Raw genomic sequence first — 118,029 nt, forward strand, 5'->3', positions numbered from 1 at the left:
ACAATAAGTTGTATAGAAAACGGTAGTTTAGGATTCCGTTGCGGTTTCCTATTCCAAAGATTCATTTCTTACTAAAGTTCGTTTAGAATTCCAATCATTTTTGACTAACGAACCGTCGTAATAAGAACCATATTTCATTGTCGGTTTATCGAACTTTAGTAATAACGAACTGTTAGAATAACGCCAAAATGTTCGTAATAACAAACCCTATTTCATTTCCGAACCAACGGACATTCAGGTGTATAAGAATATGTGTGTTTTGTTATAAAGTACCTTCGGAACAATAAAAGGAACCTTCTTTAATTTCAGATTATTGTATTACAATAATGCAAGTCCCTCTCGGAAACTGTGCAGGACAAGTCAAGGAGCGAACATGTGATGTGAAGTCTTCGCCCATGCAGAGACGCTTTAAATGCTTGTTCCGCCACGTATTTTCGGAAGCGATTCGCATTTCTTTATAACGGAGCACATTTCTTTTGTTTTTCTTTGTAAGTGGTGCTCAGAAATGATATTTTCGTTATAACGAAAATTTCAACCGTGTTCGTTATAACGGGAGTGCACTGTATAACATAGAATGATACAAGAAGAATGATAAGTAACATATTTACAAAAAAGTGCACAGTTTCTAACAAAAGGATTGAAGCGTTCGCATGAGAATTGTGAAATGAAACATATACATGTATATGTAGCTTAGTACCTGTGTTTAGTCGGTCTACGGACGTGTACGTGTGTTGTGTGTACGGGCGTATCTAGTTATACACGGTAGTTGCGGCTGCCGTAGTCTTGTACGCGCAATGTATTCGTAGTGCAGTAGTACAATGCAAGGACTGCAGACCTGCGTAGGTTTGTGTACGTGACCAATTACGGTATTGATCAGTGTTATTGTAAGAGTGCTGGTTTTATGTGTTGGTAGCGTGGTGTGCACTCTTAGCTTTAGTATATGATGTCAAGCCACAGTCGAACATTAGTCCATGCAGGAGACAAGGTGGTAGTTCCAAGATATACAATTGTTTATTAAATATGATAATCAGGAACAGTAAGTTGAACATTACAATGGTCCAGTATTCAAGGATGATGAATAATGAGTACTAAATAGAAAGAATGCTGTTCCACTCCTTCTTGGCACATGACCGAACAGAGTCGGGGCCGGAGTAAGATTGATTCCTCAACTCCAGAAGCATAAGATAAAGGGACATGGATAAAAGCAAGAGATTAGTAGGAGAGGGTCTATGATGTGGGGATTATAGGTTCATTGAACAGTACTGTGTAAGGGACTGGCGGTGGGAATTGTAAACACAGTTAGTCTGAATTTACTTAAACTTGATTGAGGACAAATGGAAGGATTAACTATTGAGTAGAGATTAACCAAAGTAATAACAAAGATGGTTGGGTTCTGAATGGAAGTTTCATTGGAGGTTTGATGGTCTTGTTAATAAAAGGATAAAGTTGGGAAGTGTACATAGGGTTTTGGATTGGACTGGTCGTATATTTAAACAGTATAATTGGGGCAGGAAATGGGGATAAATTCTTTACTTGGTAAATCAAGAGACACTTATAAATTACATGAGGTTTGTTCTGTTTTAAGGTATAAACTCCCTATTTCTCCATCTTACATTCGTCCAATCTTTCAAAAAGAAACGTCCTCGTTATGCAATATTTAAAGAGTTCAAACGATTGACAAATGAAGAAATTCTAATACATTTACGGAGAGAAAAAAAAATTATAAGAAAACACTATTGACATGTAAACATAATAGAAATGATTGCTACACAAAACATAATCAAATTGAGTAGCATATTAATAATTAACAAATTAGTGAAATAATTAAAGAGAAGATTGATGTGTACATAAATCTTGCAGATGAGGTATAAAAAAAATCACCAAAGAAACCTATTTTCCAGGGGACATATCATTGTCTTGAGAGGTGTAGGAAAAACAGCATGGCCTACACATAGCATAGTAACCAATACATACCGAGGTAACAATATACACTAAATTTAGAATGGAAATAGAAGGGATAGGAAAATAAGAGATCATCATAGTAATCCACAAACTTTATATGTAAAACTCAAAGAACAATCAGAGGGTCAAGAATTGACAAAAATTATATTACCGTACGTTAAAAAAACACTTAACACAAATAACAAAACTACAAACTAGAAGAATACACTGATTGCATACATCTAGTCTTGTGCACAGCAAATATGTTGAAAATGAACAGTATAATCATAAAAAAAAAACACTTAAGAAGAGGAACAGACAGAGGAGAAAGGAGAATGAAGCAATTAGAGTAAATTACCTAAATTATACAGAGTTGGTGTCTTTGAAATGCACCCAGCAACAAACTTGTAAATAATGATGTTGATGAACAACATGTAAAAAGATATCTGGCATCAAGAGTACTTCAAATTGTATAGATAATATTATGTATAAGAAAAAAGTTGGGCAAACAACAGGACATTTATATGTGGTGAAAATGTGCATATATATCTAGACTGCAACAAGTTTACTAATGGTACATTGTTTTCCTTTTTTCTATACAGAAGCAATTGATCAGAAAAAAAAAACATTTCTCACAAAAAATCAAAAGTTACAACCATACTTAACTAAGAAATGTATGCTAGAAAGTAAAAACACATATTAATCATGTTAAAAAAATTCTTTCAGAAATAAAACACAATACACATGCTAACAATGAAAAACCTAAATACCAAATAATGCTACAAATTTACATCAGAAGTTAAACCGACATTATTGTTGAGCAAGAAGCAGAAATCGGGATATAAAACGGTCAAGAAAGGGGCAATTGAACGTGACAGAGAGTGAGAAGGAAAAAAGGGAAAGTATGGACAATACAGAAAAATGAATGAACAGCCATGTGGGACGGGGAGGAGTGAACAAAATATCATTGAAGGTACAAAAAAAATGTATAAAATAGAGATGACATTAAAAACAAAGTTTCACTACTAAGAAATAGGAATTCAAGTGCCCACGAATCGGAAGGGATAAGGGAACTTGCCATAAATGCTCAATGAGGCGTAAATGATAAATGAGAATCTTGAAATTTGAAATTTGGAAGTAAAAGAAGAACAGGCTCATTATATCTTGTCGCAATTAATATGACATCATAAATTATGATGGGTCATAATCAATTGGGGGATTAGGAAGCTGACTTCTGTGTGTCCGAACACCATCGGTATGTACCACAGCGTGTGCATCGTAAAAGATGTGCGATGAGGCAATGGACATGTGAGAGGGGACCACAGAGTCCAAATTCGTGAAGCGGTGGGAGAGGGCCGAGGAGAGTGAGAATGGGGCAGAGATGGGGTCAGGGTCTGAAATGTGTGGGTCTGCGAGGAAACAGTACAGTGAGCTTGGAGAGGGGGTTGGTAGTCGGGCAAATCAGGAGGAGAAGAGGTAGAGAAAGGGGTGGAGCTGTCCGAATCAGTCCCAGTGGGAGATGATGTAGGGGCGTCGGAGTCAGAGTCAAGGGGAAGAATGTCGCAGTCAATAGTAAGAGGGGAAAGTGGGCTAGAGGTTGGATGAGTGCTTTTCAGAGATCGGATTGGAGTTGGGGAAGATGGGGATGAGGGATGGGAAATCACTGCACATGTTTGTGGTAGTGAGGGAGGCGGGAAGACTGAGGTGCGATATTAATTACAGGCCTCACAGTGAGAGCAGAGTTCCGCGATGTCTTTGCGCATCCCATGCCAGTAGCAGAGCCCTTCGATAAGCTCAATTGTCTTGGCTGTACCGAAGTGAAGAGCTGACATAGAAGCATGCATGACAGACAGGACAGTAGGGATCACAGAATAGGGAATGACAACCTGTGCTATCATTATCCCAGAGGGATGTCTCTTCCGCCGATACAACAATCCATCACGAATTATGAAACGCTCAAACTGATGCCGGAACTTGAACAAGCATTCCTCGTAATGAGGGATGGCCGATTTTGGGGGTACATATCCAGAACGGATCCAGGCAGTGACCTGCCGGATGATTAGATTCTGCTGCTGAGCCTGATGAAGGCGTACACCATGTTCTAACAGAACACTAAAAAAGAAGGACAGGTTAATAGGAGGTGCGGGAGGAGATGAAATTGACGATGAATTGGCACATGCTGATGCCGATGACGGAAGTGAAGCTACTTCAATCGGTATAGCTGGTGATGGAGATGAGGGAGGGGATGGATTATGACCTCTGTCTATTGTTGAAGGGAAAGATGAAGATACAGGTAATTCGTCATGGCCACCTCTGTAAAGACCACCAGGAGAAGGAGGCGGGGTGGAGAAGAAAGCTTTCTCACACCGGGGGTATCATGTGGAGGTGGGGGTGGAAAATGAAGTCTGGTGGAGGTTGGTTGGGGTGACCGAGGAGGGAAGGAATCATTCCGGGAATATGATGTGTCATGAAATAATGGGGTACGAGGGCGATGGGAATGCTCACGATCTCGGGAATATGCATGAGACTGAGAGTCAGTGGTTCCAGATAAAACCCCAGGAGAGAGTGTATCAGGGCCATATCGATAATGACTTGAATCATCATAACGAGGATCGTGACCATACCGACTGGTTGAAGAGATGGAGTGGTTAGAGTAGTTAGAGTAATGATCAGGGGAAGGAGAACGCGAGTGATAGCGATGATGTCGGGAATAGGAAGGACTATAGTCATGAGAAGGAGAACGAGGGCGATAGTGTGAACGAGAATGGGAGTAGGATGAATGGCGCTCCGGGGAGGGAGAACGGGAGTGATAGGGGGAGCGATAGGAATGATAGGAGGGTGAATGGGGTCCAAAACTGTGAGATCGATCTGGAGAGTAATTATGATCCCGGCAAGAATACATTGTGTTGAAAAAAAAAGTATGTTGAAATGAAGGAATATCAATGTACAGAATCAATATAACCAAATGTCTAGAGTAACAATGAGGGGAAAAACAGCCAACTAAAAATAAGAACACCAACTACAAATAAGATGGCAAAAAATATCTAAATGTTATTTACACAATGGTAACACAAAAATGTCAATCAGGCCACGTTACCTCAAGGAATTCAAGAGAAAAAAAATGTTACAATTATTAAGTGTATCTACAACACAGTGTGTTGTGTAAACAAATTGATTCAGGGATCAACATGATATGATTCAAGAAAATTCCAATGCAATTTGAATGCAAACGAGGGGGTGGGAATGATAGTGTTCAGTGTTCCAAATTAAAAAAAAAAAAAACAAATTAACTCAATCAGTGAACTTAGCTGCAACCATTAAGAACTGGAATTATTATGCAGGGATGTGAAGAATCTGGAGGACACGTGTAGGATGAACCAACATGGATGCCGTCTGATAAAAGATATGGAGGTAGTGGAGATCCTGATCAGGTAGATCCGCCAATGAGCTGAAGACAGGCCGTGAGCGAGACAGAAGAAGATGATATAGGGTACAATGACATCAGATAGGATGAAGCATCTCACATCAGCACAGGATTCGATGACAAAGTAGATATAACTAGGCAGGCCACTAGCGATGGACGTTCCAAGAAAAAGAAGAGGGCAGAGGTAGTGCAGGTATGAAGGATGTCAGAGAAACTGGTAAAGGAAGCGTGCAGGCATCCACAAAGCAATGTAGAAACTTGTATCCAGTCGAAGGACAGCAGGAACACACTAAGGATTCAGTTGTAGAGTCTTCTATGTAGAAACATACACATTGGCTAAACAAAGCACAGATCAGGAAGATGAAGACATCTCAGGACGAGGCGACATCGAGTCATCATGTAGCGATGCTGCAAGCCAGGGCAGCCAGGAACAAATTATCAGTGAAGTGAAATTGAAAGTCCGAGCGGTTGTGATGGCCACCAGTTTAAACCGCTGCTACCACTGTAAGAGTGCTGGTTTTATGTGTTGGTAGCGTGGTGTGCACTCTTAGGGATAGTATATGCTGTCAAGCCACAGTCGAACATTAGTCCATACAGGAGACAAGGTGGTAGTGCCAAGATATACAATTGTTTATTAAATATGATAATCAGGAACAGTAAGTTAAACATTACAATGGTCCAGAATTCAAGGATGATGAATAATGAGTACTAAATAGAAAGAATGCTGTTCCACTCCTTCTTGGTACATGACCGAACAGAGTCGGGGCCGGAGTAAGATTGATTCCTCAACTCCAGAAGCATAAGATATATAGGGACATGGATAAAAGTAAGAGATTAGTAGGAGAGGGTCTATGATGTGGGGATTATAGGTTCATTGAACAGTACTGTGTAAGGGACTGGCGGTGGGAATTGCAAACACAGTTAGTCTGAATTTACTTAAACTTGATTGAGGACAAATGGAAGGATTAACTATTGAGTAGAGATTAACCAAAGTAATAACAAAGATGGTTGGGTTCTGAATGGAAGTTTCATTGGAGGTTTGATGGTCTTGTTAATAAAAGGATATGAGACTATAAAGTTGGGAAGTGTACATTGGGATTTGGATTGGACTGGTCGTATATTTAAACAGTATATTTTGGGGCAGGAAATAGGGATAAATTCTTTACTTGGTAAATCAAGAGACACTTATAAATTACATGAGGTTTGTTCTGTTTTAAGGTATAAACTCCCTATTTCTCCATCTTACATTATTATGTAGCGCTGTGCTGTGTAATAGTATAGGACGTTTAGTGTGATCCGTGTACTCTGGTATTATTTTTCGTAATCTCCGTTGTTCGTTAATTATATGAGATCCCACCCGCACGCATGCGCAGTCAATTCATTCGTAGCGTGTTTCATAGCGGTCAAGTCGCCATTTTGAGCTCTAAATTTCGCCGATTTTCTTTCACTTTGCGATCTGTCGCGTTTAAGTTTTCGGGGGCTCGTAGGTTATTTTACCTCCCCGATCGTTTGGTGTTGTTTTTGGAGAGCGATGGAAGCGAATTCGGGTTTTTCTACGAAGCCGAATTTCCCGCAGGAGAAGCTGGTTCACGATGCAGGATCCACCAGCATCGCCAGCGGACCGCGAGCGGGGCCCTCCCACGGCAGCGATGCGGGGGGGGGGGGGGGGGGGGGATAAGATGGCAGCGGCGAGCTCGGCTAGCCGCGGTGGAAAAGGCACGGGTAAAGCCAAAGGCTAAGCCCCGGCGGAGATCACGTCTCCTCCTCCCGCGATCGCACGGAAGTTTGCCAAGTCGGCTGCAACTCCTGAGGTCTATATGACCTTATGATTAAGAAACCCTCGAACATGAATGACTCTGAGATTATAGCCAAAGATTCTCAGGCTGTCCAGGACTGCATTCGTGCAGATCCTACTTCAAAGAAAAACAATCAGGCCTGCATTCGTGTAGAGCCTCCAAAGACCACGACCTCGAAGTCGGGACTAAACACTAGTGTTGGTGGCTCAACCTTTGAATATCGTCTGAATAAACTGGAGGAGATGCTGGGAAAATTGGTGGATCATTTGCCACTTTCTCATCCTCAGACTCGTAGTAGTCATGACGTGAGAAGTCTCAGAGATGAAGATGATGATCTTCTTTTATCTGACTATGAATGCGATCAAAACGATGGGCTTTTTGGCTGTAAACTTACACCAGCGTCTGACTCACATGCTTCTGATTTCAGTGCTGAAACTACCACTGAAGAAAGTACTGCTATTCCTGCCTCTGGCCAGGATGAATCAATCCCAGCTATTGCCGCTAAATTCGCAGTGCCTCTCAGCGTGAGGAAACCCATAGATGAGGAAATTGCGGAATCTGTATCCTACCTCGTCAGCCACACTCTTGAACAGGTTGCCCTAGAGGAGGCTGGCGAAAAGTACACTAGTCCAGCTAACTGTCCCCTACTTGACGTGCCTAAAGTCAACTTGACGATTTGGGAGAATCTAAACCCTTCTACCCGGGCTAGGGATTTGAAGCTCCGACGTATTCAGAGCGCACTAGTGAAAGGCGTCACCGCTTTTGCGCAGACCCTTTCTGCTTCGGAGCTGTCAGAGAAATAGCAGGACGCTCTCGGACTCCTGTGTAGCTCTAACTTCGAGCTGAACGCCCTGAGGAAAGACCTCATCAAACCTGGCCTGAATGCAAAGTTTGCTCACTTGTGCAAGCCTCAGAACCCTGTGACGAAACAGCCGTTTGGGGACGACTTAGGGAAGAAAGTCAAAGACATCCAGGAGGAACAAAGAGCAGCGGCGGGCGTTGTGAAAGGCTCAAAACCCTTCTCAGCGGGTAACTCCTGTCAGCGTCCACATTCGCGGTCACAGTGTCACTATCATCCTTACCGTCGACAGACGGAAGCTAATTACCGTAGAATGCGATCAGGAGGGTGGACCACGCCATCCGTATAGGCTGGGTCGGTGCAGCGGCCTTTTTTAGGCCAGCGTTCTTGGAAACCACCACTGCCACCCCGATGACCAGACCCAACAAGGGCAGCGGCTGACAAAGCCCTCAATACCGGGGGTTTGCGGGGGCCCGCAAGTAACCGAGCATGTTAAACCAACAGTCTGCTCATCCTCCGCAGAGGTGAGTACATGCCCTCTCCTTAATCATGCTTGCTCGATGGTGGATGGACGATTGAAATTTTTCTATGACAAATGGAGAAGCCTGACTTCAGATCCATACATTTTGAATGCTGTCAAAGGATACAAACTCGAATTTAATCCTAATAATTTCCCTACTGTAAGAGGGAAAGAGTTGTATAACTTATCTCGCAGTCCAGAGCTTAACAGTCAGATAGAGGAAGAGATTTCTCGCCTCTAAGCTAAAAATGTCATTGAACTTTGCGAGCATGAGAATGGAGAATTCATCTCCAATATATTCACGAGACCCCAAAAGAATGGTTCCTTACGAGTTATCCTTGATCTTTCTGATCGTAATACAGGCATCCTTTATCAGCATTTCAAAATGGACAATATGAATGTACATACAGCCTTGTCACTGCTCAGCCCAAATTGCTACATCACATCTATTGATTTACAAGATGCATACTATTCAGTTCCCGTCCATCCATCATCGAAAAAGTACGTGCGTTTCTATTGGCAAAGTAAACTGTACCAATACAAGGCCCTTCCCAATCGTCTCAGCTCTGCTTCCAGACTGTTTACGAAAATGCTGAAGCCAGTTTTCGCCCAGCTTATGACAGAAGAGCATGTAGTTATGGGATATCTTGATGACACTTTGATAATTGGGAGATCTAAGGATGCTACTTAAAGAGCTGTTTCAGCTACCACTAAGCTTCTAACAGAGCTGGGGTTCTTAATTCATCCTGAGAAGTCAGTACTTAGCCCAGGTCAAGACCTAGAGTTCCTTGGCTTTCATTTGAATACTAGGTCAATGCACATTACTTTGCCAAGGGAAAAACAAGATGACATTTATGAGGTTTGCACCTCCCTCTTATCCCATGCCATCCCATCCATTCGAAAGGTTGCTAGGGTCATAGGGAAAGTAGTTGCCACATTCCCTGCAGTACAGTATGGCCCAATGCATTACAGATATCTAGAGAGAGACAAGGTACATGCCCTTAAGGCAGCTCGTGGTCATTTCGATAGGCCCATGACTCTTTCCTTGGAGGCACGACATGAATTGATATGGTGGAAAGAATATATTCATGAGTCATTTAATCATGTTGTGAGACAAAAGGTCGATGTGGATTTACGTGCAGATGCCAGTGCAGAGGGGTGGGGTGCTACAGACTTAACCTCTCACACAGGTGGCAGGTGGACCATAGAGGAAGTACTTTCAGCTCAAACATCAGGCATTAATTACCTAGAGAAACTGGCTCTAAAATCTTTCTGTGCAGATAAGAAAAATGAATATGTCCTATTGATGACTGATAACACTTGCCTATACCTTAATAACATAGGAGGGCTGAAATCGGAAACCTGCTATGAGGTAGTGATAGACATCTGGCATTGGTGCATAGAACGCAATATATGGCTGTCAGCAGCTCACTTACCTGGGTGCCAGAACAATGAGACAGACTTCATGTCTAGATACTTTAATGACAGAACAGAGTGGGTGCTAGACAAGAATAGCTTTGAGAAGATTGTGGAGAAGTATGGCACACTAGTAATTGATTTGTTTGCATCCAGACTAAAATGCTCGGTTACCTAGGTACGTTTCATGGTTGACAGATCCCAATGCAGAGTCAGTTGATGCTTTCACACTAGACTGTGGAAAATTTACACTCTTTTATGCCTTCCCTCCTTTCTGTTTGGTAGCAAAATGCTTACAGAAAATTCAAGAAGACAATGCACATGGCCTGCTTGTGGTACCAAATTAGCTTACACAGGCCTGGTTCCCTCTCTTGACAAGTATGTGAAGAAGCTTTGATCTTGAAAAGAAGCAAATCCTTGCGGACACAACTATTGCCTAAGGCTACCCACCCACTCTGCACTAAACTCGATCTTCTTTGTTGCAGGATTGGCGTTCACAATTCGAGATGAAAGGACTACAGGACAGGACTGTGGACGTGTTGTGTGCATCTTGGAGACTGTCTACACGCACACAATATATTATGGAACCTACATTAGGAAATGGTAAGAGTATTGGAGACAGGAAACTTTGAACAGTCAGTGCACTGCAGTGTTGTAGAATTTTTGAGTTATCTGTTTCATGTACATAAGTTGAGTTACAGTGCTTTACGTGCCAGAAGTGCTTTGGCCTCAGTGGTGCTGCTGGAGAACAGCAACTCTACAATTAGTACACATCCTTGGGTGACAATATTCATGAAAGGTGTTTTTCATTTACAAATTCCGCTGCCACGGTACAACCATCTCTGGGACGCTAAAATCGTATTAGATCATCTCCGCAAAATGTCACCAGCCAGTAAACTATATTTGTGTGAACTTACTCATAAGCTGTGTATGTTGTTCGCGCTCACTTCGGCACAAAGGGCACAGACTTTGTTCTACATTCATATTGATGGCCTGGTTTGGAAGGATAATAGCGTAGAGATTCATGTCAGTGACTTGGTAAAACAGAATAAGACCTCCGGCAGAGTAGGGAGTGCGACTACAATTGAAGATTATCCTTCAGAGAAGAGACTCTGTGTGGTACGTTACCTGAAAAAGGTACATTGAGCGTACAAAGGTGCTGAGGGATACTGAAAGGCACCAGAGTCCTGTTCATATGTTATAGGAAACCTCACAAACGAGCCAGTAAACAAACCATCTCCAGGTGGATAAAAGAGACGATGAGAGCGGCAGGTATCGACACTAGAATTTTCAAGCCGCATTCTACAAGGGCTGCAGCAGTCTCTACTGCAAAGACAGCAGATGAACCCATAGCGGACATCCTGAAATAGGCTGGATGGTCTAATGAGGAAACCTTTAACTGGTTCTATAATAAGCCGTCGATCAAGGCAGGGCCTACACGTATGTTCTCCATGGCGGTACTGGATAATCACTGAGGAGATTTGGGTATTATTGGTTAGCTACTATGTCATTCTTATCACCGTAAATTGCTTGGTATTACAGAAATGCGACCACCTGCTTCAAAATCTCATATTAACGAACAACGGAGATTACAAAAAATAATAAATAAACTAAACGAGAACTGACCTGTTTGAAGTTTCATTTTTATTATTTGAGTAATAGGAGTGTGAGTTAATATGCCATCCACTCCCACCCTCAATTCAAACTTCAAGGTAATGTTCTTACTCCGCAAATTTATTTCCAGATTGTGGGATTGTGACAGTGGTCGCATTTTCTCTTGGTACAGGCAAATCTCATTTTCACACAGTTGGGTCATTCAGATCACTTCTCTCACCTAAAATTGACATTATGTAAGGCGAGACGTCGGTAGACTCAGTCCGACTTCGTCAGGTGGAGATTTGCCTGGGCGACGAATATTGACTGCGCATGCGTGCGAGTGGGATCTCATATTAACTCACACTTTTATTACTCAAATAATAAAAATCAAACTTCAAACAGGTAAGTTCTCGTTTAATTTATGTATTATAGGGTGCTGTGTAGTATGGGGCGCCTAGTGTGATAGGATGCTGAGTTGATGGTCTTTGATTAAAGCAACCTACTTATGCTACTTTCGTAATGCATTTTCCATGGTGGAAGAGATGATAAGGATTGAAGTTGATCAAGAGAGACAGTGACATGTGTAGTGTAGGCACGCTATGGGCACAATGTTGTACATAAGGGTTGTACTGTAATTCAGCCTTGGTTTTAATTGATAGAGAGAACTCTTGTATTGCATTACTTGATGACTTGTATTGTTTGTGTAGGTGATGGTTATAGTGATAGAGCATCACTTACATGGTATGAGGGTCTCGGTGTAAGAAGTGATGTGAGTTATTTCAGTTGACTGTGGCCTTTATATAACGAGTGGCTTAGAGTTGTGTGTATGTACTGTCGATGGTGACATAATTATCTGTGTTATTTAGAGGCCACGGTTTGATGGAAGTGTCCCAGATGAGGCATTCTTTCCTTGAAAGAGTTCCAGTTGTTTTAAATGTGCATGAATATGATTATTATTGGATGAAGCCAGGGTACATTTATGTAAGGTACCATAGTTACGTCTGACATACCACATAAATCCCATATCACATTATAATTTCACCTGTCCTTTCTGTCCTGTCCTGTCCTGTCCTTTCACCTGTCCTGATGTCGCAGCACTTGGCGTGTTCTGTGTGCAGACCTCTCTTCTTTCTTCTCTCCTTTTCCTTTCCTGTCTATTGTTCTTCGTAGACTTGTATTGTTACCGTCTTCTCTCCTCTCGGTACTGTCTCGCGTCCAACAGTGTATATGCGTGTGGGTAATTGAATGTGTGTACGAATGTATTGTCCTTGTCATATTTTCCCGGTACACGTGGTTCAATGAACAGTGTCCGGGCACTATAGCATTGGTATTCTATATTTTTTTCCCGACCTGTGTATCTCAAAATAACTACATGTATATTGTTATAGAATAGTATATCATTCACTCATTATTTATCTAGCGATCCACGTCCGACAAGCTTTGCTTTTTAGTGGATCACTATTTTCCATGATCGAATTTATTTTCCGCTCGCCCACGTAGTATTTGTACAGTGTTCCTCTTTATTATTGTACATATATGTTGTTCTATAATTGGTCTCGTATATTACATGAATCTTTTGCAAGCGTTTGAACAATATCATTTAATGACATGTATACATTGTACTATGTTTTTGATTTTCGTTGATTGGAAATAAACTATGATTGAATTGAATTGAAAAAAAAAATTCTCAATACATCGTAGTTCGATCCTTAACGTGGGAACTAGGCTAGGTTATGAAGGATATGAAGACTCGGTAAAGTTGGGACGTGTTTCAATATTGTACCTGCTTTTATGGTACTGTATGCATATGTTTGATCAGTTTGTGTGAATCGTTGATACTGAGTTATGTACAACAGTTGCTACAGTTGGTACACTTTAATAAAGTGACCTCTCTGCTTGCTGTTAACAGAGGCATGATGTCGAACGGATGCTGGTTTGTCCCTGACGCGTTGTGTGCTCTAGTCCAATGCGAGACATGTGGGGACCCACGTGCCTTACCACACATCATCATCCAACAACTCACATACACCACATCAACAACCACAACCAACACCGGGCCAACCCCCTCACAACAATACAAAGCGTAAATTTTCAGACTTTTTTGATTAAAAAAATCTTAGTTAATATCATTTTAATCATGATGTAATTATTCTTATCATATGCGATATATCATTACATAAGCGAATTGTAAGAAATGCAAACATCTAAAAGTGATGCAAAATATAACCTTCTGGAGTCCTTGTATTAAGCTTATGTACCCTTACCAAACACACACATTATTACTGAATGAATGTTATCCCATGTACATGTATACATTTGTATGTATATAAGTGCGATGATGCTGATACTCGTACCGTATACCACGCCTCTGTCATCTTAGGAAGAATTATAGTCGAGACAATGTAATGACTGCGCGATACAGTCTTATATCACGCAGTAAGAGCATGAAGATTTTGTCAGTAATACTTTTGATATATGTTATATACACGTGTATGTGTATATTAGATATCTCTGTGTTGTGTGCCTAGGGATAAGTGGCAACACACCATCTACTTTTTATCTGTACCCGGGTTCCATGCCTGCTACTGTGATTGTTTGTAAACCAGCTCTAGGAGTTAAAGACCGGCAATGACCACGAGAATGCTCATTGTATCGTACATGTATTTTTTAAACAATCCTCCGCTGACAGTATGAACACTGAACCTAGTTCTTTATCATCGGACCCTATTATACCCTACTTCTGCCTGACATGTACCACCGCACACACACCTTCCCTCCAAACATATCACATGATCACTCTCATCGCGCCACAACATAGCCACAAGATAGCCACAAGACACCCAAGTAACTCACACGTCTGCTTAGCAGGTAATTATATCACTAAGTTTAGTTATGATATGTGTTTGATATTTTTTATTGTACATGTCTGTATGTCACATATACTCATTATATATGTGACCGTGCACCTCAAAATAAACAAAAAGTCGCCAGACATGAATTTTTTGTTAAGACCATATTCTGAAAGAGCAGACTTTAAGCTTTAAAATGATGTATAACTCAAATCAAATGGACTCTCCTAACCTATCTAAATATTGGAAATAAAGCACAAACTCAGGAAAAGTGTGAACTGAGAAAAGAGGCTCTGAAGTACAGTGTCTATTCAAGCGCTTAATCTTTACCAAACCGTGCTTGCTGTGCGATGAATGGGACAAAAAACAGGAAGTAAACCACCAGAGTAACAACAATGAAGGGATTATCAAATTAAACTGAAATTAAGCATGCCTCATTAACACACTCTGCCCATAATTAATGCCAACTTTCAAAGCAGTAGCATTATCTTTTCAAAAGTTATTAGAGTTGAAAGTGAAGAGTGTGGACAAGGTTTTTCAGAAATGAAAAAGGGATTGTAAAGACACACCTAATTACACTATTCTACCAAAAAAAATTTGAGATAAACTGCTAAAAAAAAATACTCTCCTGCCCGTTTTATCATACCAAATTTTAGCATGATGTAAAAGAAGACCCGCTCTTTCAGAAAATATGAAAAAGTCAAGTTCGGCTAGGTTGACCCATTTCACTTATTTTCAGTCCTCACGCAAAATCAGTGTGTGCGACTTTATGTTCGTTTTGAGGTGCACGGTCACATATTTACTTACAGTAACACATTATTGAATGTTTTGCAATTGCCAGAAATGTTTCCAAGTATGCTATGAAGCTGTTAACTCATGCTAAACTTGTATTTAATATACTACGTTCATTATTCCAGATCTGCTATGCTCAAAACATATAATCATTTTATAAACAGATAAATAAAGCTGAAGAAGAAGGTCGAAAGCTTCCCACCAGCCGACTTCATGCGACATCTTTTGTTATCATTACATTGTCTCGACTTTTATACATATATGTATATGGGTGAGAATTTTGAACGATGTACAATTGCCCATTTTCGCACCTCATGACATTCTTTCCCTTAGAACACGCCAGGATGATCTAAGAAACCAGATTTTTTCATGTCATCTCAAAGATTGGTAAATTTCCTTTCAGGAAATATATGGTTTGGTTGACTTTTGCCTGATATTTTTCATTTGACAAGGACTTAAAGCGTAAAAATACGGTAAAAACGCTATTTTCACAATAATTTTTGTTTTTCAAAGTAATGATGTGCATATTTAAGCATACGTGGCATCTAATATCTGACCATGTTCTGGATCTGACATATCATGGGTATGAACCACAACATTATAAGAATTATATGAGCACGTATAAAATCACAGAGAACAATTGAAATATCAAAGTCCTAAACAGGCGAACGTCCGTGGTGCTTTTATTTCTATCGCTGCTGCAAATTCTACTTTGTTGTCCCAACTGTAACGCATACGAAAATTTGGTGTTCCACCTAATGAACATATCCTTCAAAAATTGTACGTCTGCTGGCTGTACATGGGACGCAATATTCTTTTATGCAAAATTATACTCAGTTTTCGTCACGGACGTGCTTCCGCTATTTTCGAATAAAGATCGTATCCCTTTAAACGCTATTGGTGATATTGTTCTGAGTCGTAATCAACTAAGATCTAGCCACACGATAATATGTTTGTTTTGAGTTTCTGTCCATCCTTTGTCAAATAGGAACCGAAATTATATTTTTAGACGAACCTCCGAGAAAAAAAGAACGTCCGTAATGATTAAAACGTTTTCGAGTGGGACACCATCTTGCTTTGATGACGAAGGTGCATTTTACCTTTGGCTCTCTAGCCGAGGAGCTGTATGTTATTTTTGGAGCGGACTGAGGCTTGTCCGCAGTTTTTGGACCATGCAATTCACGGAAAACCAAGCAAATAATTAATATTTTCTCTGAAAATTCACCTCCTGATCCCCCTCTGAGCAATAAATATGTTGTAAGGATGTCAAATGTCTTATAATTTGCATTGACAATACCTTTTCAAATTTTTGACAGAGTTAGGAAGGCTAGGTACTCTCTGCCGATTAGTTATCCTTCCGGGAACATGACCTTATCAGTAGAACGAATGTCCGTGACAATTCCAGCGAACGTCCGTGACGTATGCAATCCCTTCGATAGGGATAACTTGTCCCAAAAGTGTCCTGTATTCTTTAAAACTTTTAGCTCCAATAGTCACAAATAAAGTTTTACAAAGTAAACAATGAGTTTAGGGCAGTAGTTTCAGAATTTGTAAGGCGTTATGTGATCATGATGAAGAAACAGTTGAAAATTTACTCACAATTTTACGCTTGTTTTCCCTCTAATTATACAAAAACAGCTAAACACTGAAAACAAAGTTATAGGAAAATGGAATTTTGCGTTATCTGTAATTTCTGTGCATTTAAATTTCTTTCTAATCAGGATCTGGAGACAATTTGTACTGTTACAGGTTCTGAAAATTTCGCTCACGGACGTTCTGTCCGAGAAAGGAAATTGCTGATAATTACAAATATATCACTGCACATAAAGTTAATGTTAGTTGAAAATATTACCAAATCACCTAGCCGCTCATACCCAAAAGTAAATAATGTTCAGCACTCAATTTACTTGTAATAACAAAAGGAAAACGTTTTGGTCACGGATGTTCGTTGGTAGAATAAGTAAATGGATTACATAGTAGGAGAAAGAGGATCAGTGCCACTTTTTAGTGACAGGTGCGCCAAGTGTTTATCTTTTGAGTATGGTAGCTGCCGTCTCAAACAGAACACATCCAGTTTTGGCCCCCATAACGGACGTTCGCTGTAATTGTCATGATATTAAATGCCTTAATTCATTCTTATTTTTCTCTTCATGACGATTTTTCTCTCATTCCCTCAATAGCCTGGACATGCTGCGACCAAACAGAAAACAGAAACAAAACAAAACAAAATAAAATAAATCCGAAAAGTGCTACGTAATCACATGCAGGATAATGACGGAAGAAGTCTGTAATGGGCATGTGTTGAATGAAAAATAGAAAAGTTTCAAAAGGACGTGTAAGCAGTTGAATAAAAATGACTGAGAAACAGAGAAGGGATCGAGCTGCTCCAACACACAGAGAAAAGAATTGCCAGTGCACTCCCGTCGTACCAAATTCCTCTGGAGAAGTTTTTGTTTGTTTGTTTACGTTTTTTATTCATCGAAATGCCGTCACAAGCGAACAAAAATAATGCAGTTTACAATTGTCGGATGAAAACAAACAAATCATCCGCTTATCATCACATGGTGTTGTTTTATACTCATCAATGAAAAGCAATGATCATTTGTAATTCTTTCCAAGATTTTTTTTTTCATTTTACATTTAAGAGACAGAGAGATCGTCAATTTGTTTGTGTTTTTGCGCTTACTTTGAAAACACATGTTAAAAAAGTAATGATCAAGAATAGGTTTAAGGTTACACTTTGATACGTTCGCTCTTCCTAAGATTCGTTACTCCGATGTCCAAAGGTTTGTTATTCCGAAAATGAAAAAAAAAAGTTTGTAGTTAATTAAGGAGGTTTGTTATTAAAAATTTTCTTATTCCGAAAGTTTGTTAGTTCGAAAAATAAATATTAATGATCATTATCTTTAGGTCCGTTCTTCTAAAAGTGGAAAGGGTCTGATATTCGTTTAGGTGAAAACGGTTATTATGAGGTTTTGAAATTTGAAGGATTGTAGTTGTTAACTTGTTTCTCCACATTTGGATAAGCGAACATGATTTTTCATTTTCCGATTAATAAACCTTTCGATTAACCTTCGGAGATTCCTATCATTTACCGAATAAAAAAGCGTCATAATAATACGAACTCTATCAATTTTCGTATTGACAAACTGTATGAATAACGAGCCTCCGAAATGACGCGCTACAACATGTTTGTTATAACGAACCATATTGTATAATATCGAAGTCACAAACATCCATCCATGTAATTTGGACTTTACTGTGTCTTGTTATGACGAAACTTCGCAGTATCGAACCTATTATCATTTCTGACTAATATAATAATAAAATTTCTCCTCGGTGACTGTGTGTAACACAAGGAGCAAACATAGAGGGATTTCTTCCCAACATATTCGTTTGTCCTCCCCAGCTAAACAACGTATTTCTATAACGGAGCACATTTCTGTTGTCTTTCTACGTTAATTCTTTGTCATAATTTTAGCTGTGACCATGTTCGTTATAAGCAAATTTTGCATTGTAGACTTTAGATAACAAATTTAGGACCTGAATCTTTACTTCATGATAAACAAATTTTGATAAATATATTCGTTCTCAAGGATGGACTACGTCACTGAGATTACACGTACGTTTGTACGTTCATTTACGAGAGATGGAAAAAATTGTTTTCTTTGATTCCTCAGTATGAGAAGATAAACAAGCTTATGTAATTGAGAATTGGTAATATCTGTTCAGGATTTTGCAGAGGAGTTTGTTCTCGACATGAAATTGCTGTTTGTTGTAGGTAGAATGCGTTTCCAACTCAGGAGAGCTGCATCTTGTTTGTTCCGAACGTCCGTGAGCTACATGCGATGTTCGTTGGGTTATAGAGACTGCCTAGATCAGATACATCTTAAAAAGGTATGTTATTATTTGGGAGTGGGGATTGAAGTATGGGATAGTAAAATAAGAGGTCAAAATATTGAGTTTCTGTAAAATGCGCGTAAAGTGGAGAAAGTGTTTAGCGGAAGAGCAATATTTCAACAGAAACGACGAATTTAGTTAAATCATCAGTTGTCTACCATTACGTACAGGTTAAGAGTACAAGCTTAATATTCTGCAAGCACGTACACATGTCCCTTAAGATATTTTGTTAGGATTTTGAACTGAATCAGATCTTTGCAAACTATGTTAAATGGTATTCAAATGTATGTGCTGTACTATTCCTCACGGACGTTCGCTGCTCTGGACATGGTAAACTTCAGCGGTGAATAAAAACTTGTTCCTCTGGGCAAATCCTAGTATAATTGGGTTCATATTAAAGCTTGAGTTATACTCTTTCAGGTAAGATGAATAATTTGGAGAATTTCCTACTTTTTAAATTTTGCCTTGTTTTGGCTCATTTGTACATCGTTCAAAATTCTGACCCATATACATATATATATATATATATATATATATATATATATATGAAGAGTTTGTTTGCAAAAACCGATAAGTCCATATTTGCCAAATGGAGATATCTGCGATTAAAGGCCAAGAAAAATAAAGAGAATAATAAGAAAATGTTTGCTTCTTTTGACCATAACTTCAAAAATGTACCTTTATATATAATGACCAATATATCATTTAAAAGGTATTATTTTGTACTCTATGACAGAGACCGTAATTCGAAATCTTGAAAAATGGACTTATCGGTTTTTGAAAACAAACTATTCATATACATATATATATATATATATATATATATATATATATATATATGTATAGAGAGAGAGAGAGAGAGAGAGAGAGAACAAAACGCCAATAATCCATTTAGTAAAGCGGGGTCAAAGAACGGATGGTAAAGTTCGCATGAACACCGATAGTCTGTACTTCATGAGATATCCCTGACCGAATAGATAAAAATCAGATAAGATTTTTAAAGTAATATTGCCCATGTGCAAACTCTGCCTGACCTGAAAAGATGACAACAACAATTTAGAGAAGAAGTGGAATGATCGCTCATTGCTGGCGTTAAATGAAGTGCAGGCAAAACCAAACAAGCAAACAAACAAACATACACACACAATAAAACTCTAACATTTGAAAGAAATCACATAATCCGACCTTACCTTGCCATCTGCGGCGTAATGCAATAAAATAATTGTATATCATGTACCCAATATCATACAGCCTTTATAATTATGTAATTATTATCATATATATATATATATATATATATATATATGGAACAAAAACAATGATAATGACACGACAAAAATGATACATAATGAAAGTAATGATAATAATAATTAGTATTATTATCATTGTTATAATTATAATAAGAAAGAAAGTGTGGTTCGACGAAATTATGTTTAATCATAACACAGCACTTCCCAGCATCTTTAATTCAATGTTTCCAAGAAATACATTTTTTCACAATTATCCCACCAGGCAATCTAATGAGTTTTATTTACCCCTTCTGAGAACCTTGTTGGGGCAAAATAAATTTATTTACACTGTTCCTAGATTCTGGAATCCTTTCGGCTGTGATATAAAAAACTCTTAATCTTTGAATTCGTTTAAGCGTAAGTTGCAACTTTTTTGTTGAATTCATATTAAGATAACATACTAGGCCTATCCATTACTTAGCTGGTCTCTACAACCTACGGGTTCATAGTCAATCATTTCATTCGTCAATCATTGAATTCATCATTGTGTTGTTTTTTTTTTTACATTATCTTATTTGTACAAACTTTGCTCAGCTGCTCGAGCTCTGAAGCACTTCAATTCCCTCTTTCGATCCCGATTGTTCAGCGTGTTGGCTTTTCCTTTCATGTTTCCTTTTCTTTCCTTTCCTTTCTTTCCATTATTTTTTTTTTGTGCTTTATTACTTTCAATGGTCATGTCGTATGTTTCTCCTGTCTTGTTCTGTCCTATTTTGTTCTATCCTGTCTTTGTAAACAAATATGTTCACATGAAGAATCCTTTGAGTGGTCAACAATTTACAAGCCTGCTTTTCAGTGGACCTCTCAATTCTTTCTTTTTTTTTTCTCCAGACATAACTTTGCATTTTGCCGGTGTGCATGTATAATTTTGTTCTTATTAGCCATTATCTACTATGAAAAGTCGAATACATGCCTATGTTATATCTTCTGCTTCATTTCGTGTTATGTTTGCCGAAAAGAAAGAAAGAATGAAATAAATGAAATGAAAATGAAATGAAAGAAATTAAGTTGAATAAAAAATCGAAACAATTTCCATTTCTGGAGACGAAAGACAAACAGTCAGCGACCAAATCACCCAATTTTTGATCAGCGACTGGATGCCGACCGATTGGTCGCCGATTTACCGCAGATTGCCCACCGCCTGAAAAGCTATCGGCGATAGTTCGCACGCAGTGGAAAAATGCGTTTCGCGAACAACAAAATGTTTCGATGGAGCATCGAAAACTTCTAGCCGACCAAAACCGGCACCTGACAGGCGGTTAAACGCCGTCTTACACTTCCTAACTTCCAAAAGCAATTTCATAGTCGTTGACAAGTAACTGCTGACTGGTGAATTTAAGTGGGCCAGGGCCTTATTTAGGGGGAAAAATGTTATTGAAAGTTCCTCAACCTATACTTTCCCATCAGCAGCATTTAAGATACTCGATGACTTATCCTGTATCACGCATATCACGCCTAACATTCGGTATATTATACCGGATGTAGTCCTAGTTCCCAACCATGCAATATTCAGTAACCCGCACTCCCCAATGAAGTTGATAGGAAATGTTCTATGTGCGCGGACCTATTTGTGTTACGGCAGCCGGTGTGTGAGCATTATAAACTGATTTGAATTGGCAGAACACTACCCTTAAACAGGCTTTTGGAAATCTTCGATCATGTTTGGTGGATAACCCTGCAGTGTTCATCTCATTCCACGACAATTCCCTGTTGCTAGTGCGAAACACTATCTTCGGATTAAAGATTTAGGGCCCTAAGTACTGAACACAGTGTCATAATGCTTTCTTCTCAGTGCCGGAGCTAACAACTGAGAGAGCAATGCCAAGTTGTGCTGTGTAGTACGTAGACATTATGATAGGCTGTGCGACAGGCAAGGGCGCGTAGAACTTGTTGGCGGCCAAGACGAGGTCAGAGATAGCGAAGAGTAGCGCCCCGAAGAAGGCGGCCATTTTGGCCCACGTCCACAGATTGTCGAAGAATTGCAGCCGCGCTAGGGCGCGCCAGCCCATCATGGTGATCAGCACGGTGTACAAGGCTGCAAAAGGCGCCATATGTTGGGACACGGCTCCCTCATGCACGAAATTCAGGTATCCCGTACCAGCGAGGAATGCGCATGGGAGGAGCAGCCACACCTTCAACGGGGTAGCGCCGAATGCGAACGTGTACATCACATGCGCCAGGGCGAAGCAGGCCAGACCTTGAATGAAGAAGTGGTTGATGAATACGAGGAAACCGTCACCGACGCACGACAGAATCAAGCCAATCAAGACAGCCATGTGATAGCGAGGAGCGACGGGAGGGCCACGCTGGTAGCGCAAACGGATTTCGCTGAGGACGAAGCCACAAAGACAGATGATGGGGAGGCATTTGCAGACGACACCCAGAAGAGATGGCTTGGGCCATACTACAAAATAGAGGGTGGTGCAGGCGAGAAAGGGAATCAGTCTGAGAATGACAGCCATAGCCTGTGAAAGAATCACAGAAATAAAAATTTGTTACGGAGAGAAGTCCAATTACAAATCGGAAGCCAGTTGCCTTGTCAAAATCAGCTGCTAATTCATTCATTCATTTATTCACTGATTCAGCTACGAGTATTCAAACACTTTCATGTTCAAACAATAATGGAATTATGCATTTTCATAAGGATTATAATGAAAATGATCATTAAAAAAAATTAAGTTATTACAATACGTCTTCTGAGTGCTGTTTATGAAAGAAGACAGTAAAAAAAATCAAATGTAAGAATATCATAATTGGGGCTTACTGCAGATATCAAAGCACAAATCCGAATAGTGCGTATTAGTAAAGTAAAACACAACGGGAAAAAAATGAATACAGATGAAGTTTATCACTAATGTTGTTTATAGACTTCAATTGATTCAGAGTGAGGTTGTTTTTTTTTTTTTCGTTGTATTGGGGAATTGACTCCAATGTAGTGTGATTGTGTATTGAAAGGTTTGCAGATCGTATGATTGAAAGGAACCAGAAGACTGAGTGAAAGCAGAAATATTAGTGGAACACATCAGTGAAAGTTTGAGGAAAAACGGAAAATCGACTCCAAAGTTATGAATTTTCATAATTTTGGTGCCCTCATCCCTGGATAAGGAAACTACTGCACTTCATGTTTTCATTATGGATAAAAAAAGGAAAAGAAAAAGGAAAACATAGAGAGAAGTCCACAAAATTCCGTTGACTTTATACGGACATGTTAAGGGTAATAATCATTCCACCTGTTTTTTTTTTTTATAGATATATGTCAAGTGCTCTTCCATTATGCTAGAATAGTGAAATTATGTTGAAATTATCTTTTATTTCCTTTATGTTGTCCATAATGTCGTCATGAAGTGCAATAGTCTCTTTGTGCAGCAATGACGGCATAAAAAAAAAAAAACTTATGAATCGATTGTCCCATTTTCCTCAAACTTACATGCAGGGATCGGGTTTGTTTCACTAAATCCATATTACATATTGGCTTTGGTTTTCCTTAAAGCTTCTATACCAACAGGGCTTTTGCGTTATAAATAAGAGCTCTCAATGTTTTTTTTTTTTTTGTTGGAATTATGCTTTCATTGCTATTACATAGTTTGAGGACGAATTCATGTCGTAATTATAAAACAAACTGCGTCATTACCTCCTTTCGATATCACTTGTGACGGCGAGGGGGGGGGGGGGGGAGAGAGGGGATGCTAGACGATTTATGCGAACTTATACTCCATTGATATTATGATTTTCCCCTTTCGAATTGCAATGAAATTTATGTCGTTTCTCTGTTTGGTTAACTTTATTCAATCTAGGCCTACATTATACTGCGTTCAACCTAGACTTTGGGTGTAGGCCTGTATTCCCTGTAAAGGACAACCAATGTCGATGTTGTCTATTATTGTATGGTTGCTGTTGAAGTGAATAGATCTTCAAACGATGAATTCAGTATTTGTCTTTGAATGAAATATAAATCAAATGATTCCAACAGTTTCAATTTCCGCATTCGGACAGCTATACAACCACCCCTCCTCCCCCCCCCCCCCCCCCCCCCCACCAAAAAAGAAAAGAAAAGAAAAAACTGTCTTGCTTTCTATGATGTCATCAACATCAGCAATGACGTCAGCTGAAAGAATCAGTGTGGCTTTGCGCATTAGTCAAGCCCTGCTGGAAAGAACACAGTGCCCCACAGTGTGTTCACTATGTGTTCACACTGTGTTTCACCTAGTGTCTCATACTGTGGGACACTGTGTTCTTTCCAGCAGGTAGATTAGGCGCATGAGAAGGCGTTTGCTGTGGTAATTACAGTTGACTCTAGTTTTGAAGTACCACGAAAGACATCTTCTTTTGTTTTAGGCGAGGAGCTAGCGGGTACATCAATGATGATTACACATTCGCGGTTCGTTTTTTTGGTCATAGTCAGTGCGTATCAAAAAAAGTACTCCAACCTTAGAGAGCGTTGTACTGTTTCTTGGTTGTCAACTATGGAGCGTGCAATATTGGTTGTGATGAGGAATTGGTATCTCTTCTTTTTCCAATTGGTACCTAATTGTGTTGACAAAAATAATGCCGTGAATGACTGCACAGATTAACTTTAAAGATAACAATGACAAGTTGACTTTTATCAGTTTTGAGTGTTATCATGAATGAACATTGAATGTCTCAATGAAACGGATGAGATTTGTCAGTGAAAGTGGTCAAGCTGGCTAACCTGCACGACTACAGATTTGAATTCATGGTTTCCTCTTACGCTTACGGTCCATAACCTTCAACATTGCCCCCTGTCCGTTAACCTGGTCACTCCCACCAAGCCCAACCAACACAATCCACTTTTCTCTCTTCATATCCAAGACATGGTGTGTCACTGCGAGCTATGTTTCGAATAGGAACAGGGCAAATTGGAGAGTGTGGAATGGCTTTTGTCCGAGCAGGGAGGTCTCCTCTCACCTCCCTCATCCGAGTGACCAGGTTATTGAACAAGTGGCCATGTTTATGGATCATTTGTTGAAACGCACAGTACAGTTAAAGGATTTATTTGTTATAAACAAACATCGGTGAGTTGGCTCAGTCGGTAGCGCGTCTGCCTCACGATCACGCGGCCCGGGTTCGAACCCGAGTCTGGACTGAGCAATGTTGTGTGTAAACATACCGTCCCCTCTAGCAAGTAGCAAAACACTCTGTCCCTCGGATAGGGCATAAAATGGAGGTCCCGTGTATGAGAGAGTCACAACTCATGCACGTAAAAGATCCCGCTTCATTCATTCATCGCAAAGAGCAGGGTGTCTAACCCGGTGAAGTGGTCCCACCCCACATCCAACTGGACCCCATGGAAGACCAGCTTATTAGGTGATCCGAGAATCCTCTCGGATCACCTTCTGTATCTGTACTGATTCTTTGTTAGGTGATCCGAGTATCCTCTCGGATCACCTTCTGTATCTGTACTGATTCTTTGTTTTCCTTCTTCTTCTTCTTCTTTATTTCTGGACAAAATTTGTGTATCGGTTAGCTCAGAAAGTGCATTGCCTCTCAATGTCAGACTTATACCATATATGTATCATGTCCCAAAGACGACGGGTCAAGTAAAATCGTAGTGATCAGTCGACCGTGACGTCACTATGACGTCATTATATGAAAACACATTTTCAATCATATCTCATTAATGGAATGGAATATTTCAATGAAATTTACGTCACATATATTTCAAGTCAAGCGCATTCTACTCATATTCTCAAAATTCATTTTTATCTCAAAACGCGCGCGTACGCGCGCGTTGAAATATTTGTATGCTCAAATCCAGCTCAAATTTTTTTTGCACACGTTTCAGACCATTTGGAGCATTTTTTGAAAAATTGAAAAAATTGGACGGACGCGTACGCGCGCGCACATATGCGCACGCACAGCTAATATGAAATAGAAATTTTCAATTTTTTCACACGGATCGGATGTCCGAAATTTCAAGGAATATTTCTACCAAGTTTCAAGTCGATCCGACTCAATATGACGTCATACGGGCCCGTCAAATTCAAAATTCCGCGCGTGCGTCAATGGGGATACACAGTGCAACTATGCCAAAAAACCGCCAATTTTAAATCGGATTTTACTCGTCAGGATGGACGGTGACCCCCCATTTTCTTTACATATTCTGAAAGGTGATGAGTTGTACATGTCATTTCATGGGCTGGCTATGCTGATAAAATGATTAAAAGATATCAAATTTCTTAATAAAGTGAAAAAAGTAAATTTTCAAAATGACGTCATCAAATTTCAAGTTTACTCGAGCGTATCTCACTAATCCTTTGCCAATTTTCACCCAAATTTCAATATGTTGTAGCTTATGAAATGTTCTTTCATAAATGTTATTAAACAATTTTGATTTGATGACGACATCACCTCGAAAAAATGGATTGAAGGTAACCTTGTCAAATTTGACCAGTTTACGTGTAATCTCTATGGGAGTGCAATTTTTATGGAAATGAAAATTGACATGACTATCTTTATCGAGCACTAGCTCACTTATACTTCGGTGAATTTCTCTAAGATTTTAATATGTTGTAGCTGAGATGTAGGGCTATCGTAAATGTGCCCTTTGTTTTTTCATACGTTGTCGGGATCACGTGAAAAAACTTGGTTGAAATTAAAGTTTATCTTCGATGTATTGAAATATTTCTTTCTTTTTGCAACTTTCTTTGCAATAACTCAAGAAAAACAGCCCCTATCACCTTCATATTTTGCACATGTTTAGTTCATGTCACGAAAATTATTTCATAAAATCACAACTACTTGATCAGACGCCATCTTGGGTATGTAAATTAGGGTCAGAGGTCATAGATGTTTCATCCTGTATCTTGGTGAATACATGTCCTATCTTTCCCATATTTTGCACACGTAAAGACCATGTTACAAGGATCATTTCATAAAATAACCACTTTTTGCTCAGATGCCATCTTGTCTGTGCAAAGTGCTGTCAAAGGTCATATGTACTTCTTTTTCTATCTTTGCTATGACGTGTTATCTCTATGGGAGGGAATTTTTTAGATGTGAAAATTGACATGACTCTCTTTATCGAGCACTATCTTACTTATGCTTCGGTGAATTTCTCTCAGATTTTAATATGTTGTAGCTGAGACTTTGCAGTATCAGGACTCGAATCATTGATTAAAAAAAAGATCGGATCACCTTAATTTGTCAGTGATGACAAATTACAATCTCTAGTTAGGTGATCCGAGAATCCTCTCGGATCACCTTCTGTATCTGTACTGATTCTTTGTTCTTCTTCTTCTTCTTCTTTATTTCTCCGCAAAAGTTGTGTAGAGACTAGCTCAGAAAGTGCATTGCCTATGAATGTCAAACTTATACCATATGTGTATCATGTCCCAAAGACGACATGTCAAGTAAAATCGTAGTGATCAGTCGACCGTGACGTCACTATGACGTCATTATATGAAAACACATTTTCAATCATATCTCATTAATGGAGTGGAATTTCTCAATGAAATTTACGTCACATAAATTTCAATTCAAGGGAATTCTACCCATATTTTCAGAATTCCTCGCATCGTAAAGACGTGCGCGTACGCGCGCGTTGAAATATTTGTATGCTCCAATCAAGCTCAAATTTTTTTTGCATACGTTTCAGACCATTTGGAGCATTTTTTGAAAAATTGAAAAAATTGGACGGACGCGTACGCGCGCGCACATATACGCACGTACAGCTCATATGCAACAGAAATTTCCCGATTTTTTACATTTATCGGATGTCTGAAAAGTCAAGGAATATTTCTAGCAAGTTTCAAGTCAATCCGACTCAATATGACGTCATACGGGACTGTCAAAGTTGAAATTCCGCGCGCGCGTCAATGGCGATATACAGTACAACAATGCCCCAAAACCGCCAATTTTAAATCCGATTTTACTCGTCAGGATGGACGGTGACCCCCAATTTTCTTTACATATTCTGAAAGCTGATGAGTTGTACATGTCAGTTTATGGGTTGGCGATACTGAAAAAGTGATTCAAAGATATCAAATTTCTTAATAAAGTAAAAAAAGTAAATTTTCAAAATGACGTCATCAATTTTCAAGTTTACTTGGGCGTATCTCACTTATCCTTTGCCAATTTTCACCCAGATTTCAGTATGTTGTAGCTTATTAAATGTTCTTTCATTAATGTAATTACAACATTTTGATTGGATGGCGGCATCACCTCGTAAAAATGGATTAAATGTAATCTTGTCAAATTTGACCAGTTTACGTGTTATCTCTATGGGAGAGCAGTTTTTCTGGCAGTGAAAATTGACATGACTATCTTTTTCGAGCATTAGCTCACTTATGCTTCGGTGAATTTTTCCCAGATTTTAGTATGTTGTAGCTGAGACTTTGGGCTATCGTTAATGTGCCCTCCATTTTTTCATACGAGGCCGGCATCACGTCGAAAAACTTGGTTGAAAATGGCACGTGGCTTCGATGCAGCGTCATTTTGCTTAATACACAGGGCCTATGGAGCATGAAATAGGTCATTGCATAGCGCATCCGACTCGTAATCCTAAGGTCCCTGGTTCGAGCCTCACCCTTGCCAATATTTTTTTTTTCAAACTCTTTTTTTCTTCTTTTTCTTTATTTAGTCTTAATCTCCCTTCCTATTTTTATCTTTTTCTGATTTTTTAATGCTTCTCCTTCAAATTTCTATAAAATAACATAATTTTTTCTTTATTTTTCTTTCTTTCTACTACATTCTGTGCAATAGATGAAGAACAACAATGGTTATCAATCCCATATTTTGCACATGTTTAGTTCATGTCACCTACATTATTTCATAAAATAACAACTTCTTGATCAGACACCATCTTGGGTATGTAAATTAGGGTCAAAGGTCATAAATGTTTCATCCTGTATCTTGGTGAATACATGTCCTATCTTTCCAATATTTTGCACACACAAAGATCACGTTACCAGGATCATTTCACAAAATAACCATTTCTTTCTCAGATGCCATCTTGGCTGTGCAAAGTGGGGTCAATGGTCAAATATACTTTATTCTGTATCTTCGTTATAGTGTATACGGAATATGGTACCAAAGATGGCAAACCCGACTCCCTTTTTTTAGGTGATCCGAGTATCCTCTCGGATCACCTTCTGTATCTGTACTGATTCTTTATTCTTCTTTCTTTGTTTCTTTCTTTATTTCTCCTCAAAAGTTGTGCAGAGGTTAGCTCAGAAAGTGCTATGCCTATCAAGTTCAAACTTATACCATGTATGTATCGTGTCCCAAAGACGACAGATCAAGTAAAATCATTGTGATCAGTTGACCGTGACGTCACTATGACGTCATTATATGAAAACACATTCTCAATCATATCTCATTAATGGGATGGAATTTTTAAATGAAATTTACGTCACATATATTTCAAGTCAAGCGAATTCTATTCATATTGTCAAAATTTATATTTTCTCTTAAAACGTGCGCGTACGCGCGCGTTGAAATATTTGTATGCTCCAATCAAGCCCAAAATTTTTTTGCACACGTTTCAGACCATTTAGAGCATTTTTTGAAAAAATGAAAAAATCGGACGGACGCGTACGCGCGCGCGCATATACGCACGCACAGCTCATATGCAATCGAAATTTCCCATTTTTTTCACTGTGATCAGATGTCTGAAATGTGAAGGAATATTTCTACCAAGTTTCAAGTCAATCCGACTCAATATGACGTCATACGGGCCCGTCAAAGTTGAAATTCCGCGCGCGCGTCAATGGCGATAGACAGTGCAACTATGCCAAAAAACCGCAAATCTTAAATCCGATTTTACTCGTCAGGATGGACGGTGACCCCCCATTTCCTTTACATATTCTGAAAGCTGATGAGTTGTATATGTCATTTCATGGGTTGGCGATGCTGAAAAAATGATTAAAAGATATCAAATTTCTTAATAAAGTAAAAAAAGTAAATTTTCAAAATGACGTCATCAAATTTCAAGTTTACTCGAGCGTATCTCACTTATCCTTTGCCAATTTTCACCCAAATTTCAATATGTTGTAGCTTATGAAATGCTCTTTCATAAATTAAATACACAATTTTCATTAGATGACGACATCACCTCGAAAAAATGGATTGAAGGTAACCTTGTCAAATTTGACCAGTTTACGTGTAATCTCTATGGGAGTGCAATTTTTATGGAAATGAAAATTGACATGACTATCTTTATCGAGCACTAGCTCACTTATGCTTTAGTGAATTTCTCTAAGGTTTTAATATGTTGTAGCTGAGACGTAGGGCTATCGTAAGTGTGCCCTTTGTTTTTTCATACGTTGTCGGGATCACGTGAAAAAACTTGGTTGAAATTAAAGTTTATCTTCGATGTATTGAGATATTCCTTTCTTTTTGCAACTTTATGTGCAATAACTCAAGAAAAACATACCCTATCACCACCATATTTTGCACATGTTTAGTTCATGTCACGAACATTATTTCATAAAATAACAACTACTTGATCAGACGCCATCTTGGGTATGTAAATTAGGGTCAAAGGTCATAAATGTTTCATCCTGTATCTTGGTGAATACATGACCTATCTTTCCCATATTTTGCACACGTAAAATCCATGTTACAGGGATCATTTCATAAAATAACCACTTTTTGCTCAGATGCCATCTTGTCTGTGCAAAGTGGGGTCAAAGGTCATATGTACTTCTTTTTCTATGTTCGCTATGACGTGTTATCTCTATGGGAGGGAATTTTTTACATGTGAAAATTGACATGACTCTCTTTATCGAGCACTATCTTACTTATGCTTCGGTGAATTTCTCTCAGATTTTGATATGTTGTAGCTGAGACTTTGCAGTATCAGGACTCGAATCATTGATAAAAAAAATCGGATCACCTTAATTTGTCAGTGATGACAAATTACAATCTCTAGTGTTAAACTTCCCGTTGTCACAAAAAATTCTTTCTGCTCAATAATGTTGTGTAGAGGTTAGCTCAGAAAGTTCTCATCCTATCAATGTCAAAATCATACCATATATGTATCATGTCCCAAAGACGACAGATCTAATAAAATCATAGTGATCAGTCGAAAGTGACGTCACTATGACGTCATTATATGAAAACACATTCTCATTCATATCTCATTAATGGAATGGAATTTTTCTATGAAATTTACCTCACATATAGTTCGAATTAAGGTGATTTTACTCATCTTCTCAAAATTCATCTGTACTCTTAAAACGTGCGCGTACGCGCGCGTTGAAATATTTGTATGCTCCAATCTAGCTCAAAAGTTTTTTGCACACGTTTCAGACCATTTGGAGCATTTTTTGAAAAATTGAAAAAATCGGACGGACGCGTACGCGCGCGCCCATATACGCACGCACAGCTTATATGCAATAGAAATTTCCCGTTTTTTCACTCCGATCGGATATCTGAAATGTCAAGGAATATTTCGACCAAGTTTCAAATCAATCCAACTCAATATGACGTCATGCGGGCCCGTCAAAGTTGAAATTCCGCGCGCGCGTCAATGGCGATATACAGTGCAACTATGCCAAAAAACCGCCAATTTTAAACCCGATTTTACTCGTCAGGATGGACGGTGACCCCCAATTTTCTTTACATATTTTGAAAGCTGATGAAATGTACATGTCATTTCATGGGATGGCAATGCTGAAAAAATGATTAAAAGATATAAAATTTCTTAATGAAATAAAAATTGTAAATTTTCAAAATGACGTCATCAAATTTCAAGGTCACTCGAGCGTATCTCACTTATCCTTTGCCGATTTTGGCCCAGATTTCGGTATGTTGTAGCTTATTAAATAGTCTTTCATAAATAAAATAACACAGTTTTGCTTGGATGACGTTATCACCTCGTAAAAATGGATTGAACATAACCTTGTCAAATTTGGCCAGTTTACGTGTTATCTCTATGGGAGTGCAGTTTTTCTGGAAGTGAAAATTGACATGACTATCTTTATCAAGCACTAGCTCACTTATGCTTCGGTGAATTTCTCCTAGATTTTAGTATGTTGTAGCTGAGACTTTGGGCTATCGTGGGTGTACCTTCGTTTTTTTCTTACGATGTCGGGATTACGTCAGAAAACTTGGTTGAAATTAAAGCTAATCTTCGATGTATTAAAATATTTCTTTGTTTCTGCAACTTTCTTTGCAAGAACTCAAGAAAAACATACCCTATCACCCCCATATTTTGCACATATTTAGTTCATGTCACGTACATTATTTCATGAAATAACAACTACTTGATCAGACGCCATCTTGGGTATGTAAATTAGGGTCAAAGGTCATAAATGTTTCATCCTGTATCTTGGTGAATACATGTCCTTTTTTTCCCATATTTTGTACACGTAAAGACCATGTTACAAGAATCATTTCACAAGATAACCACTTTTTGCTGAGATGCCATCTTGTCTGTGCAAAGTGAGGTCAAAGGTCATATGTACTTCTTTCTCTATCTTCGTTATGACGTGTTAACTCTATGGGAGGGAATTTGTCTAGATGTGAAAATTGACATGATTGTCTTTATCGAGCACTATCTCACTTACCTTTCGGTGAATTTCTCCCAGATTTTAATATGTTGTAGCTGAGACTTTGCGCTATCGTCACTTTGCCCATTCCTTTTCATACGACATCGAAATCACGTCGAAAAACTTCGCTAAAATTCAAGCTTAGCTTCGATGTATTTTCATATTTCTTTCTTTCTGCAACTTTCTTTGCAATAACTCAAGAAAGACATTCCCTATTACCCCCGTATTTTGCACATGTTTAGTTCATGTCACGTACATTATATTGTTATGAACACCATCTTGGGTATGTAAAGTAGGGTCAAAGGTCATAAATGTTTTATTCTGTATCTTCGTTATAGTGTATACCGAATTTGGTACCTAAGATGGCAGACCTGACTCTCTTTTCTAAATGAGAATCCAAACATCACACGGCCAATGTCATTAAACACAGATGAAACCTGTATGGTCATGCCTATTGCGATCAGGACTCGAATCATCGATTAAAAAAAAATCGGATCACCTAATTTGTCATTAGGTGATCCGAGTATCCTCTCGGATCACCTTCTGTATCTGTACGGAATCTTTCTTTCTTTGTTTCTGGACAAAATTTGTGCAGAGGTTAGCTCAGAAAGTGCATTGCCTTTCAATGTCAAACTTATACCATATATGTATCGTCTCCCAAAGACGGCAATCGAACTAAAATCATGGTGATCAGTCGACCGTGACGTCACTATGACGTCATTATATGAAAACACATTCTCAATCATATCTCATTAATGGAATGGAGTTTTTCAATGAAATTTACGTCACATATATTTCAGGTCAAGTGCATTCTACTCATATTCTCAAAATTCATCTATACCTTAAAACGTGCGCGTACGCGCGCGTTGAAATATTTGTATGCTCAAATCGAGCTCAAATTTTTTTTGCACACGTTTCAGACCATTTGGAGCATTTTTTGAAAAATTGAAAAATTTGGACGGACGCGTACGCGCGCGCTCATATACGCATGCACAGCTCATATGCAATAGAAATTTCCCGTTTTTTCACACTTATCGGCTGCCTGAAATGTCAAGGAATATGTCTACCAAGTTTCAAGTCAATCCGACTCAATATGACGTCATACGGGCCCGTCAAAGTTGAAATTCCGCGCGCGCGTCAATGGCGATATACAGTGCAACTATGCCAAAAAAAATGACAATTTTAAATCCGATTTTACTCGTCAGGATGGACGGTGACCCCCCATTTTCTTTACATATTTTGAAAGCTGATGAGTTGTACATGTCATTTCATTGGGTGGCAATGCTGACAAAATGATTAAAAGATATCAAATTTCTTAATAAAGTAAAAAAAGTAAATTTTCAAAATGACGTCATCATATTTCAAGTTCATTCGGGCGTATCTCACGAGTCTTCTGTCAATTTTCACCCAGATTTCAGTATGAGGTAGCTTATTTAATGTTCTTTCAAACATAAAATTACAACATTTTGATTGGATAACGATATCACCTCGTAAAAATGGATTGAAAGTAATCTTGCCAAATTTGACCAGTTTACGTGTTATCTCTATGGGAGTGCAGTTTTTCTGGAAATGAAAATTGACATGACTATCTTTATCGAGCACTAGCTCACTTAAGCTCCGGTAAATTTCTCCCAGATTTTAATATGTTGTAGCTGAGACTTTAGGCTACCGTAAGTGTTCCCCTTGTTTTTTCATACGATGTCAGAATCACGTCAAAAAATTGGGTTGAAATTCAGGCTCATCTCTGATGTATTGAGATATTTCTTTCTTTCTGCAAATTTCTTTGCAATAACTCAAGAAAAACGGCCTCTATCACTTCCATATTTTGCACATGTTTAGTTCATGTCATGTGAATTATTTCATAAAATAACAACTACTTGATCGGACACATCTTGGGTATGTAAATTAGGGTCAAAGGTCATAAGTGTTTCACCCTGTATCTTAGTGAATACATGTCTTATCTTTCCCACATTTTGCACCCGCAAAGACCATGTTACAAGGATCATTTCACAAAATAACTACTTTTTACTCAGTTGCCATCTTGTCTGTGCAAATTGAGGTCAAAGGTCATATGTACTTCTTTTTGTATCTTCGTTATGACGTGTTATCTCTATGGGAGGGAATTTTTTTAAATGTGAAAATTGACATGATTGTCTTTATCGAGCACTAGCTCACTTACCCTTCGGTGAATTTCTCCCAGATTTTTATATGTTGTAGCTGAGACTTTGCGCTATCGTTATGTCAACCTTCGTTTTTTCATACGATGTCGGGATTACGATAAAAAACTTGGTTGAAATTAAAGCTTATCTTCTATGTATTGAGATATTTCTTTCTTTCTGCAACTTTCTTTGCAATAACTCAAGACAAACACGCCCTATCACCCCCATATTTTGCACATGTTTAGTTCATGTCACGTACATTATTTCATAAAATAACAACTACTTGATCGAACACCATCTTGGGTATGTAAATTAGGGTCAAAGGTCATAAGTGTTTCACCCTGTATCTTAGTGAATATATGTTGTATCTTTCCCATATTTTGCACACGCAAAAGACCATGTTACAAGGAGCATTTCACAAAATAACCACTTTTTACTCAGATGCCATCTTGTCTGTGCAAATTGAGGTCAAAGGTCATATGTACTTCTTTTTGTATCTTCGTTATGACGTGTTATCTCTATGGGAGGGAATTTTCTTTAATGTGAAAATTGGCATGATTGTCTTTATCGAGCACTAGCTCACTTACCCTTCGGTGAATTTCTCCCAGATTTTAATATGTTGTAGCTGAGACTTTGCGCTATCGTTTTGTTGTCGGGATGACGTGAAAAATTGGTTGAAATTAAAGCTTATCTTCTATGTATTGAGATATTTCTTTCTTTCTGCAACTTTCTTTGCAATAACTCAAGAAAAGCACGCCCTATCACCCCCATATTTTGCACATGTTTAGTTCATGTCTCGTACATTATTTCATAAAATAACAACTACTAGATCGGACAACATCTTGGGTATGTAAATTAGGGTCAAAGGTCATAAAGGTTTCATCTTGTATCTTAGTGAATACCCGTTCTATCTTTCCCATATTTTTCACACGTATAGACGATGTCGCGAGAATCATTTCACAAAATAACCACTATTTCATCAGATGCAATCTTGGGAGTGCAAAGGTGGGTCAAAGGTCATATGTATTCATTGCTGTATCTTCGTTATTCAGTGTATACAGAATTTGGTACCAAAGATGGCAGATATGACTCCCTTTTCTAAATGAGAATGCAAACATCACACGGCCAATGTCTCTAAACACAGATGAAACTTGTATGGTCATGCCTATTGCGATCAGGACTCGAATCATTGATAAAAAAAAATCGGATCACCTTAATTTGTCAGTGATGACAAATTACAATCTCTAGTTCTTTGTTCTTCTTCTTCTTCTTCTTCTTCTTTATTTCTCCTCAAAAGTTGTGCAGAGGTTAGCTCAGAAAGTGCATTGCCTCTCAATGTCAAACTCATACCATATATGTATCATGTCCCAAAGACGACAGCGCAAGTAAAATCATAGTGATCAGTCGACCGTGACGTCACTATGACGTCATTATATGAAAACACATTTTCATGCATATCTCATTAATGGAATGAAATATTTCAATGAAATTTACGTCACATATATTTCAAGTTATGCGCATTTTACTCATATTCTCAAAATTCATTTTTCTCTTAAAACGCGCGCGTACGCGCGCGTTGAAATATTTGTATGCTCAAATCCAGCTCAAATTTTTTTTGCACACGTTTCAGACCATTTGGAGCATTTTTTGAAAAATTGAAAAAATTGGACGGACGCGTACGCGCGCGCACATATACGCACGCACAGCTAATATGAAATAGAAATTTTCAATTTTTTCACACGGATCGGATGTCCGAAATGTCAAGGAATATTTCTACCAAGTTTCAAGTCGATCCGACTCAATATGACGTCATACGGGCCCGTCAAATTCAAAATTCCGCGCGTGCGTCAATGGGGATACACAGTGCAACTATGCCAAAAAAACGCCAATTTTAAATCGGATTTTACTCGTCAGGATGGACGGTGACCCCCCATTTTCTTTACATATTCTGAAAGCTGATGAGTTGTACATGTCATTTCATGGGCTGGCTATGCTGATAAAATGACTAAAAGATATCAAATTTCTTAATAAAGTAAAAAAAGTAAATTTTCAAAATGACGTCATCAAATTTCAAGTTTACTCGAGCGTATCTCACTAATCCTTTGCCAATTTTCACCCAAATTTCAATATGTTATAGCTTATGAAATACTCTTTCATTAATGTAATTAAACAATTTTGATTTGATGACGACATTACCTTGAAAAAATGGATTGAAGGTAACCTTGTCAAATTTGACCAGTTTACGTGTAATCTCTATGGGAGTGCAATTTTTATGGAAATGAAAATTGACATGACTATCTTTATCGAGCACTAGCTCACTTATGCTTCGGTGAATTTCTCTAAGATTTTAATATGTTGTAGCTGAGATGTAGGGCTATCGTAAGTGTGCCCTTTGTTTTTTCATACGTTGTCGGAATCACGTGAAAAAACTTGGTTGAAATTAAAATTTATCTTTGATGTATTGAAATATTTCTTTCTTTTTGCAACTTTCTTTGCAATAACTCAAGAAAAACAGCCCCTATCACCTTCATATTTTGCACATGTTTAGTTCATGTCAAGAAAATAATTTCATAAAATTACAACTACTTGATCAGACGCCATCTTGGGTATGTAAATTAGGGTCAAAGGTCATAAATGTTTCATCCTGTATCTTGGTGAATACATGTCCTATCTTTCCCATATTTTGCACACGTAAAGACCATGTTACAGGGATCATTTCATAAAATAACCACTTTTTGCTCAGATGCCATTTTGTCTGTGCAAAGTGGGGTCAAAGGTCATATGTACTTCTTTTTCTATCTTCGCTATGACGTGTTATCTCTATGGGAGGGAATTTTTTAGATGTGAAGATTGACATGACTCTCTTTATCGAGCACTATCTTACTTATGCTTCGGTGAATTTCTCTCAGATTTTAATATGTTGTAGCTGAGACTTTGCAGCATCAGGACTCGAATCATTGATTAAAAAAAAGATCGGATCACCTTAATTTGTCAGTGATGACAAATTACAATCTCTAGTGTTAAACTTCCCGTTGTCACAAAAAAGTTCTTTCTCCTCAAATGTTGTGTAGAGGTTAGCTCAGAAAGTCCTCATCCTATCAATGTCAAAATTATACCATATATGTATCATGTCCCAAAGACGACAGATCTAATAAAATCATAGTGATCAGTCGAAAGTGACGTCACTATGACGTCATTATATGAAAACACATTCTCATTCATATCTCATTAATGGAATGGAATTTTTCTATGAAATTTACCTCACATATAGTTCGAATCAAGTTAATTCTACTCATGTTCTCAAAATTCATCTGTACTCTTCAAACGTGCGCGTACGCGCGCGTTCAAATATTTGTATGCTCCAATCGAGCTCAAATTTTTTTTGGACACGTTTCAGACCATTTGGAGCATTTTTTGAAAAATTGAAAAAATCGGACGGACGCGTACGCGTGCGCGCATATACGCACGCACAGCTAATATGCAATAGAAATTTCCCGTTTTTTCACTCAGATCGGATATCTGAAATGTCAAGGAATATTTCTACCAAGTTTCAAATCAATCCAACTCAATATGACGTCATGCGGGCCCGTCAAAGTTGAAATTCCGCGCGCGCGTCAATGGCGATATACAGTGCAACTATGCCAAAAAACCGCCAATTTTAAATCGGATTTTACTCGTCAGGATGGACGGTGATCCCCCATTTTCTTTACATATTCTGAAAGCTGATTAGTTGTACATGTCATTTCATGGGCTGGCAAAGCTAACAAAATGATTAAAAGATATCAAATTTCTTAATAAAGTAAAAAAAGTAGATTTTCAAAATGACGTCATCAAATTTCAAGTTTACTCGAGCGTATCTCACTTATCCTTTCCCAATTTTCACCCAAATTTCAATATGTTGTAGGTTATGGAATGCTCTTTCATTTATGTGATTACACAATTTTGATTCGATGACGACATTACCTCGAAAAAATGGATTGAAGGTAACCTTGTCAAATTTGACCAGTTTACGTGTAATCTCTATGGGAGTGCAATTTTTATGCAAATGAAAATTGACATGACTATCTTTATCGAGCACTAGCTCACTTATGCTTCGGTGAATTTCTCTAAGATTTTAATATGTTGTACCTGAGACGTAGGGTTATCGTGAATGTGCCCTTCGTTTTTTCATACATTGTCGGGATCACGTGAAAAAACTTGGTTGAAATTAAAGTTTATCTTCGATGTATTGAAATATTTCTTTCTTTTTGCAACTTTATGTGCAATAAATCAAGAAAAACATACCCTATCACCACCATATTTTGAATATGTTTAGTTCATGTCACGAACATTATTTCATAAAATAACAAGTACTTGATCAGTCGCCATCTTGGGTATGTAAATTAGGGTCAAAGGTCATAGATGTTTCATCCTGTATCTTGGTGAATACAGGTCCTATCTTTCCCATATTTTGCACACGTAAAGACCATGTTACAGGGATTATTTCATAAAATAACCACTTTTTGCTCAGATGCCATCTTGTCTGTGCAAAGTGGGGTCAAAGGTCATATGTACTTCTTTTTCTATGTTCGCTATGACGTGTTATCTCTAAGGGAGGGAATTTTTTAGATGTGAAAATTGACATGACTCTCTTTATCGAGCACTATCTTACTTATGCTTCAGTGAATTTCTCTCAGATTTTAGTATGTTGTAGCTGAGACTTTGCAGTATCAGGACTCGAATCATTGACTAAAAAAAAATCGGATCACCTTAATTTGTCAGTGATGACAAATTACAATCTCTAGTTAGGTGATCCGAGTATCCTCTCGGATCACCTTCTGTATCTGTACTGATTCTTTATTAGGTGATCCGAGTATCCTCTCGGATCACCTTCTGTATCTGTACTGATTCTTTATTCTTCTTTCTTTATTTCTTTATTTCTCCGCAAAAGTTGTGCAAGAGTTAGCTCAGAAAGTGCATTGCCTATCAATGTCAAACTTATACCATATATGTATCATGTCCCAAAGACGACGGGTCAAGTAAAATCGTAGTGATCAGTCGACCGTGACGTCACTATGACGTCATTATATGAAAACACATTTTCATGCATATCTCATTAATGGAATGGAATTTTTTAATGTAAATGACGTCACATATATTTCAAGTCAAGCGGGTTCTACTCATTTTCTCAAAAATTCATATTTATCTTAAAACGCGCGCGTACGCGCGCGTTGAAATATTTGTATGTTCAAATCGAGCTCAAAATTTTTTTGCACACGTTTCAGATCATTTGGAGCATTTTTTGAAAAATTGAAAAAATTGGACGGACGCGTACGCGCGCGCACATATTCGCACGCACAGCTAGTATGCAATAGAAATTTTCAGTTTTTTTACACGGATGGGATGTCCAAAATGTCAAGGAATATTTCTACCAAGTTTCAAGTCGATCCGACTCAATATGACGTCATACGGGCCCGTCAAACTCAAAATTCCGCGCGTGCGTCAATGGGGATACACAGTGCAACTATGCCAAACAACCGCCAATTTTAAATCGGATTTTACTCGTCAGGATGGACGGTGACCCCCCATTTTCTTGACATATTCTGAAAGCTGATGAGTTGTACATGTTATTTCATGGGTTGGCTATGCTGACAAAATGATTAAAAGATATCAAATTTCTTAATAAAGTCAAAAAAGTAAATTTTCAAAATGACGTCATCAAATTCCAAGTTTACTCGAGCGTATCTCACTTATCCTTTGCCATTTTTCACCCAAATTTCAATATGTTGAAGCTTATGAAATGTTCTTTCATAACTGTGAAAACACAATTTTGATTTAATGACGGCATCACCTCGTAAAAATGGATTGAAAGTAACCTTGTCAAATTTGACCAGTTTACGTGTAATCTCTATGGCAGTGCAGTTTTTCTGGAAATGAAAATTGACATTACTATCTTTATCGAGCACTAGCTTACTTATGCTTCGGTGAATTTCTACAAGATTTTGATATGTTGTAGCGGAGACTTTGGGCTATCGTAAGTGTGCCCTTCGTTTTTTCATACGATGTCGGGATCACGTCAAAAAACTTGGTTGAAATTAAAGTTTATCTTCGATGTATTGAAATATTTCTTTCTTTTTGCAACTTTATATGCAATAATTCAAGAAAAACATTCCCTATCACCACCATATTTTGCACATGTTTAGTTCATGTCACGAACATTATTTCATAAAATAACAATTACTTGATCAGACGCCATCTTCAGTATGTAAATTAGGGTCAAAGGTCATAAATGTTTCATCCTGTATCTTGGTGAATACATATCCTATCTTTCCCATATTTTGCACACGTAAAGACCATGTTACAAGGATCATTTCACAAATTAACTACTTCTTGCTCAGATGTCATCTTGTCTATGCAAAGTTGTGTCAAAGGTCATATGTACTTCTTTCTTTATCTTCGTTATGACGTGGTATCTCTATGGGAGGGAATTTTTTTAAATGTGAAAATTGACATGATTGTCTTTATCGAGCACTAGCTCACTTACCCTTCGGTGAATTTCTCCTCGATTTTAATATGTTGTAGCTGAGACTGTGCGCTATCGAATGTGTGCCTTCCTTTCTTCATACAATGTCGGAATCATGTTAAAAAACTTGGTTGAAATTAAAGCTTATCTTCGATGTATTGAGATATTTCTATGTTTCTGCAACTTTCTTTGCAATAAGTCAAGAAAAACAGCCCCTATCACTCCCATATTTTGCACATGTTTAGTTCATGTCACGTACATTATTTCATAAAATAACAACTACTTGATCGGACAACATCTTGGGTATGTAAATTAGGGTCAAAGGTCACAAATGTTTCATCCTGTATCTTGGTGAATACATGTCTTATCTTTCCCATATTTTGCACACGCAAAGATCATGTTACAAGAATCATTTCACAAAATAACCACTTTTTGCTCAGATGCCATCTAGGTTGTGCAAAGTGGGGTCAAAGGTCATATGTACTTGTTGTTGTATCTTCGTTATAGTGTATACAGATTTGGTACCAAAGATAGCAGATATGACTCCCTTTTCTAAATGAGAATCCAAACATCACACGGTCAATGTCTCTGACCACAGATGAAACCTGCATGGTCATGCCTATTGCGATCAGGACTTGAATCATTGATTAAAAAAAAGATCGGATCACCTTAATTTGTCAGTGATGACAAATTACAATCTCTAGTTAGGTGATCCGAGTATCCTCTCGGATCACCTTCTGTATCTGTACGGATTCTTTGTTTTTCTTCTTTATTTCTCCTCAAAAGTTGTGCAGAGGTTAGCTCAGAAAGTCCGCTGCCTGTCAATTTCAAAATTATATCATGTATGCATCATGTCCCAAAGACGGCAAATCTAATGTATCATTGTGATCAGTCGACCGTGACGTCACTATGACGTCATTATATGAAAACACATTCTCAATCATATCTCATTAATGAAATAGAATTTTTCAATGAAATTTACGTCACATATATTTAAAGTTATGCGCATTCTACTCATGTTCTCAAAATTCATATTTTCTCTTAAAACGTGCGCGTACGCGCGCGTTGAAATATTTGTATGCTCCAATCGAGCTCAAAATTTTTTTGCACACGTTTCAGACCATTTGGAGCATTTTTTGAAAAATTGAAAAAATCGGACGGACGCGTACGCGCGCGCGCATATACGCACGCACAGCTCATATGCAATTGAAATTTCCAGTTTTTTCACTTTGATCGCATGTCTGAAATGTCAAGGAATATTTATACCACGTTTCAAGTCAATCCGACTCAATATGACGTCATACGGGGCCGTCAAAGTTGAAATTCCGCGCGCGCGTCAATGGCGATATACAGTGCAACTATGCCAAAAAACTGCCAATTTTAAATCCGATTTTACTCGTCAGGATGGACGGTGACCCCCCATTTTCTTTACATATATTGAAAGCTAATGAGTTGTACATGTCATTTCATGGGTAGGCAATGCTGACAAAATGATTAAAAGATATCAAATTTCTTAATAAAGTAAAAAAAGTAAATTTTCAAAATGACGTCATCAAATTACAAGTTTACTCAAGAGTATCTCACTTATCCTCTGCCAATTTTCTCCCATACTTCAGTATGTTGTAGCTTATGAAATGTTCTTTCATTAATGTAAAAACAACATTTTGATTGGATGACGTCATCGCCTCGTAAAAATGGATTGAATGTATCCTTGTAGAATTTGACCAGTTTACGTGTTATCTCTATGGGAGAGCAGTTTTTCTGGCAGTGAAAATTGACATGACTCTCTTTTTCGAGCACTAGCTCACTTATGCTTCGGTGAATTTTTCCCAGATTTTAGTATGTTGTAGCTGAGACTTTGGGCTATCGTAAGTGTGCCCTTCATTTATTCATACGACGTCGGCATCACGTCGAAAAACTTGGTTGAAAATGGCACGAGGCTTCGATGCAGCGTCATTTTGCTTAATACACAGGGCCTATGGAGCATGAAATAGGTCATTGCATAGCGCATCCGACTCGTAATCCTAAGGTCCCTGGTTCGAGGCTCACCCCTGCCAATATTTTTTTTTCATTTTTTTAAACACTTTTTTTCTTCTTTTTCTTTAGTTAGTCTTAATCTCCCTTCCTAACTTTATCTTTTTCTGATTTTTTTATGCTTCTCCTTCAAATTTCTATAAAATAACATATTTTTTTCTTTATTTTTCTTTCTTTCTACTACTTTCTGTGCAATAGATGAACAACAACAATGGCTATCAATCCCATATTTTGCACATGTTTAGTTCATGTCACGTACATTATTTCATAAAATAACAACTACTTGATCAGACACCATCTTGGGTATGTAAATTAGGGTCAAAGGTCATAAATGTTTCATCCTGTATCTTGGTGAATACATGTCCTATCTTTCCCATATTTTGCACACACAAAGACCATGTAACAAGGATCATTTCACAAATAACCACTTTTTGCTCAGATGCCATCTTGTCTGTGCAAAGTGGGGTCAAAGGTCACATGTACTTCTTTTTCTATCTTCGCTATGACGTGTTATCTCTATGGGAGGGAATTTTTTTAGATGTGAAAATTGACATGACTCTCTTTATCGAGCACTATCTTACTTATGCTTCGGTGAATTTCTCTCAGATTTTAATATGTTGTAGCTGAGACTTTGCAGTATCAGGACTCGAATCATTGATAAAAAAAAGATCGGATCACCTTAATTTGTCAGTGATGACAAATTACAATCTCTAGTTAGGTGATCCGAGTATCCTTCGGATCACCTTCTGTATCTGTACGGATTCTTTCTTCTTCTTTGTTTCTTTATTTCTCCGCAAAAGTTGTGCAGAGGTTAGCTCAGAAAGTCCGCTGCCTATCAATTTCAAAATTATACCATGTATGCATCATGTCCCAAAGACGACAAATCTAATGTATCATTGTGATCAGTCGACCGTGACGTCACTATGACGTCATTATATGAAAACACATTCTCAATAATATCTCATTAATGGAATGAAACTTTCCAATGAAATTTACGTCACACATATTTCATATTATGCGCATTCTACTCATGTTCTCAAAATTCATATTTTCTCTTAAAACGTGCGCGTACGCGCGCGTTGAAATATTTGTATGCTCAAATCGAGCTTAAATTTTTTTTGCACACGTTTCAGACCATTTGGAGCATTTTTTGAAAAATTGAAAAAATCGGACGGACGCGTACGCGCGCGCGCATATACGCACGCACAGGTCATGTGCAATTGAAATTTCCAGTTTTTTCACTTTGATCGGATGTCTGAAATGTTAAGGAATATTTATACCAAGTTTCAAATCAATGCGACTCAATATGACGTCATACGGGCCCGTCAAAGTTGAAATTCCGCGCGCGCGTCAATGGCGATATACAGTGCAACTATGCCAAAAAACTGCTAATTTTAAATTCGATTTCACTCGTCAGGATGGACGGTGACCACCCATTTTCTTTACATATTTTAAAACCTGATGAGTTGTACATGTCATTTCATGGGGTGGCAATGCTGACAAAATGATTAAAAGATAGCAAATTTCTTAATAAAGTAAAAAAAGTAAATTTTCAAAATGACGTCATCAAATTTCAAGTTCATTCGAGCGTATCTCACTAGTCCTTTGTCAATTTTCACCCAGATTTCATTATGTTGTAGCTTATCTAATGTTCTTTCAAACATAAGATTACAAAATTTTGATCGCATAACGGTATCACCTCGTAAAAATGGATTGAAAGTAACCTTGTCAAATTTGACCAGTTTACGTGTTATCTCTATGGGAGAGCAGTTTTTCTGGAAATGAAAATTGACATGACTATCTTTATCGAGCACTAGCTCACTTACCCTTCGATAAATTTCTCCCAGATTTTGATATGTTGTAGCTGAGACTTTACACTACCGTAAGTGTGCCCTTTGTTTTTTCATACGATGTCGGGTTCACGTCAAAAATTTTGGTTGAAATTCAGGCTTATCTTCGATGTATTGAGATATTTCTTTCTTTCTGCAACTTTCTTTGCAATAACTCAAGAAAAACACGCCCTATCACTTCTATATTTTGCACATGTTTAGTTCATGTCACGTACATTATTTCATAAAATAACAACTACTTGATCGGACACCATCTTGGGTATGTAAATTAGGGTCAAAGGTCATAAGTGTTTCATCCTGTATCTTAGTGAATACATGTCCTATCTTTCCCAAATTTTGCAAACGCAAAGACCATGTTACAAGGATCATTTCACAAAATAACCACTTTTTACTCAGATGCCATCTTGTCTGTGCAAATTGAGGTCAAAGGTCATATGTACTTCTTTTTGTATCTTCGTTATGACGTGTTATCTCTATGGGAGGGAATTTTTTTTAATGTGAAAATTGACATGATTGTCTTTATCGAGCACTAGCTCACTTACCCTTCGGTGAATTTCTCCCAGATTTTAATATGTTGTAGCTGAGACTTTGCGCTATCGTTAATTAGGTGATCCGAGTATTCTTCGGATCACCTTCTGTATCTGTACGGATTCTTTCTTCTTCTTTGTTTCTTTATTTCTCCGCAAAAGTTGTGCAGAGGTTAGCTCAGAAAGTCCGCTGCCTATCAATTTCAAAATTATACCATGTATGCATCATGTCCCAAAGACGACAAATCTAATGTATCATTGTGATCAGTCGACCGTGACGTCACTATGACGTCATTATATGAAAACACATTCTCAATCATATCTCATTAATGGAATGAAATTTTTCAATGAAATTTACGTCACATATATTTCAAATTATGCGCATATACTCATGTTCTCAAAATTCATATTTTCTCTTAAAACTTGCGCGTACGCGCGCGTTGAAATATTTGTATGCTTTAATCGAGCTCAAAATTTTTTTGCACACGTTTCAGACCATTTGGAGCATTTTTTGAAAAATTGAAAAAATCGGACGGACGCGTACGCGCGCGCGCATATACGCACGCACAGGTCATGTGCAATTGAAATTTCCAGTTTTTTCACTTTGGTCGGATGTCTGAAATGTTAAGGAATATTTATACCAAGTTTCAAATCAATGCGACTCAATATGACGTCATACGGGCCCGTCAAAGTTGAAATTCTGTGCGCGCGTCAATGGCGATATACAGTGCAACTATGCCAAAAAACTGCTAATTTTAAATTCGATTTTACTCGTCAGGATGGACGGTGACCCCCCATTTTCTTTACATATTCTGAAAGCTGATGAGTTGTTCATGTCATTTCATGCGGTGGCAATGCTGACAAAATGATTAAAAGATAGCAAATTTCTTAATAAAGTAAAAAAAGTAAATTTTCAAAATGACGTCATCAAATTTCAAGTTCATTCGAGCGTATCTCACTAGTCCTTTGTCAATTTTCACCCAGATTTCAGTATATTGTAGCTTATTTAATGTTCTTTCAAACATAAAATTACAAAATTTTGATTGGATAACGGTATCACCTCGTAAAAATGGATTGAAAGTAACCTTGTCAAATTTGACCAGTTTACGTGTTATCTCTATGGGAGTGCAGTTTTTCTGGAAATGAAAATTGACATGACTATCTTTATCGAGCACTAGCTCACTTACCCTTCGGTAAATTTCTCCCAGATTTTGATATGTTGTAGCTGAGACCTTACGCTACCGTGAATGTGCCCTTCGTTTTTTCATACGATGTCGGGATCACGTCAAAAATTTTGGTTGAAATTCAGACTTATCTTCGATGTATTGAGATATTTCTTTCTTTCTGCAACTTTCTTTGCAATAACTCAAGAAAAACACGCCCTATCACTTCTATATTTTGCACATGTTTAGTTCATGTCACGTACATTATTTCACAAAATAACAACTACTTGATCTGACACCATCTTGGGTATGTAAATTAGGGTCAAAGGTCATAAGTGTTTCATCCTGTATCTTAGTGAATACATGTTCTATCTTTCCCATATTTTGCACACGCAAAGACCATATTACAAGGATCATTTCACAAAATAACCACTTTTTACTCAGATGCCATCTTGTCTGTGCAAATTGAGGTCAAAGGTCATATGTACTTCTTTTTGTATCTTCGTTATGACGTGTTATCTCTATGGGAGGGAATTTTTTTAAATGTGAAAATTGACATGATTGTCTTTATCGAACACTAGCTCACTTACCCTTTGGTGAATTTCTCCCAGATTTTAATATGTTGTAGCTGAGACTTTACGCTACCGCCATTGTGCCCTTCGTTTTTTCATACGTTGTCGGCATCACGATAAAAAAACTTGGTTGAAATTAAAGCTTATCTTCTATGTATTGAGATATTTCTTTCTTTCTGCAACTTTCTTTGCAATAACTCAAGAAAGACACGCCCTATCACCCCCATATTTTGCACATGTTTAGTTCATGTCACGTACATTATTTTATGAAATAACAACTACTAGATCGGACAACATCTTGGATATGTAAATTAGGGTCAAAGGTCATAAATGTTTCATCTTGTATCTTGGTGAATACCTGTCCTATCTTTCCCATATTTCTCACACGTATAGACGATGTCGCGAGAATCATTTCACAAAATAACCACTATTTCATCAGATGCAATCTTGGGAGTGCAAAGGTGGGTCAAAGGTCATATGTACTTGTTGCTGTTTCTTCGTTATAGTATATGCAGAATTTGGTACCAAACATGGCAGATATGACTCCCTTTGCTAAATGAGAATGCAAACATCACACGGCCAATGTCTCTAAACACAGATGGAACTTGTATGGTCATGCCTATTGCAATAAGGACTCGAATCATTGATAAAAAAAATCGGATCACCTTAATTTGTCAGTGATGACAAATTACAATCTCTAGTGTTAAACTTCCCGTTGTCACAAAAAAGTTCTTTCTCCTCAAATGTTGTGTAGAGGTTAGCTCAGAAAGTCCTCATCCTATCAATGTCAAAATTATACCATATATGTATCATGTCCCAAAGACGACAGATCTAATAAAATCATAGTGATCAGTCGAAAGTGACGTCACTATGACGTCATTATATGAAAACACATTCTCATTCATATCTCATTAATGGAATGGAATTTTTCTATGAAATTTACCTCACATATAGTTCGAATCAAGTTGATTCTACTCATGTTCTCAAAATTCATCTGTACTCTTCAAACGTGCGCGTACGCGCGCGTTAAAATATTTGTATGCTCCAATCTAGCTCAAAATTTTTTTGGACACGTTTCAGACCATTTGGAGCATTTTTTTAAAAATTGAAAAAATCGGACGGACGCGTACGCGTGCGCGCATATACGCACGCACAGCTAATATGCAATAGAAATTTCCCGTTTTTTCACACTTATCGGCTGCCTAAAATGTCAAGGAATATTTCGACAAAGTTTCAAATCAATCCAACTCAATATGACGTCATGCGGGCCCGTCAAAGTTGAAATTCCGCGCGCGCGTCAAGTGCGATATACAGTGCAACTATGCAAAAAAACCGCCAATTTTAAACCCGATTTTACTCGTCAGGATGGACGGTGACCCCCTATTTTCTTTAAATATTTCGAAAGCTGATGAGATGTACATGTCATTTCATGGGGTGGCAATGCTGAAAAAATGATTAAAAGATATCAAATTTCTTAATGAAATAAAAAGAGTAAATTTTCAAAATGACGTCATCAAATTTCAAGGTCACTCGAGCGTATCTCACTTATCCTTTGCCGATTTTGGTCCAGATTTCAGTATGTTGTAGCTTATTAAATAGTCTTACATTAACGTAATAACACAGTTTAGCTTGGATGACGTTATCACCTCTTAAAAATGGATTGAACGTAACCTTGTCAAATTTGGCCAGTTTACGTGTTATCTCTATGGGAGTGCAGTTTTTCTGGAAATGAAAATTGACATGACTATCTTTATCAATCACTAGCTCACTTATGCTTCGGTTAATTTCTCCTAGATTTTAATATGTTGTAGCTGAGACTTTGGGCTATTGGTGATGTTCCCTTTGTTTTTTCATACGATGTCGGAATCACGTCAAAAAACTTGGTTGAAATTAAAGCTTATCTTCGATGTATTAAAATATTTCTTTCTTTCTGCAACTTTCTTTGCAAAAACTCAGGAAAAAGATACCCTATCACCACCATATTTTGCACATATTTAGTTCATGTCACGTACATTATTTCATAAAATAACAACTACTAGATCAGACGCTATCTTGGGAATGTAAATTAGGGTCAAAGGTCATAAATGTTTCATCCTGTATCTTGGTGAATACATGTCCTATCTTTCCCATATTTTGTACACGTAAAGACCATGTTACAAGAATCATTTCACAAGATAACCACTTTTTGCTCAGATGCCATCTTGTCTGTGCAAAGTGAGGTCAAAAGTCATATGTACTTCTTTTTGTATCTCCGTTATGACGTGTTATCCCTATGGGAGGGAATTTTTTTTAAATGTGAAAATTGACATGATTGTCTTTATCGAGCACTAGCTCACTTACCCTTCGGTGAATTTCTCCCAGATTTTAATATGTTGTAGCTGAGACTTTGCGCTATCGTTCAATTGCCCTTCGTTTTTTCATACGAAGTCGGGATCACGATAAAAGACTTGGTTGAAATCAAAGCTTATCTTCTATGTATTGAGATATTTCTTTCTTTCTGCAACTTTCTTTGCAATAACTCAAGAAAAACACGCCCTATCACCCCCATATTTTGCACATGTTTAGTTCATGCCACGTACATTATTGCATAAAATAACAACTACTAGATCGGACAACATCTTGGGTATGTAAATTAGGGTCAAAGGTCATTAATGTTTCATCTTCTATCTTGGTGAATACCTGTCCTATCTTTCCCACATTTTGCACACGTATAGACGATGTCGCGTGAATCATTTCACAAAATAATCACTATTTCATCAGATGCAATCTTGGGAGTGCAAAGGTGGGTCAAAGGTCATATGTTCTTGTTGCTGTCTCTTCGTTATAATGTATACAAAATTTGGTACCAAACATGGCAGATATGACTCCCTTTGCTAAATGACAATGCAAACATAACACGGCCAATGTCTCTAAACACAGATGAAACTTGTATGGTCATGCCTATTGCGATCAGGACTCGAATCATTGATAAAAAAAAATCGGATCACCTTAATTTGTCAGTGATGACAAATTACAATCTCTAGTTAGGTGATCCGAGAATCCTCTCGGATCACCTTCTGTATCTGTACGGATTCTTTATTCTTCTTCTTTATTTCTGGACAAAAGTTGTGCAGAGGTTAGCTCAGAAAGTCCACTTCCTATCAATGTCAAAATTATACCATATATGTATCATGTCCCAAAAACGACGGGTCAAGTAAAATCGTAGTGATCAGTCGACCGTGACGTCACTATGACGTCATTATATGAAAACACATTTTCAATCATATCTCATTAATGGAATGGAATTTTTCAATAAAATTTACGTCACATTAATTTCACTTCAAGGGAATTCTACTCATATTTTCAAAATTCATCGCATTGTTAAAACGTGCGCGTACGCGCGCGTTGAAATATTTGTATGCTCAAATCGAGCTCAAAATTTTTTTGCACACGTTTCAGACCATTTGGAGCATTTTTTGAAAAATTGAAAAAATCGGACGGACGCGTACGCGCGCGCGCATATACGCACGCACAGCTCATATGCAATAGAAATTTCCCGTTTTTTCACTTTGATCGGATGTCTAAAATGTCAAGAAATATTTCTACCAAGTTTCAAGTCAATCCGACTCAAAATGACGTCATACGGGCCCGTCAAAGTTGAAATTCCGCGCGCGCGTCAATGGCGATATACAGTGCAACAATACCAAAAAACTGCCAATTTTAAATCCGATTTTACTCGTCAGGATGGACGGTGACCCCCCATTTCCTTTACATATTCTGAAAGCTGATGAGTTGTACATGTCATTTCATGGGTTGGCGATGCTGAAAAAATGATTAAAAGGTATCAAATTTCTTAATAAAGTAAAAAAAGTAAATTTTCAAAATGACGTCATCAAATTTCAAGTTCACTCAGGCATATCTCACTTAATCTTTTGTTGATTTCGTCCAAATTTCAATATGTTGTAGCCTAATAAATGGTCTTTCAGTCATATAATAACAACGTTTTGATTGGATGACGGCATCACCTCGTAAAAGGGGATTAAAAGTAACATTGTTAAATTTGACCAGTTTACGTGTTATGTCTATGGGAGTGCAGTTTTTCTGGAAATGAAAATTGACATGACTATCTTTATCGAGCACTAGCTCACTTATGCTTCGGTGAATTTCTCCCAGATTTGAATATGTTGTAGCTGAGACTTTGGGCTATCGTTATGTGCCCTTCATTTTTTCATACAATGTCAGCATTACGTCGAAAAACTTGGTTGAAATTAAAACTTATCTTCGATGTATTGAGATATTTCTTTCTTATTGCAACTTTCTTTGCAATAACTCAAGAAAAACAGCCTCTATCACCCCCATATTTTGCACATGTTTAGTTCGTGTCACGTACATTATTTCATAAAATAACAGCTACTTGATCGGGCACCATCTTGGGTATGTAAATTAGGGTCAAAGTTCATATATGTTTAATCCTGTATCTTGGTGAATACATGTCTTATCTTTACCATATTTTGCACACGCAAAGGCCATGTTACAAGAATCATTTCACAAAATGATCACTTTTTGCTCAGATGCCATCTTGTCTGTGCAAAGTGGGGTCAAAGGTCATATGTACTTTTTTTCTGTATCTTCGTTATGACGTGTTATCTATATGGGAGGGAATTTTTCTAGATGTGAAAATTGACACGATTGTCTTTATCGAGCACTAGCTTACCCTTTGGTGAATTTCTCCCAGATTTTAATATGTTGTAGCTTATTATTTGCTCTTTCTGTTTTGTTCAATCATAATTTTGATTGGGTGACGTCATTACCTCGTAAAAATGGATTGAAAGTAACCTTGTCAAATTTGACCAATTTACGTGTTATCTCTATTGGAGTGGAGTTTATCTGGAAATGAAAATTGACATGACTGTCTGTATCGAGCACTAGCTCACTTACCCTTCGGTAAATTTCTCCCAGATTTTAATAGGTTGTAGCTGAGACTTTGGGCTATCGTCATGTACCCTTAGTTCTTTCATACAATGTCGGGATCATGTTAAAAAACTTGGTTGAAATTAAAGCTTATCTACGATGTATTGAGATATTTCTTTCTTTCTGCAACTTTCTTTGCAATAACTCAAGAAAAACAGCCTCTATCACCCCCATATTTTGCACATGTTTAGTTCGTGTCACGTACATTATTTCATAAAATAACAGCTACTTGATCGGGCACCATCTTGGGTATGTAAATTAGGGTCAAAGTTCATATATGTTTAATCCTGTATCTTGGTGAATACATGTCTTATCTTTACCATATTTTGCACACGCAAAGGCCATGTTACAAGAATCATTTCACAAAATGATCACTTTTTGCTCAGATGCCATCTTGTCTGTGCAAAGTGGGGTCAAAGGTCATATGTACTTTTTTTCTGTATCTTCGTTATGACGTGTTATCTATATGGGAGGGAATTTTTCTAGATGTGAAAATTGACACGATTGTCTTTATCGAGCACTAGCTTACTTACCCTTCGGTGAATTTCTCCCAGATTTTAATATGTTGTAGCTTATTATTTGCTCTTTCTGTTTTGTTCAATCATAATTTTGATTGGGTGACGTCATTACCTCGTAAAAATGGATTGAAAGTAACCTTGTCAAATTTGACCAATTTACGTGTTATCTCTATTGGAGTGGAGTTTATCTGGAAATGAAAATTGACATGACTGTCTGTATCGAGCACTAGCTCACTTACCCTTCGGTAAATTTCTCCCAGATTTTAATAGGTTGTAGCTGAGACTTTGGGCTATCGTCATGTACCCTTAGTTCTTTCATACAATGTCGGGATCATGTTAAAAAACTTGGTTGAAATTAAAGCTTATCTACGATGTATTGAGATATTTCTTTCTTTCTGCAACTTTCTTTGCAATAACTCAAGAAAAACAGCCTCTATCACCCCCATATTTTGCACATGTTTAGTTTGTGTTACGTACATTATTTCATAAAATAACAGCTACTTGATCAGACACCATCTTGGGTATGTAAATTAGGGTCAAAGGTCATAAATGTTTAATCCTGTATCTTGGTGAATACATGTCCTATCTTTCCCATATTTTGCACACGCAAAGACCATGTTATAAGAATCATTTCAAAAAATAACCAATTTTTGCTCAGATGCCATCTTGTCTGTGCAAAGTGGGGTCAAAGGTCAAATATACTTCATTCTGTATCTTCGTTAGTGTATACGGAATTCGGTACCAAAGATGGCAGGTCTTACTCCCTTTTCTAAATGAGAATCCAAACATCACACGGCCAATGTCCCCTAAACGCAGATGAAACATTTATGGTCATGCCTATTGGGATCAGGACGTAAATCATTGATTTCCGAATAGATCGGATCACCTAATTTGTCAGTGTTGACAAATTCCAAGTCTAGTTAGGTGATCCGAGTATCCTCTCGGATCACCTTCTGTATCTGTACGGATTCTTTCTTCTTTTTTTTCTTTATTTCTCCCCAAAAGTTGTGCAGAGGTTAGCTCAGAAAGTGCATTGCCTATCAATGTCAAACTTATACCATATGTGTATGGTGACCCAAAGACGACAAATCTTGTAAAATCATTGTGATCAGTCGACCGTGACGTCACTATGACGTCATTATATGAAAACACATTCTCATTCATATCTCATTAATGGAATGGAATTTTTCAATCAAATTTACGTCACATATAGTTCAAGTCAAGCGCATTCTACTCACATTCTCAAAATTCATCTATATCTTAAAACGTGCGCGTACGCGCGCGTTGAAATACTTGTATGCTCAAATCGAGCTCAATTTTTTTTTTGCACACGTTTCAGACCATTTGGAGCATTTTTTGAAAAATTGAAAAAATTGGACGGACGCGTACGCGCGCGCTCATATACGCACGCACAGCTCATATGCAATAGAAATTTCCCGTTTTTTCACACTTATCGGCTGCCTGAAATGTCAAGGAATATTTCTACCAAGTTTCAAGTCAATCCGACTCAATATGAGGTCATACGGGCCCGTCAAAGTTGAAATTCCGCGCGCGCGTCAATGGCAATATACAGTGCAACTATGCCAAAAAACTGTCAATTTTAAATCCGATTTTACTCGTCAGGATGGACGGTGACCCTCCATTTTCTGTACATATTTTGAAAGCTGATGAGATGTACATGTCATTTCATGGGGTGGCAATGCTGACAAAATGATTAAAAGATGTCAAATTTCTTAATAAAGTAAAAAAAGTAAATTTTCAAAATGACGTCATCAAATTTCAAGTTCATTCGAGCGTATCTCACTAGTCCTTTGTTAATTTTCACCCAGATTTCAGTATGATGTAGCTTATTTAATGTTCTTTCAAACATAAAATTATAATATTTTGATTGGATAACGGTATCACCTCGTAAAAATGGATTAAATGTAATCTTGTCAAATTTGACCAGGTTACGTGTTATCTCTATGGGAGTGCAGTTTTTCTGGAAATGAAAATTGACATGACTATCTTTATCGAGCACTAGCTCACTTAAGCTTCGGTAAATTTCTCCCAGATTTTAATATGTTGTAGCTGAGACTTTACCCTACCGTTAGTGTGCCCTTTGTTTTTTCATACGATGTCGGAATCACGTCAGAAAATTGGGTTGAAATTCAGGCTTATCTTCGATGTCTTGAGATATTTCTTTCTTTCTGCAACTTTCTTTGCAATAACTCAAGAAAAACGGCCTCTATCACTTCTATATTTTGCACATGTTTAGTTCATGTCACGTACATTATTTCATAAAATAACAACTACTTGATCGGACACCATCTTGGGTATGTAAAGTAGGGTCAAAGGTCATAAGTGTTTCACCCTGTATCTTAGTGAATACATGTCCTATCTTTCCCATATTTTGCACACGCAAAGACCATGTTACAAGGATCATTTCACAAAATAACTACTTTTTACTCAGATGCCATCTTGTCGTTGCAAATTGAGGTCAAAGGTCATATGTACTTCTTTTTGTGTCTTCGTTATGACGTGTTATCTCTATGGGAGGGAATTTTCTTTAATGTGAAAATTGACATGGTTGTCTTTATCGAGCACTAGCTCACTTACCCTTCGGTGAATTTCTCCCAGATTTTAATATGTTGTAGCTGAGACTTTGCGCTATCGTTTTATTTCCTTTGTTTTTTCATACGATGTCAGGATTACGATAAAAAAATGGTTGAAATTAAAGCTTATCTTCTATGTATTGAGATATTTCTTTCTTTCTGCAACTCTCTTTGCAATAACTCAAGAAAAACACGCCCTATCACCCCCATATTTTGCACATGTTTAGTTCATGTCTCGTACATTATTTCATAAAATAACAACTACTAGATCAGACAACATCTTGGGTATGTAAATTGGGGTCAAAGGTCATAAATGTTTCATCTTGTATCTTAGTGAATACCTGTCCTATCTTTCCCATATTTTCCACACGTATAGACGATGTCGCGAGAATCATTTCACAAAATAACCACTATTTCATCAGATGCAATCTTGGGAGTGCAAAGGTGGGTCAAAGGTCATATGTATTCATTGCTGTATCTTCGTTATTCAGTGTATACAGAATTTGGTACCAAAGATGGCAGATATGACTCCCTTTTCTAAATGAGAATGCAAACATTACACGGCCAATGTCTCTAAACACAGATGAAACTTGTATGGTCATGCCTATTGCGATCAGGACTCGAATCATTGATAATAAAAAAAAAATCGGATCACCTTAATTTGTCAGTGATGACAAATTACAATCTCTAGTTCTTCTTCTTCTTCTTCTTCTTCTTCTTCTTCTTTATTTCTCCGCAAAAGTTGTGTAGAGACTAGCTCAGAAAGTGCATTGCCTATGAATGTCAAACTTATACCATATGTGTATCATGTCCCAAAGACGACATGTCAAGTAAAATCGTAGTGATCAGTCGACCGTGACGTCACTATGACGTCATTATATGAAAACACATTTTCAATCATATCTCATTAATGGAGTGGAATTTCTCAATGAAATTTATGTCACATAAATTTCAATTCAAGGGAATTCTACCCATATTTTCAGAATTCCTCGCATCGTAAAGACGTGCGCGTACGCGCGCGTTGAAATATTTGTATGCTCCAATCAAGCTCAAATTTTTTTTGCATACGTTTCAGACCATTTGGAGCATTTTTTGAAAAATTGAAAAAATTGGACGGACGCGTACGCGCGCGCACATATACGCACGTACAGCTCATATGCAACAGAAATTTCCCGATTTTTTACATTTATCGGATGTCTGAAAAGTCAAGGAATATTTCTAGCAAGTTTCAAGTCAATCCGACTCAATATGACGTCATACGGGACTGTCAAAGTTGAAATTCCGCGCGCGCGTCAATGGCGATATACAGTACAACAATGCCCCAAAACCGCCAATTTTAAATCCGATTTTACTCGTCAGGATGGACGGTGACCCCCAATTTTCTTTACATATTCTGAAAGCTGATGAGTTGTACATGTCAGTTTATGGGTTGGCGATACTGAAAAAGTGATTCAAAGATATCAAATTTCTTAATAAAGTAAAAAAAGTAAATTTTCAAAATGACGTCATCAATTTTCAAGTTTACTTGGGCGTATCTCACTTATCCTTTGCCAATTTTCACCCAGATTTCAGTATGTTGTAGCTTATTAAATGTTCTTTCATTAATGTAATTACAACATTTTGATTGGATGGCGGCATCACCTCGTAAAAATGGATTAAATGTAATCTTGTCAAATTTGACCAGTTTACGTGTTATCTCTATGGGAGAGCAGTTTTTCTGGCAGTGAAAATTGACATGACTATCTTTTTCGAGCATTAGCTCACTTATGCTTCGGTGAATTTTTCCCAGATTTTAGTATGTTGTAGCTGAGACTTTGGGCTATCGTTAATGTGCCCTCCATTTTTTCATACGAGGCCGGCATCACGTCGAAAAACTTGGTTGAAAATGGCACGTGGCTTCGATGCAGCGTCATTTTGCTTAATACACAGGGCCTATGGAGCATGAAATAGGTCATTGCATAGCGCATCCGACTCGTAATCCTAAGGTCCCTGGTTCGAGCCTCACCCTTGCCAATATTTTTTTTTTCAAACTCTTTTTTTCTTCTTTTTCTTTATTTAGTCTTAATCTCCCTTCCTATTTTTATCTTTTTCTGATTTTTTAATGCTTCTCCTTCAAATTTCTATAAAATAACATAATTTTTTCTTTATTTTTCTTTCTTTCTACTACATTCTGTGCAATAGATGAAGAACAACAATGGTTATCAATCCCATATTTTGCACATGTTTAGTTCATGTCACCTACATTATTTCATAAAATAACAACTTCTTGATCAGACACCATCTTGGGTATGTAAATTAGGGTCAAAGGTCATAAATGTTTCATCCTGTATCTTGGTGAATACATGTCCTATCTTTCCAATATTTTGCACACACAAAGATCACGTTACCAGGATCATTTCACAAAATAACCATTTCTTTCTCAGATGCCATCTTGGCTGTGCAAAGTGGGGTCAATGGTCAAATATACTTTATTCTGTATCTTCGTTATAGTGTATACGGAATATGGTACCAAAGATGGCAAACCCGACTCCCTTTTTTTTAAATGAGAATCCAAACATCACACGGCCAATGTCCATAACCACAGATGAACCTTTACGGTCATGCCTATTGGGATCAGGACTCAAATCATTGACTTTCGAAGAGATCGGATCACCTAATTTGTCAGTGTTGACAAATTCCGAGTCTAGTGTTAAACTTCCCGTTGTCACAAAAAGTTCTTTCTGCTCAAATGTTGTGTAGAGGTTAGGTCAGAAAGTCCTCTTCCTATCAATGTCAAAATTACAGCATACATGTATCATGTCCCAAAGACGACAGATGTAATAAAATCATAGCCATTAGTTGACCGTGACGTCACTGTGACGTCATTATGTGAAAACACATTCTCATTCATATCTCATTAATGGAATGGGATTTTTCAACAAAATTTACGTCGCATATAGTTCAAGTCAAGTTGATTCTACTCATGTTCTCAAAATTTATCTACACCCTTAAAACGTGCGCGTACGCGCGCGTTGAAATATTTGTATGCTACAATCGAGCCCAAAAACTTTTTGCACACGTTTCAGACAATTTGGAGCATTTTTTGAAAAATTGAAAAAATCGGACGGACGCGTACGCACGCGGGCATATACGCACGCACAGCTCATATGCAATAGAAATTTCCCCTTTTTACCCACGGATCAGATATCTGAAATGTCAGGGAATATTTCTACTAAGTTTCAAGTCAATCTGACTCAGTATGACGTCATACGGGCCCGTCAAAGTTGAAATTCCGCGCGCGCGTCAATGGCGATATACAGTGCAACTATGCCAAAAAACCGCCAATTTTAAATCCGATTTTACTCGTCAGGATGGACGGTGACCCCCCATTTTCTTTACATATTCTGAAAGCAGATGAGTTGTACATGTCATTTCATGGGTTGGCGATGCTGGAAAAATGATTAAAAGATATCAAATTTCTTAATAAAATAAAAAAAGTAAATTTTCAAAATGACGTCATCAAATTTCAAATTTACTCGAGCGTATCTCACTAATTCTTTGCCAATTTTCACCCAGCTTTCAGTATGTTGTAGCTTATTAAATGCTTTTTCATTAATGTGTAACAACATTTTGATTGGATGACGGCATCACCTCGTAAAAATTGATTGAAAGTAATCTTGTCAAATTTGACCAGTTTACGTGTTATCTCTATGGGAGTGCAGTTTTTCTGGAAATGAAAATTGACATGACTGTCTTTTTCGAGCACTAGCTCACTTATGCTTAGGTGAAATTCTCCCAGATTTTAATATGTTGTTGCTGAGACTTTGGGCTATCATAATAGTGCCCTTCATTTTTTCATACGGTGTCGGGATCACGTCCAAATACTTGGTTAAAATCAAAGCTTATCTTTGACGTATTTTCATATTCCTTTCTTTTTGCAACTTTCTTTGCAATAACTCAAGAAAAACAAGCCTATCAGCCCAATATTTTGCGCATATTTAGTTCATGTCACGAACATTATTTCATAAAATAACAACTACTTGATCGGACACCATCTTGGGTATGTAAATTAGGGTCAAAGGTCATAAATGTTTTATCCTGTATCTTGGTGAATACATGTCCTATCTTTCCCATATTTTGCACACGCAAAGACCATGTTACAAGAATCATTTCACAATATAACCACTTTTTGCTGAGATGCCATCTTGTCTGTGCAAAGTGAGGTCAAAGGTCATATGTGACCCAGCACCTCAAAACAAACAAAAAGTCGCCAGACATGAATTTTTAGTTAAGACCATATTCTAAAAGAGCAGACTTTAAGCTTTAAAATGATGTATAACTTAAATCAAATGGACTCTCCTAACCTATCTAAATATTGGAAAGAAAGCACAAACTCAGGAAAAATGAGAACAGAGAAAAGAGGCTCTGAAGTACAGTGTCTAGTCTATTCAAGCGCTTAATCTTTACCAAACCGTGCTGGCTGTGCGATGAATGGGACAAAAAGTAGGAAGTAAACCACCAGAGTAACAACAATGAAGGGATTATCTGATTAAAGTGAAATTAAGCATGCCTCATTAACACATTCTGTCCATAATTAATGCCAACTTTCAAAGCAGTGGCAATATCCTTTCAAAAGTTATTAGAGTTGAAAGTGAAGAGTGTGGACAAGGTTTTTCAGAAATGAAAAGGGGATTCTAAAGACACACATAATCACACTATTCTACGAAAAATGTTCGTGATAAACTGTTAAAAAAACACACTTTCCTGCCCGTTTTATGATACCAAATTTTAGCATAATGTAAAAGAAGACCCGCTCTTTCAGAAAATATGAAAAAGTCAAGTTCGGCTAGATTGACCCATTTCACTGATTTTCAGTCCTCACGCAAAATCAGTGTGTGCGACTTTATGTTCGTTTTGAGGTGCACTGTCACATATGTTCTTTTTTCTCTATCTTCGTTATGACGTGTTAACTGTATGGGAGGGAATTTTTCTAAAAGTGAAAATTGACATGATTGTCTTTATCGAGCACTATCTCACTTACCCTTCAGTGAATTTCTCCCAGATCTTAATATGATGTAGCTGAGACTTTGCGCCATCGTTTTATGTCCTTCGTTGTTTCATACGACATCGAAATCATGTCGAAAAACTTCGCTAAAATTAAAGCTTAGCTTCGATATATTTTCATATTTCTTTCTTTTAGCAACTTTCTTTACAATAACTCAAGAAAGACATTCCCTATTACCCCCATATTTTGCACATGTTTCGTTCATGTCACGTACATTATTTTATAAGATAACAACTACTTGATCGAACACCATCTTGTTATGGGTAGGTAAATTAGGGTCAAAGGTCATAAATGTTTCATCCTGTATCTTGGTGAATACATGTCCAATATTTTCCATATTTTGCATACGCAAAGACAATGTTACAAGGATCATTTCATGAAATATTCGCTTTTTGCTCAGATGCCATCTTGGCTGTGCAAAGTGGGGTCAATGGTCAAATATGCTTCATTCTTATCTTCGTTATAGTGTGTACCGAATTTGGTACCAAAGATGGCAGACCTGACTCTCTTTTCTAAATGAAAAATCCAAACATCACACGGCCAACGTCTCTAAACACAGATGAAACCTGTATGGTCATACCTATTGCGATCAGGACTCGAATCATCGATTAAAAAAAATCGGATCACCTAATTTGTCAGTGTTGACAAATTCCAAGTCTAGTTCTCTATAGTGTAGCTGAATATGGGCTATCCAGCCATCTTTACAGATGGAAAATGAACAACAAGAACAACAACAACAACAACAGAAGCCATCATAAGCTGGATGTCATGTTAGAACATTAGTGTAAGATTGTCCGAGTGCATTGGTGATAACTGCAGTATACACCTTAAGAAATCATGTTTTTACAGCACTACGCGAGATTTATGACAAATTATGGGAGTGGAACAAATTTCAAACAGCACTCAGTCGGCAGCTGTGTCTGTGTCGTGAATGCTGTGCTCAAAATAGCAATGAGTTCAGTAACAAAGCATAATTCTTATAAAACATAATTTTCATGCAAACACATCAGCATGAACAATGCAATCACACGAAGTATGTACATACATGCTGTAAAACGTATTTTTGGACAGAGTCATACAGTAAACACTAGGGTCTTACATGAAGTACCCATTGTTGTCAAGGCAAACATTAAACCTGTTTCTATAGAATCATTATCATTTAAGAGAAAAAGAAAAGGCGAAACGATAAAAAGCAATCATAATTCATGTTATGACAGCAAAAGTAGAGCCTACGTGCCATTAACATACCATGCTTGAAACCTCTGACGGAGCAGGGCTGTTCGAGATTGGTAAATACATCAAACAGCTGTAGCAGGCCAAAAAATGCAGTGTACGCACTGTGCACGATAGTAATTATAATGGAAGGCTTACTATGACTTAATTACTTAGTATACTGCAACAGACTTGGACGAAAAGATTGGACCTTGACCGTAGGTATGTACATTGCAGTCAGAAGAACGTATCTAGCACTGCACTGAACGTGTACCATACATGGCATTATAATTAAAAGAGTATCTAATTGTAAATTTACCATTCAGTCGTGTACAAAGAGCACGGTAGTTAGATGATGCTATTAGCCGTATAATGATCGTTGATTGTATTATACGATCAACGGTCATTATACTGCCGGTAAAGTATGTTCACCATACACACGTCATGCATAATGTACACAGCTGTAACTCGATGCTCTACTTCATTCAGTTCCGTGGCTGGGTTCCTGTTTTCGGTTTGCGATATAATAGCTTTACCATTTTAATAAAGCTCTCGGTACCACGCTGATGAGCAGGTTTAAAAGCCCAGAAAGTTTGCATGTTACAAGACAGTAGTATGTATGTATTTCACAAATATTCCTAATGTGATTCTTTTTCATTTTCATTTGGACATTTGCAACAAATTCTGGAGGCCTTTTAATTTCTTGGAGAGGGGTGGATCCTTTGGTTGTGAATGGGGGGAGGGGGAGGGAGCAAGGCAGATTTCTTTTTGTGCTGAGAAGACTGCTACAAATACTGATGGTTATCTTGTCAGTAGGCAATCTTGTCAGTAGGCAATCAGGGCCCGTTTCATAAAACTTGTCATTAGTGACAAGTTGTCATAGACGTTACAAGCTACTGAAATCCTTGCATCTGATTGGCTGAGAGCAAATTTGTCATAGAAATGTGGCAGTTGTCACTGATGACAAGCTTCATGAAACGGGCCCCAGGGAGACCAAATAGCCGACCAGTAAAGGCCATCACATCCTCATCAAATTTTTATGACGGAAGTGATTAAAAAAACAAATCGATTAGAAAAAAAAAGTAATTTAAAAGAAAGGCACCTGATTGATACACGTCATTAAAAGCAAAACAACAACAACAAAAACAAAAACAGTAATTGCTAAACCGTTACCAATCGAGACGCGTCGGTCTTGGCATTCGGATGTGATCTTTGTTTTATCGCGAGTAGTCTCAATTCAGACACAAAGTGGAAACACGTCAAGATCGCGTTGGCTAGGGCTAAGAGTGTAGAAGCGCTAGGAGGGCGTCCTCTCGCGATTTCACTCGCAAACGGGCCGGACGGGTGCGGCCGAGTAGTACGCCCAAATCGAATTAGGCAGTTTGCAGTTCCACTATGCGCATGAGCAGATAAAGGTCATTGTTATCAACAGGTATGTTAGGTTTTTTAAATTCACTCGGATATTAAAGCATCTGTGATGCAATGATTATTCATGTAATCCTCATAAATGCTGCTTGCCAGCATTCACCTGGCATCAAAAGTGGCATTTGGCAATAACAATAGATAGAGATTGTTAGTATATTCAATGCAAAATAATGAAATGGATGCTATCCCAACCTTAAGCTATGTTCAGACGGAGGCAGTTTTGGTCGGAGTACCTTCGGAGGAAGGGTCGGAGGAAGGTTGGTCGGAGTAACTTCGGAGGATAGGTCGGAGTAGTGCCCGTCTGAACATGGTCGTGGTAACTTCCTCCGATCGGAGGAACTTACCACGATCTCTTCCTCCGAACGAGATACTCCTGAGTTTTCTCAGGTGTATCTCGCTACCACGACTAGCCGGTCGGAGTAAATTGCCCGTGCGGACAAGCCCTCGGAGTATCTATGAACTTACATACCTTACGACTAAGGTAAAACTTTCTAAGTCAAATCGAAATGTTGACATTTTGCGAATACACGTGCGCGTGTATAAAGTGCAATTCTAACGATCGCGACGAAGGAGCTAACGCTCATGCAGAAATTTCCATCAACAAGAATGGAGAAGACAGATGCCACTGGTCAAAAAAAACCCAACAACAACAACAACAACAACAACAACAATCGCATGGTCGACGTGCGCGGCGCTACCACTTCCGGAAGTTACACCGACCCTCGCACATTATTGGTCGGAGTTTCTTCCCATGACCGTCGTGTGGACACAAGGGTCGTGGTAAGATATGCATCAATTTGAATTTTAATTGCCGTGCCATAAATTTTTAATCCGACTAGAAATACGTCTGAACATGGCTATAGTGACGGATCATTCTGGTCATCTGCTCTACGCAAATTCATTCTTTGATGAATCCCATAAGTTGTTACGTAAAGCTTAAACATTATGTCGCTCTGAAAACAAGTGAAGTGCCCCTAACCGACTTAGAAAAAAGAAAGGTCATTAATTTCGTTTGAAAGTGCCCATGTATGACTCCGAACGGGCTTATCGAGTATGCCGTGGAGCCCAACATTGAGCCCAGTGGCGGTCATTTTATCGTTGAGGGCGTTGGATTGTCTGGAGCGTATAGGACCCACCAAATGGAGCGAACTCTGTTTTTCTTCGTTTTTCTCCGTTTCTCTGTTTTTGTTATCCACAGGTTCTGTTTATCAACAGGTTTTGTTATCAATAGAAAAGAATTTATGAGGAGATTTTCTCCGTTTTACGGAGGTGGACAGCAAAATATCTACAGTGTTTTAGACCTATAAAAATGTCATCCAGAAGCTTTTTTTCTGTCGAGGCATTAAAAATGTGAAGTGATGTCATTTACTTTTCAATTTGCAGTATACCTCAAAGTTTGTGTTTGAGCTGTCAAACGCCATCTATCTCTCTTTCTCTCTGCTCAAATCATTCACTCTAAAAATATCCGGGTCAGAACTGACCCGGAACTGGGACCGCTGGGTTCACACACCGTTCGGGGTCAGAAATTACATGGAATGGGGTCAGATATTAACCCATCCAGAGTCATGATTTGGGTCAGGGTAACCCCGTTCCGGGTCTTCATGACCAAATTTCAAGTCATTTTTGAAGCGGAACGGAGTGTGACCCCAACGGACCCAGTTAATCGTAGGCCTATGCAATATTATGATGATAATGATGATGATGATGATAATAATAGTAATGATAATAATGATAATGATAATAACAATAATGATAATAATAATAATAATAATAATAATAATAATAGTTATTATAACTATGATGATGATGATGATGATGAATGATGATTATCATTATTATCATTATTATTATTATCATTATACTAATAATAATGACTATAATAGGAAGGCAAAACACAATAAATAAAAAAAAACAGCTTTAGCAGACGACCCCTAAATATGAATGGTGGAATTAAGATTCCCTATTAAAGAGAAGGGCAAAGGAGGGGGACTCAGAGACAAATAAATAAAATATTAAAATTTCTTTACAGCTAAAATAGAACAGCAAAGCTAAGAAAGAGAGGTACAGCTTGAGGCTCTGTGAGCACCAGGTGTGAATAATGCCAAGCACACCATCCATGAATGAAAAGCCTACACCATTGAAACACGATGGTTTATAAAATATGAATACGTCAAACTACCGGTAATTACTAGTACTTATAGCTGTCACAATAAAGATCCCACTTTTGATCCTTAATAGTTCGAAAACTATACATAGCAGATAACACTGCCATTGATATGAGTAAAATCTAAATAGTGTACAATGTAGTTGAGGTGATTTGAATATAAAAGCATGAACCAGTTTCATAAAATGCATGATTAACTTATAGAGTTAAGTTCCAGATTTTGATCAAAATTGAACCCTCTGCACAAAATTGAACGTATGTGAGTGTGTACTTAAAACTGCCCTGAAGAAGACGTAAATACCCCGAATTCTACCTTTTTAGAGCTCTGCTGACTATAGACCGTTTCAATTTCGATGACCTATTCACCTACCGCCGCTAGCGGCGCTATAACGGCCGCCATAACTGGGGGCCAACGGGTCTCCCAGCGAGCTAGCTACCCAGCGAGTTGCGCTTGCAGCTAGCAGCCCAGCGTACCCATCGCGCATAGTTAGCCGGGCGCGGCCGCATGCGCCGCCGGCGGCCGCTGGGTCGGCGACCGCCGCGCTAAAATTGTGATGGTTTTACTCACTGTGGAAAAGTCATTCAGCGGCATTTAATGCCTTTCTTTTGGACAAATTGAGTAATTCAGACATATCGATCTAAAATGAAAGCTTCAAAGGATCAGAAAAAACCCATATATTGTGCAGTTGTTTGGGTGCACAAATAACAGGCGAAAAACCGGAAATGGAAGCTGCACGTCAGTGTGTGAAATTCAGACACCACTGACGCATGATGAATATATGTGACCCTGCACCTCAAAACAAACAAAAAGTCGCCAGACATGAATTTTTAGTTAAGACCATAATTATTTTGAAAGAACAGACTTTAAGCTTTAAAATGATGTATAACTCAAATCAAATGGACTCTCCTAACCTATCTAAATATTGGAAATAAAGCACAAACTCAGGAAAAGTGTGAACTGAGAAAAGAGGCTCTGAAGTACAGTGTCTATTCAAGCGCTTAATCTTTACCAAACCGTGCTGGCTGTGCGATGAATGGGACAAAAAACAGGAAGTAAACCACCAGAGTAACAACAATGAAGGAATTATCAGATTAAACTGAAATTAAGCATGCCTCATTAACACCTTTTGTTCATAATTAATGCCAACTTTCAAAGCAGTAGCACTATCATTTCAAAAGTTATTAGAGTTGAAAGTAAAGAGTGTGGACAAGCTTTTTCAGAAATGAAAAAAGGCATCCTAAAGACACACCTAATCACACTATTCCACCAAAAATGTTTGAGATAAACTGCTAAAAAAACACACTTTCAAGCCCGTTTTATGATACCAAATTTTAGCATAATGTAAAAGAAGACCTACTCTTTCAGAAAATATGGAAAAGTCAAGTTCGGCTAGGTTGATCCGTTTCACTTCTTTTCAATCCTCACGCAAAATCAGTGTGTGCGACTTTATGTTCGTTTTGAGGTGCACTGTCACATATACACGTGAAACACGGCGGTATAAAAAATGCACAGATTTTCGAAACAAACTTTGGCCTATGCCTAATAGATTCTCTATTTGATATAGGGTAAATCACTGCATATTCATATTCGTAAAATAAAGTTGTTCATTCTAGAAGAAAAGTTCAGATGAAAGATTTTGATAATTCATTAATTATTATTATTTTTTTTTTTTTTACGCTTGGTGCAATACTTACAAAAGTTAGAATACACGTCCTGGCTACTATTATACTATATGACAAACATTTCAAAGCCTATACACTACAGCCAAATGAATGTTTCAAGATGTGTAAAAAAAAATCTTATATTGTAATTTTTAACTTCTTCACTAAACGTTCAGCATTAAATTGACCATATTCAATTTGGGTCTGGAACTCTGAATATGATTTAATTTTTGATAAAGTGATACTTATAGATTTTAAACTGCTATGAATGGTGGCAAATATCCGTTTCATATGCATAATTCATATTAAGAAAGTTTGATTTGAAAATCACTTTTGTAGATTATAATCTTAGGCATTAGCGCGATGTTAAATGCAAGGTTACTTAGACCTTAAACAGTAGAATTTTTGGTTGTTGACATCAGGCGACGTAAATTAACTTCTTAAGTTTATACGGCTTAGAAACGCCTAGATTTGCCTTCAGTTTGGTTTACTTAGTTAGACTTGCCGGAAGTTTATTTAGTGACAACCGAAAATGATATAGGATGTAGCTTGGATCTAGAAGTCAATAGGTCTAGACGGGTCTAGATCTAGTCTGGACTGTTGGCTAGAATTCTAGACAAGATCTAAAAAAAAACGTTAGACAGACTCTACCCCGCTGGTCCGAGAAAAGCCTAACACTGATATCATTAGTTGCTTTGATAGCGCCATATCTACTATCTAGCTCAAGATTCTGATTCATTATTTGTATTTAATTATATCAGTTAACTGCTCAACAGTCTAGGCTTACTATCTAGACGTCTGTCTGCGCCTAGCCATAGTTCTCCCCAGGTGTTTTTAATCCTCTTACACACATGTGAATAGATCTATAAGGGGCTTACACGCGAGTACCCAGGTCATCGCAAAAGAAATAGAGTCTACAAACACTCACGGATGGTACCGATATTTACCTTGAAGTTCAACTTTGGGCTACAGCCGTATATGCCGTCTACCCATTCGCTCATAGTCGGTATAAGTTGTTTAATTTTATTAATTAGCTAACGAAAAAAAAAAAGTAGACTCTATAGTTGTCACAAATCCAGATGCGTCGATCGCTGCCAGCGCCAGAGATAGGTAGCTGGCCGGCTGGCGCCGGGTGGTAAAAGCACTGGCTGCATGCCGCTGGCACCCTTGCCACGCACGCACGGCGCTTGCCGACCCGGCCTGGTCGGCCCGCGTGTTTTTTTTAGACGGCACAGATTGGGGAAACTAAAAATCTATCGGGGACCCTATCCCTAAACCTAACCCTAATCCTAATCCTAACCCTAACCATCAAACCCTAACCCTAACCCTAATCCTAACCCCAACCCTAACCCTAACCCTAACCATAACCATAACCAAAAACCCTAACCCAACGTTTTTCCCATAGGTTTAACACGCGCCATGCCCCAATCTGTGCCGTCTTTAAAAAAAACGCGGTCGGCCCCCAGTTATGGCGTCGCCTTAAGAGGGCGCACTTCCATGAACAGTCACTTGAATCGGTCTATACCCCGTGGCTTCTGGTATCTTGCTCCAAGGCATGTGAATTGCTTTCATGATTCTTAATGGAATGTCCTGGGCACTGCTAGTCTGAATGCACATGAAAAAAAAAAAATAAGCGCATGTTTTCATGTGCTAAACTAAATTTCACGATGAATAAAGAGTAGCTGTGAAAGTGTAATTCTCATGACTATGTAATAGAGCATTCAAACCCTGGCCATTGTTCAGGACCGTTGTCTGGGTGTTAACCACACACTCTAGTACACACCAATTGACTCCTATGCAAAGTGAAAGTTTTGCACAGAGTGTTGAAAGTATAGCAAAATTTGAAACCTATATTATTTAGAAATAAATTTTAGCTTTTAGAAACCATTTATCTATGCTTTAGTTTTTAATCATACTTGCATAGAAATTGTACATTATTCAGGTATTCCTCGTATCAGTCTTATCTCACATATGATTTTGTAATAATCAATTGAGGATCAAAGTAGGAAATGTTTGGTTTTTTTGTGTAACACCTATATCTATATCGATATATATATATATATATATATATATATACCTACATATATATAGTAGTTAGCTCAAACTTTTTGAAATTACAGATTGGAAAATAAAGGGCATCTCTTCAATTGCATTTCATGCTTTAGACAGGAATTATACTTGTTTGTGACAAAATGGAGAAGTCCTAAGTCGTCTCTTCCTCTGTACGCCCCTCCCCCCCCCCCCCCAAAAAAAAAAAAAAAGATACAGAAATCACTCCGTAATATGTTGCCCAGTGCCATGTGGCACTGCTGGGGTCGCACATAACGCCCTCTATCGACCATTTGCTTTTGTTTCCCAAATGCCGCAAGTATTTCGACCATTTATGAGCGTACTACGCAAAATCGCGAGAGCAAGCCCTCTTTTATGGTGCCAGCTTCTATGAAGAGCTTGCTTCCAATAGGCGCTAGATCAATTGAAAAGATGATGAATTTAGCGCCTTTTGCAAGCAAGCTCTTCTTACACTCTTTGATCTGTAGGACCTACAAGACGACAGACGGGTATACACTATAGACTATAATTGGCTACATACACAGCAATATGGATGTCTGGAAGAGATTAAAAAAAAAAAAAGCCATGTGTGTATGCATGAGTGTGTGTTGCACAGTGGAGTATTCATTCTCGATTGACATAATTCTATACTTTTGTAGGGTGAACGTAAAAAGGGGTAAAAAAGAAAAATATGCCATCATTAATTCCATCTTAGTTTACATCAACAAAGTTGCCTACATTTGCCATGAGTTGAATTATTGTACAAAAGTAATATATATAATATGCACTCTCTAAAAGAACTTAATCGAGTGAAAATATTCACTCTTGACGGAGTGAATATAAAAAAGAGTGAATTTAGAGTGTAATTGGGGTGAATTTTGAGTGGAAATCGTTTTAAAGTGACCTCATTTGCAGCGATCACTCCAAAATATTCGAGTGATCCCTGAGGTCACTCAAAATTGATTATTATTATCATATTGATGATTTTTGTATAGCGTAAAAGTCGGGTTAACGTATTACGTTTATATGGTGTATACACTTTTTCATGTTAACATAAGTTAGTTTCAGTCAAATTCTGTGATATGTCTGTGGTGTATTTGTGATGTATTTAATGTTTGTTTTGTTGAGATATCCAATGTACAGGAATTCACAGAGTGGACAATTAAGTAGTCAATCAATTACATCTAATCATTATAATTGTAGGTCCTATATTTTGCAATGACACATTTCATCTTGTACGTGTTATTTAACAGTGCCTGGATGTGCCGGAAGGCCTGTACAATTACAAACATGGGATGCGTGCATTTTTTTTTGTCAATAATAAAGTTTGGTTATAGACCTTTTCACATGAAGAGGAAGACAATGATGGTTTTTACAGTCCAACGCATGCATTAAAAAAAAAAAAAGATTATTTACACGACTAATGCGTACATTTGACGTACACTCTGTAGGCAAGCCTACAAGACAAACAAACAACATTGTCCCTTATCCTCTTCTCACCTCACCAAACACATACATTCAAACACAGACAAACAAACACATAAACATGCAATGTAGATACACCAAGAGCACACAGAAGTATGCACACACAGACACACATCCACTTTTCACATGGGGGGGGGGGGGGGCGGTGGGGGCACAATGACGGCCAAAATAGTACAGTGCAACACAAACAATCATTATTTACCGTGACAGTCGTCTGCACGACAAACATCATGGCCCCCTATCCACTTTCTGCATCGATCACCACACACATAGGCCTCAAACACAAACAGACAGACAGACACATAACCATACAATGTACATGCACGTAAGTACTAGGTGTTTCAAAAAACATTTCCCACTTTTGATCATTAATAGCTCAAAAATTATTCATCCGATAAAACTGTCATTGATATAGATAATAGCTGAATAGTGTACAATTTAGTTGAAGGTGATTTGAATGTGAAAGCATAAATCAGTTTCATTAAATCTAAGATTGATTTTGAAGTAAGGTTTCAGATTTTGGTCAAATTTTAACCCTCTGTACAAAAATTGAACCTTGCACAGGAACCAATGATGTGTATGTGAGTGTGTGCTGACAATGGCCCTGAACAATGGACATGCCTGAACCACCTGTTGACTAGGCGTCAGTCTCGTGCTCCCATGCACATGAATGCTTAATCAATAATTCATGTGGATTGCCCTGGGCACTGCTAGTCTGGATTCATGCACGGTAAAGGGTAAACTGCATGCACATGGAAAAAGGAAGCACACGTTTCCATGTGCTTGCAAACACCACATTCCATTCCAGCTGGCAATCATTTTCAATTTTTGCTTCACATATCACTAAATTTGGGGTATAAATAAGCATAAATGATCTAAAGTTCCTCATTTTAATACAACTGTCTACTAATTAAATAGTCTGACAAATTTTCGCTTTTTGATAAAAAGAAATCATTTTTGGTAAAGAGTTCAGCAGCATTTATCATTGGGGCGATATGTTTCACAGTAGATTTATTTAAGGCTCCATTTACACAAGTGTATCCTCTAATTGATTTTCTTTGCTTCCTGTCACCATGTTTACGATAGAGCAGAAGGTATTCATTGTAATTTCGTTTTTCAGAAGTAGGGAGAGCACTGTCGAGACCCAACGACAGTATCGGCAGGCGTTTGACTTTATACAGATACTGCCAGAGGCTGAATAAAGACTAGTTGTGATAGTGGAATTTCTCATGAATAAATAATGAAGCATTCAAATCCTAACCATTGTTTAGGACCATTGTCAGGGTGTTAACCACACACTCCCATACACACCCATTGACCCCTGTGCAAAGTGAAATTTTGTACAGAGGGTTGAAAATAGAGCAAAATCTGGAACCTAACTGTGAAATTAATCATGGATTTCATGAAACCGATTTATGTTTTCATATTCAAACCACTTTCAACCAAATTGTACACTATTCAGCTATTACTCATATCAATGACAGTGTTATTTGATATATAGTTTATGAATTATTAAGAATCAAAAGTGAGAAATGTTTTTTGAAACACCTAGTACATGTATACACAAAAGTACACTCACAGAGGGTACACATCCACGTCTAAATCAGATACATTCTGCTGCATCCCTTGACATGTTTATCAGTGTGATGCATGTTTTATAAAAGCCCAAATTTGTTCAGAATCTGAAATACAACTCACCGCATGGTTGTCATGGCAACGATGATTTCATAGAATACGCCGAATAGAATACACTGAGAATACACTGAGCAGGGGGTAAAGAGCCTTGGGCGGTGGTATGAGGGCAAGTTGAATGATAGGCACCGAGGAGTTTAGATCTATGAGAAAGTGGTGGAGTGGTAGAAGAGGGTGGACAGGACGATCATCCCGGGGAATGCGAAGGTGTGGTGCTGCCAGTTTGGCTTGCTACCACGGATCATGTGGCAACTGCAGGTGTACGAGGTGGCAGTGTCCAGGGTTGAGAGGATGCAGCAGAAGATGAACTCGTACTACCGGAAGTGGTTAGGTGTTCCAAGAATGCTTACAGATCTGGCATTCTTTTGCAGATCAGGCAGGTTGCAATTGCCTATGACGTCAGTGGTGGAGGAGTTTAAAGCTGGCAAGGTTAGGCTAGTGATGATGATGAGGGAGTCAAAGGACCAGGCAATAGCGGGAGTTAGGCCACCGATCCGCACAGGGTGGAAGTGGAGGGCGGAGGAGGTTGCGGACAAGGCGGTGGCAATGGCAAAGTGGAAGGAGATGCAGGGTGCGGTTCAGGTGGGTCAAAAAAGGGGTCGGGTTTCATCAGGGTGTTTGGTGGTACAGCAAGCAAGGCAGGAAGGGTAGGAGGGAGTTGGTGGTGGAGGCGGTTAAGGAGAAGGAGGAGGAATATCGCTTTGCCAAGGCTGTACAGCAGGGAGCATGGACTCGATGGGAAGGGGTGGAGCAGAGGAAGGTGTCATGGAATGACCTTTGGTCAATGTCCTCTGGAGCTGTGCGCTTCATGATCAGTTCCACCTTTGATGTTTTGCCGTCTCCAGTAAATCTTCGGCCGGACATGGTGCTGGTGGCTAGGTCTGTGCACAGGTTAGCAATGGTGGAGCTAACTGTGCCATGGGAGACAAGGATGGATGAGGCAAGGGAAAGAAAATTGGATAGGTATGCTGAGAGTGTTTCTGGAGTGAGGAGAGGTGATTGAGGCCAAGCGTTTTCCTTTGTGTGTGTGTGTGTGTGTCTTGTTTTGTGTTGTTTTGCTTTGTTTTGTTTTATTTTGTCCTTGAAATGCCATGGGGGTGCTGTCAAGGGGATCACAGCGCAGCACCGGCCAGCCAGGAGGAGGTGTACAGCACTTAAATGGTCGAAACACTGATGATCCCTGGTGTGCTGCTGACGACCCATGGCATTTGCGGAGTTAACATCTTTCCGTTTATTATCTTGCTTAATTATTATATCATATCCTCCATAAACAGACTTAGAAAGGGAAGGACATCAACTTTGGTGATGAACAGACCAAAACTTTGGGACGATGAGCTGTTAATGGGGCACAGTGTTCCCCCGTCTACGACTTACGCGTGCGTATGCATAAACGCGTCTAAAAAGACAAGATTTGGGCAAACCATGCTTTTTAAAATTTCACATTTGGGGCACTTAGTAGGGAGATTTAGATTTTAGACGCGCGGACGTTCAGAGGGGGAAAAAAAAAACATGTTCTTAGCGTGCGCAGAAGCGTGCGTTAACTTGACCCGCGCTTCTGCGCACGCTCAGAACATTTTTTTTCCCCTTTGAACGTCCGCGCGTCTAAAATCTAAAGCTCCCTAATAATGGAATTTCCGAAAACGGCTTGCATATCTGAATACGTACGAATTCATTCTACAAGGTGGCGGTGAAAACGCAATTTTGGTATTTTATGACATAAGGGCCCTTTTCTCGAGTCACGACTCATGTATATCAAACGTGGCAAATGAAGTGCGACTTCCTCAGAATTTCGTAAAATAACCTCTGCTATCTCCTTGCACTGAGCAAAGTCAGCATACCACCAAGGAATGATGTGATATATATATGGATCGTGATGGTGGTCGAGTATACTTCCTACTCCTTTGCATGTCATATGATATCCATATTGCGAATGTGTGGGAGTGACAATGTCGGTTGAACAAGGTACAGGGTATACCAGACTACCATGGTACCGAATGCACGGTCGACGGATGAAAACCAATTAAAATTGCTTTTCAGATATCTCGATGGCATGAAGAAGAGAATAGAATTGTGTTTGTCTGCTCCTTGGATCCCCCACCCACCTCCACCTCAGACATCCGTTGTCACTCAGCTAGATTTCCCCTTCCTATTGTCACCCTTAACGTTTCCCATTAAGCGGAATTCTCTTTTCTTCCCCACTAGAAATGAACAAGTTTAGCAGTGAACATTGGAGCATTCGAGCATGCTGTTTATATTTTTCGTCACGTTTTTAACATTGAAATGTTTATATGCATCCTTTGCATGCGAATAAATTACAAACGATATTCCCACACAATGTTCAACAGAAACCATTTGGGTCATACGTATATCTCACTCGGCAGAGTTTTCCACATACTTGAGCAGTTTTCGTTCAAAACAGTTTTTAACGTTTAAACACAGCTTACACGACTCAAGCAGTATAGCATGATTTGCTCCATAAAGCACATGCTATTTTTTATCCTGAATAAGGACGTGTTGATTTGAATCTGGTCTTATAGCGGAGGCATCCCAGTCGCCACTTATACCGACATTTCTAGTCTATCTTTGAAGGCAATCTTTGCGGATTATAAGGAGAAACGCTTATAACATGTTCAATTTATCAACCGGTGCTACAAAAGAAAAATGATGATTTTGTCCTTGTTAAAATGAACGTTGTCATGCATCAATTAAGGAATAATAGCACCAAACCATGTCATGAGCCTGTTGACATGTTTCTTAAAAATTGATGGATCTTAATGATCTTTATTGCAATGATGGTGGCTAAATACATACTTTTATCGTGACAAAAACAAACCCTTTCAAACAGCTTTCTACCTACCTACGCAATGACTAGTTGATTTTTTTCCCAGATTTCCTTTTCGTAATGCTCGTCATTCAGCAGCTATTTGTCTACGCACTTGTTCGCTTACTCAACATTTATTCAATATTTATTCAATAAACGCCAGCAAATTCTGTTCAATTCAATTCAATTCAAAGTTTATTTCATTTTCCGACATAACATATGTTTCACTTCTTTTGATAACAGAGAACAAGGTAAATAGAACATAGTGAAATGAAAAGACTGTACAATAATTGAGGACCTTTAGTAATCATACATTGTATAGTAAAAAAGAAACAGAAGTGATCGAAATGAAGTACATGTATGCCGTGCGAAAAATGGAGGGACCCACTAAAAAGACAGAGCTTGTAGTGTGTGGGCCCCTCTGGAGAAGAACATTGATGGAATCGAATCATCGTAGATACAAAAGATAACAAAGTGGAAGAAGTCTGGATACAAAAGATAATAAAGTGGAAGAAGTCTGGAAGCCCACTAAAAATTAGATTACCATATATACACTTTCATAGACGCGAACAAACATGAAACAGGACTAGACAACGAGACAACTACTGAAAAAAAAAAAGGTTGTACAAGACAAACGGAATGGACAAGACTGACAAACTGAAGACAAAATAGCAGACAAAAATGCACAACAGAAACAGAAACAGAACAACAGAAACAGCGATCTTCGGCAGAAGCATGCCAAGAGAATAAGAGGATAGTTGTATAATAGGGGAAAAGTAATATTTTGACGCCTGAAATAAGACAAGAAAATAGAAAATAGAGGGACGTATGAACAGGAGTCACATACGGAAAGTCAACTTCAAGACGCTATGGGCAAAATGGCATAGGTGACAACATTGCGAGCATCCAGGAAAAAGATACCATTAATTCTTTGAAGAGGGGACAAAGTGAGCAGGTAAGTGTAACTGAGAAAAAAGGCCAAATGGTTAATTCGGTATTGTAGAGTCGTACGATTGCAATAAAAAAGACTTCAGTCTCCTCTTGAAAGAACATATGGATGGAGCGTTTTTTATGTCTTGATTCAAAGAATTCCAATAATTTGGGCCTACATAAATAAGTGTGTTTTTAGCAAAAATCGTTCTTAAAAGAGGTAAGTGAAATTCATTGGAACGCCTAGTAGGATATTCATGAAATGATTGATTTTTTAGGAACATAGAGTCAAAAATAGACGGAAGCAAGTTATTACAATACTTGTACATAAATTGCCCTAAATTAAACAAAAACAAATCTGCAATTTTTAAGAGCTTGTTGGAGGCAAACAACATATTTGTATGAGAACGTACAGGGGAATAACAGATAACACGTAGAGCTTTCTTTTGTAAGAGGAACACTCTCTCTAATAAATTCTGATGCGTGTTGCCCCAAACTAATATTCCATAATTAAGATGAGGCAATATTAACGACGAATATAGCATAAGTAATGATTTTTGTGGAATATGAAATTTCAATCTATTTACAATGCCTATATTACGTGAAATTATATTGCAGACATTATCAACATGTGGTTTCCAGGAAAGTTTTTCATCCACAATGACACCCAAAAATTTGATATGTGAGACTCTTTGTAGATGAGAGTCATCTAATACTATATTTGTACTTAAACTATCAACAACATTACTAAAAAGCATATATTTTGTTTTTTGAGCATTGAGTGATAGCCTATTGGCCCTGACCCAATTTGTCACTTTTTTCAATTCAATGTTAATTTTATGAACGAGAAAATCAATATCATTATGGGCAAAAAATACATTAGTGTCATCTGCAAAATGAATAAAAGAGAGGTCGTCGGATACGCGACAAAAATCATTGATATAAATAATAAACAATAACGGCCCTAAGAGACTTCCCTGTGGGACACCACATTTAACTTCTCTGACAACGGAATCATTGTTTTTAATTGTAACGAATTGTTTTCTATCAACTAAATAACTCTTGAACCACTCCAAGGCCTTCCCACGTATTCCATAATGCGATAACTTATAAAGTAAAATATCGTGATTGATAGTGTCGAAGGCCTTGGAGAAGTCCAAGAAAATACTAACTAGATGAGAATGGTTATCGATTGCGTGAACAACTCTATCAACAAAATGCAAAAGAGCATGCGTAGTACTATGTTTCTCACGAAAACCAAACTGAAAATTCGTAAAAACGTCGTGTACCTTCAAAAAATTGATCATTCTCTTGTAAATAAGTTTTTCTAAAACCTTAGACAATGACGATAATAATGAAATTGGGCGATAATTGCTGACTTCGAACTTATCGCCTGCCTTAAATATTGGGATTACTTTAGCTAATTTCATTTTATCAGGGAACACACCATTAAAAATTGACAGATTAAATATATGAGCAAGTGGATCAGCAATCGAGGAAATAACACCCTTAAGTATGAAATTATCTATCTCATCATAACCAGAACTTCGTTTATTTTCAAAAGAAGAAATTATATCAATAATTTCAAATCTGTTAGTTGGTATAAAAAATATGGAATCAGAATTACGCTGACCTAAAAATTCAGTAAAATGAGAATCTGTTGCAGGAATGTTTTGAGCATAATTTTCGCCTATTTTTGAAAAATAAGAATTAAAAATATTTGCAATATGAAGAGGATCATTAATCGATTCATCATTCAATTTAATTTTATCAATGTCAGAGTGTTTACTCGGAACATTCATGGCCTGTTTTAGGACTTTCCAAGTATTTTTCATATCAAACTTATATTTCGATAATTGCTTAAAGTAATATCTTTTCTTTTCAGAACGTAAAATCATTGTCAAAGTATTTTTATATGATGTATATCTATTCTTCGAGCGCTCAGTTTTTTCCAATTTGTACTTGTAATACAAACGATTTTTCCTATTAATTGAACGAAGAATTGATCTGGAAATCCAAGGTAATCTAGGTGTCTTTTTATACTCTGTTCTATTTCTTTGTTTTGGGATTACATCATCTAAATGATGATTAAAAGTTTCCATAAAATTACAAAAGGATATATTAACATCATCGCTGCCAAATACTCCTGACCAGTCAGCATTCTCCAGGGCCACATCAAAACTAGCTAACTTTTCAGGTGAAACTCTACGACTAAACAAAAGAGGTGAAATAGGTTTAATATTAGCTGGTGTTTTAAGAGTAAAACAAGTCATTATTGGAAAATGATCAGTCATATCTGAAAGGATTATAAAAGAGTCAGAGAGGGGTAGAATATTACAAAACAAGTTGTCAATGAGGGTGGCAGAGCGATCTGTAACACGTGTGGGTTTAGAAATAAGAGGAAGAAAGGACGAGGACAGAAGTGTGTGAAGAAAATCACTAGAGATATTATCATGCTCAGACTTCAGCAAATCAATATTGAAATCACCGAGTAAAAAGCAATCCTTATTTCGGAAAACGTGTGAATTATCAAGATCTGAAAAATAAGTTAAAAAATCATTGGCGTTTGAATTAGGAGGTCTGTATATAATGCCTACCATAAGATTTCTACATCCTGGGATAAGAATTTCTATAAACAAAGATTCAACAACATTGTCCATTCTAGAAATATCTTCATGAACAATAGTATCAAAGGAACGTGATATGTACAATGCAACGCCCCCTCCATTCTTATCAAGCCTATTGTTAACAAACAAATTATAACCCTCAATTGCGAAATAATTTTCTGTATTGGAAGCTAACCATGTCTCACTTAATCCGATAACGGATAGCGACTGGCTTGCATCAGATTCTAATAGAAATTTTAAATCATCAAAATGTTTATTCAAACTTCTTATATTTAAATGTAACAAAGAAAACGTGTCCTCAGAAAAATTATGAATCATATCTTTGTATTGATTCACTGTAATATAATTGCACAACATATTTTGAGTGAAATCATTACTAAGATCATGAGGCAATTCATTTGCAGCTGTATTCAGGCTATCGGTAACAAAATCATCGTAAGGGGTGGTTCGTGTACTGGTTAACCCACTAACTGGGTCAGAATCTAAGCTTGTGTTCCTAAACAATTCAAAAAAATCATCGTTCGATACGGAATGAAATGGAGCATTCAGAAAATTAGCCATAATTTAAAATACGAGACGAATTTTTAAAAGTCTGCGTTATTAACAAAACTAGGATGTCGTGAATAAGTGGACGATACAAGAAAATACCCAGTCGCCGGGATGTGGCAAGACGCTGGAGTAATCTACGAACATGGGTGACGTCAAAATTATGATAAGCAGAAGATCGCTGAAGAGACGTAGAACGTGAAACGAGAAAGGGCTGAACAAGGTAAGTAAGAACACTGAGAAGCATGGACAGAAAAAGACATAGAACACACACAACATAATAAGAATAAATCCAGTCTCTCTGTGGGCTTCCGAGACGACAGCAAAAACATACATACACAAAAATTTGAGCCGACATTAGACAAGGACAAATGTGGCTTGGCTATTACATTCGATCAATTTCCGGATCATCAATAATATATGATAAGTACAGAATAGCTCCAAAAACCCCAGGCCAATAATGTACCTTCTCGGGCACTTGTTAGCACACCGCAGGTCTGAATACGAAACATATTTTCACACCAATGCCGCCAATGGCATCATTATAACAGTGGTAGTGTGTGTATGCATGGCGTGTGTAAGCAGTGTTTTAACATGCGAGAGTATGATTGTGCTTGAGAGTGTGAGATTTGGGTGTGTGTGTGCGTGTGTGTGTGTGTGTGTGTGTGTGTGTCTTAGCGTGTGTGTGTTTGACGTGGGCGTGGCTGCGAGTGTAGGCAGATAAGCAAAGGGTTCGGTTCAGTGCAGACGATACTGGGACCGTACAAGTGAACAATTGCTGTACAAGCAAGTACTGTACTTCACATTACACCAGTTTGGCAGGATGATGAGTACGCAGGAGTTGTGCGCATATGAATATGCAGACAAGCGATAAAGATCTAACGTACGGATAAAAACTTGTAACTTTTCCAAAAATTGTCACAATTAAGAGGGGGATCAGACTTGTAGTAATAATCATCTCAAAAACAAAATGGATGGGGGGGGGGGGTCGTTTATAAAATGCAATATATTCCTCAACTGGTCAAAGTACAACCCAACAAGGATTACACATGTATTGAAAATATGATACAGACAAATGAAGTTAATACACACTACAGACACAATCAGTTGGAACCCCTGGAAATCTTTTGTTCCATTGTGTAAATATGGTGGGGGGGGGGGGGACACTCGCAACTGCATAGCCTTTCGGCACTGAAAAAAATGAAATTCACTATTGTCGTGTAACTGCAATATTCATGTATATCATTCATTACATCATAACATCAAGTTTGCGTAATTCCCCAACACCAACAAAAAATAAATAAAAAGAAAGAAATCCGAACAGTTACATAAATCTAAATTCGTAAATCCAATTCATCTCTAATTTTACAGGATTTTCAATTAAAGCATACCACAACATATCATATTGTTAAACAAAACAATATTTTGTTGGCATTACCTTATATATGTATATATATATTTTTTGAAAATAGAGGAGAAAACTTATGACCAGTAGAATTATCTATCCTGATTGCACTGTTATGTTTTGCAAAATAATCAAAATTATATGGATATCCTCATCAGACCCGACGGCAGTTGCTGTCAGAAAAACAGTCGAAAACACAACCGCAAACAATATCATATTGTTAGACAATAACATCACATTGCTAAACGACATATCCTATTGCTAGACAAAGCAATACTTTGTTGACATTTCCGTATATATATTTTTTTTGGGAAAAAAAATAAAGGGGAAATAACTTGTTACCAGTGAGAATATTCATCCTGATAACATTTCCATATATATATATATATTTTTTTTTGGAAAAAAAAATAAAGGGGAAATAACTTGCAACCAGTAACAATATTCATCCTGATTACACTGTAATGATTTGCAAAATAATCAAATTATAGATATTCTCAATTCAGACCTGAGGGCAATTGTCGTCAGAAACACGGTCAAAAACACAGCCGTAAACAATGTATCATTTTGTCACGCTATACATCATATTGCCGAACAACACTGTTAGGCAAAGCAATATCTTGTTGGCGTTTCCTTACATTCTTTTTTGAAAAAGGGAAAAAAAACATATAACCAATAACATTGTTAATCCTGATTACACTGCAATGTTTTGCAAAATAATCAAAATCATGGATATTCTTACTTCAGACCTAACGGCACTTGCTGTCAGAAACACGGTCAATGACACAATCGAAAACCATACATTTTCATTCTAATGTCAATAAATTCCATATATATTATTTTCATTACACAAATTAATTGATCTTCAAGTGTGTTCACACGAGAATGAAACTTTACAAACGTGATAGTAATTTTCCATGTAATGTCACATTCATAACACTCTGTAAAGTTGTCTATCTGATCACATCAAACACACACGGAATACATACTATATCAAAATGAAAATTTGAATTCCATGATGACAAAACATGAGTTTTCATCTATTAAACCATAGCAAGTTGCGCAATACAAATCCTGCATTACGCCAAAATTCATTTTTGTTATCATAATATACTCGGATTCTTTTTCAAAACGGATGTACTCCGGTTAAAAAAAACAAAAACAAAAACAAACAACAAACAACATTGCATCCAAAGTCATATCGTATGACATAAAAACGTGTCATCCTTTCATTATATTGATGTGCAACTGTTCAGACACGTTTTGTATTCAAGTAACATGCCCCCTGTATTCATTTTGTTTAACCATTCACCATAATATATAGTTCACCCATCAATTATAATTCTAATGAACTTAATATACTTCCATATCAAAACTGCACCATGCATATTATCCATGATAAACCAAAGATTACTCTTACAATAATCTTCCAGAAAGACCGAAAGCAACACAACACTATAATTGGGCTTTAGCACATCAGGTAGTTTTCCCAAAAAAGAAATACACACTTGAGAAAGTCTATTACTTAATCAAAGCTAAAAATGATTTACACAGGAAGTTCACAATAGGTTCTGATCCTTTTCAACAAAAAAGTACACTACGGCCTCTATATTACCCAATAAAAGAGTGTGAACATATTTGTGGAGGCCAGCCATACAACGAAAATACAAAATCCACATTATTACGCAACTAAGTTGTGTTGTAACCAGCAGATATGCGACCATGAACACACAACCAGAACGTAACACACTGAAACGTTGACTCTTGTTTTGTCAAGTTCCTAATGAACTGCAGTAGAATTTAAACAAACAATGTCCTATATTACAAATTCCAGCATTACGGGTGAGAGTCACCTTCCTCATAATCTCGGATCCTTTTCTGAGAAGAAAAAAAAAAAAACACACCCTAATTCATGTTCCATCCAGTTGCCTCAGAGACATAAAAACCAATTTATACATTCCAGAGCATGACCGCATCACTTTGCGACTCTCAACTCAATGTTCTGTTGTTAACTATATATACATTCCCGTTACTTGGCACATAATGCCGCATATACACAGATATGCATTCGTGTTGCCACCATTTCTTTACCAAATTTACCCCCTACAAATGACCTTAACAAAACACAGTGTTACAAAATACAGTGTATCAGTTTGACCCACTACAGATGTCCATTACACAAAAACTTTGTATATTTGTGGAGGTCAAACCAAATAAACAACGACAAATATTACCCCCAAAAATCAGATTGTTTTACAGCGTTGATTGAAAAAAAAATGTCTCGTCCTTTATTACTAGCTGATACACAACCATAAGCACACAACCAGTACATTAAATGTGAGGTCGATGCTTGTTTGCAACCATGAATACAAACCAGTGCATGAAATACCTGTAAGGTTGATGCTTGTTTTGGCAAATCTCTAATAACCTCGAACAGAATAAAACAAAAGGGCTTCATACATACTAAAATCCAAGTATTCAGCAGAGGTAAGAATCGCTTTCCTCTTTAACTCTTCTCCTTATTACAATGAATAGACACTAATACATATTCAGTTCCGTTGACTCGTAACCATAGGAACCAATTTATGCACTCCATGTCTCAGCTGCATTGCTTTGCAACTTTAGAATGTCTGATCCTTCTGTTGTTATAGTTTGGGTGTTTCACATTCCCGGAACGCCGCCTGTAAGCACCCTGCGCACAAGATGCCATTTATAATGAAGTCGTGTTGCTCTTATCAGCTCACCTGAAGAATACAGTGCCCAATTTGTTTACTAGCATTCCTGCTGACGAAAGTTACAATCATTAGCTACAACAATAACGCAGACATTGAAGACAAATTCCGATTTCCGTTTTCCAACACAGATAGGACTCGAAGAAAATTATGAATTCAAACTTGACTTAATCATTTTACTGTGTATCGCTGTACAAAGGGAAGGGAGAGCAAAACGATGGCCGCGTTTCATTTGGCAGAAATCAAACTGGTCCTGATCAATCTGAAACTCAATCTCCAACTACCCTCCATGCCGATAGCGAACCCTTTTCTCTGCATTCCAACAGAACTTTCACCCCGACCACTTTTATTCTGGTTGATTTATTTTCATTCTTCCTCATGTGATAGGCCTTTTGCTCCAACTGAAAGCGTTTCTTTTTGAGTGACGCTGGTAAGTCTGTTGCGAGCCGGAAGTTAGGTCGAGCAGGGGCTTGACCTCTCGTAGTGGCGGGACGCATATACATTCTCTGGTACGCATTCCAAACCGCATCTCGATCAAACATGGCGCCAAACCTTACAATAATCGGGTCAGGGCCACGCCTGCTCTGTTCGTCACTACCAGCCACCGGACGTCTAGGGAGGCGGTGCGCATTCACCACAAACATTCCTTGCACTTGTTGCTCAGAAAAACCAAGCTGTTTAATTACATCTCTCACAACTTCAACAACCTTTTCGTTTTGCCGATTTTCTACTCCATAAATCAACAAATTAAGTTTCCTGTCATGCAATTCCATTAAAAGTATCTGTTCTTTCAACTCAGCTTCCATCTTCACTCTATCTCTTTTCATCTGGGGTAAAGTGTCATTCTCAATGGTAGTAAGTCTTGCACTCGAGTCTGAAACAGCAGTTTGCAACTCAGTCAAGGTATTTCGTATGTCAGATACTTCAGTACGAATTGCATTAACGCTCACTGAAAGCGTTTCCAGTTTATCCATAATTTTTTCAGTGACCCTTGTGAATTCGGAATGGCTTAACGTACCTTCAGTCCCAGGCGCCATGGTACTGCACGACGAATGGTGCGTGGGTTGCTGCGTATCCGCTACAGAGTTTTCTTTAACCGGTTCAGTCCGTTGGCTGAGCGCGGAGGTTTCGGGAGGTGCGTCTGCTGCAGTAGCCTGTTGTAGATGTGCCCTGCCGGCTGTTGAAGTGTTGGAACTTAAAAGCTGAGTTCTGGACCTGTTTCTCAAACAGTATGGTTCTCTCGATGGTTGTAGGCTTGTATTACGTTTGCTCATAGTAGTAGTTGACGGGGAGGAGCAAGGTAGACATGTTAGACCCTGAAATAGGTCAAAATCTTAGCCAGCGCCAACACTGAACCGCCCAGTCGACTCCATGCGTGCGTGCGTTAATTCAAGAGCATCTGTTACACCCATTGTCATTCATTCCGTTTCTTTATGCACACATCACACACCATCCATTTTATAAATCGCACATAAAGACGTTGACACCTTGAGATTACTAGATGGCTCTTCTCATTGCTAGTTTTTATTTCCGTATTCTCGAAAGAAAATCAGACATACGAATGTAGAATAATAATGTGCGCATCAACAAAATAAGGTAGCTTGTGTATCATCACAAGCGACAATAGATACTGTTTGTTGCTTTTGGCTACATGGGGCCCGGTTTTGAACACAAAGCATAATTATATTTGTGACGTAGCGTGAAAACACTGCTTACGAAAGGAATCAAACTACATACTTATGTCGGTAAACCGTATTTCAACAATAAATCAGATGGTCCTCAGGTGAAAAAGCCAAACACAAGACTCATTTACCATGAGTCAGTCAGCAGTGATTTAAAATGTTCGAGTAATCGCATTTGATGCATGTGTGTAGGTCAGTCGCATCACAAAACGTCCTAGCACAGAAAGGTTTCGCAATAAATGCTAAAATAAAGGAGATATTACAATTTTTCTCAATAAAGCAAAACTGTAGACGGTTTCGTCTAGAAAACTATTTTACTATAACTATTGTTCACATTTTGTATACCTAAAAACACTTACTGTTGATTATAACGATGAACATTTTAACATTAGTTGTTTCCGTCCCTGACTCACATTTTAGAACTATTTTAAAATACTAAAGCTGGGTTCTTTGTTTTATCTGTAAACGGTAAATAATGTCATTAAGGCGACGAAAGAGAAAAATTGACATAAATCGTCAGATATCTATATAACATTATGCTGATGCAGCTCTTTATGTGAATGATCTCTTGCAGTATAATTTGGTAAAGGCTTACCAAGCAAAGCTTAATTTCATTGCAAGAGGAATATGGCGATGTTTTACACTACAAATATCTTTAAATTATTCTGCGGTCACGTCATTCACAATCCTGTAGTAGATAAATCTTTCGACTTTCGAATCCAGTACAATTTTAACCCGAACTGGATAACACAGTCCCCTAATGGGCCTACTTAAAGTACATTACTACAACGCACTTACATTAAAACAACAAAATAAGCGAACATAAAGCACATTTTATGACAAGTCCAGAAATACACTTGCAATTATATCACTGGCAACATGACACACAGACACACACACAGACACACATGCATACGCACAGACACACACAGACACACACGCACACACACAAAGAAACACACATACTCACATCGGTGCAACACATGTACGACAAATCCATGACTTTCAAAATATTCTCTAAAAATAACTCATCAGTATTATATGAGAATATCAATAGAAGCATTACATTATCGTACGACTTTTTTTTTTTTTGGGGGGGGGGGGGGGAGAAGATATTTTAGCAAAGTAAGTTAAAATCAATGTCTATTACCCCATACTATAACTCACTTAGCTAAATAAGGCAAAATTAAAGTTATGAATGTAACATTAATAACGTTTACACAAGGGGAGAAAGCTTTACTTTGTTGATTAAACGTATACTTACTTTGTTGATTTAAAGGTATACTTCTAGAAATTATAAGGCATATACAGAATTGTTTCCAAGTAAACTCACTATCTGTTAAACCCAACCTGTAATTCATGTTCAAGATTATCCGGCCATTCAGCAAGAGTATTCATAACGAGTGAATTAAGCGATATTCTATAATAATTTGCTCTTAACCATTGTATTACTTTATTCATACAGTTCTACATTCATGGTATGTATAGTAATTCATTTCATGGGATGTAAATGAAAGAAAAGGGGCTAAGAATCATGAGCGAATAACAAAAAGGGGAGAAGAGTTCGAGGTATTTACACAATAATTATTGATAATAGCAAACAGTAAAAGCGCAAGTATACTTGATTGTTTTCTGTCATTATGATATACCTTCTGAAGCACTCAAAGGCTTTCCAACTTAATACCTAGTGGTGGAGTTTATAAAGAAGAATATCATGGCAAGGTCAGGAAGACGACTGCAGTAGTGTTTGCTGAAAATTATCGATGAGCCAAGATACTTAAGAATAATAGCTTTTAGTAAAAGATGTATTGCTTGTATATGTACTATTTTTTTTAAAGATTCAAATTGATTATCTGACAAAACATTAGTATTCAAAAATCTTTAACTAGGTAGCTTATAATATATATATATATATATATATATATATATATGTATTCAAATATCATAGATATAACTGGAAAGAGGGAAATGGGTCTATAGCTGTTCCACTCTTCGTTATTGCCTTTTTTTAACTAAAGAAAAAAAAATGTATTTTTCAATTTTCATAGTACCAGGTATGCTATGCCCTTGTGTCATTGACAGGTTGAAAATATGAAGTCAGGGTTCAACTAACATTTATTATGGAATATTATATTTTAGCAATATATTGTCAATGTCATCGAGCCGAATTTTTTTTTTTCAGAAGGTAAAGTATGCTTAATATCATAATATAGTTTATACGGTTGTTACAGTTCGCGATCGCACGCCACAGGCGCACGTTCATTTTCTATGCGTTGTACATGTACTGAGGTTTTCCATTTAGCTCAGACAATCAGAGCATCAGTCTAGCTATCCGGAGGTCTCGGGTTGAAATTCCTGTGGAATCTCATTTTCTTGGCTCATTTCCATTCACTTATGTTTGGCGAAATTCAAAGCCGTTTTACGGGTAGGGTATATTAGAAACGGGGGTTCTAGGAAATGCTCCCTTCGGCAGACTGAGGCGTGGTCGGCGTTGGCTTGGCTCCCTTTTGAAACTGGACACTGATAGTATCAGCAATGGGCACCTTGACCTCCTTGGGGATTTTGTTTTTGTCTGGCCTCAGACTCTGAAATGTCCACAGGAGAGCGATCCGAATTCTGTTATACATCATGAACAGAAGAACCATATTGTCATCAGCATTAAAGCACAGCAAGAGTTATCGAGTGAGAGTGAACACACACAGACTGAACTTTGCTGTGCGTGTCATACTAAAAAAATAGACAAGATACATGACACCGACTGCAAGTTTACAAAATATTCCCCTAACTAAAAGCTTAGAGTCATTCAAGAATAAAAGTTTCACTATTAAAGTGTCAGATAACTGTATAAAACACAAGCTTAGGGGAAAAATATTAACAACATATTTTAATTTCTTTGCAGAAAAAAAAGTGAAAAAATTAAGTGCATTGTGTCATAATAATGTATATGGGTATTAATAAATTCTATTTTAGAATTTACTCACTCACAACAGAGGCTAGACTGTTTTCTCAAATTGAATTTGTTTAGGCGATAAAGACAAACCGGCATGTGCTTTAGAATTTACTGGTTGCGAACACAATATCGGGATGTTCTCAAAACAATTACGTAGCTCTTTCATACTTTGGTTTATTATGTCAATTATCTTTTCATGCAATATTCAGTGAGAGTCAGTTGCTCAAAGACAATAATGACAAAAGGTGATGGAAACAAATTTGAATTCTGTTGAATCTCTTTCTCCATCAATTTCCTTTAAATAACATATTCCAGTTTCAAGACAAGGTATATAACTGCTAAGAATTTATTAGAATCGTCAGTTAACAATGACTATTGCATATTTTAATTGATAGTTAACAAAATGCACGGAATCTGAAATGTCTCTCAAATAACATTTGGGTTTTACTATAAACATCTTTGAAATCAAATATGTTTATGAAACCGACAGAGCAAAATGACCCCTCAGATTGACACAGTGAGTGAAACCTATTTAGGAGTTGCTTTAAAACCGTAATAACTTGATTTCTATACTGTATCATCACAGAATATGAGATCGGTGATATGTGAAGACTACGTCACAGTTGTGTTGCAGGGGCTCTAGATTTGAGACACACATTCAAGAGGATGGGACAATAGGGAAATTTACAATGACAGCATGTAAAACCCCCCAAACAAACAAACAAACAAACTTACTAACAAAGAATTATCTACATTTTTCTGTTGGTACTTTTTCTACAGGCAGCTTCCCGAAAACCTGTGAAAACTCAAAGCTCAAACCCCACTGTAAACGCTCCGTTAGTTTTCACCAGTTTTTGGTCATGCATGTGACTCTTCCCATTTAGGCACATTCAAGTATACGAGAGTTGTATACCCGGTTAATTTTACATCTGTTGGGGGATTCCCCATTTAATCCCCACTGAAATTTCTAACAGTAAAAATGGTAAAAATGCCATAACCACGACAACATGCAAAACAAATCTAACAAACAAACAAACAAACAGGATTTTGTTGCTCCTGTTCTTTTTTTTTTAATCATTGTCTTTAGAAATACAATGTACAATGTCACAGTTAGGGGCAAGCATGGCTTTTCCAGCATTAGACCGAGGCAGATCTTAGTTTCAAGAAGCAATTGAGTATCTGAATATAAGACCGACCCAAGTCCATGGAAGACCATTTCGAGTAAACTTAAAAAAACTTTGTATCTTTTTTATTTGTCCAATAATATTCTATTTAACATGTGATGGGAAGGCAACATTGTATATTCAAATTAGAACATTTATTATTATGACAATTATCATTTACATTAATTGAGGAGAGGCCATTTTGTGTGATGGCCTTGGGTCGTTCTTTGAATCATATGTGACCCTGCACCTCAAAACAAACAAAAAGTCGCCAGACATGAATTTTTAGTTAAGACCATATTTTGAAAGAGCAGACTTTAAGCTTTAAAATGATGTATAACTCAAATCAAATGGACTCTCCTAACCTATCTAAATATTGGAAAGAAAGCACAAACTCAGGAAAAGTGTGAACTGAGAAAAGAGGCTCTGAAGTACAGTGTCTATTCAAGCGCTTAATCTTTACCAAACCGTGCTGGCTGTGCAATGAACGGGACAAAAAAAAAAACCGGAAGTAAACCACCAGAGTAACAACAATGAAGGGATTATCAAATTAAACTGAAATTAATCATGCCTCATTAACACATTTTGTCCATAATTAATGCCAACTTTCAAAGCAGTAGCACTATCCTTTCAAAAGTTATTAGTTCAGTTCAAGTTCAGTTCAAATTCATTTCATATTTCCATTTTCTCAATGATGACATTACAAAATTATTGACAACAAAACAAGAGTACAAAATATATACAATCATGTCTTTTGATTGTAGAAGAAAAAGAAAAAGAAAATATACTTGACACAAATGTACATGGTCACATCGTGTGAAAATGTCACTAGTAAGTATAAGAAATATGATGGGGCCTACATAAAAGCTTTAAAGCTTGTAAAACTGTAGGTTCCCGAGTTCATAGGCATATAATTTTACACGGAGAACGGATATGTTTGTCTTGACCAACAAAAATTACACCAGTACAAAAAAATAGATGAGTAATAAACTAATGAACCACATAGATATCGCACAAACCAGACTGCATACAAATCTCGCAGTGTTTGAATAACAAAAATGCTGTATTATTAAAAGATGTATCGGTACCATGAAATAACTTAAGTAACTTGGTGCTGCGGACAAGGACAAAAGACTGGGAGCATAAAAAGGTTGCTAAAGGCTTGGTAGTGTGTATCCACTAAGTAATAACTGTTTTAATTTGCGTTTGAAGGTGAATAAAGATAAGGAAGAAGTGATATCTAGAGGGAGATCAATCCAATATCTGGGTCCAGTAAATATAATTGTCTTCTTTGCAAAAATAGTGCGAGTACGGGGAAGGTGATAGGCGTCACTCTGGCGAGTGGGATAACAGTGGATAGAACGATTCCTTTTGAACATGTGAATAAAAACAGATGGTAATTCATTAGTTGTTAGTTTATACATGAAAATTCCGAGATTATAATAAAATAAGTCTGAAATTTTCAGAATTCTGTTTTGATGGAAAAAACAATTGGTATGGGCAAAATATCCGGCGTGGTTTATGATTCTTATTGCACGCTTTTGAATACGGAGAAGGGAATCTAGTAATGAGTGAATTGCATTTCCCCGCGCCAAAATTCCATAATTGAAGTGTGGAGATATTAAACAAGAATATATACTCTGCAAAATATGAACAGGAAAAAAATGTTTTAGCTTATTCAAAATCCCAATATTTCTAGACAAAATTTTACTTACAAAATTAATATGAGTTTTCCAGGATAATTCTTGGTCAATCCAAAGCCCTAAAAACTTTGTGTTATTAACCTGCTTCAAACATAAATCATTTATTTTGATATCATATGGAACAACATTCAAAGAATTACTAAATACCATATAATGAGTTTTTTCTATGTTCAAGGACAATTTGTTCGCATAAATCCAGGATTGCACGGACCTGAGCTCAGTATTCATCATATTTATTAATGCATTAGGGTCTCGATGTGAAAAAAACAAGCTTGTGTCATCGGCGAAACAAATGAATGACAAAATTTGCGATGATTTTGGAAGATCGTTTATGTATACTATAAATAAAAGTGGGCCCAAGAGGGAGCCCTGCGGGACTCCACATGAAATAGGCTTTAATTGCGAATCATGGCTATTGATATTAACAAATTGCTTTCTTTCTGTTAAATAACTCTTAAACCATTCTAAGGGGGTACCGCGGATTCCATAATGACACAATTTATAAAACAAGATTTCATGATCTATCGTGTCGAAAGCTTTAGAAAAATCAAGAAAAACTCCAATTGTATGTTCAAAACTATCTATAGCATGAGCTACCTTGTCTATAAAAGTAAGTAAAGCATGGGTTGTGTTGTAATGTTTTCTAAAACCAAACTGAGAATCCGACAGAATGTTATGATTTGTGAGAAATTTTAATAATCGTGTGTGAACCACCCTTTCGAGAATTTTAGAGATTGAAGTCAACTTAGAAATTGGTCGGTAATTATTCACCAAATCTTTCTGTCCCTTCTTAAAGATAGGGACAACTTTTGCGACCTTCATCTTATTGGGGACTTTGCCATTAAATAAGGATTGATTGAAAATGTATGTAAGAGGAGAAATGATTTCGTTTAAAACATTTTTTAAAAGAAAATTTGTAATTCCATCATAACCTGAACTTTTTTATCGTTCAAATTCTTAATAATATCTATAATTTCTTCTTCAGCAATAGGTTCAAAAAATATTGATTGAGAATTCCTAATACCTAAGTATTAGAGTTGAAAGTGAAGATTGTGGACAAGATTGTGGACAAGATTGTGGACAAGGTTTTTCAGAAATGAAAAAGGGATTCTAAAGACACACCAAATCCCATGTTCTACCAAAAATGTTCGAGATAAACTGCTAAAAAAACACACTTTCTTGCCCGTTTTATGATACCAAATTTTAGCATGATGTAAAAGAAGACCCGCTCTTTCAGAAAATATGAAAAAGTCAAGTTCGGCTAGGTTGACCCATTTCACTTATTTGCAGTCCTCACGCAAAATCAGTGTGTGCGACTTTATGTTCGTTTTGAGATGCACGGTCACATATGGACTTGGGTCGTTCTTTGATTCATATACATGGTATTCTGCTATAGAGATGAGAGAAGAATGAGAGAGGGCGCTATAATATGAATGTAAGAATGACCCAAGTCCTTCATTCTTACATACATATAAGATTTAAGTCATTCATTTCAGGCACTTCCGGGGGTAATTAGGATTTATCATTTATACACAAGATGAGTCCATGCATAAATTACAATTTTCCATGCCAAAGTGAATTTGGCCAAAAAATGGACTTGGGTCGTTCTTTAATATATTCAGGTCTTCAATTGCAACCATGAAACCTTTAATGCTTTTAGTGCTCACAAGAATAGTCCATCCGGTCATCACTAATTACCTTTTGTGCCAAAAGCCCACTTGCTAGCACGGCACCTTCCTCCAGATCGCTGTCCCGCTGGGGTAACTGCTTGTACTTTGTATCCATCTTTGCTCCAAACAAATTGGCAAAGGGAAATCCATTAGACCTTGTAGACGAATAATAAAGAAGTAAGGATTTGTCATTACAACTTTCATCATCTAGGCCTATTGATTTATTCAACCCTTCAATGAAATACTGCTGCTAAGGCAAGATAACACATCAAGGTTTAGGGGAAATGTGCTGCATATCAATTCATCGGTACCTATGAATGTGCAATGCACTTCACTGTAGAAAAAAAAAGAAGAAAAAGAAATTACAAGGAACTAATCAAATTCAATAAATCTGTCTATCAAAGATGAATATGAAATAACCAAAACAAACCTAAAAAAGCAAAATGAGATAGGAACCAGCACATTCATCTAAAATAATATTATGTTACCAATTAAAGAATCATGATAATTATGTTAACTATATTCTTTGAATAGTCTACAAATAATACGTATCAAGGGCACACTAAAAGAAAATTTGTGCACTACTTCATGAAACTTTATAGATACTGGTAGCTGGACTGTATATACAAAGATACAGCCGTAAACGAATGCAATTTTGGGACTTGATAGTGTAAGTGACCTTCTAGTCCATATCCAATCGGTGCAGGCCCTGGAAAAAGGAGAGTTATCTACGAATTCCCGAAGGAAGTTGTACACTTATTTCACAAAACTCTCCTTTACTGAATAGTGAAAGACTTTTATACTAGCATACAGGGGCGGATCCAGGAATTCTGTAAAGGGGGGGGGGGGGGGGGGCGTGACTAATATTTCTGGTGCCACTTCCGGGTTTCATTTCATTTTGTTCTTTTTCCTTCTTTTGTTTTGAACGAAAAATAAAGGGGGGGGGGGCGTGCGCCGGTTGCGCCCCCCCCCCCCCCCCCCCCTCTGGATCCGTCACTGGCATAGCATCTGGCAGTTAAATAGGATTCTCATTGAGTAAAGGTCAATCTATGTATCTTATGTCTCTAATTGAAAAACAAAATAGAACGTATAGACAAAAAAGTATATTGAATATAATATAATATATCATATTCAAATAGTTTCGATAAAAATACATTATATCGAACATCTTACAGCCTTGTTACAATACAGACTACCGTAACAAACAGGTGACTATACTACTGCATTCATTTACAGCAGGGGAGACCTGTCCCTTACCTTCCTATTTATGATATTTGTTTCTTTATATCATTTTTAACAGCACAAATTATCCACAAAAATATGATTTGATTATATAATACAACGTATAAAACGTAAAGAAGTGTATTCGGAGGCAGATTTTATTTTTCCGTTTAAATCATCTTTGTAGTACAACAGGTTGTTGATATTTCATGCGAGATACACATTTCTCATTACCCCCTACGATGAAAGTAACAGCCTTTTCATAATATCTATTACTCTTTTGTAATTTTGTTTGCGGTTCGAAGTCAAAACCATTGCAATCACCACACGCGGGAAAATAATAAACGTGGAAAATTGTCATAAGTCAGAAAAAACAAAGAAATTGATTTATGTGAAAGAAGAAGGGGGGGGGGCTAAATCCGACTGGTCTGACATTGCTGACATACTGATATCATCGAGTACGAGTAGCCAACGAGGAAACCGCGAAGTGGCAAGTTAGCAGGCTTTACCGCTGATTGTAAGTTGTTCAGAGCGCTACACGGCAGTTCAAGACCCGCCCGACGTTAATAAAGCTAGTACAAACATACACTTCTCTGCCAAGTTGGTAAAGTGCAAACGATCGGCATTGTAACTTGAAACAAAGAAACAGCAGATGCGAAAGTATACTTACATCTTGAGGATGCCCGTTTCAAATCAGACACGAATAAAATGTTGGACTCGTAGAAGGTGTAACTGGAACACTACTGGTATGTATCGTATAAACAATGGACTTTTCACAATGGGATTCGATCTGGGAAATCCCAGACTCATGAGCATCCATTTGTGATGTTCTGACTATTATGAATTTGGAACGTCACGGAATGAATGCATATACTGTAGCAACTGTAGCAACTGTAGCAACTGTAGCAACTGTAGCAACTGTAGCAACTGTAGCAAAACCAAATTGAACACAATTTTTCTTCTTCAGAAAAAGGCTCTTCGTATGTTCACACATTCAAATTTTTTGGCTCACACTGATCCCATATTTTATCGCCTAAAAACTCTAAAGGCCCATGATATACATTCATACCTAACTGCTATATTTATGTATAAACACATTCGAAACTTATTACCATTTTTCCATAATGCCCTAGTATAACTAATGATCACATTCACTCATACCCTAACCGTCGTTCCCATGATTTTCATTTAAGTAATCCAAAGCTTTTACTTGCTCAAAAGTCGATTTGACATCACGGTCCGGATACATGGAACACTCTTCCTGAGGAGTTGAAACAGTGTGCCTCCTTGTTTTCATTCAAAGCAAACTTAAAGAAGCATATTTTATCACAGTATACTTTAAATACGAATTAAGCACGAATAATTTATAATAATGACTTATGTTGGTCTCCCGATAGTAGCAACATCGTAAGTCATTCCCTCTTCCAGCAAACCAATTTTATCATTCCAAATCCCAGCCTATCTGCCCCTGTGCACTCTCAAGCACTCGCACGCACATTCATCACCATCACACATCAGCGTTTATCATCTTCCCCTGCTATCTTCGTAGCAGAATTTGTATTGTTTACCAATATTGTGACCCTGCACCTCAAAACAAACAAAAAGTCGCCAGACATGAATTTTTAGTTAAGACCACGTTCTGAAAGAGCAGACTTTAAGCTTTAAAATGATGTATAACTCAAATCAAATGGACTCTCCTAACCTATCTAAATATTGGAAAGAAAGCACAAACTCAGGAAAAGTGTGAACTGAGAAAAGAGGCTCTGAAGTACAGTGTCTATTCAAGCACTTAATCTTTACCAAACCGTGCTGGCTGTGCGATGAATGGGACAAAAAACAGGAAGTAAACCACCGGAGTAACAACAATGAAGGGATTATCAGATTAAACTGAAATTAAGCATGCCTCATTAACACATTTTGTCCATAATTCATGCCAACTTTCAAAGCATTAGCGCTATTTTTTCAAAAGTTATTAGAGTTGAAAGTGAAGAGTGTGGACAAGGTTTTTCAGAAATGAAAAAGGGATTCTAAAGACACACCTAATCATTCTACCAAAAATGTTCGAGATAAACTGCTAAAAAACACACTTTCCTGCCCGTTTCATGATACCAAATTTTAGCATAATGTAAAAGAAGACCCGCTCTTTCAGAAAATATAAAAAAGTCACGTTCGGCTAGGTTGACCCATTTCACTTATTTTCAGTCCTCACGCAAAATCTGTGTGTGCGACTTTATGTTCATTTGAGGTGCACGGTCACAATTTACCTACCTACCTACCTTTTCCTCGGGCCGGCCATCTTTTCAAGCAATGCTTACAATGGCGGCCCTCTGCATTATCACTTCTTAAGTATAATATTGTTATTGTAATCCCAGCTGCATAGACATGCATACTGTAATATCATTAATTTCCTTTCATATCGTTGTTTATGGAAGTCAAACGACTCTGTTTCAAATATACTTTGTATGTTTCCCATGTTCACGATTATTCAATCTATGTATATATTGATTTGCAGAAAATAAAGTATCTACCAAACAAACCAAACAAAAACGGCGTTTGCCATGCAGGCTGCACGTAAATTAATTCATATCCTTGACAGCAACAAAGTGTTTGCTAAAGCCCAGAATTTGGCAATATTACTGTAAAATGTTTGTAAATACATTCGCGCCTGCAAAACGATGAAACGGACGCTTCCCCAAGTGTTAATTTGCGGGTATAATATGGCGAACCATGGTCACCTTAATGTCTACACGAATAAGAGGCCCCCATAAAAAAAAAAAAAAAAAAAAAAAAAAAAATGTTATGGAACAGAAAAGAAAAATAAATGCAAAAGTTTACTTTATTTGTATCTATGTAATCTTTCTGAACCAACTAGAAAAAAAAAGGTGGATAATCTGTACAAATGCTGAAGTGAAACGCTCATCACAAAATATAAGCCTGTTAAAGTGATACCGAGAACTTTGACGTTAGATGGCGCTACAAGCGCGCAGAGATTGAGGGCACTGCGACCAGTTTGCGACGCAACCGCGGACTTAAGATACCGAACATGATAGAAACAGGTCGATTGCAAAACGAGTCAGCTCCATTTTTGTTAAGTTGAAATATTTGCGCATTCTGAGATATGGTACTGCATGGCCTATTGCTTGCGGTGTGAGGATTCAGCTTTTAACTTTTTGCGAGATATACTTCGAAAACACTGTATGAAAATAAATGTTATAGAGCATTGATTCTATAAAAGAGGAATTCAAAATCATTATTTTAATGAAAATCGGTTTCGAAGTGGCTGAGATTATCAAAAAAAAGTAAAACAAAGTGCGTGCATGATAATCAGCGGTCCCATTTCATCTTTTATTAGGATTTCTTTTGGATATCCTAGCCATTTCAAAACCAAGTTTCATCAAACATACTTCGAATTCCTCTTAGATAGTATGGGCTTTCATTATTTCATAAGAAAGTTATCATTATCTTACGAAATCATCATCAAAAAAAGTTTGGAAAGCTCCACTTCAACCGAAACGGTATTATCCCTTTAAAGCCTTTTAAAAACGAAGAAGAAACTAATTGGAAAATGTGGGATCACTTTAATACTAACTTCAGGAATATTCCTTGTTGAAATTCACAGCAGAGATTGAAAGCTTGTTTGGCTCTATCTGATGAGATGGGCCTATGACATTTTGCGATCAAACTCGATTGTTGACAAGTTGCAGGACCAGCGGAACCGGGGGGGGGGGGGGGGGGGGGGGTGAGGAGTGGCTCGGCCCCACTTTTTTGTGCACACTATCGACTACATTTGGTATACCCCCCCCCCCCCCCAAACACACACACACACACACACACACACACACACACTTTTTTAAACCCCGGAGTGGCATCAGAAAAACCCAAAATGCGAGTCGACGATGAAACCTTGAAGTGGGTCTTGCTTAATATTGTCAGTTGAAAAAAAAAAAAAAAACCGAAATGGAATCAGAAAGTTGCGCTGACGACCATTCTTTGTTGGCTGTCAGCTGATGGAACCCAGAAGTGGCATCAGAAGGATAAACTGGAGCCCCACTTTACAAAAACATGGCGCCGGCCGTGTTTAGTAGGCCTATATACTGACTGTTCCCTGCGGTGTGTGATTCAAGCGTGGTCAACGTATCGGTCCTGTATACGATACACTGAGTCAAGTACGACAAATTATAAAATATAAGTATAAATAGTATACTAGTAAATATCGATCCTAGAGTGAACAAGCTATAATAAAACCTTCCGTTATATTTAGAAAACAGAACCACCACAGAAAAGAGGGAAAAACGGGAGAAAAAAAGTAAAGAAAGTAAAAACACAAAAGTAATCAAGGTACAAGCCAAAAAATGAATAACTAAAAATTCAAATCAGGTGTTTGGTTTTTTTTTTTCATTATCAAAAAGGCTGGATTACATTTAATCGCTCGACACTGGGAGTGCGGCAACTCTTTTCCAAAGCATCTTTATGTCACCCCATCTTTCAAAATATCAGCATGCCATCCTGAAATCACGTGTTAAAGAAAAAAATCAAATGATGTGTAGGCCCTATTCCACTGTGAATGTGCATTCAATTTATACCTTTCACCAAGTGCTATACAACCGCTATTACCAACTTTCAACTATTGGTAGGCCTAATCAATAATCGTAATCATCAATGTTTTTTTCTTGTTTTGTTGATTTTTTTTTCAGCTATTTATGCTCAGTTCAAGGGGAAAGTGCATTACTTCCAGTCCCTTTAATTGTCAGTCAAGGTAATGTTAAGGGATGGTTCAGTAGGCCTATTGGTGGAGATGATAATTGGGCTTTTAACTTTTGTATGGAAGATACCAAGAAAACACTTATGATATAGTACAGAGCATACCATTTTAAGAGGAATTCAAAGTTTATTAATTGATGAAAATTGTGCTAGAAATGGCTGAAACATCCAAAAAACAAAGAAAAACAAAGCGATCGTAATAATGTGTGGGTCCCACACTTTATTAGAATTGCTCTTTTTTTGGATATCTCAGCCATTTCAATACCATTTTCATCAAATAAACATGAATTCCTCATAGAATTACATGCTCTTTCATCAGTATTTCATAAGAGCTGGTTTCTCATTATCCCCCCCCCCCCCCAAAAAAAAAAAGAATGTTAGAAACCTGGAATTTATAGGTCTCAACCAAAAGTATACGATCAATGGCAGATAATGTCATCGTGACAGCATCTGAACTAATTTGAAAGTTGTTTTTGTTTTTTCTTATCGAGGACAGACTCATATTTCGATTAATCTAAAGAAAATATGTCGGGCATTTATATATACATTCTTTGCACATAAATGATGGTCAAAGCTATAGACGCCGCGCCCATCAGGTACAGTAAGCAAATAATCAACGTTGGTGAAGGTGATGGGACAAACTATCACTTCCAAGGCGATCTGGATGTAGCTATCTTACCGAAGCGCAGCTGAGGAAAGATAGCGTACACATTCAGATCGCCGAGGAAGTGATAGTTTGTCTCATTGCCTGAAACTAAAAGTTGATTATTTGCTTTATATTCCACATCTAGGGTCCTAGAAATTCCCATTTTATTCCACATATGAAACCGTTTTAGCTGTCTTTAAGTATCCTAAGGGCTTAGGCTACGTGTGCGCGTAGATGACAAAACAATGAAGTTGCTGCGCGCACCGCGCGGCACGGAAGTGAAAGTGCGTTGCACTGTGTACTATCAAGTGACCTAGGTCACATGATAGTCCACAGTGCAACGCACTTTTATTTCGCGTGTACTCATCTTGCGTTAGGACTGTGTGGATTGTGTGGAGATCAGCGAAACAAAAGGGACGATCACCATAGAGTGTAACAAACTTTTCTTCTCAGGTGATGTGATGGGTCAAACTACGCTTCATCACGTGATCAGCTCTGGACCAATCCTATTGCAACATTCTTATTATGTTGAATATAATATAGATTAGCTATTAACAATTTTGGACGTTTTCTGAACGTTCTTGGAGCATTCCAAGTTCGTCATTTGAAAGTCATGTTAAAATGTTTTCAGTGGGTCTTTTACGGAAGGTTTTCGACGTAGTTGAAATTTTTCAAATTGACCTTCATTTTTTTTTTCGTAAAAAATGTTAAAAAACAATAAAAAACCTTTCAAACTTTTTAAGGACCTGCTGAAAAACCTTTTGACGTTTGTATAATATCACAAAGTTCCATCATTCGGATCACCTCAAGGTCAGTACTAGTAATAATTAGCGCCCTGCCTTTGACTACGTATGCTAGCTCATTGCGTCTTGTTGTTTACTTTTGCTCTCTCCCTCTCTTCCTCCCTCTCCCTCTCCCTCTGTTATGGTACCCGCCCCCTACTTGTGAGGCGACTTGACACTTTATTTCCCCTTCACTCACCATTTCTTTCTTTCTTTCCACTGAGCATCAAATTCCCCCTCCAAAGTCAACGCATAATCCGGTCTGTAGCTGCTGCAGCATGTCTGCGCCCGCGGTAGTTATTGGCAGATTTCACAGGGAAAAAAACACAACAACAATAACACAAGACATGGGACGAGCATCATCCTAGCACATTCACGCAGCGGTACCCTGGGAAGACATAGCGCAGGAAACTGAATCACGAATGTGCTGCATGCTTTCTGTAGGAGTGAGGTACGGAACACTGCGCGGGGTACGAGTACAAGTCATTACCAACCATACGTCACACCGCGCTATAAGCCAGCTAAGCTCTTTCCGTACATAACATATTGTACACGAGTTGCAAAGTGAAGGCGAGGTACGCGTATACGGCTCAAGAGGTCTTCGTATCACACACCGTACCTGGTGATACCGAAGTATGAGAATTTGCTCCTGAACTTACCTGCAAATAATAATGTCTGTCATACGATTATCGTCTAAACTACGGCGCTTTGCTGCTCTCCGAGGCCCGTTACTCCACGAAAAAATCACCAGTTTGTGGAACCCTGTCAAACTAGCTCCAGCTCTGTCGTTGAGGCTGAATTTTTCGTCTATTCCCGAGCGGCCGCAGCCGAGCAGCAACTCCCGATATCCACAGGTATTCGAAGAGAGCATATCACGTCCCGAAGAGTTCTGGGCGGAGCAGGCCGAGCAAGTCGTATGGTTCAAGAAGTGGGACAGTGTTCTAGATTTCAGCAACCCCCCAGCCTCGCAATGGTAAAATTAGTCGAAGGTTTTGATAGTTAAATAACTTTCACTAAGAACAAAATATTTGATGATTGTAGAATTATATATCAGCCTTATCGTAATTTTTGATATTTATTGCACTGTCGTACCACTACCTTGGGCCTGTCTTATAAAGACTTGTGATCGTGGTGATAGAAATCAATCACAAGTTTCTTGTGAGCTGCAATGCAAGTTGCGATTGATTTGGGGACTTGTGATTGATTTGAAAGCTTTATAAGACGGGGCCCAGGTAACAAGAATGATAAAGTAACGTTAGATAAAAGAACCTCGAAGTTTTACCAGCAGGCAGTGCTGATAAAGGCGCAGGTCACTAGCAAATCGTTGTGTGCCAAAATATGAATGTAGACCGCCTAGTTTCAACACTTTTTCAAAACCATTTATCTGAGTATTTATTTATTTCTTTACATATTTTTAGTTTATGTATTTATTATTATTATCATTATTATTATTATTTTTTTTTTTTTTAATAGGGGATGGTAGGGAGAGAATGGATTCCTAACCCTGGAACCACTGGACAAATTTCAAGAATTAAAATTGCATCCATATATTTTGATGGCGGTCAAATTCTGAATTCTGAACCTCTTGTAAATTTACAACGGATTTAAATTTCCTTTTCACACTGGGGATGCAATCATACAAATCCTGTGTCAAAAAATTATTTCAGTGGTAAATACTAAATTTTTCAAATCTCCTAACCTTACGACCTGATGGTGAAATGAAAAAAAAGAAAAAAAAAGAATTAACGTTGGGGAATATCAAATGAGTTTTGTTGTGAGATATAGTACCATGGTAGGCCTACCTATTTGTGTATTGATAGAAACTTGTTCACTGATCAATTTTTGATAATGAGCACAACCATCATGTTTGAACAGTTACAGCTTGTCTGCTTGTTTTTGACTTGGGTGCATCAACCATGATCAGACTGATGTCAATGTCATAAGAACTTACACAATTACATGGAAAAAGTAAAGCACATTGTCCATAGTAGCGGTATAGAAAGTGCAATGTATTCTGTAAATTCAAATCAGCTATTTACAGAGCTATCACATCGAACAAATAAATGGTGATGATGGTACCGGTAGTAATAGTAATAATAATAATAATAATGATTAATGGTAATATAAATAATGATAATGTAATAGCAAGGTACCTTTAGCTGAGTAGTGCATCATGATGCACACATACAGGTACAACTGTAGTAAACTTATAGTAGTGGTAAGACTGCTAACGGTTTCTTTGATTGAACTGATACATGACCCTTGACCTCTGTTTAACAGGTTCATTGGAGGAGAAATCAATATGTGCTACAATGCCGTAGATCGTCATGTCGACAGTGGCCATGGCGACCAGAATGCAGTTATTCATGACAGCCCAGTGACAGGATCCATCACTCATCTGACGTACAGAGAGCTTCAACAGGAGGTGATTGATTTTCAGTTGATGTTCTGGTGGTCAGAAGTGCGATGGTACAAAATTTTACACAAGGGGGTTAAGATTAGATGCAGCATTGAACTCGGCTTTGTCTCATTGAGTAGAAAGTTACATCCTATGCAACATATGTCAGATCCTGTTTGATTTCTTCAAATAAATAGATTATAAACAGAACAAACAAACAAAAAACATTCACTATTTGTTTTATGGATACAAATAATATATACATGTACAGCAACTCCAACATATAACAGTGTGCATTGGTGGTCCCAGACAATGCCTACAACCACAATAACTATTACCATTATATTATGCCCATCACGTGACATTTTAAAAGTTAAAAGTTTCATCGCATGCTCTGGCTGTCCAGCCGTGCAATTTTGTTTGAGCAAAAATGGATAGCGCATGGCTGACACCCATTTCCATTGACTCCTGTGTCAAACTCACCATTGACCCCCAAATTTTTGTTCCATCGCACGGCTTTGATGGCCACAAACATTTGACGCGCACTCAACAATTACAAGAGCGCTTTATACAAATGCGTACTTTTGGCACTCATTTTTGTAAACAACTTTGTTTCGTGTAGGTACATACACAATGACTGTGACTGTTGCAGCTACTCATTTGTCTTTCACAGAAAATGGTTGCCATTTCTGCGCTAGATTCAAGAATCTCTGTGGACCGCATCTGTTGACATTCGAGGTGTTGTATGAAACAAATAGTGTATGGTTTTTATTCATGCAGTGGAAGAAGATTTCACACTCGGTGAAAGATGGGATGCGCTATTCAACTCGACTTTGCCTTGTTGAATAGAGCGCCTCTATCTTTCACCTGGTGCGAAATCTTGTACAATGGCACTCGTGACCATTCACTATTTGTATAACATTGCACCTCATACAGTGTACAGTTTGTGTCTTGTCCAGTACAAATCTCGAAGATTGGCTACTGTTTGTCTTGCCCCGAGTATGGAGGTCTGTGGTTTTACTTTCTGTTACTTGTGTAGTTGTTGTTTCATTGTTTTCTTAATTTACTTCATTTTGATTGTTATTGTTTGAATATCAGCAGCAGTAGAAGTAGGTAGTAGTGTAGTAGTAGAAGTAGTAGTAGTAGTAGCAGTAGTAGTGGTAGTAGTAGTTGTATCAACATCACCATTAATTACCTTATCGTCCTCCTTATCATCATTATCACCATCATAGTCAGATCATCATTATTGTTATCATAATCATGGTATTATGGTCAACTTTGTCCAGGTCTCCAAGTTTGCATCCTGCCTGGTGGAGCAAGGGGTGCAGTACGGTGACAGAGTCCTCATCTACATGCCCATGATTCCACAGGCCGTCATCGCTATGCTGGCCTGCGCCCGCATCGGTGCCACCCACGTTCTGGTCTTTGGTGGGTTTGCCTCCAAGGAGTTGTCCATAAGGATTGATCACACACAGGTCCGTTCAGGAACGGATTTAATTGCTTATTTTTCGTCGAGGTCAATCTTTTCTTTGAATTGCCTTTATCTGGAGGCATGTTTTGCCGCTATACCGGGTGTCCCAAAAAAAGCGGAACGGTGGATTTTCAGTACTTTGCGTTCTGAAAGTGATATATTTTTTGACACCATTAGGAAGAGCATCTTCCGCAGAAGACTATGATACCAAAATCATTAAATTTGGTTCAGTACTTTTTATTCTACGCTTATTTCTGTAAATGCAGTCATTTCCAATTTTTTGCGAACCATGAGATAATAACTTGGGTGCAACACGCGTTCCATACGGTGAATTGTGTAAGCTCGTTGATGCATGTCAACAAAAGATAACGCTTTCATATTGGGCGCGCACACACAGAGATACAGACATACACACACACATACACAGTTTTTTCCTGGCCCGCGCCCAATATGAAATCTGTATCTTTTGTTGAGATGCATCACCGAGCTTACACAATAATCACCGTATGGATCGCGTGTTGCACTCAAATTATTATCTCAAAAGTCGCAAAAACTTGGAAATGACTGCATTTACAGAAATTAGCGTAGAATAAAAAGTACTGAACCAAATTTAATGATTTTGGTATCATTGTCTTCTGCGGAGGATGTTCTTTCTAATGATGTCAAAAAATATATCATTTTTAGAACGCAACGTACTGAAAATCCACCGTTCCGCTTTTTTTGGGACACCCGGTATTTCATCATTTGCCCTGCAGAATGACAAAAACACATGCAGTGGAAGGAAGGTGTGCCCAGCAGAACGACAGGAACGCATGCAGCGGGAGTAAAGTATAACGTACGAGATACATGTAAATATAGTGGACGCCACACATGCACTCGCGTCGTCTGCTGGGCACACCTTCCTTGAATCACATGCATTCGTGCCGTTCTCCTGGGCACATGACGATTTGGGATTGTATCTTATTGTAAGGTTAAGACTACACAGTCATTGAGAGCATAGAGTCTAGAGAATATAATATTTACCCCAGAAGGTTGGTATTCAGTAATACTTTTATCAGCCTATGATGACAGTTCACACTCAAACATTGAAATAGAACCGTTGCATAGGTGGGCAATTGGCTATTATTGATGACAAAAAGATGGACCAGTGTTTTGTACTGATGTAGAGTTTGATATAGTCTACCATTATCATACTGTAAAAGTGGATATTTTCGCGCGACTAATTTTTCGCGCTTGGTCGGGTGAGAAGAGTTTCGCGTGTTTTTAATTCCGCGGAATCAAGACATCACGCACAGGAACACATGGCAAGCAAAAATATTCGCGTGCTTTTATTTTCGCGCTATTTTCTGGTTGCGCGAAATGCGCGAAAATTTCAACACCGCAAAAATTTCCTCTTTTACAGTATACGCCAAGATACAGTGCACTTCCATTATATTGGTCTTGGTTATAACCGAATTCTTGTTTATAAGAAAGTAAAAATTCAGTTTCTAGAATTATTATCTAAATGTCTACACCTCGTTATTGTACAGCTATAACAAAATGTTGATATGAAATAAGAGAAAATGCTGGCCTCAAGGACTTTGTTATAATGGGAGTGTCCCATACTGTACAATTGATGCTGAGATACTTTGTAGTCCCATATTACTAGCTTCTGTGTTTGCTCATTTATGCTTCTACACATTGACCCTTTGTGTACCTCGCGCACCAATTGGCAAAGGAAACCCTGTAGCCTTCTTCACACTGTCCAAATGCCATCACGGAAAGTATTACTGTTCAAGATGTCATTTAATGCAAAATGTCATTCTATTCTCACTTGTCAACTGCATGTACACCTGTATTTTCCCTTTTTGTGCATGCGTGTTTGTTTCTTCAGCCCAAAGTAATCGTCTCAGCGTCAGTGGGTATCGAGCCCGGCCGGACAGTGGACTACAAGGGTCTGTTGGATGAAGCGGTCAGCATGAGCAAGAACAAGCCAGCGTCCTGCATCATTTACAACAGGCCAGGCGTGAGTAGTTTGGTGACATACGTATCTGACCGCACACTCGGCTTTATCAGTTAAAATTCCTCAGCTACCAGAGGTAAAACACTCTGGACGTAGACTCAGAATTGATACTGAAAACTGCTTTATACTCAAATGTGAGCAGATAGAATCAGTTCTATTAGCAAGACCAAGCTGTAGTTGCTGTCAGAAACCAAAAGCTGTGCAATGAGCAAATGTTCAATGTACCGTAATGTGAAGGTTACGATTCAAGCCCAGCTGAAAGTCATGGTTTGCTTTGTTTTGTTTTTTGATACAGCTTCTGATTAGTTTTGTAAAGTTTATGTGCTCATGGGACTGTTGTCACCAGAACGTACCTTGAGCATTCTAGTGCTATGACATGTTTTTTATGTTTAAAGAGATGGTGTAGCTTTGGTCGAGATGGAGAGTCGAGAATTTACTTTTTGCGAGATAATTGGAAACCGCTTGTATGAAATATTGAAGAGCATACAACTGTATTAAAGCGGAATTAAAAGTTTATTTGATGAAAATAGGCTTTTTAAATGGCTGGGATATCCCAAAACAAACCAAAACAAAATGGTCCTAATAAAAGTGTTGAAAGTACTGGGGCACCCATGGTGTTGAAAAATAAATGTTTTGTGTTGATAGTGGGAGCACAATGTTGGCTCCAGAAAGTGGTCTTGAGTTCTTACATGCATTTCCCAGAGAGTGGAGTTTTGACACTTTAGGATTTGATTTCATTAAACTGGAAAAATATTGTATGTCATGGACACCACTGGCTACCAAATGTTGTGGGAAAGACAGTACAAAATGTGTAAACAGACCAACTTGTACAGGACAGCCCAACAGTAGACAAAACAATAAGACGTTCACATCACCTTTGATCCTGTTTGTATCACTGGCCTTCTAGTTTGAAACGCAAAACTTCACTGCCGGCCGGGACCATTGTTGGATGGACCTGATGTCGAGGGCCAAAGGTCACGACTGCGTTCCAGTCAATGCCATGGATCCAACGTACATTCTCCACACATCAGGAACTACAGGGCTGCCAAAGGTATCCAGTCATTCTCATTGCTAGAGAAGCACTCTGAGATCGCAGACCTCCGCCAAACAGCTGTTTCCACCTATAATCTTTTTCTTCCATAGAGATCAGTGATTTCCACATTCCTATATGTACGCATGCTGAAAAATACCTGATTTCCCAATATAGCAGCCTTTTGTTACGTCATCAACTTCCAGCTGTGCGGCGTGCCTCGCCCTAGAAGAAACTAGAGCACGCACTTTAGTGCACATATAAAAACCTCAAAAATGTGCAGCTTGAACCTTGACCTCCCAAGTTCATTGACCCTACCTGCCAAAATATCGAAAATCCTTCATAAAATCCACAAAAAATTCCTGAATCACTACCAAAACTTAATCATCTGTTCCTTGTGTCGTTCTCAACCTTTCCTGCAAGTTTCATCCAAATCTGTTAACTACTTTTTGAGTTATTTTGCACATGGACAAACAAACAGATGGTAATGAAAACATAACCTCCTCCCTTGGCGGAGGTAATAATGTACCCAAGAGATGATGTCAGAGTCTTTTGTCTGTAGGTTAATTGGGTTGGAATCAGGTGCCTGCATAAAGACTTGGGCCAGGTGAGCTTGCTTGAAACCATTGTCCCTGGCAATTAATGAATGGTTTTGACACTTTTGTACTCTACATGCCCTTCTATCAAAGTTACTTTTACGAGCAGATTTATTGAATGACTTTGAATTTGTTGTCTTCCTCTGGTATGCGATTGTGTACATTTGGAGTTTCTTTAACCAACTGAGGACGAGACCTGAGTGTACTCGGTTAATGTTTATGGGAAAGGCGTGTTGTAGCCAAATTGGCTCATCCTCAACGGGTTAAAAAATGCTTTCAGACTTTGTTTAGCATTTCGATTTGAACTCCTGTAATTTCACATTCAAAACTCACCACTTGGAGGATAATTATTATAAGTTAATGTTTTGTTCATTCATGCTGATGATCCCTATAAATCTAAATATTGCTATGTGAAGTTATTTTGAATGTGGCCATTTGAAAGAGACTGCATAGATGATACACAAAGTAAAAACAAAAAGAAAGAAAAAACCTACAAAGTGATTGATATTTTCCTACACACATACTGCACAAACTTTGTATAATATGTCAAATGATAAACAAGGAAAATTAATTCACCTTTTAATTGTCAACTGAGATTAGTGTAGAAAGCATGAAAGTGGGGTAGATATTGAATAATTTGATGGCAGAAACAATGAAACAACTATCATATATTTAGTATACCACCATTAATATTAAATTATTCGTATCGTCTATGGTAATACAAGCCGTGGATAAAGATTTGGAATTGTGAGTGTCAATGAAATGAGAACGGACATTGTAAAAGCTGCCCACAAATGATAAAATCCTATTTTGATGAAAAGACAAATAAAACACGAAAGAAACAAACAAGAAAAAATGAACCAAACAGTCACACCCATTCCCTCCCCCCCCCCCCCCCACCCCCGCGATACATAACCCTCTGAAGCCCCATTTGAACAGAGCCTTTCAAACTAGAGTTACTGCGGCAGCTTCCGGGTAATCTTTTTTCACCCTGCCTGTTCAAACAGTTGTTGCTCAGACTCTGTTTGTTGCGGTACCTTTTGCTCTTTGCTTTTGTAATCTGCTGTTTTATTGTCCGAAGCAAATAATTTTGTTCTACAGATGTTGTTGCAACGTTGCCATGGTAAGGTCTGATAACCTGTTTGAGGACGAGTCGCGAGTATACTCAGGCAAGCGTCTATGGGTAATGTGTGTTGTGGTTAAATCAAATCGTCCACATCGGGTTTAAAACAGGGCTTAAGAATTGCTCGGTCTTGCTTCCATTGCTATTACCCATGCTAGTTTCGCCTCTAGCATGAAAAGGGCTAATAATATTCTTCCAATTGACCTCCAGGGACCGGTGCGACCCACCGGGGGTTACATAGTGGCCCTCTACTGGACCATGAAGCACCTGTATGGCTTGGAACCGGGCGAGGTCTGGTGGACCGCCTCTGATCTGGGCTGGATAGTTGGCCACTCCTATATCTGCTATGCCCCTCTCCTCCATAGAAACCCTACCATCATCTATGAGGTAGGATTGTGCTCCCGTCTGGTTTGGAACCAGATGATGCGTGACACGATGGCACCAAACACAGAAAAATTAAAAATGTTTATTATACATTGAAAAAAAAAATGTAACTTGGTTTACACCATCAACTATGAGGACACTGGTGTAATTATTCCAGTCGTGTGGACCTACAGGCCTATTTTAGAATTTGTGACTTGTACTTATGCTAGAGATTGCTATGATCAGAGATAATATTTGAAATTATTGTCAGCTAAATAAGTGCAAATTAGCATCATTGTTGTTGTTATTATTATTATTATTATTATTATTATTATTATTATTATTATTATTATTATTATCATTATCATCATCATTGTTACTATTATCATTATTATTATCATTATTATTATTATCATTATTATTATTATTATTATTATTATTATAATCATTATTATTATTCGTAGTAGTAGTGGTAGTAGTAGTATCCTTGCTTTAATAAAACTTTTGTCATTGGGCATCCTTTTATAGACACAAGGGCCCGAATTCACGAAGGTGGTACAAATAAAACCATGGTTTAAACCATGGACAAAAACCATGGAGCGCCAAGTGTCGCACAGAATATTTCGTTACGAAGTTGGTCATTTCGTCGACAAAATGACCGTTTCGTTAACGAAATTATCATTTCGTGGACGAAATGTTCATTTAGTTACAAAATGTTGTCATTTCGTTACAAAATAATAATTTCATCGACGAAAAGATTGATTTCGTAACAAAATATTCCATGCGACACTTGGCGCTTCATGGTTTTTGTCCATGGTTTAAACCATGGTTTCATTTATACCACCTTCGTGAATTCTGGCCAAGGTGGACATAATTGTATAGAAATGTCCACCTTTGTTTGTTTCATTGTACTTTCAAACTTTTGAAGCACATCGTTGGACTTTCTTTGACGTCATATTACCTAAGGATAGGAGTTATGAATTTGTAACACAGTTTATAAACTGGGATCAAAGAGTGAAAGGCTTGCAAAAAAGTGTGCATCTGATGTAAAAAAAATATGTATCCAGGAATACTAAATGTGTGTGATGAATAGAGTGGACTTGATAAAATTTGGTGCAAAAAAAACTTCTGTCCATGTTGTTATCTGTTTGTGTGTCTGTTTTGTTGTTCTTTTTTGTAGTTTAGTTTAGTTCAGTTGGTGTTGTTTATTTAACATGCTCTCTGTCATTCTACGTGTAAATATTCTATGATGATACTGTGGTCAGTGTCATTTTTTGTTTGCTCCCGATGACTTTGAATGCTACAGGGCAAACCAGTGGGAACTCCAGATGCGGGTTCTTTCTTCAGAGTCGTCAACCAGCACGGTGTCTCCGCCATGTTCACTTCCCCCACCGCCCTGCGAGCCATCATCAAGGATGACCCCAGTGGTGAGATGGCCAAGAAATATTCCCTCGACAGGTGAGCCCAGCATATCCCAGGCTTGTCCTGTAAAACACAATATTTTCATGGCATGCAATTTTCGCGAATGGGAGCCGACAGCCTTATTTGCAGCATGAAATTTTCGTGAGTTGCCTCTAATATTCAATGCATATAGTGTAGGCAAGATCTTTAGCGTGCATTTTGATTTTGTGAATCTCAGCTCTCGGGGAAATTTGCGAAATTGAAATGCACGCGAAGAATCCTTGTTTTACAGTATTCAGTGTACATTGTCCTGCTAGGAGTCCAACACCATCTTTATTTCTTTTAACCCTTCGTATTCCAGGAGCTTTTTGGGAGTCATGCTTTTTTGCTTCTTCTGGCAACTTTATTGAGGAGCAAAAGTTTTGTACCAGTCGTGAATCAAATAATATCAGTCATTATACGAGCTTAATATAGCTATGACGTTTGAACTGATACCTTGTTCCTTCCGCAATACCCCGAGAACTTTCGAGGCCCCAAACAAGAGTCTTTTTGCCCGTCAACAAAGAACAGATACAGTTAGTGATTCGCTTGTGTGAAGACAGTCAAAGCAGAACAAGTTTCCCTTTTTCGCTGCCATCTGCTTGTGCCACTAAACAATGCAGAAATATCAGATGGACATGAGATATGAATATATCATGCACTAATTGGCTCATAAACGAATTTGTTATACATTATTATGACACCGAAATTGGGCCAGTGAAAGTCAAAATCTAGTGAGCTCACCCTTGATTTACACGTACATGTATGTACATTTTCATGTAATTTTTCTGTTCCTTTTTTTTTCAACAAAACAGGCACACTACTGTGCTGAAAAAAGAAGAAGGTAAATTTGACAAAAATACTTGCTGATTTCACAGAGGAAAAGAACAAATATTGATATATAGAAGAAACTTGAATCTTTCAATCAAAGTCATTTTTCTGGTCAACATAACAGAAATAAATGTGAATTTAGAACCCGAATGCAGACACCCTTTTCCACATGTTAGGAACATGATATGCAAGGCTCCCAGAAGGAACAGGTTAACATGGCAATGACCTTTGAAGTTTAATAGTTTAACTTACAATGTACAATGTAAATCACAAGCAATAATAGAATTTCACAGTAGACAAAAGAATATCTTAAAGCCTAATACTTGTTATAGAAAACTTGCTGGGAAAAAATGAGACGTTTCACAATAATATATCTATTGAATGGTCCATCAATTTCAAAATTTCGATATATATGGCTTCTCCAAATCACCTTCAGCAACAAAAGTCTGGTGTAATACCTATGCCAAGAATATTCAATTGTACCATTACTACCGGTAGAATTGATATTATAATTTCCTGATTGTAGCATCTGGCTGTAAAGCTACATCCATAAAAATACCCCTCCTACCTGTATACACTACAAATACAGACAGCTGCACACACACTCACAATGTTTTGCTACCAGTAGGGTGAAATGAGCATTTCTAGATATTACTGCCAAACTTTTGTGATAGTATGTGAAGTGGCAATTTTACAATTAAAGGTCAGAAAGGTGTTCCACTGATAAAAGCTTGCCAAGATTGTTGCATTTATTAGTGCGTATAATATAAACATTGATAAGTGTGTGTAAATATGATGTCTTCATGTTAGTTGTGATTTAGATGTTCAAAGTGTGACCATGTACATGTATGTGCATGAATTATTGCATCCTTCATTTTATTGCTGTGTATATAAAGCAGGAGTAGAGTGAAGAGGATAATTTTGTTTGATTGAGATAGAGCCATTAAAGCTCCACTGTTTTACATGATTGAATATAAGATATTTTTAAAAGCAGAAATTGACAAAGTGCATCTAGCATGCTTCTTCATGCAGCAATATGGCACAGAACATGTCAAATTAAAGCAAATGATAATTGATTTAGAAAAAAACAATAAAAGGTAGAGTTTGATACTGGGTACTGCAGCTTCATAAGCAGCTACAGGTTTACAGGTGTATCACCTAAAGTGTTGTCCAATTTTTTATCAACTCGCTTTCTGAGAGAAAGGAAAATAGAATAATTGTGAGTGTTGAGATTGTCTGTGCATAGTCTGTCACATTGCTTATGATCTCCTCTTCCATACCAGCAAAGCAGTTTGTTTGTTTGTTTTTTTTTTTCTAATTGATTTTGCTTGATTGTCCCTTGAAGCCATGTTTGGGTTCTGAGCTTCAGTGATAGCAAGTAATGTTTGCCTACGTGAAGATTATGTTACTACAAAAGAGACAAAAGTATTTAATGTTTATGACCCTGCTTTTCCGTGACCCTGCATTAAACTGAGTGGCAGAGCGTGATATGTGCCAGTGTTTTGATAAGGAATTGTGTTGACATAGACACAGAGTAACCTGGCATGCTTTATCGTTTTTTTTTTTCTTTCTTTTGGAAATCAGCTTTCCTGTCTGCATACATTCACATTCATATTGAAACAGGTACTGGTATATCAAGTACATTATTAACCCGTTCCTTATGAGAACATGGTATACCAGGTTCCCAAGATCTGACGATAAGAGTGCCTACTTTCGTGGCCTAAATTCATGTATCTTTGTGTTGTAATGCCCAGAAATATTATTTTGATAAAAAGATAAGAATTCTTTTTTCTTTTTTCTGCTTTCTGCTTTGTTACACTGTATGAAACTAGTATGAGCATGTACATACTATTAAGTAATCGAAGCTGAGCTCGAGTAGATATCTGTGTTCGCTGACCCCAGTCATCCCGTTCAAGTGCCCAGTTTCTGTGTAGAACAAAACAGTATGTGAGCCCTTCAGTGCACGCTCTTTTCATACGTACCTTGCGCTCGATCGATATTTTCATTGTTTGATGGCACATGTAGTTGACCGTGGAAAGAGGATACATGTACCGCTTGACTGCTTTCGCTCAGGTGGATTACCAACCCGTCCGTTCCTTGTTGACGGGCAAAAAGAATCTCGTTTGGGGGCATTTAAGACACTCAGGGAATTGCGGAAGGAATGGGTTAAAAGGGGACTGGCAGGCTTAGGAAGATCTGTGCTTATCTGTGTTTGCTGCATAAGTACAGGTCGAGGAAATATTTAAAAGCATGACTATTATTTCTGTGAAAAGAAACCCCCCCCCCCCCCAAAAAAAAAAAAAAAAAAAATATATATATATATATATATATTATATATAATAGAAGTAAATAAATAAATAGAATAGAAAAATGTTTAAAAAAAATTATAATAATAATAATTGCAATTATAAAATTTGTTTTATAGTGTAAAATAACTACTCCTGCTACTTCCATTTGTCTCTATTTTTCCTTTTCATGATACGCAGTGTTTAATGCTTATTGCTTCTAAATTGTCGGATTTACTAAAAATAATATCAATAATAGGGAAATATCGACTACATGCATATAGCTATCATCTTGCATTCATGTGCCATGGCTGCAGATGGGTCCTGTCACAGGCCAGAATATCACTAGACATGCAATACATTCATTGATTGCATGGAGTGATGTATCGTTATAGAATATCAACCCCGCAAGAGAGTGCACAAATGTGATCCATTTTATGGAGTCAAGAAGAATTGCTCCTATGAAAAAAAAAAAATTGAGCAGTATGTCTGTCACATAGCATAAACAGAGTCCTTGCCTGGTAGCATCCTTTTATGCAAAATGTGTACGTCGTCAAGTGTTGTGGCAACGTCACCAGTCCTTTGTAAAAAAAAAAAGCCTGTCCTGTAAAGAATGTGATATTATTGTTTTGTTCCGTACTATGATATTCGTGTTTATTTTGATCCCCCCTCTGTGCTTGTTTTTCTTTGTGTCTGTCTATTTATGTTTTGTAGATTGAAATACCTGTTTGTGGCTGGTGAGATCTTTGATCGAGAAACCCTTCTGTGGTGTCGTGACGTTTTCAACGTGCCCATCCTAGACCACTGGTGGCAGACAGGTAATAGTTACATATGTCCGTTTATAAAACAAATAATTCCTGCAGCTCTTTCTACATTGTAAGTGTTTTCGGGCTGACACGCATGTCCTAAACATTGTGTAACTTCAGAACGGTGTACTGGGTCATTGCAAATTTGATCTTGCAATATGTGGGAGACTTCAAAGAAAAAAGTCATGAAATGGCACTGCAAAATCTTTGCGTTTTGTGGAATCATCGCGCGAAATGTTCAGGGGGATCAATTTGCCTCCTCCCCCCCCCCCCCCCCCCCCCCCCCCCCGGACTATCGTTAATTCCGTACCAATTTTTTTCAGCTTTTTACACTCGCCAAAAAATCCCGTACTAAGCTCTTGTCCTGGGCTAATGAGAAAACTGACCTTTTTACACTCGTATTTCTTAGTCCCGTACTTTCCAAACCACATGAATATTCATGATTACTGTGTGCACTGTACAAGTACACGCATGCACCGGCAGCACTTGATTACCTCGTTTCTGATTGGTCAGTGGGGGTCGGACTTTGTCTCCGTTAGGTCCGGATTATTTCTTCGTTCTGTTTACACTCACCTGCTTGGCACCGCAATTGCGGTGCCAACCCTGCTTTTGCAGCAGGGCCAGATAGTATGGGATTATCAGTGGGGCTAACCCACTTTGGCAAAAACAAGTGTAAACAGAAAGTGGGCTAAGGAAAGTCCGGTACCAACGGTGGGGCTAAGCCCCCCCCCCCCCCCCCCCCTTTAGCCCCACCTTTGGTACGGGACTAAGCAAAAATTTGCAAGTGTAAAAAGCCCTTTACGAAACCAACAGTCACCAGCACCCTTCTACATCCCATAACTTTAATGCAGGCAGAGACCAGCAATATTTGTGAAGTGGGGAGGTGAGGAGCGTCAGGTTTTTAATGGGATTTGATTCCATACACTTATCTATCACTAGAGAGCCATACACACGTGTGCATCAAAACAAATAGATGGCACCATGCCAATAAACCGCTGTGAGAACCGCTGTGCCATCTCGATAGTGTGGCGATATGCCAACACCTCTACCTGTACATGTATGTGTACATGTACCTTCCAAGTCTTGGGATGATTTCACTGTTATGTCTGCTGCAAGCGTCTCCTATCCCAACATCTCTAGCCATCAGTGCCTTCCAAAACTTTGCATAATTTCACTGTTACGTCTGCTATCTCCTATCCCAACGCCTCTACCGCTCGGTACCTTCCAAAACATGGCGTGATTTTAGTGTTGTGTCTGCTGTCTGCTATCCCCACACTTCGACCTCTTGGTACCTTTCAAAACTGTGCATGATTTCACTGTTATGTCTGCTATATCCTATCCCAACTCCTCTATCGCTTCATACCTGCCAAAACTTTGCATAATATCATTGTTATGTCTGCTATCTCATATCCCAACACCTCTACCGCTTGATACCTTTCCAAACTTTGTATGATTTCAGTGTTATGTCTGCTGTCTGCGATGTGCCTCCCAAATGAAAACATTTTTGCTTTGCGGAAATCATTATTCTCTAATCTATCTGTCCCTGCATTCATTTGTATTGGGTGACGTGATGACCAGATACTTTTCAACCCGATACTTTTTGATGACCTCAGCTAATGAGCGATTACATATAATTATTAAAATCATTGGCTTGCAAGGCTGAATTGCCGTGTTGTCCTAATTCCATTGAGGGTGCCCTGCAAAATAAACTACCCGTTTATGTCTTGACAAGATAATAATATCTCTATATCAAACCTTCATAACTTGAAAAATTTTGGCCTATAGAGGTGGAAAACTGTACTGTGATGTGACATCTCATGCAGGTTAAAGCGCTTGTGACAAGGTGGTGGGCGTGAGCTCTGCAAGTATCTCCATGGCAGCGTGGTATAGTTTTTGTACTATTTCCCTAGGGAGAACAGTAAGGAGCAAACAGGACAAAGATTTGCGTGATAGAAGTATGTTTTGTCATTTTCAGTGCTCTTGACCAATAAGAGGACAAGAAGTCATTTGTGAGGGATATAATGCAATTTGCATAATGTTATTTGTTTTGTTTTTTTCGCGTGAGCTTGTGACCACATTTAAACTATGCAAATCTTTGCCTAGTTTCACTGACTGGTATTTTGCTTTGTGTATCAAAGTAGTTTGGGCACTCTGACCACAAACTTCTCAAGAGGTTACCAGCAAAATTTCCTGCAAAACATCCTGCATGTGTTTGTGAAGTTTCTCTCTTCGAACAAAACTATGTGTAGTTTTGTGTAATGTCAACTTGGCTTATATTGTATCACATTTTCCATCTACCTGGGAGTTGTTTTGTGTGTGTGTGTGTGTGCGTGTTCGATAAAATGTAATTCACTTTTGAGCTGTATGGGAAACTTGTGTCACCATGTGCTGACATACACCTTTACTGCCAAAGAGGCACAGCAGCCCAGTGGTACCTGTTGACTCAAGATCTATGTACCTACCCTTGAACCTCGTAAATATTTCATGTAATCATCCTGCCTTTTCAGTCCTTATCAGTTGGGGTCAAGGAGGTCATAAATGTGGAAGATTTTTTTATCTTGCACACACACAGTGCTCCCAGTTTCTCATTAATGTATCTTTGATCTTTATTTGAGTCTTTTATGTGATAGTATTAAGCAATAAACGTGACATCAAATACTACAGCTTCTTTCTTTTGATCATGCTTGTATCAAGTTTTAATGTGGATAAAGGTTAAGCTTTAAAAAAAAGAAAAAAAAAACCTGATTAGGGTGAATGCTTCTTTCATTTTGCAACACTACCAGTGATTCCAATGATGGCATGCCTCTTCACCCTGTACTTTCAACAGAGACTTAAAGTTTAAACATATGGTGCATTCAAGCGCTCTCTTTTCAAGCAAACCACACCATACTGAATCCGCACCAAACAAGCGCTTGACACACCTAGTGTACCGTACCATACTGAACTGAACCGAGCCAAAAATGGACCACTTCCTAATATGCTCCAAAAAGGTACCAAAAGTGTACCAAAAGTTTGCACTTGAAGAATGCACATGCATCATAATGCATACAGTTCATTCTCTTTGTTTGGGACATGTATCAAGTTTGACTATGCCAGGTGAATGTCCATTTTGCAACAAAATGCATTGCAACACTGCATTTCTAACATATAATAATGCAGAGTCAAAAGGGGCTTGAGCTTTCGATACTCGCAGAATCTTCATCAGAGGCAAAATGACACATGAAATAATGCTACTTTAAAGAAGTTTACATACATGACATTATCACAAAGAAGGGTGATTTACACTGTGGCATCCTAATAGTACAAATAGACGTAGCCTTTACAGACAATTAATGCAAAATTTAGATTTCAGTACCAGAGTGCAATCTTTACGTAATGCCATTCCAAGGCTTACACGTAATAAGCAATTTTACATCCCGAGCCTAATTGTAAAATACAGACGAGTCAAAACACAAAAGAAAATGTTCTTGGATGAGTGTCAATGGAATAGGCACTGTACATGTATGGTGTGCCCTAGGTACTGTAACCTTTGGCTGTACCGCTGTGTCGGTTCATCACATTTACCCGATTGTAAAGGGGGGAGCAGCAGACATACAGTATGTGTGGAGGGAAGTC

At 37.8% G+C, this 118,029-nt stretch overlaps 1 protein-coding gene and 1 pseudogene across 1 annotated transcript; one reads left to right on the forward strand and one right to left on the reverse strand.

The window, feature by feature from the left end:
* Nucleotides 1-22,034: 22,034 nt before the first annotated feature.
* On the reverse strand, nucleotides 22,035-92,774 carry LOC139713565 (lysoplasmalogenase TMEM86A pseudogene; annotated as a pseudogene).
* Nucleotides 92,775-100,722: 7,948 nt separating this feature from the next.
* LOC139713566 (acyl-CoA synthetase short-chain family member 3, mitochondrial-like) lies at nucleotides 100,723-114,484 on the forward strand (the record flags this gene model as incomplete). Its single annotated transcript, XM_071625284.1, has 8 exons — nucleotides 100,723-101,042; nucleotides 102,350-102,494; nucleotides 103,754-103,942; nucleotides 105,812-105,943; nucleotides 106,848-106,991; nucleotides 108,900-109,076; nucleotides 110,359-110,510; nucleotides 114,323-114,484. Coding segments are annotated over exons 1-8 (1,403 nt in total), but the record flags the coding sequence as incomplete, so codon positions are not given.
* Between the last annotated feature and the right edge of the window lie 3,545 nt (nucleotides 114,485-118,029).

The sequence above is a fragment of the Diadema antillarum genome, unplaced genomic scaffold (assembly GCF_040938485.1).
Source record: "Diadema antillarum isolate AM-2024a unplaced genomic scaffold, OU_Dant_1.0 seq00002003_RagTag, whole genome shotgun sequence".
NCBI lineage: Eukaryota > Metazoa > Echinodermata > Echinoidea > Diadematoida > Diadematidae > Diadema > Diadema antillarum.